Below are 110,444 nucleotides of genomic sequence, written 5' to 3' on the forward strand. Positions count from 1 at the left end.
ATATGAAAATTGAGATGTTATGATCTTTTTATCATATGCTTCAACAGTAGAGAAAAATAAAAGATTCATATATTGATCCTTTTACGTGGTTCCCGAAAAGAAGTTGAAAGAGTAAAAAGTTCACGGACGTCGGACCCGCAATTTGATACATTCAATATGAAATCTTTCTATCATATTCCTCAACAGAAAAAAACACCCATATTTTTATACAGACGCATCGACAAAAACATAATTCAACAATATACATAATGAACATTGTATAGAAAAGTCAACTTTTTTAAAGTAACTTTCTAAATCATGTTTCAGAAAAACTATAAAAAATGCATTTATTTAATTTTTTTTTTTTTTTAATTTAATTTAATTCAATTATTTTACACAATATACATTCCAGTATTCAAATAATTGTTTTGTACACTACTTTGTAATGGTTTTCACTGAAAACGTAGCATTGAGGTGTATTTTCCGGAATTTGCCGAGTATCACCGGAATGCCATGTGATAACGTTACGGAAAGGCATGTGATAACAATCGAAGCATGTGATAAACTTTCCATATCAGCCCGCTAAGGACCAATACGAAAAATATGGAATTTACGTTAATTTAATGGTATTATCATACAGTAAAAATCATATGTTATTTACTCCAAGTATATGATAAGACTTTTTATCGGTCGTCCCACTGTCTATATCACTCTGTTCAGCTCTAAATATTATTCCGTATCAAGACTTTGTCACGTCAAATACGTTGACCCGGCCTTAATAACTTTGACCCGGACATATCAGCGACGTCATAATGTTTGAACCGACGTTAATAACTTTGACCCGAACTTATCAAATCATCTTTTGTGTGCTGGTGAAACAAGGAAAAACACTTCCTAAACACGCAAATATAGCCCGATAAATTGATAATCAGATTATCTGCATATTGATATTGTAAAATATCAGCTGCTTGACATAATATGAAGGCTTTTTGATCTCGTTCGCTACGCTCACTCGACAAAACGCTTCATATTATGTCTCGCAGCTGATATTTCACGATATCAACACGCAGATAACCTGATAATCGGTACGTATTTCCTGTTATGATTAAATAAAACCATTATAACTGCTCAGTTCACGATCTCTCCCTTGTCACTATATAAACGCTATATATGGGCAGTATTACTCGCTTATCACATGTGCATTTTAACAAGTAACTGATATTTAGTTGTCATTTAGATTTGCATGCAGAAATCCTAATAATGTAAAAGAAAAGAAAAAGTATAGCTGCAGTAGTAAAAGATTTGTAACAAATAAGAACTGAAGTTTTTTATTTGTTTGATTTTATGCCTTTCTGATTTAATTGTTTCGGATATAAAAGGAAAGACTGGGTTTTTTGTCTATGTAGAAATAACATAAAAAAAAAAACACATATCACGTTATTTTAAAGTATGCACTTCATTTTGACTGGGCGGAGTTTAACCGGTTCGTTTATTTAAGACAAGTCCATTTATAGAAAGGTGTTTTGGAATAAAGTCGTCAATGAAGTGCCAGTTATTCGTCACATATCATACACAATATACAAGCAGATCATTTGTATACCCATTTGGTGACACTAATAGGTGATTAAAAAGCAATGATAATTATAACGGGATTCATCCTTATCATACACATCTTCTTATAATCTGTCTATATGCAAATTAAAACGTAAGCTCCGCGTAATCAGTTGAAATAACATTTATAATACCTTTGGTCAGTTTATACATCTATTCAAATCTCACCAGTGGTATTTTTCCGATGTTGGTGAAATAGATATAAAAAGATGTGGTATTAGTGCCAAGTCCAGTTCATAATATTAAAGGAAAACTATTCAACACGTAGTCTCTTCTCACACCGAACAGCAAGCCCTAACGGACCCCCAAAATGACACGTGTAAAACCATTCAAATGGGAAAACCAAGGATATAATATATTTACAAAAACGAGAAACACACGTGACCAACATCAATAGACGACATCTATTGAACACCATGTTCAACGATATAAGACTTAAGAATTAATTCGATAGACGCGCAGTGTATATGCGCAGAACTCATCAGGGATGATCTAACATGTTTAACTAAATCAATCAAAAATATTAAAAAAAATATATGTTTAGTTTCAATCAAATGACAAAAGTAAACATATAAGGCTAACAATATTAACACAAAGGGCAGATAACAGTTAAGAACTCGGAAAAATTTAGCTCGAATCATTTTCAAAGCCTCGTGGACATAAACTTAGTCAAACAAATAAATCTACATTTGTTAACATTTAGTATTCATTCATTATACCAATACCGATAAATAGAGAGCTTGATTGATTCCAATTTCCTCGAATCTGTTCACCACCACATGTCATACAAATATAAAACCACAGTGACAATGAAGTTAACAAAAACACTCACTTATTTCAAGTATTTCCTACTTCAATTCAATTTCCTTCAGGGAAAGTCTGTTATAATGAATAACCTCATTAAGTATTTCTATAACAATATAGTACCATATGTTTAACTTCTTAAATCCCCCTTCTTATCGATGCATTATTCATTCTTTTAGTTAGCATGGTTAGACGTGTAATGTTTGTTGAAATACAGACCATTCATAGTCAAATCTGTACATCCGTCGGCAGGAAGTGAGATTACCGATCAATTAAAATTGAAAATACATAGATATAACTTGGACGAGAGACAGATGACCAGATAAGACGGATTTTCGTTAAAAAAAAGGGGGGAGCGAAAGATACCAGAGGGACAGTCAAACTCATAAACTGAAAATAAACTGACAACTTAACGATTGACTAATAGCAGAATTATTGACTGTTTATATATTAGAAACAAGTAATATAAACTCATCATACCAAGATATGGAACAGAAGTATAAACTCTGCAGTAATGTAATATGGTATGGCTATCGAATGTTGAAAACTTATTAATCAAATTTGAAAACACAAAACAAGATAAGAGTTATGGTAGAATATGCACTCCAAACAAAGAAAAAAACCGGATATGTCGACATGTAGAATGTGTTTCCTGCTTCGCATGCATAACAACTCATGGGAATCTTAATTCCGTCACAGTTCTCAATAAGGAATAAGACATATTCGGTATAGTGTAAGATTAGATCAGCGTATCTTAAAATTGTTTTGATTGTGAATTGAGACACAGATATATAGTACATACAGAAATGGTTTTATCTGAGCTTTTATGAAATATTTTACAGGATATGATCATTATGAAATTCTTATTGACTTTAAAGGTGTAAAATGATTATTTCACTTATTTCGTATGATATATGTATTCCTTACCTCTTGGTTGACATTCAAACACTGATAATAATGTATACAATACTAAGACGTTATAAACAGTTCAAATTATGAACCCGGAAAAATCCTTATCTTATGTGCATGATTTAACGCAGCTCGGCACATTAAAGAAAGTTGTTTTGATTATGGTTGGTTGTCGACTTTGAACGTACATCTATTAACATTTCCTTGTCTTAACAGATATGGTTAGATTATCTAGACAATTCTCTCAAAATAATCGAAGGTTTATGACTATAAGAGCAGAATTAATTTTGCCTCACTATATACATTTTAACTTTAGTGGGATAAGTGTTTTTTTAAAAGTACTTTAAAAAAAATGCTTTGAAAAAGAGCAAGTAATAACATATACGTAGTCAATAATTGAAAAAAAAACTTTCTATGAAATACGTCCAGTAAGGTGGCTGTGTCGTGGTACAAATATATCATGAAACGTTATGGAAAAAACCAACAATAATGGAAAACTGGCAAACTATTTACAAAACTTCCATTTTTTTCCCGAAGCATTAATGATGCTCTATGACAAACATTTAGGAATGCTTAGGAATGCTTGTTCCTAAATACTCTTCAACCAAATTTAGTTTGACTGTTTAAGTTTTTGATTCGAGCCTCAATGAGAAGTTGAATGTAGACGAAACTGTTTTTGTTTGTTTACTAATTTTCAATCCTCGTTTTTTATGATAAGTTTTTAAAAAACACTATTTCGATGCCACTTCTTGTGGCGTTTTTATTTGATTGTATCACAAGCCCCTCAGTCAGCACTTATGTACTTACACGAATTATTGTTTATATCACACAAATTATGTATCAACTAAAACTTAAAAAAAAAATTTCAAAAAAACTAAGGATTTTCTATCCGGAAATAGATGAACATAGCTGTATTTGGAAGAAAACAAATTCCTCAATTATTTTAACTTTGTACTTTTTTTTGCCTTTTAAACCTCTCTTATTCGAACATCACTGTTGAGTGTAATGTAGATGTTCCGGACCATATGAGTATTTGGACCATACGTGTATGATCATGGCCATATGAGAACGTACACGTATGGTCGGGGTAATTAACACTATGTTACAGTTATATAAAAGTAAAACATTGTCATGTATCCATAATTGTTTTAGATAAAGTTTTGTATTATTGAAGCTTTTATAATGTAATTTAAAAAAATATTACCTACATGGTCCAAATACTCATATGGTGTGGCCCGTTAATAACCAAACGAGTATTACACTCATATGGTCCAACCATGCGCGTACGGTCGGATCATACGCGTATGGTCCAAATACTTATATGGTCCAGAACATAGACAACACGCGCATCTTTTGTACAAAATTTCAACCCTTATATATCAGATGAGTTTTCTACAACCAATGGGTTTATTGTGTGTTCCTCTCCGTGTTTTTCAAGTGTTCTACGGAATTTTCAGTTTCTATTTCTAAAATGGAAGCCGACATATTTCTCATGACTATTATAATTGTAAAAAGGAAAATAACAAAAATATCGAACTCCGTGAAAATTTAGAAGCGGAAAGTCTCAAAACAAAATCAAAAAGCTGAAACACCACAAACGAATAGATTACAACTGTCATTCCGACCAGGTACAAGTATTTTCCTATGTTGAAAATTGTGCATTCAAGCTGGTTTTATAGCTAGCCAAACCTCTCACCTGGAAATAGGTTATTCGTGGTATTCGGTTCTATACTTGTTTATCTTTTTAACTATTTTGATCTGAATGTCACTGATAAGTATTATGTAGACGAACATGCGTCTGGCATATCATAATATAAGCCTGGTACCTTTGACAACTTATTTTGCCACAGACTGAAACAACAAACCATTCAGAGGGATTGGGTCCTTCGTTTTAATATCCACCAATTTGTTGATTGTAAGCAAGTACTTCATAAATTTGATGGGTGAAAAACTCTTTTCTTAACATTCGAAGCAAAATACTTGAAGGACAGGGATGTATAATACCGAAACACCTGATAAGCTTTATGATCACAAATGACCTAATACTAATTACCAAGATCAATTTCGGTCAATGTTGTCAGGGTAGATTCGAAAACTTTGTTCCCTAATAATTAAACGAACGATTTCAGAATGTAAGTATGTACCAATCCATGTTGGTACCAAAGCACTTACTGCTGATCCGATTGTACCCTTAGGGACAGAGTGTCTACCAGCAACGGTATCTTTCCGGTACTATTTAAACGAACAAAAACAACAATGCGTAGTACAGATTATGTCTAGACAATTATTCTTCACTCAAAATAATAAAGGACTTAAACAAACAAGAAACAATTACACATATCATAAACATATACTGTGTTTATTATTAAACAAATAATACGTATAAATAAAATATAGTGTGTTTATCTCATGTGTTGTAGTCTTCAATATGCCTTTGCTGTCACCTTTGTTTGAATACCGTGAACCGCTGTGTTGGTTTGTGTTCCTGATGATGCGGTTGCTGGTGCATAGCTTGTCTAAAACAAGAAAAACAAAATAATAAAATACCTTTCTGTTATCAGTGCTAATTGAAATGACCATAAACAAAACTTATCAAAAGAATCATATTTTAATGTGTAAGATTTGTGTGCGTTTCGTCTCCAAAGACTAGTCCCCCGTGACGTTTTCATGGAAACATTTTAAAGGCCAAATGAGGTGCGAACTTTAGGAGAGCGTATCAGACTACAAACACATAAAATCCTTGCTTGATTATCGTTTCGGATATTTCTATGACTTAAGTTGTGGCTCTTATTTGACACCATTTCCGAGTATGGTATTCAGAGAGTTTTAAGGACTTAACTTTTGGCTATTCCTTGACACCATTTGCGAATATTTTTTAGAAATGATGGCAGTTCGTCGGAATGGTCGATAAATGGCTGACTCGTGTTAAAAGAGAGAATTATGTCTTGCTGATAAAAAACACCTTTGTAGATTTCGTAAAAGAGCAGGATAAAATGGCTACAAGGCAGCACTCGCACTCGATAAGTGGAAGCGGAAAAATGTAAGTTGTAATAAAGTGTTTCCCAAACCACTATATATAAATATGTTTAAACTCCTAAAAGATCATAAAGATGATAAATCTATCACACCTATGCACATCTCAAAATCATTCCGATTTAAAATTTCTATCATTACTGCATATACGGTTTTGGTATAGACACAACCTGAATTTCTGTATTGAAACTTAAATTCAGCTGACACATAATTAGACAAATTTCCTATTGAATTGGCACTTTTTCCCTCTATAAATTTGTTATACGATAGCACTTTCATCATGCTCCTAATTGTCGTAAAAAAATCATTCCTATTTAAAATGAAAACAGCTATTACAGAGTTATGGTATGTATTTTTATAGGCTCTCTGTGACAATATAATGTTAGGATTGACCCTTGGTGACAAAATTATGATAATGAGTTTTGGTTGGCAGACGTTAAATATAGAAATATTTGATTGGCCGTGGTAAACATAATGAGTTTTGATCGGCTGTTTATGATATAATAATACTTTAATCGGCCGTTGATGACATAACACTGTTTTGATCGCCGTTGATAACACAATAATGTTTTGACCGGTTGTTTAAGATGTTTTGGTCGCCTGTTGTTGACATACTTATGTTTGATTGGCCGCCAGTGACATAATACTGTTTATTTTGTCGGCCGCCAGTGACATAATACTGGTTTTTTTTTCGGCCGTATATGACATAATACTGGGGTTTTTTTGTCGGCCGTTGATGAAAAAATGATGTTTTGATAGGCTGATGATGACAGAATGTTAATTTAGAATGCCTTTGGTGACATAATCATGTTTGATCGTCCGTCGGTAACATGCTTATGTTTTATCTGCTGTTAGAGACATACAACAGTTTTGATCAGCCGCTGATGACATAAAAAGGTTTAATCACTCGGAGTAGACATACTACTGTTCTGATAGCCTTTTATAACATAATGATGTTTAGATCGGCCGCCGGTGACATAATAATGCGTTGTTCAGCCGCTGATGACATAATGATGTTTTAATAAGCCGCTGCTAACATAGTAATGTTTGATTGGCCGGCGTTGACATAATAATGTTTAGATCGGCCGCTGATTACATAATTATGTTTTAATAAGCCGTGGGTGACATCATCATGTTTGATCGGCCGTTTGTGACGTAATACTTTTTTATCTTCCTTTTGAGACATGATTATGTGTTTATAGCTACTTGATGACATCATAAAAGTCTTACCTTGATTACCGTTCCTCCTGTTGGATATTTTGGTGGTGTTGGGGCGGCATAACCTATACAAAATAAAGAAACATTAAATCTGATAAAATGGGAATCTTACTAAACCGTTATGTCTGTTTTTTAGACAAATAAAGATTAGTTTGTGCTTAAATAGTTACATTCAAATTATTTGAGTGTGTAGGTTAAATTACAATGTCGTTTACCTTGCTTGCTAGCTGAACCTTGACATTATTAGTTAGGTATACTTCCTTCCATTTGGAGGAGTGAAGTCATACAGACAGATAGATTGGTTATTTGTCGGGCTAGTCTTTTCTTAAAGAAAGGTAGTATACCTGACCTTATATTAATATCAAGGTTTAGCTAAATAGCAAGCTAGCTAAAGATTTTGTTTGAACCTACACACTCAATTCATTTGGCTGTAATTCACAGATAATCGTAAACAAAGGTACAATGAACTAACCAAACTGCTGTCGATTTTATGATATTAGCAATGTCAACTCAGAAATGTATGCATTTATTCTGTTTATTTTTTCATATCGAAATTTAAAAGCTAAAATTTTAAGATTAGATTAATTCTTCTCTTCAACTTGAATATCTAGATAAAAATAGGATTGTATTCATGTTACAGTTTTCAAAAGGGTTTATAGTTAATTAGATGTCTAGAAACTGCAGCAATGATAAATTTAGAACATAAAATTACTGAGGGCCCTCATGGGTTTTTTGATTATGTGATTACTTGGCCGTTTTTTTAATGATTATTTGATTATTAAGCCAAATATTTCATGAGTATTTGATTACCTAGGACTGTATTTTTAGTTTATGATTATTTGATTACTAAAGATAAGCAAATATTTAATGATTATGTGATTATATTTGCAAAAAAATGGTGATTATGTGATTACTAGGACCCCCCATGAGGGGCCTCATTACTGTTACACTAGTCCTGTCAACACTTGCTGTATCATAAGTAGATTTGAAATAATATAGCAAATTTGACTCACCTGTTTGGGGAAATTCAAATATCACCTTGATGAAACCTACAATAAAAAAAACAATGATAATTTTCTGAGTTTTTGTCATTTACCAATTACAATGTACATAATGTGTGTTTGATATTTTCTATATGTAAACCATGGGTGTTTTTGAAAACAGCAATAATGTGCCTTCGAAGAGATGTTCTTGATTTGTATTCCTCAAAAAGGAAACATAGTTTGTAAGACGATATTAATCCAGGGAAATTCTTTTTCCAACAATAGATATTCTAAGACTTCTATGTCGATTTTAACCTTTTAAAATGTATAACTCAAATTAATCTGTCATAAAAATATAGAGAACATCTAATATATCCATCGCAATATGTTATATGCATCTGATCTGGATAGTAATTTGTTGTGTTTTTATATTTGTAATTCCGTTATTTTCTCCTTTAAAATATTTCACATTCGAGTTTTCTCTCGATCTTGTACAGCGTACTATACGGTGGTTTTGGTTTTGTTCATTGTTGTAGTTGTTAACATTCTCGTCCCTCTATTAAGCTTTCTCCTTGAGATGTCCTTTGTTAAGTCTTTGTTTGATTATTTTCTCATTGGTATGTTTGCTGTATATCATTACTTTTCATGATGCAATTTATTGAATGATTCAGAAATTATAATTTGGATTTTTCTGATTTAGTTAAGTTTAGTTTAGTCTGATTTATCATAATTTTGTTTACTTGTTTAAATTATTTTGTACACATATATTCATTGTTTAGTTCTAACCTTCGGCTCCCATATCTCCAATGATTCCTTTGATACCCTGGCCTCCTTTGTCACCTTGATCACCTTTCAATCCCTTATCCCCAGTATGACCTTTGTCACCTTTTGGTCCCTTATCTCCTGTCGCGCCCTTTACTCCCTGTGTGCCCTTATGACCTGCATCTCCTTTGTGACCTTTCAATCCCTTGTCACCATGGTCACCTTTGTGTCCCTTTTCTCCTGTGTGTCCTTTGTCTCCTTTCATACCCTTATGGCCATGTTTACCGTCCTTGCCTAAATATATACGTATGAAATAATTGTTAAAGTTGGAAGAAGAAAATTTAAAAACAATTAAGCTAACGTATTGTTGTCTAACAAATAAAGTAATGTCGTCTAGTTTTATGATTTATTGTGTGCAGTTTCCTATATATTTTTTAATAGTCTATAAATATGTTTTTTCTTCTTTTATGAAACGGACAAAAGAAAGATTTGCTGCATGATGCGTATCTGTCTGTATGTACTTACCATCTGCTCCAGCTTCTCCTTTGTCTCCCTTGTCACCTTTATGACCTTTCATTCCCTTTTCTCCTGTATCACCGGTGTATCCCTTTTCTCCTTTCTCGCCTTTCTCCCCCTTTTCTCCAGTCATTCCCTTTGCACCATTAGATCCATCTTTTCCAGCATCACCAGTATCGCCTTTTGAAATACAATAATCGATTGTGAATTTTTCTAAACGAAGGTTGAATAATATGAGCCAATGGCTAACAGTTTAACAATTAGAAAAATGTTTTGCTTCCGTGCTTTATGATTGGTTAAAAGCATAGAATACGAAGGTTATGTGACCAGGCTACTTAGACTGCGCTAAGTAATTTACGATGAAAGGAGTGCATTTTGAACTGATATATTCTCTCTTCCAATGCTTCTTTTATTTAAGTCAGTAACAAATGTGTCCTTTTATCAAAATTAGATATGTTTATAAGTTGTAAATCAAATATTTGTATAGACGAGTAAATGAACTGTTCACTCATTTCGCTGGGGATTTTCTAAAGTGACACAAACTATAATTCATGAGTACAGAAGTGTTTACATAAAAAAAAAATTGGGGCGGGGGGTGGGGGGGGGTGAATGTTCTAATTTTAATATTTGGATAATATTTAAAAAGTATCCTCAGCAAATAATGGTGATATACAACTTTCTTATACCCTTGAAAGTTTTTCGACCTAAACATTTTCGTGAAATTTAAAAAAAAAAAAAAGTTTAGGAGTTCTAAATACATGTACTTAAAAATGAATACACTTAAAGTCAAAATGTTTCCTATATTTCGAAGTATTAAGATATTAAAAGGCAATTTTCGGAAAAACAGCCAGTAGCTAGGAACCAACCGAAAGCAAAACAATCAAATTCGATCGATATAAATCTTATACCTTTGATTCCCTGTGCTCCCTGTTCGCCAGTTACTCCTGTCATGCCTTTTTCGCCAGTTTCTCCTTTGCCACCAACGTCTCCTTGGACGCCCTTGTTTCCTGTCATTCCTTTCGCACCAGTCATGCCCTTGTTTCCTGTTTCGCCCTTGTCACCCTTATTTCCGGTCGATCCTTTCATACCGTCTTGTCCCTTGTCGCCAGCGTCTCCTTTTAATCCTTTGTCACCTGTGTCACCTTTAGCTCCTTTTTGTCCATCTTTTCCGTTTTCTCCTTGCATACCTTTCTCGCCAACTGCTCCTTTGTCGCCCTTCTGACCTTTCATACCATCAGCACCTTTGTCTCCGTGGACTCCTTTGTCGCCTTGGTCTCCTTTGTCGCCTTTGATTCCTTTCATTCCCTTCATACCGTCATTTCCTTTTGGTCCCTTTGGTCCTTGAAGTCCTATTGGACCTTGTTTACCCTGTGGTCCTTTTTCTCCTGAGTCACCAGTTGCGCCCTTCTTTCCATCAATTCCATTCTTACCATCAGCGCCTTTGTCTCCTGTTTGTCCTTTAATTCCAGCATCACCTAAGGAATAAGTAATATAAGTTAATTTAACATCTATCTCTTTCTCTCAATATACAGATATCAATTTGATCTTTAAAACGCGACTCGTTCTTTGGTTTGTGATGTCCCAAAGCGGAAATTCAGAGGAAACTAATAAACAATTTTAAGCATATGTCTTTCTTTTTTTATATAAATCTATTAATTTTTAATTGAATAAAATTTATACAAACTTTTCTAAGTAAATAACAAGTATAACGAAATCACTTTCAATAGATTCATTGTTCTGAGTCCTATTAATTATGGTTTTCTTACATGTATGTCCTCAAAAATGTATTTTCTTTATACGTCACTTTCCGTTTAATGTGCACGCATCATTTCGTTACATATAAAAACCACCAAGATGTACAACAATGAAATTACTGTGAACAAAAAAAACAACTACCTTTAGGTCCCTTTGGGCCAGCTAGACCTTGTATTCCTTGAGCACCAGGTGTTCCATGGGCTCCTTGGTCTCCTGGCTCTCCTTTGTCTCCAGGGATTCCTTTTGGTCCTTGGTCCCCTTGTTCACCTATGTAAACATCATACTAGTATGTCAGTAAGTTACACGCTAAATCAGATCTGTGGACTAAACTATGTTTTAAATATTGTAAAGATTAAATTTAATATGTATTTGCTCCACATTTAATTTATTTTTTTTATTTTTCAATTTTCACAACAACAAAAAAACACTTTTAAACATAATGTATGATTATAACTTGACAAATCATTTTCAAAAAATATAGGAAAAAAATGAATTGAAGAATGGTTTTCCACGTTTAATTCCTAGGTATAAATTATTTTTTCAAAATCTTATATCTTGACGAAATCAATACCGAGACTACGGCGATTACTATATTTCTTTTACCCTTTGGTCCTATTGGTCCTGAGTTGCCATCTGGTCCTTTTCCTCCATCCATTCCGTTCTCTCCTGGTGCCCCGGTTGGTCCCTTTGGTCCTATATCGCCTGGTAATCCCTTATCCCCTTCGTGACCCTTTTCTCCTGGGGCTCCAGTTGGTCCCACTTCTCCGGGCTTACCTTTGTCACCAATCATACCTTTAGCACCTTGGTCCCCTGTCATTCCTGAAAATTTTGAACAGTTCGTATTGCATGAATTCTGGATACTTTAATGGTTTTAAGTAAGATACTAGACTTTTGTAATTGAAAATCTAAAAGAAACTTTTCTTCTTTTTTTTAAACATTGTTACGTCGGAGTTTCTTATAGCTGACTAAACGATATGGGTGTGTCTTGTTGAAGACGTATTTTGGTCTAAACTTCTAAAAATCCATTTCATTGAAACTCATGTTGAATATTTGTCCCAATGAAAATCTCTTTATTTGATACGTTGTTGAACTATTCTCAATTGGGCGCAATACATTTTCTATCTGGACTACCAAAACAAAGTAATTATGAAAGTGTAAGATATTTTCCTAGAACGTCTGAATCAAAAATGAAAATTAAGTCATAACTTTTAAGGTTATCTTTCAATTCTTTTTTAGGGGGGTACCATTACAGTGTAACTTTCCTAATCCGACTACTGAGTATTCCAACATCCTGCTTTAATCAACACATTTTCATGGTCCCAAAATATGCCATTCCTTGCAGAAAACAATGAGCATTCTGACACCCTGTTAAATCCGACATTTTTTTCTGTTCCCCCAGTATGTCGAATGACAAATGTTACACTGCAAAATTTTTAATGTTAATTACCTATGGTTCCTGCTGGTCCCTGTTTGCCTTGTTCTCCCATGTCTCCTTTGTCTCCCTTTTCTCCCTTCTCCCCTTGTGCTCCTGTTTCTCCTGTATGAAAAAAAAACACATTGTAAAATAAGCAAAAAACTGGCGGAATCTGCCATTGATAACATAATTTACATAGAAGCCAGAAGCCGGCTAGAACAAGACAATATGTCTGTTTCTTGTTGGTTAATATGTGACTCTTATGTTTATACAGTCAAAAGGAATTAAAATAATATAAATTAAAAAAGTTGACAATTTTTGATTTATTTTTTTGTTTTACAGTCGGCGATTCGTTTGATGTCATCAGACGTCTTGAACTAGCAATTAGATGTTGCTCTGTATTGAAGGCCAAAGTTATTCTATTATAAATGTCCATTTACTTATATCAGACTTGACTCATTTACTGCGTTATTCTCGTATCACCGCTTTGTATGTTAAAGCTGAATACATAATAAGGATGTGCACATGAGAGCTTGTATTCTACGGGTTAGTTTGACTTGAAAACCCGATGTTCATATAAATCAATAAAATTGAGAATGGAAATGGGGAATGTGTCAAAGAGACAACAACCCGACCGTATAAAAAAAAACAACAGCAGAAGGTCACCAACAGGTCTTTAATGTAGCGAGAAATTTCCGCACCCGGAGGCGTCCGTCAACTGGCCCCTAAACAAATATATACTAAGTTTATACATTAGTCATAGAACATACCCTTTTGTCCATCTTTTCCTGGATCACCTGAAAAACAGAATTATTTATTATAATATTAAAATATAAACAAACTTTTTTATTGAAGTCTTGTACAATGTATCATGAAGTCATTTCTATTAACTTCCATTCTGGTTTTTATTTTTCTTCATGGAAAATTGTCCTTATTGTTATTTTTTTCTTGTAGGACTGTAAATTAAAAAGTAATGAATATAAATCATTCATTGTAATCATAATTATAATTGATCGTGGTTACCCATATTTGAGAAAAGATTGCCTGAAGAGTAAATGATAGCATACAAATGCGTGTAAATAAACATGTAAGGGGTTCCTTAGTATTAAATCAAAACTAAATACAAATTATTTAAATCTAACATTTAAATCTAACCAGCAACAATCGTTCATATCCAATTTACATACCATGGGGTCCTTTCGGTCCTACTGCACCGATCGGTCCTTGGTCTCCTACAACACCTTTCTCTCCAGCTTTTCCCGTATCACCTTGTGCTCCCTTTTCTCCATGTGCACCTTGATCTCCAACTGCACCTTTGTCTCCATCTGGTCCCTTCATTCCTTTCATACCTTGTGTACCATCTGGTCCCTGGTCTCCCTTTGCTCCTCGTTCTCCGGTCTTTCCCATTTCTCCCTGTTTCCCTTGTTCACCGTCTTTTCCTGAAAGTTTAAAATTATTGATTGATTACTGCTGCATGGCAAATTCATAGAGAGACTATCAGTTTAAAACGGTTTTTTTTTAATTGAATGCCTTATCCACAGTGGCCTACCCCGTCTGTTTCTCAGTAATATGTACGTGTAAAGTCTTTCTTTTTGTGACTATTTATACAAGTATTATTCACGAGTTGAGATGAAACGCAGATAAATGACATCGCGTTGATGCCAAAAATGAAAAAAGCATCTTCTCTTAAAAACAAATTCGCAAAAAATCGCCTAGAAACGATTAAACGCGTAAAAATTATCCATGAAAATAAGTTCGTTAAATGTACATAAAAATTATTTTACTCACCTTTCTTTCCATCGTCTCCTTTGTCACCTTTGTCGCCCTTTTCTCCTTTGTCGCCTTTTTCGCCTTGGTCACCTTTCGTTCCATGGTCGCCTATTTGAAAATGTAAGTTTAATTAAGTTATTTCATAAAATTCTGTTCATGCAAAGAGGTATGATGTATGGTTTTCTAGACTACATTTTTCACTAAAATGACCATTGTGTGCTTGTTATTTATCTCTGCAGAAAATGCGGAGCTTTCCTCTGGGAGTATTTTTATCTATAGGTATTCAAATGTTGGAGTTACCCTTATTGCATTTACCAGTTAGAATCTCACAATTATTTGACATTTATCTACTAAGTAATAGTTTAATTATATACCCCAAGAAAATGAAAACGGTATGCATTGTTATGGTTTCTTAACGTACATAGAACAACAATAGTTTACAAACTCCGTATCAATACAATCTTCAATCAATAAGAAAGTAGGTCGCAAAAAGGCAAATTCAGAATAGTAATAAAACCGATACTTGTACATGTATTTGTAAGTTCCTCTGATATAAAACAAAATTATATTCACCAGACGTTTTCTGCTTAATTAAGTTAATTTTTACACTTTGTACCTAATGGTCCTTGTGGTCCAGTATCTCCTGTCATTCCTTTTGGTCCAACTGGTCCCTGGTCTCCTGTCTTTCCATTGTCACCAGGCTGTCCATTATCACCTGCCACTCCTTTATCGCCACCTACACCCTTCTCTCCCGGTGCTCCTTGTTTCCCATCGGTTCCAGGCATGCCATCTGCTCCTTTGTTACCATCGTCACCCTTTGTGCCCTTTGCTCCCGCCAGACCTACATCGCCCTGGTCTCCCTTGTCTCCTTTCTCCCCTTTGTTTCCTGTTGCTCCTTTAAGTCCCTGTGTACCTGTGTCTCCTGTTGAACCTTTCGCTCCCTGTTTGCCTTGGTCCCCTTGGTCTCCTTTGTTTCCTTTTATTCCTTTATCTCCTGGTCTGCCTGGTGCACCAACACCTCCTACTTCTCCTTTGTTCCCCGTTTCTCCTTTCATTCCAGTCTCACCTATAATAAATTTAAATCTGCTCAGTTCTGATTTCAAAGGTAGATTTTTGACAGTCTTTGCAGTTTTTTTCTCACAAAATGCAATAAGTTTGAAGTTATTGTTTAAACATGTGTATCAAAATTAAACATAGAAATACCAATGATTGATGATGAAGATCGATGTTTTATGAACTTCTGAATGTACTGAAATACGTTTTTTGACAGAATCATAAGAAATCGGATTTCGAATTAAGAGGTCCAAAAAATAGTCTTATCGTCTCTTATTGTTGTATAGAAATGTACATTAACTACCGGTTCTGATAAATAAACTTATTTGTATTGAAAAATGTTGCAACAAGTAAAATAAATAAAAGGTCAATGACAATTTTAAATCACAACATTATAAGTTTTGAAACTCAAGTACTAATGTTCTAGCATAAGCCTTTGTCCTAGAAGATTAGAAATGGTTTAAAGAATATTAAAAACTCGTACAAAATGTCTATCATTTTGTTTACGCTATCCAAGACAGTTCAATGTAGAGCTGTGTATGAAGTTAACAAAATAGAAGAAAAAAACATGGCAAATTGTTAACAAAGGTACTAGGATTATAATTTAATAAGCCAGACGCGCGTTTCGTCTACTTTAGACTCATCATTGACGCTCAGGTGAAAAAAGTTGTAAAGCCAAACAAGTACAAAATTGAAGAGCATCGAGGACCTAGAATTCCAAAAAGTTGTGCATCATACCTTTATCTCCTTGTGCACCTTTGTTTCCATCTATTCCTTGTCCTCCTTTTTGACCTTGTTCACCAGGATTTCCAACTCCACCTTTCTTACCAGCATTCCCAACCATTCCCTTTAGTCCTTGATCGCCAATGTCGCCTTTGTCGCCCTTTTCGCCTTTGTCACCAGTCATGCCTTTTTCGCCTTGCTTTCCAGCGGAACCTTTGTCTCCTTGTTCACCTTTAGCGCCGGCTGAACCCTTTTCTCCTTGATCGCCGGTTTTGCCTTTTTGCCCATCTGCGCCTCCATCTCCTGTTTCTCCTTTTTCTCCCTTTTTTCCAGTTTTTCCTTGTTCTCCTTGGCCGCCTAATTGTACAAAATGATAATTTCGCTATTTTACTTTTCATAAGTATAATATAATAATGACAAGCGTTGTACAGAGATACATATTTAAACTTAACGGTTGACGCTTTATCTCAACAATGTACGTGTATTCTTCTTTTTTTTCAAAACGAGTCATAAAATATAGTTTTAAAGAAAATACAATGTCGCTCTGTCTTTAATCGTGTCTAAATGACAGTTTTTAACTTGAAAAGGAATTTTGAACAAAATATATCAATAGGATAAACAATTTGATTTAAAAACTCAATTATTTAGACGACTTGAATCATTTATTTTCTTAAGTTCTTACCTTTTTCGCCTGTTTGTCCTTGTTCTCCTACATCTCCCTTATCGCCCTTTTCTCCTTTAGCGCCAGTTTCTCCAGTGGCCCCATCTGCTCCCTTGTTCCCGGTTTCTCCTTTACTTCCAACTTCGCCTTTATCGCCGGTTTCTCCTTTGTTACCGGGTGTACCCTGTGAACCTACATTTCCTGGTCCTCCTTTTTCTCCTTTTTTACCATCTGGACCTTGGTTGCCTACTGGGCCCTGTTTCCCTGTGTCTCCTTTGTTACCCGTAGGACCTTTGCCTCCCGCCATACCTTGATCGCCTTGTGGTCCTTGTGGTCCAGGATTACCATCTCGTCCTGCATTGCCTGTCAATATTTATTATAAGTATTAAGGTGGTACCCAACACTTTTACTTAAATTAATTTGGCTCGTTTAATTTTCATAAAATTTTGTCAAAGTAGTTACTTTGACCTTTTAACAAAAATATAAAAATTTCAAAAACTTGCAACCAACCGTTTTGTCAGAGAAATTACACTGGTTATATAGCAGTTTGACAAACACCAATTTTGATCATTGAGAAGCTTGATATTCCCTTTACAGCACAACGTAATTAAAACGTTTAGCTGATTTTACAGAGTTATCTCCCTGTAGTGTTAGGTACCACCTTAAATTATAAAGTTTTCGTCTAGGGCTTTCTGTGTTTTTTTAAATCATTCCATATCATTTCATTAAAGTTAAAACAGATTTTTAAGACTTCTTTCAAATGTTGACAATATACGCAATGTACGCAATAGAAATATGAAATGGCAAAAATGAAAAAAACATTCAAAATATACATGTACTTGTCGGAATGATTGACAAAGTGTCCTGAATCGTTATCTGTCCTCTTATATGTGTTAAGCTCATCTGGACCCATTTTCTCAGTCATGGTCTCGCATGTGACACAAGTTTAATGCTTGCTTTTTACCACATGTGACATAAGTTTCATGTATGCTTTTTAGCACATGTGACACAAGTTTCGTGCTTGCTTTTTAGCACATGTGATACAAGTGTCGTGCTTGCTTTTTAGCACATGTGACACAAGTTTCGTGCTTGCTTTTTAGCACATGTAATACAAGTTTCGTGCTTGCTTTTTAGTACATGTGACACAAGTTTCATGTATCCGAAATACCTGGTGTTCCATCTGTGCCTCTCATTCCTTTGTTACCAGTTTCACCTCTTGCTCCGGGCTGACCTCTCTGGCCTGGTCCTCCAGGGGTACCGTCTCTACCAGGATCTCCCGTCATGCCTTTGTTTCCCTGCATGCCTTGATCTCCTGTGTCACCTTTCATGCCTTTATTACCTGTAAAAGAGGGACAAAAGGTATCAGAGGGAGAGTCAAACTCATAGATAGAAAATAAACGGACAACGCCATGGCTAAAAATAAAAAGACTAACAGACAAATAATAGCAGACACAACATAGAAAACTTATGACTAAGCAACACGAACCCCACCCAAAATTTAGGGTATTCTTAGATGCTTCGGAAGGGTAAGCAGATCCTCTTCCACATGTTTAAGAAAGGGAACGCAGTTGAAATAGCCATTTTACAAATATTTTATGAAGTTTCTTACCTGATTGTGTAGCAGCGCAAACAGTTGAATATTAGTCTTCCAATTTAGTATTCAGATTGAAATAAATTAAAATGGTAATTGTCTCGAAATAAACATGAAAATGTCAAGGCAAAAAAACTTTCGTTGTTCTGCTCTTGTAAGTACAAATCCGGTGATAAACACTCATTTCGCGATATTTGAAAATGACAAATGTTTAATTGATATAAACATAAAAACTATCGATCAACCAGGGTCAAATGAAACCGATTATATAATTATTTTCGGCAGAATTCGATTTTCTTCCTGCTCCAAAATGTCTTACTCTAAAATTTCAAATTTTACAAAGTTAACCATTGGATAGTCTTGTGACGATATTGGATCTTTAATATTCTCTGTACCAAATTAATTCAAAGTCTTTCTTAGATTCGAGACAGAACCAAGCTGGACATATTTTATAGGTAACTGTCTTAGATCTTGGTGGTAGTTTTGTGTCGTCAGGTTTCATCTTATAATATTGGTGTATACCCCGCACTAACTGGTATTCCAATCTCTAACAATTAATTATATATACCTGGTGCTCCTTGAGCTCCAGTATAGCCCTTTTCTCCTCGTTCACCTTTTGGTCCTTGTGGTCCAGGTTGACCGGGGCTGGATGTTTGGATGGAACAAGCTAGAAAACAAAATAAAACTAATCAATTATGATTTCAAAGGAAAGTGTATGGTATTACATGTCGAAAACGTAGAGAACAATGCTGATTGTCGAAAGGAATTATATATTTTGCGTGCGTTTATAGGCAGATCCAGTGGGGCCTGCGGTCCCCCCTTTCGTTGGAAAAAATTGGTTGAATCACTGAAGCATGACTGGAGCGGGTCCCCCCTTGTGAAAAGTTCTGGATCCGCCACTGCCAGCATGTTATTTTGCAGGTTTCTTTCCTGTGAAAGTGTTATTGACTACTAAACGAGAGCAATAAAAGGTTACTAATATATTGTTTTGGAGTGACACATTCTAGAATTTCAACTGACGAATGAATTGAAACAAGATAGTAAAATGGATCAGAAAAAGTGTGCCGAACGTATGAGGTCTACATATAAACTGCAGATTCTCTGTACAACGATTGTCATTGTTATATTATACTTATAAAAAGTAAAATAGCAAAAATGTCGAACTCCAAGGAAAACTAAAAACGGAAAGTACCTTGTTACATTGCGAAAAGCAACATCTCAAATACATCAACCGTCTTATTGCTGATTTGAGACAGACATTTCCTTATGCAGATATAGTCATTAATACTTGTGTTCTTCGTTGCCTCTTTGAACCATTGAAGTATTAATAAACTAAACCACAAGATCTAACATAAGTTATCCGGGATTTATATAAGATGTCCCTGAATGGTTACTATAGAAAGCATTACCTCCACATGAAACAGCGACTACAGCATCAAGTATGTTTGACAGTTCGTTGAAATTATTTGTGGTGAAAACATAGCTATCCTGTGTAGCAATGGATTTCAACTGATCGTTGTTTACACCAGATCCCACACCAATGGCAATTACTGTTACACCGTTCGGTGCCAACGCTTTGAGTAATGCAGCCTCGGTTTGAGGATTTGGCGGGCTTGTGTTTTGACCATCTGTTATGACAATCACAATCTTCCTAGCGTCTGTTCTGACTCCACCTTTAGCTGCTGTGAAACTGTTTTGTCTTACGTACTGAAATAAAGATCGTAAGGACTGTATTTATAAATAATTGGACAAATGATCAGTGAAGGCATAGAACGGCACACTGGATTGCTCTATGTCTTGGATCACTTCTTTACTCTGAACAGATGTTGTTAAGTTTTTTAATACGTTTGAAATTTATAACTGTTCTTTATGAAGGAAATGTTAATTAATGTCAATTAAAAACATTTTATTTTTCAAGGTAATTTGACCAATTTGATTATTTCAAATCATTTTTAATTTCATCATTATTTTGATTAAAATATATACAGTGTTACCTTAATACCAGCTCCTATTTTAGTTGCGGGGCCATTGTTAGGATTGATGTCCGACATAATACCGTTTTGTATCTTCTGCAAAGTATCGTACTTATTGAGCGGGAAATGTTCCCGGACACCATCAGCGAAGCACACAGACGAGACTTGCATTCCAGAGGTACCAAATGAGGTAAACTTTCCAACAATATCCTTCATGAAGGTCTTCATGATGTTAAAGTTGTTAGCATTGTTGTTACTGATACTACCTGACTCATCAAACAGGAATACCATATCGGCCTTGGCTGTACATTGTTTATTATCTACAAATATAGGTAATAAGACTCATCAAACAAGAATACCATATCGGCCTTGGCTGTACATTGTTTATTATCTACAAATATAGGTAATAAGACTCATCAAACAAGAATACCATATCGGCCTTGGCTGTACATTGTTTATTATCTACAAATATAGGTAATAAGACTCATCAAACAAGAATACCATATCGGCCTTGGCTGTACATTGTTTATTATCTACAAATATAGGTAATAAGACTCATCAAACAGGAATACCATATCGGCCATGGCTGTACATTGTTTATTATCTATGTTCCGGACCATATGAGTATTTGGACCATACGCGTATGGTCATGACCATATGCGTATACTCATATGGTCCGACCATACGCGTATGGTCCGACCGTACGCGTATGGTCGGACCATATGAGTATAATACTCGTTTGGTTATTAACGGGCCGGACCATCTGAGTATTTGGACCATATAGGTATATATATTTTTTTCAAATTACATTCTAAACGTTTCAATAATACAAAAACTTTATCTAAAAAAACAGTGATGGTTTAAAACATGACAATTTTTGTAATTTTATAATAAAAAAAAAATACGTAAAATTTAATATTGATGTCATAGTTAGTTTTCATCGCTAGTTACATTCCTGCATTTAGGTTTGGATGACATTCACTTCCACACGGTATCATAGCTTTTTTGCATTTGCAAGAAATTTGTGCACGATCTTTTTCATTTACACATTTTGTTTGCGAGTGAAAAACAAGCCTTTTTTGCAGCTGCGTTCAGTGATACCGAGGTCTTTGGCAATTCTGATGTCTACGGTGTTTTTAAGAAGCTCTAGATCTCAAATATCGTAAAATGACTGCAATACACCATCTTCACAACACAACTTAAATAAAATAATAGTATGCTACTTTCCAGTGATTTCTTATGTAACAGTTCATTAAGAAATTTTTGGAATTTAATTTTTAAGTCGACATATTGCCATTACTCGTAATAACAAATCGGTAATGACCATCGGTATAAAATGTGTTTACTTTAAATTTGACAATTAAGTAAAATTAAGTAACTATGTGAAACTTTTTATTATCATTTAGCTTTATCTTTTTATTATAATATAATGATAAAATTACCTTTATGATAGCGTATTTTGAATGAACGGTCATACCATATGAAGAGTTTAGAAGTATGAAAAGTAAACTGTAACAGAGTGTTAATTACCCCGACCATACGCGTATGGTCCGACCATACGCATATGGTCGGACCATATGAGTATATACCCATATGGTCATGACCATACGCGTATGGTCCAAATACTCATATGGTCCGGAACATCTACAAATAGATCAGGCCTTACGGTCTTAAAATTTTCGAGCATGGTTTTTGTACTCAGACTCGAAAATCAACCAATCAAATTGCTGGATTTCATGATGCGAGCATGATTTTTGTGCTCCGAACACTGAGCAAAGTTTTGTGCCTTCAAGGCCAGAAGCAGTCAAGAACTTTGAAGTGAGGTGCAATCAGGATTTTTAGTAAATAGGGATGATTCAGAGGTTGTTGTTTGTTTCTGTGTTGCTTGTTTTTTGTTCATTATTTTGTACATTAATTATGCCTTTTGGTTTTCTCGTTTTGTTTGTTTTAAATTTGTAATTTCGGGGCCTTTTATAGCTGACTACGTGGTATGGAATTTGATCATTTTTGAAGGCCGTTCCAATGGTCAACAATAGTTGTTAATGTCTGTATTATTTGTCTCTTGTGGGCAGTTGTCTCATCAGGAATCTTTAGTGATGTTTTTTATAACTGTTTATCATGGTTATGACATACATTTTAATCTTATTTTTGATTTTTAACATCTAGATTATTGATATTTTGCAACAATTTGATTTCCTGGTGGTAAGTATTCACACACATTTTGTATTAACAATGTTTCGTGTCACCCACCTTCCCATTTTACCATTTTAATTCGGTGCCTTCTTTCCAAAAAGCTATTTGAGTATATATATTATACAAAAGGCATGGACATTTCAAAATTACTGTTGCGAAACGTTTAATTTATTCGTTTCACTTAGCTGGTTTTTTTTCAAACTAACTTTGTGTGAAATTTGCACAATTTTTTTGCAAGTGCTGTGTGCTTTAAATTTCTCGAACAAAAAATACTGAAATTAGCAAATCAAAATAATTTCAACAAATTGGGCACTTGATCTGTTAATGGTATTGAAAACGTATTGCCCCTACAAAGCTCTTTTCACAATCAAAACGACGCAACATAGTGTATGATACTGTTTGTATTTACAAATGTACTTACGATATCCATAAGCTGTAAAATAAAGTTTGAATCAGAAGATTATTTCATTTTACGATCAATAATATATACATGTATAAAAGTATGATCATATAGGTCATTTAGTGTTTTTATGAAATATTTCATCAGATCAGCGCAGGACCATTATTAAATAGCGATAATTCTCAGTTCTAAGAACTGAAAAAAAACATTGTTTCTGCTCTGTTTATAACATTATCGTATGAAATCTGATAAGCAGTGCATCTGCTGATAGTGTTATATACATGACACAGCATGATGAGTTCTTTGATTTGCTTTCAGAAACTCAGCATTTTTACTTTAATACTTTGTGATCTAGTTTTGTCTAACTTGTATCCATGAGTGTGTTGTCGTTTGATTAAGGATGTTTGCTCATCTCTTTTTTGAATTTTTGCCAGATTTTTGGAATTCTGTGGTTTTATCCATGTATTGTTATTAAAAAAAAAATGCCCACAAACCCCTACTTTTCTTTTCATAATTTTATTACATACAGTTTAAAAAGCCATATTTCAAAATTTTATGAAACTTTTGTTATTTTTTCATTGTTTCTGAGACAAATAAGGTGCCAATGTCATATGTAAGAAAACTTTGCCAATGTTATATGTAAGAAAAATCTAAAGGAATTATTTCCCGCTGAATTTTCAATGGCTTATATCTCAGGAAACGAGCACACGGACCCTCCATTTTTTCTACTTTTTTAGTGTCATTTTACTTATTTACTGTCAATACGTTACAGTCTTTTAAAACGCTTGTTATTGTTTAACAGAGTAGCGAACATCAAGTTTATAAAGGCATTATCATTCATGTGTTTAAATTATAACCTTTTTAATATACAAATAAATGAAACGCTTAGATTTAACAGTAACAAATGGCATGGTATAATCAACTTACTATATGTTTTTCCGCCAGATGACCAACCTATAACAAAAATCGGATTCATTACATAGTATATTTTATTTTAAACAAACAAACATAAAGAAAGAAAGAAAGAAAGTAAAAGGTTAAGGCAACGAAGATGCATTTTGTACTTCCTTCATATGCCTAGTTTATTCATTTCTAAATTGTTCTTTATTTATTTTTTTAAAGTTTGCTTCTTTTTTCTGCATTTTAAGTACAAACATATTAAACAAGGATGGTACATTGTATATAAACTTTTGGTCTAATTCACTTTTATGAAGATCTGTAGTAAGATATTAGAAAATAAAATAATGAATAAAATAACAGAAGAGACTTACTTGACCATGACGCCCAGGACGAATGTTGTGCTGAAAAAAAATATGATTTATGGTTAATTCAAATGTAGATAATGTCTTTTAAAATACATGTATGTAAAGACATGTCAAACAAAAATAAAAAAATCTGTAAAACATTAAAACGCACAAACTTCAATATCTTCTAGATAAAAATATTAAATGTATAACGAAGGACAAGGTACGATCAGGCCCGTTTTTGGACCCCCCCCCCCCCCCTGCCCCTATTTTCTCATTTTTGAAATACTGTTTGTGAAAGCTACATTGTACTTGCTGAGTTAAAATATTCCCTGATGCTTGAAGCTTGTTTAGATGAATTTCAAAACCACTAAGTTAAGCAACTGAGTGAGGTGCAGGGCAGGCGGGGGGGGGGGGGGGGGGGGGGGGAACTTTCTGTTATTATTTATATATTGTAATTAGTATTCACTTTACAGGTGTTTCGTACAACACATATTTAGTTTTGAAGTGCCTGCGCCAACGTGATCCAGGATGTTTTTTATTCCAATGTCATTAGATCTTTTTTTGCTGTCTTAATCGCCGTAATTTTCCCCGAGTCATGTAGGCGCACCCGTATAAATTTTAAGAAACAATGACCAAAAATCGTAATGTTTCCTTAATTTGGCGTTTTTTGCTGTCCTTTTACCCCCCTCCTCTCACCCATTTTCTAAAATGAATGGTTTTGAAGTTCATCCACACAAACTTCAAACTTAAGGGAACTTTTTAACAAGTAGCTTTCCAGACCAGAATTTTAAAAAAAATGAGAAAATAGGGGGGGGGGGGGCAAAAATGAGTTTTATCGTACCTTGTCCTTTAAATCTAAGACTTCAGTATATCCAGTATTCATGACGCAACCGGCATTGTAAACTGTTGGGATTGTTTCATACCAACACGTCACGCGTCGCATATGTGATATACTAACATAGTAACATTGCGATGGACTGTAGTAAGATTTTCTATTTTACACTCAATAATTCACTTATATTTGCATATTACCAGTTTCTGTTCTTAAAATATATATATTCAATATATAATTTGTATCCTTCATGGCAATTTAAAAAAAGTTATTAAACCTTATATTGATAAACTTGTGCGGAAAATAATTCGGAAAACAAATATTTATTATATATTAGAATATTTTTGCGGCGCAATTCTATTTTCCTTTATAATTAAAAAAATATAAAATTATTAAAAACTTGTTAACTTCAATAGCCCTAACATGTAAATCTTTGCGGAATTTATTTAACCTTATAATATAAAAACAAAAAAGAAGTTTTATTATTGAGAATGAGACAGCTGTAACAGTTCACAAAAGACCAAATACATGTACCAAAGAAATTGACAACGAAAATATTTTTATAGAGTTTTTGCCACTCCGGAGATGGTCAAAATGTTAAAAATATACAACGAGACTTACTTGGTTTGGCGAGACTACTGTTTATAAGTACAGTAAGCACCGCTAAAATGGCGGAAAAGTGCATCATGTTGGCCCGTCAATGTTGAGGGTACAGACTGAAAAAATAGCTTTTATACTCAAATATATAAACAGAGAATACAATGTAGTAACAGATGGCGTCAGCGTAATCCGAAAAACAGAATTGAATTACTTATTAGAAAAAAACAATTACTTTGGGATAATTGTTAGAACAATGAACTAGCGTATTAAATGCAAAAATACATAATTAAATACTTGTTGTAAGAGGGTATCAAAAGAAATGAACTAGTCATGTCCGATTATCGATAGATCAGCATGTTTTCTCCTCATTCACATGGACTTGTTATTGAGGTCATTAAAAAGAACAACACTGCATATTATAAACCGCATGTATCACGTTTACATTCTTAGCCAATCCTAAAAAATACTACCTTTTCTGTGAACTCCATTGAATTTGATTTCGTCGAATGCATCTATCTTATATTTTCAATCCGTTTAAATAATATCACTGACTTAGTGCATAAACAGTGCCTAACTTATTAACTTAAGTATGTTTAAATTATAAGAAAGAACATAAACACAGTGTAATTGTACTATGCACAGAATATCGTCCTGAACATGCACGAAATATTTGCCACTGTACGTTAAGCAAACAACAAATAATCAATCAAGCGATGTACAGAGTAACGTACCTTGTAATAACTTTATTAAAAAAAGTACACAAATTGTCTATCGCACTTTCTGCCAAAAGAATGAAGAAACTAGATATATATTTTTATGAAATGCATGGAAGTACAGTTTTCATCTTTTGTTTCCCATAGGCTGATACAGTGGGATTGGATTGATAATATAGGGAATGACTGAAGTATGACTTGACCAGGAATCTCTAAGGCAGTCAGTGCCCCCTCCTTATGAATGTTTCTGGATTTGATAATATAGGGAATGACTGAAGTATGACTTGACCAGGAATCTCTAAGGCAGTCAGTGCCCCCTCCTTATGAATGTTTCTGGATTTGATAATATAGGGAATCACTGAAGTATGACTTGACCAGGAATCCACTAAGGCAGTCAGTGTCTCCTCCTTATGAATGTTTCTGGATTTGATAATATAGGGAATCACTGAAGTATGACTTGACCAGGAATCCACTAAGGCAGTCAGTGCCCCCTCCTTATGAATGTTTCTGGATTTGATAATATAGGGAATGACTGAAGTATGACTTGACCAGGAATCTCTAAGGCAGTCAGTGCCCCCTCCTTATGAATGTTTCTGGATTTGATAATATAGGGAATGACTGAAGTATGACTTGACCGGGATTCTCTAAGGCAGTCAGTGCCCCCTCCTTATGAATGTTTCTGGATTTGATAATATAGGGAATCACTGAAGTATGACTTGACCAGGAATCCACTAAGGCAGTCAGTGCCCCTCCTTATGAATGTTTCTGGATTTGATAATATATGGAATGACTGAAGTATGACTTGACCAGGAATCTCTAAGGCAGTCAGTGCCCCCTCCTTATGAATGTTTCTGGATTTGATAATATATGGAATGACTGAAGTATGACTTGACCAGGAATCTCTAAGGCAGTCAGTGCCCCCTCCTTATGAATGTTTCTGGATTTGATAATATAGGGAATCACTGAAGTATGACTTGACCAGGAATCCACTAAGGCAGTCAGTGCCCCCTCCTTATGAATGTTTCTGGATTTGATAATATATGGAATGACTGAAGTATGACTTGACCAGGAATCTCTAAGGCAGTCAGTGCCCCCTCCTTATGAATGTTTCTGGATTTGATAATATAGGGAATCACTGAAGTATGACTTGACCAGGAATCCACTAAGGCAGTCAGTGCCCCCTCCTTATGAATGTTTCTGGATTTGATAATATAGGGAATGACTGAAGTATGACTTGACTGGGATTCTCTAAGGCAGTCAGTGCCCCCTCCTTATGAATGTTTCTGGATTTGATAATATAGGGAATGACTGAAGTATGACTTGACTGGGATTCTCTAAGGCAGTCAGTGCCCCCTCCTTATGAATGTTTCTGGATTTGATAATATAGGGAATGACTGAAGTATGACTTGACCGGGAATTTTCTAAGGCAGTCAGTGCCCCCTCCTTATGAATGTTTCTAGATTTGATAATATAGGGAATGACTGAAGTATGACTTGACCAGGAATCCACTAAGGCAGTCAGTGCCCCCTCCTTATGAATGTTTCTGGATTTGATAATATAGGGAATGACTGAAGTATGACTTGACCGGGAATTTTCTAAGGCAGTCAGTGCCCCCTCCTTATGAATGTTTCTAGATTTGATAATATAGGGAATGACTTAAGTATGACTTGACCAGGAATCCACTAAGGCAATCAGTCTCCTTATGAATGTTTCTGGATTTGATAATATAGGGAATGACTTAAGTATGACTTGACCAGGAATCCACTAAGGCAGTCAGTGCCCCCTCCTTATGAATGTTTCTGGATTTGCCACTGATTTCCGACTTTTATAATGTGTTTAGACCTTAGGGTACATAATAGAAATCAGTTTAACAACATATATATATTTGATCTAAATGCACGACTTAATCTTCGAGGTTTACAGAATTCCACCAAGTATAATTGTTATGAAAGTTGTCAAATAACCCGGTGGAGAATGAGTTAAACATTAATTTATCTATTCTCAATTTTATAACGATGTGTTAGAAGTTTATCTTGACTTGTATCTAGCAATTGACAATAAGGATCGGTTGAAAACTTTACGGCAAAAGAGACAATTACACCTTCCCAATTGTGAACTTTCCATTTCAGAGGCGAATTTATGGGGGGCAGGGGGTCCGGCCACCCCCCCTCTTTTTGGGACAAAATTGGTTGCTTATATAGGACTGGAGCGGGCCCCCTCTTAGGCAGTCAGTGGGCCCCCACTTATGAAAATTTCTAGATCCGCCAATGCATTTCTATGTAGCAATATTCTAGCAACGCCTGCATACGGAGTATATATATCGCGATTATACGATTTTCCTGATAAAATGTTGCTTCTCACAAGGAAATTATTAAACCAAGAGTGCCATTAAGCCAATATTGACAATGTCTTTTCGAAGGGTGATAATCTGCTCTTTCACCCTCTCAAATTATATGTGTTTTATTTGACATTTTATAGTGAATCTTCTGTTATACTAGTAACTGTCTATTGAATTTCAAATTCAAAGTAAGTAATTAATTGTTTTATACATTTGTACATACCAACCGTCCAAAATTAAACACGGCACACACTTGAGCAAGCGTCTCTGTGAAGGGTAATAGAGTATTTGCCATGAGATAAGGTAAATTATCTCCCTCGTATTAACCAATTAAATTCTTTCATTTTAACACGAAGTATGATACATGTATAATATATAGTCCTGTGCATGTTCTCATCTCAATAAAGAGAGTTCATAAACGAAGTTGGCCCTCTTTCAGGTGAATTTGGTGTTAATTGTGGACCTTTGACCGCACATTGGAATATGCTAAATTGGTTTTTTTTATTTTCTGTTAGGACTCGCGTTAGAGCTTATCTTATTATATAGATTTTTTTTTATATATTTCCAAAGCTATCAATGAATTACCAAACAGGAGATTGTTGAATTCTTGATGATTTTTATCAAGAATTTACGAATTAGTACATTCAACAAATTAGAGTTGTCTCTCTTTTTATAGCTAACATTTTATAAACATTATAAAAACTAGCCTTGATTGTGCACGGTAGTTTTTATAGGCGTTAAGCTATTCATATCGGGTGGTCTTCTCGTAGCGACTGCGTGTTTGCCTCGAGTATGGGGGGTTGTAGGCTCGAACCCGGCTGGGTTAAAACAAAGAATTAAAATTGACATTTGCTGCTTCTCCATTATGAGCACGTGCCATAGAGCGGTAAGAGCAAAGACTGGTCGGCTCAAAACTGGCAGAAAAAATGGATGACTTCCTCGTGTGTACTGTAACCTTGCAAAATAAGATGATGAAAATTTAGTCCTGCTAGTGTGTCTGTCTTATATAAAACAGGGTAAATTGATATTCATTTAACTTCAACATTTTCTCGTCCTGAATATATATTTAACTTGCCGTTGGACGTTAAACAGTCATAATTTACATAATCATCAAATGTATTTTATTGGGTTTGTAATAACATGCGTTTTGTTCAACAACAATTTTTGTCATTTTTATCTTTATAGGAACAGAATTTTAAGACTACTACAAACTATTTGAAACATAAATTTACACTAAGATAGTTACAGACCTATCAATACACCAATTAGCATACCCACCAGCTATTTATTGAACACTTTAAGGAATTGGTTCTTCCTGATTCTTTGTTTCAGACATAAGAATTTACTAACAAAGACGCACATTTCATTAAAAAATCGTTATGAGTTTAATGATATTGGCAGGTAGAGCGTTCTTCCTCATTTTCTGTAATGCCATGTTAATATGAGTTATAATGTCTTGTTAAGTGGTCGTAGGGGTGGTGTCTTATAAACTTGTGCATGTTTCTCAAATATCAATGAAACCCAAGGGTGATTGGATAAAAGAATTATGTTCACTTCGGGCTTTCTTCCGAAGCAGCGTCCGTTCGAGCTATCCAGTAAGTTGTCAGTTTTTTTAATGCAGATTCACATTTATGACTAGAAGGTACAAACATTTTTCATTTCCTACCGTTAATTATCAATTTTTAGATGGTGAAGTTCCCTTATCACCATCTTACGGTGTTTATATATCTCAACTTGTTCGAATAGCTCGTGTATGTAACAATGTTTTAGATTTTAACGAGAGAAATGTATGTTTTTATGAAAAATTATAACACTACAGTTTTCGATATCACCAACTAGTCAAAATATTTACTAAATTTTATCATCGGTATAAGGACATCATTCGTAAATATAGCTCAACATGCAGACTTCTTATACGTTCAGGTAATTCACAACCATTTTTTTATGGAAATATTCTTAATAAAGCACAAAAATGTGAGTATTCACCTCAGAAGCTAACAAAACCTTTAAATAGACTTATTAAGAAGGGATATAGTTACGATACTGTTGTCAGATTGCATATTTTGGCGTTAAATATTTATTCACTTATAGGGTCTTTGCATCGGAACTAAACACATTTATTTAAAAACCAGTTGTTGGCATGACACGGGTTATATTCCTCTCATATATGTATAATTTATGTATTACTGAAATATTATTACGCCAGGGTTTTCGTTATCACAAAATAGTCAAAAAATTTGCTAAAATTTATTATCGTTATAAGGACATCATTCGTAAATATAGCTCAACATGCAGGCTTCTTATACGTTCAGGTATTTCACATCCATTTCTATTGTGGAAATATTCTTTATAAAGCACAAAAATGTCAGTATTCACCTCAGAAGCTAAAAAAACACCTTTAAATAGACTTATTAAGAAAGGATATACAATGTAGTTACGATACTGTTGTCAGGTCAATAAAGATTGCATATTTTGGCGTTAATATTGATTCATTTATAGGGTCTTCGCATCGGTAAACACATTTATTTATAAGCCAGTTGTTTGCATGACACGGGTTATCTTCTTCTCATATACATGTATGTTATGATGGTATGATACAAAACCCCTAACGGGAGGGATTGTGCCTAATATTCATATAATGAAGACTTAATCTTTCAATCAGTTTAATTGACGTCTCGAGCTGACATGTCAGTTAACTGCTAGTAATCTGTTATTATTTATGTATTATTTTCATTTTGTTTAATTTTTTTTTTTTTGGTTCATCTCCAGACTCCTCTTGAACTGAATTTTAATGTGCGTATTGTTATGCGTTTACTTTTCTACATTCATGGCTAGAGGTATAGGGGAGGGCTGAGATCTCATAAACATGTTAAACTCCTCCGCATGTTTGCGCCTGTCCCAAGTCAGGAGCCTCTTGCCTTTGTTAGCTTGTATTAATTTGGAGTTTAGTATGGCGTTCATTATCACTGAACTAGTATATATATTTGTTTAGGGGCCAGCTGAAGCAAGCCTCCGGGTGCTGGAATTTCTCGCTGCATTGAAGACCTGTTTGTGACCTTCTGCTGTTGTCTGTTCTATGGTTGGGTTGCTAGTTGTCTCCTTGACACATACCCAATTCCATCCTCAATTTTATGATGGTATGATACTAAACCCCTAACAGAAAGGATTGTACCTGATATTTATATGATGAAGACATTATCTTTCAATCAGTTTAATTGAAGTCGGGAGCTGGCATGTCAGTAAATTGCGAGTAGTCTGTTGTTATGTATGTATTACTGTCATTTTGTTTATTTTCTTTGGTTACTTTACATCTTCTGACATCAGACTCGGACTTCTCTTGAACTGAATTTCAATGTGCGTATTGTTATGCATTTACTTTTCTGCATTCGCTAGAGGAGGGTTGAGATCTCATAAACATGTTTATCCTCGTCGCATTTTAGCGCCTGTCCCAAGTCAGGAGCCCTGCATGGCCTTTGCGAGCGTCCATTATCATTGAACTAGTATATATATTTGATTAGGGCCAGCCTCCGTTTGCGGGAATTTTTTGCTGCATTGAAGACCTTTTGGTGACCTGTTGGTGTTTTTATCTGTTCCATAATCGGGTTGTTTTCTCTTCGAAACATTCCCCATTTCCATTCTCAATTTTATTGAAGTTTGTTAAATTGTTTTTGAATTACACTATTTTCCCCTATTTGTAATATTCAATTGATTACTATTTTATATTTTATGTGTAATGTATAAATAAAACTGCATAGTTTTGTTTATATGTCTAATTTACAAAGTGTTTTTTCCTTATTCTTTGTATATTTCCTTGAATTCATCACTGTTATCGTATTAAAGTTATCTGTTTTATCTCAATATAGCTAAATGTTAGTGACATATGTTTCAATTTTTGTTTATTAAGATATAGACAAAAAATTATGTTAGAATTGCACGCAAGCATTATATTGAAATATACTAATACAATTCAGACGCACTTTGATATCATGGCACTGTTTATGTTAAAAAAATATTTAAAAGTCCTAACAAATATTTTGCATAACAATATACCACAGAGTTGATTTTAACAAATGTCAAATGTCACCTTACACAGAATATTAAACTAGGTTTAATCCACCATTTTCTACATAAGAAAAAGCCTGTAACAAGTCAGGAATATAACAGTTGTTATCCATTCGTTTGATGTTTTTGCACTTTTAATTTTTCATTTTGATTAAGGACTTTCCGTTTAGAATTTTCCTCGTAGTTCGGTATTTTTGTGAATTGACTTTATAGCCATGGACATGTTATTCATATCCTTCTCTGGATTAATTAAATGAATCAAACGTTTTGCGTTCTTATTTTTATGGCAAACTTTTTCAGTTTTTCTACCATAACATCTGCTAATGTATCAACCATATCATCTTTTATTTCACTTTCACCATTATCATTTTCCACAATTCATTATCATTGTAGGTCCAGACTGTAGTTTGTGTATCTCATGTTGATATTGCAAGGCGGTCAATTCAAATAATCTCCTTATATTCATATCATTTTTTTGATAGATAAATGAAAGAGATTATGCTTGCTTTCATCTTCGCTAGCCAAGGGTTACGATCCACTTTCACTCTGTGAAGAGAGCGAAAGTGGATCGTAACCCTTGGCTAGCGAAGATGGCTTGCTTTACAATGTAAACGGAATGTTTTTCAGGTACCAAGTATTGTATGGTATTCTGGCAAGCCGTTCTCGTCAAAACTATGTTTAAACCATTTTTCGAAAATTTTACACATTGAGTATTACAACAAAGCACACTGAGAATTATAAACTTCAAAACACACACTGAGAATAAAAAAATACACACTGAGAATTAAAAATTACACACTGAGAATTAAAAAATACACACCGAGATTTCATAAATACGCACTGAGATTACAAAAATGAAAAACATACACTGAGAATTGAAAATTACACACTGAGAATTGAAAATTACTCACTGAGAATTGAAAATTACACACTGAGAATTTAAAATTACACACTGAGATTTCAAAAAGACACAATGAGAATAAATAAACTGAAAACACACACTGAGAATTTGAAATTAGAATTTAAAATTACACACTTAAGATTTGTTACAAGCTTTAAACAACTAAGGGACAGAACTCGTTAGTCCTTCGATTTGGTTCCAAAGAAATTATTTATAAAAAAAACTTTAGAAATACAAGAACAAGAAAAATACCCACTTACTCTTATTACAAAATATAACCAAATAGTGAAAAACTAAAACATTTGAACAATTTGCAAAAAACAAGAATGCACTGCAATGTTTACTCAAGTGTCTATTAATGCATATAAACGCAACATCATATAAATGATTACCTTGCGAAATCAGGGTAACAATTATTACTAAGACTTTTGAAAAGGGACCCATGTTTAAACTGTTTTAAGTAAAATAAAATCCCGATACACTGGTAGTATTAATCTGAATTATAGGCAACAAACGTATGCTTATGAGCGATATGTTGAAGGTGGCACGGTAGTATTTCCTGGCCATAAGGGATAATGATAGCCTTTTTAGAATTTTCACCACTTTCTAACACTGCAAAAAAATCTACATTCACAGTTAACTGAAGTACTTTCATTTTACCATTCAGAAATGAATTTGGATATGTACCATGACCGTTTACTTTTTTTGCTATTTTTAAAATCCTAAGGCCACTAGTACTTTCAGGTCTTTTATGGTGCAGTGAATGCAAAATTTAAAAAAATTCTCAAAAAATCATTTTCATCTGTATATAAAATTATTTCATATTTTTCTACACCTGATTCATCACTCAGTTTGGGAAAGAATGTTCAGTTGATACTGTATTTTTTGTCCAATCACACTGTTTAGATACATTTACCTAAGTAGGGTACACAAAAGAGCAACCTAAATTCTGGAAAGCAAATACTACCGTGCCACCTGAAGGAATCGCATTTCATTATAATGACAAGAGTTCTTGAGATCAAGATATTAAGCTGTTGCATTATTCATCTCATTAATATTCATTAGATATTTGCAAATTAATCTCAGTGTGTATTTTTGATATCTCAGTGTGTAATAAACAATTATCAGTGTGTGTTTTTCAATTTATTTCATCTCAGTGTGCCTTTTTAAAATGATATCAGTGTGTAAATATGAATTCTAAGTATGTGTCTTTTATTTTTTTCTAATCTCAGTGTGTAATTTCGATTCTCAGTGTGTTAATCAAGGTTTTCAAATCTCAGTGTGTATTTTTTTCGAAAAAAAGTTTTAAACATAGTTTTGACGAGAACGGCTTGCCATATGGTAAAGTTCAATTTTCATATAGTACAAAATGAAACAGCATTTTTTCATATGGACCGAAATGGGAAATCATTTTTTTGCATATGGTACAATTTGCAGATTTTTTAATTTCCCATATGCCATGGTACGATTTTTTTTTATATGGATATGGTACGAAATGGTTCGTGGTTATGGTACAAAAAGTCAAATTCGTGGTAAGAAATAATAGTTTTGGGTGCGAAATGATCCCTTTCCACAAATGAGACCTACCAATCTAGACTATATACCGGGTTTGTGATAATATGAGAAACACGACGGATGCCACATAAAGAGCAGGATGATGGGTTCCTGTTACTAAGTCTTTATTTGTTTATGTTTTGTGTAGTATACTTGTTTTCTGAATGTCTGTGTCTTTTTTTGTTGTTGATATGGCGTTGTCAGTTTATTTTCCATCTATGAATGTGAATGTCCCTCTGTTATCTTTCGCCCCTCATTTATTGAAATAACTAACTACCCTGTCCCTCTGTTATCTTTCGCCCCTCATATCCCTCTGTTATCTTTCGCCCCTCATGTCCCTCAGTTATCCTTCGCCCCTCATGTCCCTCTTATCTTTTTTCCCTCATTTATAGAAATGACTAACTAACATATTCAACACTAAACCCATCTTTGGCTATTTCAATAACTGCAAGAGGTATCTCATGATCGTTTTTATGATCACTGTCACTAAAATCATCTAGCCTGTAAAATTAGAATGATTTTTTTAAATTTCATATCCTTTTTTAGCTCACCTGGCCCGAAGGGCCAAGTGAGCTTTTCTCAACACTTGGCGTCCGTCGTCCTACGTCGTCGCCCGTCTTCGTCCGTCGTCGTCGTCAACTTTTTACATTTTGAACTTCTTCTTCTAGAGAACCACTGAATGGAATAAAACCAAACATGGCATGAATGTTCCTTATGAGGTGCTGACCAAGTGTTGTTACTTTGTAGCCAATCCATCATCCAAGATGGCCGCCAGCGGGGGACTTAGTTTAACATAGGACCCTATGGGAAATGCATACACATGACTTCTTTTAGAGAACCACTGAATGGAATGAAATCAAACATGGCATGAATGTTCCTTATGAGATGCCGATTAAGTGTTGTTACTTTGTAGCCGATCCATCATCCAAGATGGCCGCCAGTGGGGGACTTAGTTTAACATAGGACCCTTTGGGAAATGCTTACAAATGACTTCTTTTAGAGAACCACTGAATGGAATGAAATCAAACATGGCATAAATGTTCCTAATGTGGTGCTGACCAAGTGTTGTTACTTTGTAGCCGATCCATTATCCAAGATGGCCGCCAGCGGGGGACTTAGTTTAACATAGGACCCTATGGGAAATGCATACACATGACTTCTTTTAGAGAACCACTGAATGGAATGAAACCAAACATGGCATGCATGTTCCTTATGAGGTGCTGATCAAGTGTTGTTACTTTGTAGCCGATCCATCATCCAAGATGGCCGCCAGTGGGGGACTTAGTTTAACATAGGACCCTATGGGAAATGCATAGCTATGACTTCTTTTAGAGAACCACTGAATGGAATGAAATCAAACACGGCATGAATGTTCCTTATGAGGTGCTGACCATGTGTTGTTACTTTGTAGCTGATCCATTATCCAAGATGGCCGCCAGCGGGGGACTTAGTTTAACATAGGACCCTATGGGAAATGCATACACATGACTTCTTTTAGAGAACTACTGAATGGAATGAAACCAAACATGGCATGCATGTTCCTTATGAGGTGCTGATCAAGTGTTGTTACTTTGTAGCCGATCGATCATCCAAGATGGGCGCCAGCGGGGGACTTAGTTTAACATAGGACCCTATGGGAAATGCATACCTATGACTTCTTTTAGAGAACCACTGAATGGAATGAAACCAAACATGGCATGAATGTTCCTTATGAGGTGCTGACCAAGTGTTGTTACTTTGTAGATGATCCATTATCCAAGATGGCCGCCAGCGGGGGACTTAGTTTAACATAGGACCCTATGGGAAATGCATACAAATGACTTCTTTTAGAGAACCACTGAATGGAATGAAATCAAACATGGCATGAATGTTCCTAATGTGGTGCTGACCAAGTGTTGTTACTTTGTAGCTTACCCATTATCCAAGATGGCCGCCAGCAGGGGACTTAGTTTAACATAGGACCCTGTGGGAAATGCATACAAATGACTTCTTTTAGGGAACCACTGAATGGAATGAAACCGAACATGGCATGAATGTTCCTTATGAGGTGCTGACCAAGTGCTGTTACTTTGTAGCCGATCCATAATCCAAGATGGCCGCCAGCGGGGGACTTAGTTTAACATAGGACCCTATGGGAAATGCATACAAATGATTTCTTTTAGAGAACCACTGAATGGAATGAAATCAAACATGGCATGAATGTTCCTAATGTGGTGCTGACCAAGTGTTGTTACTTTGTAGCTTATCCATCATCCAAGATGGCCTCCAGCGGGGGACTTAGTTTAACATAGGACTCTATGGGAAATGCATACAAATGACTTCTTTTAGAGAACCACTGAATGGAATGAAACCAAATATGGCATGAATGTTCCTTATGAGGTGCTGACCAAGTGTTGTTACTTTGTAGCCGATCGAGATGGCCGCCAGTGGGGGACTTTTGAATGAAATTAAACATAGCCTGAATGTTTTTTTCCGTATGAGGTTGTGTTGTCACTTTTAGCCAAATTTATATTTTTTAATATGATTTCAAAAACCCAAGAAGAATCAGGTGAGCGATACAGGCTCTTGAGAGCCTCTAGTTTGTATTACTTGTCTGTCTGCCTAATCACATACTGAAGTTGTTTTTTGCAATATTAAAGTTTAGCTCATTGAATAATTCCCCGATCTATAGGACTGAGGTTGTAGAATTTTCCTTGGAGTATTTTTGTGATTTTGCTTTTTGCTTGTTTCGAAGTTAAGTGTGGCGTTTATAACGCTGAGCTGAAATCCACTATTGTGTAGAAGTCTGCTCTCGATGCGTGCAGAACTATTTGTGGCCTTGTAATGGTATCTTCTGTAGGCAGGATATTGTGTCTTTGATACATTTTCAGTTTCAATTATATATTCTATTGACTATAGAAGCAGTTCCAGAATCTATGGTCAATTTTGTAAATCATTAATTGTCATCGTCTCTAAAGCAGCCATAAATTACCCCCATTATCATATACAACGTACATATATTTCGTCAGTGTCGGGGTAATATATTTATGAGCCAGGGTTTTGTCAAAGAGTGTATCGTCCTTTTTTCTCAAAGGTTCTTCAAATTCTACCAAGACTACAAGATACATGTAAATAATCCGTGTCTTTTTCATTAATAGTACAAGATAGTCAAGAGTTATATAATCTTTTGAATTGTCAACTGCAACACTTTTTGTATGTTTGTTTTGATTATTCGGTCAGTTGTATTGTATGTCTGTGATGTATATTTAGGGAGCTACCATTTGATTTTTAAGGGGGGGCTAGGATGAAAAATTTTGTCCTGCATTTTTTTTAGCTGTAATCTCTGTCCTGCCTTTTTATTTTGCACTCTGTTCGGTCCTGCCTTTTTTTTTAGTTTATCCTGACTTATTTTTACCTAAATTGTCGGCCTGACTTTTTTTTTGCAAGTGTCTCATCCTGCCTATTTTTTTCAAATTTCATCTAAGCCAAATTTTGTCAGATTTAATGGACTCCACTCTTTTTGAATTCCATTTGAGTTCGGTAATTTTATTATGTGTGTTTTTTCTAAGTCTAAAATTTTAATTCTAAATTTATTTAGTCTTCAATTGTAAGGGCAGTTTTAGTACAACACAATATTATTATGAGTCATGTATTCATTTAATATTTGCTTGGTGTAGAAGTAAGTCAAAAATTGATAGACATCTTAATTAAGATGGAAAGCGTATGTATGTTTAACCACGCCACAATCGGTATGTGTCTGTTCATAGCCAGGTTCAGTTCATTATATCCCATTTCTGTCATTGGTTGACCATGGCGATGCTATTCTTTTTCGTTCGTTCGTTTGTTTTTTTGTTGTTGTTTTTTGTTGGTTTTTTTTTTTTTTTTTGCTTCATTTCTCATGCACAGACCAGTGTTCTTTATGGAAAATTATCATATTGACAATACTTACATATTCCTCATTTTGCCAGAAAACTTATTTAAATCCGCACATGCTGCGACATGATGGTCAGTATAACGTAGTTGTTTGGTGTGGTTCATAAGTGTTTCGTTTTTTTTACATAGATTAGACCGTTGGTTTTCCTTTGTGAGTGTTTTTACACTTGTCCTTTCTGGTGCCCTTTATAGCTTGCAGTTCGTTCTGAACCATAGCTCCGTTTTGTCTCAAGTCAAAAAACAACATTTCAGTGTCGTTTATTGCTGCATATGTTTATCAGTCTTTTCATCATATATTTTTAATATTTATTATTTTGTGCATAAATCAGCCAACTAGTTTTCTCGTTTGAATTGTTTCGTATTTGTGTAATTTTTTCGAAGCCTTTTATTGCATACTATGCGGCATGGGTCTGTCCATTGACGAAGGCCGAACTGTGAACCATATATCATAGCTATTACTTTTTATGTCATTTGATCTCTTTTAAGTATGTATGTTCCGTATCTTCCTCCTTTAGTAGGATTTTAAGAGTTGTCTTATTGGCAATCATACCAAATCCTCTTATTTTTATATTAACATCTGCACACCCCTTTTATAGGCCAGAAAAATAAAGGCAACAGTAGTATACCGCTGTTCAAAACTCATAAATCCATGGACAAAAAACAAAATCGGGGTAACAAACTAAAACCGAGGGAAACGCATTAAATATAAGAGGAGAACAACGACACAACACCGAAACGGACCAAGCATCAGACAAAACACCACGAGAATAACAAATATAACATGAACACCAAATACATGAATTTGGGATAGACAAGTACCGTGCCACGTCTTATCTCAATATCTCAAAAATAAGAGAAAACACAAACGACTCAACGTTAAAATGCAACACACACAGAAACGAACAATAATATAACAATGGCCATCTTCCTGACTTGGTACAGGACACTTTTAAAGGGGAATAAAAGTGGTGGGTTGAACCTGGTTTTGTGGCATGAAATTTGTAAAAGAAAAGAAAAAAAAGAGCTTGTATTTAATTTGGTTCCTGGTATTGAATTTTGGTTTTGGTTTTGCTGGTGTGGTTTTTTTTTTTATAGGTGTACATTTTTTTTAAATGTGTTACAATGGTTTTGATAGTTTAAATAATTCTTATTGTAACCTACATGCTGATAACTTACATAAAACAATGATGTGCTGAAGACCTGATATCAATACGGCACAAACACTAGCCTGGGGTCCTGGCTAATCTTGTCAGTATTACGACGCGCAGCTAGATATCGGGCCGGGATACCAGGCTAAAACAAACCCATAACGATATAACCAACCATCTAGGATGAACATATAGACAACCTCATCATTTGCTCCCAAATGTCAAAAGTCAGTGACCTGATGCACTCATACCACACCTACTTATATTTATAATGCAGATTTTCATTCCAAGTTACGGGAAAAAGCAACCTACTACTTTTTGCTATTGAAATGTCAGTTGATTATAATTTTTGATTGATGGTACGAACTATTTTACTGATTCAAACAAACAAACAATTGTATTTAGCATTGTTAATTTAATTATATTCAACAAAGTTATGTATAAAATATGTCGAGTTAGTTTTAGTATGCTTTGGCTACAACTTTTGTCTCAATATGATGGGGGTAAGCGGCACTGGTTCCTCCTGAAGTTGCTCCTCCTGTTTTGGACCCGTTTGGTGGGACTCCCGGAATACCTTTAGCAATGAAATTGTTGATCTGTGTCTTAATACCAGCGAGTCCTTCAGCGGTTGCCTGCAAATAAGAATAGATTTTATAAATTTCGTGCGTCCGATGACCTTTTCTGGATTTTCCACCATCAGCAACGCTTAGTCGTAGTACGTTTGAAAGCTATGGATGTTTAAATGCCTTGACAAACAACGCAAGCAGCTATACAGTGAAACCTGACTAAACCGAATCTTGTATAAACCTAAAACCTGTATAAACCAAACATGTTCTTAAGCACCACCATCTCAAATTATGTGCGTTCTGAACATGATAAAACCAAACATCGGTCAAAACCGAACAAAATCTTAAGTTCCGAAGAGGTTCGGTTTGAACAGGTTTCACTGTATAATCAAAAGGAGGTCTGTAAAATTGTTAATTTATTGGTTTTTGTTCAGATCGGTGAATTGGTTGTTGATAGCAGATTATTGATAGTTTTTGTTTGATCTTCTCTCCTTTTTTCATAATTAAGATTACTAAGAGCTTGATTTGTTGTATAGACATACAGATTATGGCATTATAGTTTTTAAAAAGGACTAATCAGCTATACTACCAAGCGAGGCCGCTAGTATTTTGAGATTTGAAGTTCATACCTGCACAGTCTTTCCTACAGGTCTGTATGATGTTGGAGGGTATCCTTTCACTATAAAATACATAATAAATATTTAGTTTAATCTTCGTATAATACAATACACAAACAAACAGAAACTAATAATGCAGCTTGTATTGACTAAAACAGCAGTAAAGACAAAATTTTATACTGAACTGTTTCATTTCACCTTTAAGAGATATTTGAATATTGTATTTCATCATATAAACTACATTTGATGTATGTTTCACTATAATACTTTATTTTGATTGGCTAACTGCATATCATTTGTTATTCCGTAAGCAATTGTATCAGTCAATAAAACTTTTCATTCATGATAACACGTGGTCCCACAATAAAGTGCACTGGTGAATAAAATACAAAAAATATAAAATTCGTATTTTCGTGATCATAGCAAAAAAATGTAATTATAAGTATTGAATGCTTCTTTTTGTAACTTTATAGGGTTGTAAAAGCGTTGACCGTTCGCACATTTTTAGTATGACGCACTTCCACGCTTCATACAAAATGTACTTCTGTCAACGCTTTTACACCCCAATAAATTTACAAAAAGAAGCGTTCAATTCTTAAACAAACAAAGTCTATATTTACTAAAGCAATTTTTACAATAATGTTAAATGTACATACCGAATGGTTTCATTGTCCATCCATAACCAGACCATATAACTTTTATGAAACCTGTAAATAAATGGACACTAAAAGTAAAAGTGCGCAAGTCATATTTGAAATAAAAAATAGCAATATTTTTTAAAGTCTTTTAATTGTATAAAGTACGGTTTAGTAGTTGCATTAAACAAAATATAAGCTACAAGTTAGTAACAAAACGACTAAAATAGCTGAAAACTAATTACCCATAAGACCTCTTTCTCCCGTCGGTCCTTTGTTTCCAGGTGCACCCTGGTCTCCCTTGAATCCTTTGTTTCCTACATCTCCTTTTTGTCCTTTGTCACCTTTTTCTCCTTTGTCTCCCGCGGCACCCTTGTCGCCACGCTCGCCTTGATCTCCGACAGCTCCTTTGATTCCTTTGTCACCCTTTTCACCATGTTGACCTTTTATTCCTTTGTCTCCAATTTCACCCTTGTCACCTTTGTCGCCCTTGTCTCCTTTTGCACCATCATTACCTATAACCAAGATGTTAAAAAACTACCAGATGATCCCTCATAATCTCAAGCAGATAACAATATCAAACAGCTATCAATAAGTGTATTACCATAATTAAAATCACAGATAATGTTTGAATGTTTTAAGGGGCACATGCAGACTTGGGGAACAGGAAATGTGTACACTTTCGGAGAACCGGTCGTGTCATAACATTTGCATGTTTTATTTAGGAGACCGTTGTTAGTTGGTTTTTGTCTTTTTATGTTATTAGCTGTGATTCTGTCGACACCCCTCCCACTGTTTGGTATCTTCCTTCTTAACTTTTGATTTCATTTTTTTTGTGATATTCGTTACTTTCGACAGAAAATAATTCAAAAAAAAAATAGCTTAGTAAAAAAAGCGAAATTTTTAACTTATAAAGATGTATAAAGATGCTATATCTGATCATCTTTCTATTTATCTTTTTAGATTTACAACAACAATTCAATTTTGTTCATCAATTTGTATAAACATTACTATCAGGCTGCTTTTAATTGATACGCACCATTCTTTCCATGTGCTCCTTTGTGACCTTGTTCACCCTTGTCTCCCTTTTCTCCATTCTCTCCGTGTTCTCCTTTGTTTCCCTTTTCTCCAATGTGTCCCTTGTCTCCATTATCTCCCTTTGCGCCTTTGTCTCCCGTCATGCCATCTTTACCATCCTTTCCAGATTCACCTATAGTTGTAAGGGGCAAGAATATTTATTAAACAATTTTGTCATATAACAGAATGTAGAAGACAAAATTTAAACTGCAAACATACGAGCATATTAAGGTATTTACATTTCCAACTTCTTCTCCTTTTCTCCAATGTTGTTGTAGTTCTCCAATGTTGTTGTAGTTCTCCAATGTTGTTGTAATTAGCAATTCTGTGTTTTAAATAGGGTTGCAGAACACATGTGGATGTTTTCTGCGATTTGGTCGGGTTGTTGTCTCTTTAACACATTTCCCGTTTCTATTTTCATATGCTAAGGTCGTTTTAAACGCGATAAGCTTTGACTGTATGGTTTTGATAGCCCTAGTGTTAACATTGGGATGATGTTCGGAAACTAGAACGCTATTTCCTTTAACTTTGTTTAAGACAAACGCACCATTATTAAGAATTTAATAGAGAGGTAGGCCTATATTTGCCATGGACGTATGTAGAATACTCCAATTTTTCTCAAGGTTGTGTCAATTTGTTAATCTAAAACGGAATGTCACGAAGAGCCTTCTTCATCAGACCTGTTAGTGTTATACTCAGCTTTGGAGAAATTTCATGCAAAGGTGCCGTAGTTACCTTAGACGTATTTGGCACAACTTTTTGGAATTTTTTATCCTCAATGCTCTTCAACTTTGTACTTGTTTGGCTTTATAAATATTTTGGTATGAGCGTCACTGATGAGTCTTATGTAGACGAAACGCGCGTCTGGCGTACTAAATTATAATCCTGGTACTTTTGATAACTATTGTAGATTGGCTGAAGGAAAAAAATGACAGTTTCTGCGGTAATAAAAAAATTCCAACTTTAATCCTGTTTTTTTGTCTATGAAAGTTGACACACATCTTATTTTATCGTTAAGGGTAACAAAACCAAGTATAGGTTATTGTCATCATTCAGCGGATGTGATTATTTTTCATTTACAAATGCTTTCAACTGAATATGAACATGGTACAAACTGTTTTTTTAAATCTTGCACGCATCTTATTTTTTTCTTTTTTGTTACCTAAAGAATACAAAATTTTATGGCTGTACATGTATAAACATACCCTTATCTCCCTTGACACCCTGCTCTCCTTGTTTTCCTTGCATTCCTTTGTCGCCCCTAGCTCCTTTGTCTCCTTGTGTGCCTGTAAGTCCTTTATCACCATCCAGGCCTTTCATTCCCTGTGCCCCTTTGTCTCCATCTGCTCCTTTGTCGCCTTTTTCTCCTTTCAATCCTTTGTTTCCGGTTGTCCCCTTATTTCCGGTTTCTCCTTTCGTTCCTTTTTCTCCCTGCATTCCCTTGTCTCCCTTTTCTCCTGTGGCTCCATAATTGCCTTGTTTACCCGCATCTCCCTGCTGTCCCTTAGCGCCCTGATCACCCTTATCACCGGTGGCACCTTTGTTTCCAATTAGACCTTTGTCACCTTGTAATCCCTTGTCTCCTTTGTCGCCAGTGTCACCCTTATCCCCTCGCATACCCTTATTTCCTTGAGCACCAGGTTTGCCTACTGGGCCTTGGTTTCCAGGAGCGCCTTGGTCGCCAAGTATGCCCTTCTCGCCTTTGTTGCCCTGTGCACCATTCTTTCCATTTGTACCTGGATTGCCCTGTGGGCCTTTCATACCTTGTTCACCTGTACACAAAGAATATCCTTAAATTTTCAAATCTATGTCAACAAATAAAATAAAATAAATGGTATGATAAAAGTTATATATTAAAGTACTGTAAACCAACAATATTCGTGAGCGATTAATTTTGGGAATTTCACGTGTAGAAAATGGCGCGAATATAAATCGTTAAGAAAATATAAAACTAGTATCTTTCCTTAACTAATTACATCAAGTGAAACTGAAATGCGAAATAGGAATCAAAGTTCTTAACTGTAAATAAAATATCCGCGAAATCAGTTGGTTTACAGTACATATATTAGAGTAACTCTACCAGTACTGTAGAAAGCAACATTGTGATGCAGATATCAGGATATTCATTAAAAACGAACATTTTAGTTTTTTTATGGGGTCATAGCAGTGTTGATTCCAGTTTTTATTTTATAGAAGTATGATAAAGGTTCATTTATGACTAAAATACGTATTGTTCATCTCAAAATAGTTGTTATTGATCTTGATTGATGAATAATTGACGAGTGTGGTTCATCTTTTTGTACATGTATTAAGCGTGTTATGATATATCTAGATCTGTCACATGACGTACTAACCTTTATCTCCTTTGTCTCCTGCTGGACCTTGTGGACCTCGAATTCCTTGTTCTCCGTGTGGTCCATCATCTCCTTTAGCCCCTTTGTTACCTTTTGGACCTTGAGGTCCTTGTTCTCCAATGATCCCTGAAACATTTCAAAGGATATGAAAATAACGATTAATTGAAGCTGTTACTGTCTATCAAATTATATATTTACAATTTTTGGAACCATGAAAATATGGCTTACTGTTCAATTTTTTAAGGTTAATTGTATAACATAAGAAATAATTTCTGGTTAAAAAGATAGTCATTTATCTTGGAATAAGCTTTAGTGAACGATATATGTAAGATATACCATTAAGAGTAACATTCTACTAACTTAAAGTCAGATTCTGATATACATTATGAAATATCTGTATTTCTTGTTTTATATATATAAAAAAGAGGATGTGGTTTGATTGCCAATGAGACAACTCTCCACCAGAAACCAAAATGACACAGAAATTAACAACTTTAGGTCACCGTACGACCTTCAACTATGAACAAGCTCATCATAACAAGCAAAGCTAATTATATGTTTAACATATAAAATGAACATATATAAAAGTGTTTTTATAACTGACCTTTGTCTCCTTGTGGTCCCTGCTTGCCATCAGGCCCTTGTTTACCGTCCATGCCTTTTTTGCCAGCTTTTCCTGGAAGGCCTTGTGGCCCGACATCACCTCTAACTCCTTTAACCCCAGTTGCTCCTTTATTACCCTTTTCTCCCTTTGGACCCTCGCTACCTGCTATTCCATCATCACCCGTTATGCCTTTGTCACCGGTTTCGCCAGTCTTGCCTAAATAACCATGCATGTATCAATTATTGGTAAAAAGAACAGTTTGTCTGAAAGCTGAACTGGTTGATTGATTGTTGTTTAACGTCCAGTGGCAAATATTTCATGCATGTTTAGAAGGATGCATTGTCAGAAAGAAGAAATATTTATGTTACAAGATTTGTTTTTACAAACATCCAATGACTTTGGGCATGTTTATTTGCCTTTTAGTGGTAGAAAGGTTCAAAGAATCACTTCTTTTGACGTTTTATTTAGAAATATTTTTTTTTATTAGATTTTGATTAATGAAGAGTTGTACAATGTGACCACACTAATAAAATGTGAAAGCATAAAACCTTGATGCTCAATGGCACCTTAGTTCCATAACACATTATATATTTTGTTATTGTATAGTCTTTTAATAGATCAAACACTTTTTTGCAAGTGTATTAAGCATATTTTTCTAATTTACCTTTGTCTCCAATCGCTCCCTGTTGTCCTTGTATACCTGGTAGTCCAGTATCTCCTTTTCCACCCTTCATTCCTTGGTCGCCCCTCTTGCCTTTAAGATTTTATAATTAAAAACAAATAAGTAACCATTTTTGTTTATATACATGTACATTTAATGTTATGCCACATATAAGTTGTGTTGTTTCAGATTGCATGAGTAAAACATTATATTTTTCTGATATACACGTTTTGCTATTTTGCAGTCTCCAATTAGTAATATATTGAGGCATATTTGCCTTAATCTTATTAGTTGTTACGGTTTATATTAAACAATATCGAGATTTAAGTACTCATTGTAATCTTTAGATCTATCTGAAATAAGTTGATTAATTGAGTGTTGTTTGCTACAACGTCCAGTGGTAAATATTTCATAGATAGTCACGGCGAAAGATATTGAAAACGTATTCAAATACATTTTCAAATTGATTTCTAGACACATTTGCTTGTTAATGGGTTTCGGTGGTTTCCTGCACTTTGGGTGGGTTGTTGTCTCTTGACACATTTCCCGTTTCCATTCTTAACTTTACATTTTCATGTAAGTCAATCAAAACGTATTTATCAAACATTTAGTATATTATTATTATTTGCATTGCATACAAAATTAAATAAGTGACGTTCTAATGTTATCGGTTTGAATTAAGTTTCTTTATCATGAGTATTTCAGTACTTTTCCCCTTTTATTTTTGATTGAATTGTTATTTCTGAAGATACAAGATTAGTTATTGCAACTAACAATTAATTGGTCTTCACCAATCATTGATTTACCCTTTATAGCTTGCTGTTTCGGTATGAGCAAACTTTAAGGCTTCGTGTTAAAGACCTTTAAACTTTCAGGCTTCGTGTTAAAGACCTTTAAACTTTAAGGCTTCGTGTTGACGACCTTTCATTGACCTATAATGGTTTAGGTTACAAATTGTGACTTGGATGGAAAGAAGTCTCATTGGCACTCATACCACATCTTCCTATATATTTTAACAAGTTGAAGAAATTGGTTTTTATTTTCATTGTTTTACCTGGATCTCCGTGAACTCCTTGATTACCTACAAAGAAAAGCAAGAAGATGAGTTTATCAATATTTGATATAGTGACTGATTTTGAATATATTGCAATTTTATGTGAGCTTCATAAGCAATAAATTAAAGCATATCAAATGTACTAAGTCTAATGTTTATTACGCAGAGGCATCTTTCTAAGGCAATGTGTTCAATGAAATCCGTGAACCAATTAAAATAACAAACTCTTTAGCAGTAAAAAAAATAATTTCATATTTCGAAAAAAATATACTTCTGAAATTATCAATATTCTTTTTTAATCAAATTTATTGTAAACAATAATGTTATATTTTGATAGATGTACATGTAACAAGTATAATCAAAGGAAATGTCTAGCTTGTAAAAAATAATGTTATATTTAGATTAATGTTTCCTTACCAGGGGCTCCTTTGTCTCCCTGTAGTCCCTGTACTCCAACGTCTCCGACTGGTCCCTTGTGTCCTTGGGCTCCATCTTCACCTGTTACTCCTTTATCTCCTGTCTTGCCCTTCTCACCTACTGGTCCCTGGTCTCCAGTTGGTCCTTTCATACCATCATCTCCTTTGACACCTCTCGGGCCCTTCGTGCCACGTTCTCCTTTCATACCTTCTGGGCCTTGTAGGCCAGTAAGGCCTTGGATTCCAGGAGAACCTAAGTATTGTATTATTAACTATAATGGATAACTTATCTCAAAAAGCAAAACAAATAAAAAAATGTTTTAGTTTAAAAACAAAATCATGATGATAAGCTGTGTTTCCTGTCCACTTCCTGCTCCTAGTTTTCATGTTTAACCCCCATAAACAAATTAATGGACCCTTTTAGGGTTTTGTGGTAGACTATTTAAACTTGAGAACATTTCCCACTATAGTCTGTACGTCGATTCCGTTTGAATGGTGTTGCATTAGTTATTTTTTGAACCCTCTTGCTGTACGGTGTGATCCAATGATTCATGTTGAAGGCCGTACTTTGACCTAGTATACTGTTTTTTTCTTTTACAAATTGGGACTTATATTGGCACTCATACCACATCTTCTGATATCTATTGTTTTAGTCTAACAAACGTATACATATTACAACGCTAAGATTGTTGTCAAATAAAAGGACAAATTACAATAGTAACGAATGAAGTTGACTCAGTATACATGTACATATGTATGTAAAATTCTCATTTACATAATCAACAATTATTGCTTCTGCATTTTAGCAAAAAGGCATATTGACATATATATTCGTATACACACTTTCTTCATTTCAATGTGGAACCTTAAATAAGTAAGCCATGGCAGTTGTATTGTTTCATACAGAGGGAAATACATTATATTTTTTGTTTACCTGTCATTCCATCAGATCCTGCATTTCCTTTGTCGCCTTTTTCGCCTTTGTCGCCAATGTCTCCTTTCAAACCCTTTTCACCTTTCTGACCTAAAGTAATGAATGATATAAAAAAAACTTGCTATGAATGCTAGGACCATAATTCATTTATATGAGTAAAATAATATGTAAACATATGGGATTGTGAGCTTTCGTTATATCAATAATCAATCGGCTTTAAAATATATCAATTTAAAAGACAACTTTTAATAACTTAAAAACAACCTACTAGTATTAACAATTGTCAGTAAGTTCATTAAATGTTACCTTGGGTTCCTTTCGGTCCTATTGGTCCAGTTTCCCCCTTCGATCCTCTCGGTCCAGTTTCACCAATAGGTCCTTGGTTACCTGGATTTCCCGCGTTTCCTGTGGTTCCTTTATCGCCGGATTGTCCTTTGTCTCCTGGCATACCTGTTAAACCTTGTGGTCCTGGATTTCCGTCAGTGCCTTTGTTACCTGTCATTCCTTTGTCCCCTTTGTCACCTTGAACTCCTTGAGAACCTTGACCTCCCTTGTCACCTTTCATGCCTTTGTCTCCTTGTGCTCCTTTGTCACCCGTTTTACCAGTAGAACCAGCCTGTCCTTTGTCGCCGTTTTCTCCTTTTACACCTTGAACTCCTTTTTCACCTTGTTCACCTGCGTCGCCTTGCATACCCTTTGAACCTTCTTGACCCGTCGCACCTTTGTTACCTGTTTCTCCTTTCAATCCAGTTTCACCTAAATGATATTAAAAATCATTTACAAGTTGATACAATGTACCCTTAACGTATTGATAATATTTGTATTCCAATAAAAATCAACATTATTACGAGTCTTGCATACCTGTCTTGCATGATGATCTGCATTGTACGAATTTCAATACGGACCCAAAACCTATAATATATTCCTCCGTGCCTTTGTCAAAATTTGAATTTCTAACGGTAAATGAAACTATACATAATTAATTTTAAAGTGTATGTTATTCACAAGGAAGTATTTATATAATCATGCCAGTTGACTTTTGAAATATTTAGTCATAATTGTTGCTATTGATGTATTAATCATGCATGTTGACTATTGAAATTGTAAATTGGACAACAACGCCATAACTTTATCAGGAATGTCAATTTTTTTTTGGCGATTTGTATTCCGTCGCATATTTCGCAATTGCAAAAACATCGCAAATCTTTCTGAATTATATGTATACCTTTGCTTCCCCTTTCTCCTTTGTCACCAACTGATCCCTGTTTTCCTTGTTCTCCTACCATTCCTTGTACTCCCCGTGGTCCTTTGTCTCCAACCATTCCATCTGATCCTTTGTTTCCTCTCTCTCCTATAAGTCCTTTCTCTCCTTTATCTCCCTTTTCTCCTTTCATTCCCTTTTTACCAATCATTCCGTCAGCTCCTTGGTTACCTTTCTGTCCTTTCATTCCCTGTTCACCCTTTTCTCCCTTAGCACCTTTAGCTCCTGTATTGCCTCGTTCTCCTTGGGAACCAGTTTCGCCTTTGCTTCCTTTGTCGCCTGCTGTACCCGTTTCACCCTGTTCACCTTTTCATATTTAGAAAAATAAAGTTTTTTATTTATTATAATGAACTTTTCATATCAATTACAAAAAAATCCATTCAGGTGAAATTGATTTAAATCTGATTAAATTTCTGGTCTATATTAAGTCGCGTCCTCGTATATATATCTAAGGATAACAAAATCAGAGGTCTATGTTTTAAAAGATGAGTTTTATTTTCATATTACAATGATATATAGATAGATATAGGAAGATGTGGTGTGCGTGCCAATGAGACAACTCTCCATGTGTATATAAAACATCCATTAATTTACCTTGAATTCCTTTTTCTCCTTTTTCTCCAGTGGCTCCCTTTTCTCCTTTATCGCCTTTATCTCCTTGTTCTCCTGTCTTGCCTGTATCTCCATCGTCTCCCTTTTCTCCTTTCGAGCCATCTGCGCCTTTATCTCCTTTCATACCTTTATCCCCGTCAGGGCCTGGTGGTCCTTCCCCGCCCGTTTCTCCTTGCTTTCCAGCATCTCCCTGTTCTCCTCTATTTCCTTGTAGTCCTTTTTCTCCATCGGGACCTCTATTACCTTTTGGTCCCATATCTCCTGTCATTCCCTTTTCTCCCATTTTGCCTTTAATCCCTGGTGACCCACGTGGTCCTTGATTTCCTGTTCAAATGAAAAATTTACTAAAATACCAAATTTTTCTTTACACAAACTCATCCACAGTAACATAACAAGTGTAAATCCAATGTCCAAGATCAAATCGCCATATGGATAACAACGTCTATAGCAGTGAGTACGTTCTAAATTACTAGTATATTTTTTGGTTTTGATAAGTTTTTTTTTTTAATTTTTGATCGTTTGATTTCTGTAAATCTGTCCACTATCAAATTCAGTGACGTTTTTATGTCATTTTAGTTTATTTTTATTCAGGTCAGTTGTGTTGTACATTTACCCCTTATAAAAGGCCGTACGGTGACTTCTACTTTGATTGTGTCTATCAGTTGAGGAGTTGTCTCATTGGTAATCGTACCACGTCTATTTGTTAGTATATTATTAAAGTTTAAGTTAGAAGTACAAAATGTAGTTCGGCAATTTTTTTCTTTAATCGTACACAGTTGATGGCAAAGTCTTGATGATTTTTACGTCCTATTTCAGTACTGCTTACGTCATGTATCACATAATTTCCAGATGCAATCGTATTTACATTTTACTTTTTGAAAAAAGTACAAACCTTGTGCGCCATTTTTTCCCGGTGTCCCTTGATCTCCAGGTTCCCCTTTATATCCAGCTGGGCCATCAGGGCCAGGTTCGCCTTGTTGCCCATTATTTCCAGGTTTTCCGGGTGCTCCCTTGTCACCAGTCATTCCCTTACTGCCAGCAGTACCTTTCATTCCCTTGTCACCTACAAGTGTAATGTCATTGGCTTTGATATAATATAATATTATACGCCAGTTTTATAAAAGATAAATTTTGTACGTATGAAATCTTACAAAAATAACAAAGTACATGTCGTCGCCTTTATCATTATTCAGTATAACTAGATATTTGAAACTGATTTTAAACTTTGCTTCTAATATTATTTGAAATATCTTCGACTGCTTCTGATATTTTGAATTTTCTCTTTTTACTTGACAATGGAAACTAAAATTATGTCTCGTAATCCCTACATTTTCGCAATTTATCTGTAAAAAATAACTCCTGGATAAAATACATGTGTTATCAAAATCCTTAAGTACATACATGTACTATATGATCATTCTGTTTTTCCTATATATCCAAAGGCATTATTTTCCAGCCAAAAATTTCAAGTACTTTTATTGGGAGAGTCTGATTTACGTATAGTTGGTCAAATAAAAAAATGAAAATAACCAAAAGAGAAACAAGAGTTTATTGACATTGTTTTGAACATACCGGGCATGCCTGGGTCACCAACTCGTCCATTATCACCACGAACTCCTCTATCCCCAGGTAGTCCCCTTGGACCTCGTGGTCCTGATGATCCACCAGTACAACCTACCAACGAGAACAATCTTAATTATTAATATTCATCTATTTACATGTACTTTGGAATTTTGAAAAAAAATCTATATGTTAACAGAGCGATTGATACTTGAAAAAAAGATGACTTGAATCAAGAGAAAGATTAACGGTCTAATTCAATTCTTATAATTTTATACTTTTTAGCATTTATATATGTTGTATGAGACAAATTTCGCATTGTAATATCGTAGTTAAACTTTCTGACTTCATGGTACGAAAAGATCCAATATCAATCAAATCACTAACCTTGACAAGCTGATGCAACAACGACATCTAAAATCGTTGACAATTTCGCAAAATCATCTGTAGTAAAAACAAAGCTCTCCTGTGAAGCTATCTGCTTAAGCTCGTCCAAGTTGATGCTTGATCCAACTCCAATAGCGACAATGGTGGCGCTGTGAGTGGCCTTGAGTTCAGCAGCTGCTGCCTGTGATGTAGGGGTACCAGATCCTTTCCCATCAGTAAGAACGATAACCAGTTTTCTAACTCCTGTACGTCCTCCACCATTTACTGTTTTGAACATATTTTTCGATACAAACTTAAAAAAGAGATACAAAAAAGATATTATTTACGATTTATTCTCAGAGAAGACACAGTTCTGGTTAAGACTATTGTGCTCTCTTTGATTTTTTTGTCTGTACAATACATGTATGTGTGTTACAACTATATTTTTTTTTAGTTTTTTTTTGTTTGGTTTCTTTTTATGGATATAACAGAAGATACATTGTGTTCTAGGCTAAAAATAAAATGTGTAGTTTGTCGATAAAACGGGACAAATATAACAGTATAAAACTTCTTGTAAAAAACATTTTAATATGACACAAATCAAATGGTTTTATCCACCTTTATTTCAATTATTAAGGATATTACTCAGTCTCAAATGAATATTTGTATAATCTACTAATTTTTTTCTGAAATTACCTGAATTCCAAGTCCAGTTCTTGTAGCAAAACCACTTATAGGTAAGATACCGTCTATACCAGTCTTAACTTTAGCACAAGTATCGTATGTATTTAGATAGAAATGTTTCCGGGCGGCCTGTGCAAAGCAAACGGCACCAAACTGTGTTCCTTTTGGTCCTACATTAGTAAATTTATCGACAACATCCTTCATAAACTTTTTCATCAAACCAAAGTTGGCTGGATTGTTATTACTGATACTTGCAGAGTCGTCATACAGAAAAACAACATCGGCGTTGGCTGTGCAACGCTTGTTCTCTGTGGATAAGATAAAATAAAAACTAAGTAAAAAAATATAGTTTTCAGAGTCGTCATTTAAAAAACAACATCGGCATTGGCAGTACAACGCTTGTTTTCTGTTAATAAGATAAACTAATATTTTGGAAAGAACATAGTAATAAAATATAGTTTTCAGAGTCGTCATACAGAAAAATAACATGGCTATAAAATATATTTTTTAGAGTCATCATACAGGAAAACAACATCGGCGTGGGCAGTATAACGCTTGTTTTCTGTTAGAATGATAACATAAAATGTTGGAATGAACATAGTAATAAAATATTTTTTGCAGAATCATCATACAGGAAAACAACATCGGCATTGGCAGTGCAACGCTTGTTTTCTGTGAATAAGATAAAATAAAATTTTGGAAAGAACATAGTTATAAAATATAGTTTTCAGAGTCGTCATTTGGGAAACAGCATCGGCGTTGGCAGGACAACGATTGTTTTCTGTTAAAATGATGAAATAGAATGTTAGAAAGAGCTAAATATGAGAGCAGATTTACTAATATGACTATATAAGGTTTGTTTAACTAAGCCTTATATAGGAATTTTATTTAGTTATTGACAATAATTACCCCCCAGCATTATGTGTGTGTGTTCCAAATTACGAGCCTGTAATTCGGTGGCTGACTATCAAATGTGTATTTTATTTATGTATTGACCATCAGATGAACTTCATAAGACAACTTATATTGGTGTCCCAAAATAATTATACATCATTTTTTTTACAATTTCGACAAAGCATGAAAAATTGGTGGACTAGTGCTAGATGGCTTGATGATGGAAGTGTTCACTGGGTATACATTCTAGATAGCAACCTTTAAATGGTCTTTTGAAGGTTGGTCTATATTATTTTATGGTTGATCTATAATAATTGAGGCACACGAATATATGTTTTAACGACTTTTACTACCCACGAGGGTCTTATATAGTCGGTAATTGATATTTATCAAGTATCATAATTATTCATATAGTTGCTGTTTGTTTAAAGTCCAGTGGGTTAAAAAAAATGTCCAATGGCAACTTTTTCAGGTACTCTTAGGTTAATAATTACAGTCAAGTACTTACTGTATCCATATTGTGCTAAATTAAAGAGAAATATGAATTAGCAATTCAATTTAATAAATAAAAGATTATACAAGTCTATATAACGGTAGGTTAACAATAATTTCAAATATTTTCACGCCATTTAGTTCGATTCATGGTTTTCTATAATTTCAAACAGTATTGTAAACGTTTATTTTACCGAAAATTACAGTCACATCACTGTTCCTCTGGTATCTTTCGTCCCTCTTTTTAAAACAATAACTAAAAGATTTTAGCATTTCTGAATCAAAATAAATATAACATAATCGCATTCGCGTTTCAAAGATTAATTTTACATGCATTCACTTAGAAACGATAATGTATATGCAAAAAAATGTTCAGAATATGCAGAAAAACGTGACAAATGCAGGTGAAAATTTGGAAGATTTAAGCCATGAAAAAATTTGCTTTATAACTACTCTGTATATTGTATTCTAGATTTAAAATAAAATATATTTTTATATATCATTAAACAGTTTTTTCTCCAGTATATCCTCGAATAGTATGCTCAGATAAACATTTGTTTGTATAAATAAACTTACTTGTAGAGCCACCAGAGGACCAACCTAAAAAATCCAAAGATGCAAATATTATTCAAATTTAAACTCAAAATCAAATATTTATAAATATAAATATGACATGCATAATCCATCATAACATCTGTAGCTAAAGCAAATAATGTTGTTTCTAAACGTGGTTTACGGTTTTTAAGAACATTGAAAAATGGTATTAGTGTGCTGTTTAACTGAATAAATTAATATTATAATAATAATAATAATAATAAATTCTTTATTTAAGGAAGGTAACTCATTTAACATACATTTGTTAATCTTACGCAAGGCCTTCACACATTTGAATGAAAAATTCATATAACAATCAATGCATATACATGTAGAACAATAATCAATAGATATGTACACACTTACAAATAATTATACACAAGCATGAAAACAGACTGAAGAGCTAGCGTGGCAAGAATGTCCTAAAAAAGTTTGTCTACTCATTTTGTTTTATGATAAAGAGAATAGCACATTTGCCATATCATCTCAAATATAAAAAAAAAAAGAAGATGTGGTATGATTGCCAATGAGACAACTGTCTTAAAGCTTTCTATATGTATTAAATCCTTTATATCATTTGGCAATATAATTGAATTAGATTGAAAACGTTACTTCTATCAAATGAACACATAGCAATGGCAGATCAAGCCAATTTTACAAGGGATTCCAACCAAGGAGAAAGAGGGTTCCAAATAAATACATGGATCGTCAAAAAGGGAGAAGGTGTTTCAACCCAGCTGGCCCTGGAATCCCTCCTCAGGATCCTTCACTCTATGGTAAAATGTGAGGTTGCATGAAACATAAAAGCAACAGCTGCCATCTTGAAACTATCGTCAGTAAGATTAAATACAAAAAAAGATTTTAACTTACTTGACCATGTTGCCCAGGTTGTGACCTGTGCTGAAAATGTAATAAAATGATATTAGTTTAACTATGATGTCTCTAATATGTTAAAGCAAAGAGGTTTGAATGGCAATATGTCAAATCTTTCTAAAAATGTTGAAATTCATACATGTAATTTATTAGATGGTTGAATTTGATTTTACTTGTAGAAGAAACGAAAAAAAAATTGATGAATAAGAAATTAAAAGAAAGAAAATTGTCCTAAAATTCCATATAGTTTGTTCAGAAGTCACCAGTCACGCAAACTTTGCTATGATTATAGTTTTGCTAATTTTTAGTCATACACAAACGTTGAACACATTACACGAATTTGTAGGGATAGTATCATCATACTAAAAAAATAACTCATACTTTTGAACATTTATAATTACTGAAAAGTTTATATTGATCTTCATTGAATGTCAATGATACACATAATCAAAATGATGCATAACATTAAAACAAATATAATCACAAACAAAAATGTTTGCAAGACCTGGGGTTGAAGTCATAACACTTTGCTCAGTGCTCAGAGCACAAACATCATGCTCGAAACATAAAATCCAGCATTTTGCTTGGTTTATTTTCGAGTAAGAGTACAAAAAACTGACTCGAAAGTTTTATTGACCGCAAGGCCAGGGGTTGAAGTCATAAAACTTTGCTCAATGCTCGGAGCACAAACATCATGGTCGAAACATAATATCCAGCATTTTGATTGGTTGATTTTCGAGTAAGAGTACAAAAAAACTGGCTCGAAAGTTTTATTGACCGCAAGTCCAGATCTCTACTAGATCATTGACGAGTTGGTTTCATACTTGCTACACTTTGAACATGTAATATTATTAAACGTAATTTGTAATAAAAAATATCTGGATATTAAATATAAGAGATACCAGATTTGAAAGATAACCAATGAAAAATGTACAATACAAGTTCACTGTTCATCATTTAAGTTCAAATCAATTAATAATTACATCAAGGACTATACACTATTTTCATATAGCCACCGTTGACTCCGGATTATATAATTTTTCAACAGCTTATATTTTCAGTGGTTGGACATTCAATAGTCCACATTGTAAGACAACCAAAATGAATAAAATCAACATATGATCGGTGCAATTTGAGTAAGATTATTGTTTCTCGATAATGATATCGTATAAGGAAACTATAAAGCAGTTAATTTCAAGACCTCTTTAATATTGTACCGATGGAAACTTTGATTTTACTTCTTTACGTTGCTCTTACTTGACTTTGAACCAGGTTGTCCTACAATATAGAAGGTGGCACGGTAGTATTTGTATTCCAGGATTTAGGTTGCTCTTTTGTGTACCCGTAAATGTATCTAAACAGTGGGATTGGACAACAACAAAAATGTATCTACTGAACATTCTTTCCCAAACTGAGGGATGAATCAGGTGTAGAAAAATATGGAATAATTTTACATACAGATGAAAATGAATTTTTGAGGTTTTTTTTATTAATTTTGTATTCACTGCATCATAAAAGGCCTAAAAGTACTAGTGGCCGTAGGTTTTTAAAAATAGCACAAAAAAAAGTAAACGGTCATGATACATATTCAAATTCATTTCTGAATAGTAAAATGAAAGTACTTTAGTTAACTATGAATGTAGTTTTTTTTGCAGTGTTAGAAAGAGGTGAAAATTCTTAAAAGGCTATCATTATCCCTTATGGGCCAGGAAATACTACCGTGCCACCAGAAGGTAGCCTGTCGAAAATATAAACTTCGAAGTCAAAATCAGGTAACATAAAAAAATTAAGCTATGCTGACTTACTTGGAGCTGCAACACTTCCGTGTATAAACACAGTCAATGTTACAATAATGGCGGATAGAAGCGCCATGATGGTCCGTAATTCAAAGGGTAAAAATTCAGAGTCCTGTTTTTATACCGACTCTATTTTATATGTAACAGGTGCTCTGAGATATTGTTAGATATACTGTTGAGTTTGTTCAGCAGAACATCAATTTAAAGGGGATTACAACTGAAACAATATTAACGCGCACCTCAATGTTAATTATATAGGTATTTCGCTGTTTACATACAACATCAAATACACGTGTATAGTATTAGAAAAAAGTTATGAGTAATTAATTCTAAACAATTTTAACTTCATTGACAATCCTATGTCTAAGTTTATTGAACTGTGTAGTATGTATTAGTGATAGTATCTGACCTCATAATAGAACATAAGGCTAAGTCATCGAATCGACTAGAACATTGAATAGTACAATACCTATATTAGTAGTTTTATAGTAGAGTATATGAGAAAGGGGATGAAAGCTCTTGATAAATGATAATTATATTATTTTTTTATGAATTTCTTATGGTTTACTTTTCAACAGTGTGTCTTCTTTTCATAAAGAAAAAAAGAATGTGTATAGACCCTAGAAGATACATTAAGGCAAACCTTAAAGTTTAACCTTTGTTAATCACGTGTGTTCTTATTTTATTTTGGTTTTATTTTTATGTTAAGAAGTAAAGTGTAGCTTCCCTTTTACTTAACTATTATACACTATTATTTAGGGAACCGATGAAGCCCACCTTCGAGTGCATTGAATACCCATTGGTGGCTTTGCGTTGATTATTGCCTTTTGGTCGAGTTGTTGTCGCTTTGCGTTTATTATTGCCTTTTGGTCGGGTTGTTGTCTCTTTATGTTGATTATTGCCCTTTGGTCGGGTTGTTGTCTCTTTGCGTTGATTATTGCCTTTTGGTCGGGTAGTTATCGCTTTGGGTTGATTATTGCCTTTTGGTCGGGTTGTTGTCTCTTTGACGCATTCCATGTTTCCCTATTCTATTCTATACTTACAAACATACAGTATTGAGTATTGATATTTTTGGTTTTCCTCCATTTATTTCATAAAATCATAATTTACTTGATATTGACAAAGTCATGGTTACTGATAGGTCAAATTGCAAGAATTGAAATAACACAGAGAAGACAGTTCTATGTTTTTCTTTACTCAAATTCAAAATTAAAGGCTCAAAGTCAGTAAGATGCATCTTGCAATTGGCAATCTAAAATGTGCTACAGTAAAAGTTCTCCACACCATCGCAAACCACACAATGTTTTGTTATTCTAGAGGTCAAATGTCGAATAAAAGGTCAGAGAGACCTGACTTTGATAGACGACACACATCCATCTCGTTATGTTTCAGCATTCAAAATTTGGTCAACCTAGAACATTTTTATGGTTATGAGCAAGACAAGAACCAGACTAGGTTATTTTTAGTAGTAGAGTTGGAGAGACAGAGTTACCTTACTTTAGTATATGAAACACAACCTGCCTTTCGTGCAACTGTATAGATGTACTAATATAAAAATAAGGAGATGTGGTATTATTGCCAATGAGACAACTATCCATCAAAGTTCAAATGAAGTAAAAGTAAGCAATTATAGACAACTGAACGGCCTTCAGCTATGTGAAAACTCTAAACTGCGTGGTTACACAGGATTTACGATACACCAGATATTAGGCAGAAACAAATTGGTCAAGGATTTTTACTATCATAAATGTCAAAGTCAATGTCAAAGTTTTTGCTGTGTGTTTATCTATTCTCTATTGTCCAGAGATATAGGGGGGGGGGGGGGGGGATTGAGATCGATTAAAGCTATTTTTAAAACTCAACCTCATTTTTTGGCGCCTGTTCCAAGTCACAAACATCTAGCCTAGTCATGTGTGAATTTTATCTTAAATTTTGTATATGTTACAGTAAATAGGTGAAATTAGGAATTACATGTAAATACTAAAATTTAGGAATTACAGGTAATTCCCGGTGCACTTAGTTAATACAAGTAATTCCTGAAACAGCCCAGTTATTACCAGTAATTACTAATTTTAAAATGAGTTTTTACAGCTATTTACTGACTGCTAAAACAATGTTGTATTATGGTCAGCTGATCAAAAGTTATGGTAATACCAACTCAATCAGTTAGTACTCTTAAAATATTGAATGGTTGATTTGTATTCAAAATATCTTGAATAAATTTTGACTTTCAAATATTTGATTTAATCAGAGTAACTTTAGTTTTAATCCAAAATGGTTAACGTTGAGCATTATACGGATAATTTTTGACCAATTTAAGCAGACATAGAAATCAGAAATGGAAAACTCTCCCAAAGCATTAGCTTCGAGATATAAAAAAAAATATATATTTTTGTTTTGTTAAATCATTAATAACAAGAATGTGTCCACAGTACACAGATGCCCCACTCGCACTATCATTTTCTATGTTTAGTGGACTGTGAAATTGGAAATTGGAATAAATTCTCTAATTTTGCATTAAAATTAGAATGATTTTATCAAAGGGTACATGTATACTAAGTTTCAAGTTGATTGGACTTCAACTTCATCCAAAACCACCTTGACCAAACATTTTAACCTGAAGCGGGTCAGATGGACGAACAGACAGACAGACGGACGGACAGACCAGAAAATTTAATGCCCCTCTACATTCGTAGGTGGGGCATAAAAATGATATAGTGAAATTATAATTCACTGTCAGTAGCCAATCTAGTTCTATTTTATTAAATTAGCTGAGAAACCAGGTTGATGAGTTGTGCACTTGCGAGTGAATATTTGGACCTCATTGAATTAGTATTCATGTGACATTCAATTCAACCCCTAGCTGAAGATGGATTATCGATGAATTAAGCTATTAAAATTGTAAGGGTTTTGCAGAACAAATAGTCTCGCCTACTTTTGCTGTTAATCGCAGTCTCAACAAAAATGAGGAAAAAATATTAAAATTTTCCTCTAGAACTAGTACTATACATGCTATAAGAAGCTTCTGTCAAAATTGGGTAAAAATCCAGGATGGTAATAAAAATATAACATCTAATGTTTTAAAAACTTTAACTGCAGAGTGTTTGTAATGGTAACTGGGGAAAAACTAGTCCATTTATCATGTTTATAAGTAATATAGGAAAACTAGAGGCTCTCAAGAGCCTGTGTCGCTCACCTGTTACTGTATTTACTGATGTCGGTCATTTTGGTTGGTAGGTGGGGTCATTAGACACTTTTTTTTAAATAGATACCCTAGTAATGATTGTGGTCAATTTTGTTTAAATTTGGCCCATAGTTTTAGAAAAGAAGATTTTTGTACAAGTTACAAAAATGACGAAAAGTTGTTCAATATTGACTATAAAGGGCAATAACTCCTAAAGGGGTCCTCTATCAATTTTGATCATGTTGACTTATTTGTAGATCTTACTTTGCTGAACAGTATTGCTGTTTACAGTTTATCTCTATCTATAACAGTATTCAAGATAATAACCAAAAACTGCAAAAATTCCTTAAAATTAACAATTTTAGGGCAGCAACCCAACAACGAGTTGTCGGATTCATATGAAAATTTGTGAGGGGATAGATCTTATTCTGATGGACATTTAAATCTTGAAAGATTTGTCCTAAATTTCTTAAGTTTCAAAGATATAAATCAAAAACTGCATTTTACCACTATGTTCTAATTTTAGCCATGTCGGCCATTTTGTTTGGTAGGCGGGGTCATCAGACACATTTTTAAAACTTTATACCACAATGATAATTGTGGCCAAGTTTGGTTAAATTTGGCCATGTAGTTTCAGAGAAGAAGATTTTTGTACAAGTTACAAAAAATGACGAAAAGTTGTTAAAAATTGACTATAAAGGGCAATAACTCCTTAAGGGGTTGCCTGAAAATTTATGTCATTTGACTTATTTGTAAGTCTTACTTTGCTGAACATTATTGTTGTGTACAGTTTATCTCTATCTATAATAGTATTCAAGATAATAGCCAAAAACAGCAAAATTTCCTTAAAATAACCAATTCAGGGGCAGCAACCCAACAACAGGTTGTCCGATTCGTCTGAAAATTTCAGGGCAGATAGATCTTGACCTGATCAACAATTTTACCCTGTCAGATTTGCTCTAAATGTTTTGGTTTTAAAGATATAAGCCAAAATATACATTTTACCCCTGTGTTCTATTTTTAGCCATGGCGGCCATCTTGGTTGGATGGCCAGGTCACCGGACACATTTTTAAAACTAGATACCCCAAGGATAATTGTGGCCAAGTTTGGTTAAATTTGGCCCAGTAGTTTCAGAAGAGAAAATTTTTGTAAAAGTTTACGGACGACGGACGAAGGACGACGGACGCCAAGTGATGAGAAAAGCTCACTTGACCCTTCAGGTCAGGTGAGCTAAAAAGGTTTTTTTTTTTACAATCTTTACTTTTGGATATTATCTTGTAATCATAAACATTTAGCTTCTGACAAAGTTTGATAGAAATCCGAGATATTTGGAGAAAGTTATTTTAAAGTTTTAAACCACAGTGCATGATTGAGATTTTAGTTTAACAAAATTATAAAAATCAATTTTGGATTGATATCAGTGTCTTGCATGCATATATTTACAGAGTTTCAAGACCTATAAAACAACCATTTTCCAGTTTCAATTCACAAACACTAAAGAGTATGCACTTTTGATGTGCCTTATATTCCTACATCCTCAAGTATGCTCCCTTAAAATCCTTACCCCTTTTCTTTCTTATTTGGTATATTGAGTTATGTTTATTGTTTTAAAACAAAAACATCAAGTTAGTAAATAGCTGTAAAAATGACAAACAAAATCAGTAATTACCAGTAATCATTGAAACAACTAGTAAATACATGTAATTACTAAATTGGCCAGTAATTACAGGTATTTACTGAAATGTTCAGTAATTACGTGTAATTCCTAATTTCACCTATTTACTGTAACATATATATATGTTTCCAATTTAAATAAGGGGTTCATTTTGCCGAAATAGTACATTGTATATACATTTAAGCTTAGGAGTCAGCTGATACACCCTCTGGTTCCTAGATTTAATCGCTTCGTTGAAGTCCCATTGGTGGCCTTAATTGGGTCCATTACCCATCCATTGAACAGAACTAGGAAAAACCCATGCTTTCGATGCCAACGTTGCTCCACCTCTTCGGAAACGATGGGACGAAAATAATTTTGAATTTAAGCCAATTTTACAAAGTAAAATTCTCTCAAATTATTCTGAAACTGGTTATAAGTAATTGGTATGCGTTTCCCCTTGTTTGTACAGGAAAAGGCGGCATCATCTGAATTAATTGCAAGGATGTAAAGAACAAATCCTTTTATACGCATTTACTTGGCGCTCAAACGTCCTAATTTTTTTCGCTCAAATGTCCTTCGCCGAACCCATTTCCCGTTTCCATACTGTATACTATTACAGAAAGTAAATGTCACATTAAAAACAAAGCTTTTTAATCAATTGACGGCAATATCGACAACTATCTTTGACAAGGTCTTTGAGAATGAAACCCATCAGAAAATAAAAAAATAATCAATTATAAAAAAGAAAAAGAGCCGGCGAGGTTAACATCTTAAAAGAAATAAAAATAGATGACATCAAATACATGAATTAAAAGAGGGTAATAGGGGGTCCAAGCCCAGGACCCCCCCCCTTCTTCCCGGACACGCCAATGTGCTCTGATGTAAAACAAAAAACATTATTGAATTTGCTTCACAAAGAATTGTACTTGTTTTTATAGGATAATCAAGTATTCGTGGCCTATTAAAATGAGATTATAAACACGATACCAAATCAATAAAATATATAACAATGCATTTTTTACCTTACAAATGTGTTTCAGTCAAAGGGAGATAACTTTTAACTCTTATCTGACTTTTTCGGAAACATGACCTACATGGGAGATAACCTATCGTTTTCAAAGAAACTATTTTCACTGTACTCACCTCAAATTCAGTACGTCATAAGTGCTTATTGCAATCCAACCTCTAGGAACGCTAAAAAAAAGCTATGTAGGAATGTATATTTAGGAAGTATATGACCGAACAAGACGTATAAAGAAGCCCACAAACAATTATATATTATAAATACATACTCATGTAATATCTAGGTTCATATTTGCTTTTGAAAATACTTTTAATGAGTATACGTTCTGATTATGTCCTCAATAGTATAACTACTCGTCCAAGAGTATCAGTATTTGATTTTGTTTTCCTTATCTGTGTTGTTCTGTACGGGGTCTACATAATGCACTTCATTCTATTCACTGCTTTCTTTGCAGGTCTCGGATTTCAATTAACGTCATATAACTCTCATATCCTAATTTCTATAAAGTTTCTAGTAAAATTCTACAACAAAAAAATCGGTTGCGGCATAATAATTAAAGCGCTAAGGATTATATTTGGACATTGGACCATATAAATAGGTAAAAGTCAAATTATTTTTTTCTGTTCGTTCATTCTTTGTCAGAAACCTATTATGTTTCGCAACCCAAATTCAGAGCTGTGTCCAGCTTTAATTCAGTATGGACAACTGCTCATGTTTCGATTTCAGTCGTCGTACATGTAATGCCAGAGTTCGACATAAGACAGGTGTGTGTGGTGTTCCATATAACAACTGTCAAACCCGTGATAACGTTGGTTTCATTCCCTCGACTTATATTCTCCTTCCACATGTTGCAGATACAAAGTAAGTTTAAATTCAAATTCAAATATTTAAATTAAGCACCTACATGTATCATATACTACATTGCGTAATTAAAGTGTACATAATGCATGACATAATAAACAAATGTGAAACATGATAAATAAATAAATAAAACACTGCCTAAAATGGAGAAAATTAGATTATGTACCCTTATCTTTTGTTCATTCAATGCAAATTTTAAAGAAAATCCACCGCCTTTCCCCTTGTTATCTCGTATTTGGCAATTCGGTGCTTTTTAGAGGATAATTGCATTCAGTGCTATGAATGATTTCCTTAAAACAAGTTTATAAATTTAGATATTGGTTAAAACAAATATAAATATGGACCAATTCAAGTACACCTTCTCGGGTGCGCTCGACTTTAGTGACTCAGCATGAAGCTTTTTGGATTTAAGGTTCATAAGGAATTTAAAAATATGGCCGTGTTTACTTCTCAAAATTTACTATGAGTGCCTAGAAACTGGTACATCAAGGAAAGTTTTAAGGCATGGCAGGAACCAGATATATAAAAGTTGTATGAAGTATACGTTTCAGAAAATTAAAAACTTACCAGGAATTTGATGTCCAGTTTTTTCCAGTCTGCAGAAGATAGCAAAATAAAAAAATACCCGAGTTTCGTTTGATACGGTCCACTTATTTACACAGTTTAAATCACATATTATGTTGTCTGCAGATGTCAATTGTCCATCTATTGTCCATTTAAATCAATACTACTCACAACATGTATAGTGTATTATATAAGGGGAGATTCACAAACCTCTTTCCCGACTTAGTTTATTTTGGCACCTTCTGCAGGAACGATAAAACTGGAAAGCAAAATGTAGTAAAGTTTATAATTTTCTAAAACAAAAAATGCAGTTACAATTTATATATCTACATGTAGTTCCTGCCATCCCTTAAAACTTTTGCAGATGAATAGGTTTGTCTGTACTCAGAGTAAAATTTGAGTTGTAAATACGGCCATTTTAGCCAAAAGGTTATGATGAACATTAAAAGGTTGTTTTGGACTTGTTGTTAAGGTTCATCTGAAGGAATTGAAAACTATGGCCGTTTTTACACCCAAAAAAATCTACTATGAGTACAAACAAACTGATGCATCTCGGAAAGTTTTAAGGCATGGCAAGACCTAGATATAAAAAAGTCTTATGTTCTAGAAAATACTGTATTAGTAAACTACTTACCTAGATTTTGACGAGCATTTTTCCACTCTACAGAAGATAGCAAAATAAACAAACGCACGATTTTCATTTGAAACGGTCCACTCAGTTACACAGTTTAAATCACCTATTGTTTACAGGTGTCTAGACTTGACCAGTCTGCACCGAAATCTTTTTCAACTACTAGTCCGAAGACCAATATTCTGACATTTTTCTTAAATTGGTTCAAACAAAAAATTGCAAAAACTAACTAGTCCTTATGAAATTTTACAAGTTTACGACATCGAACTAGTGGCTTACTGTGCAGACTGCTATTGTCCATCTGGTGTCCATTTAATAAATCCATTCATGTCCGTTAGACGTCTGTTCTTATCCGTTAGACGTCCGTCCATATCCGTTGCATGTCCGTTAAGCGTACGTTTTATCCGTCGACGTCCGTTCTGTCCGGTGGAAAATTTTGAGCATGTTCAAAACTTTGAACGGACGTCCAACGGATGAAATGTCCGTTGCACGTCCGTTAGGCGTCCGTTTCGTACTGTACTCGTCCGTTTCGTTTCCGTTTTGTATCCGTTACTTGTCCGTTATACATCCGTTGGAGGTCTGGAAGATAAATTCTTCAATGGACTTCTACTGGGCGTCTAACGGATAAAACGGATATTGAACGGCTGAGAAACGGACTTCTAATGGACGTATAACGGATAAAACGGATGATGAATGGATCTAAAACGGATAAATGCCAATTTAAAATTTCGCGTCAGAAATGCAAATTATTGGTATGTCAGATTTCTTAAGGTTCATGATTTCTTATTATTCATAATCGATCTTAGAGTATAGGCACGTCTTCACAATCAAGCAGTTCTTATTCAGGCCAGACACTGCCCTTTGGCGGAATTTTGAAGAACAAACCAAAATCAGTTACACAGAAACATTTTGAATATTTATGCGGTTAACATGTATTATTATTGTCGCCTTTGATTTTTCTGTATATCTTGTTCATTCGTTTTATCCGGTGCGCTTCCGTTAGGTGTCCGTTTTATGCGTTACTCATCCGTTGGATGTACGTTCGACATCCGTTCTGTCTGGTACGTTTCCGTTTATCTTACGTTGCATATCCGTTGTGTGTCCGTTATGCATCCGTTACACGTCCGTTTTATTCGGTCAGTACATCAACGGACTCCCAACATATAACAATTTGATCAACGGACAACTTTTATTTTCATCCATTAGGCGTCCGTTCGTGCTATCCGGTAAGTTGTGATCGAAACTTCACGGATATCTCGAACGGACGTTTAACGAACAATTTTTTTTCAATCCGTTCATGTCCGTTAGACGTCCGTTCTTATCCGTTAGACCTCTATCCATATCCGTTTTGTACGGTACTCGTCCGTTTCGTATCCGTTTTGTAATCGTTATGTGTCCGTTATACATCCGTTGGAGGTTTGGCAGATAAATTCACAAACGGACTTCTCCGGACGTTTAACGGACAAAAATGCTGTTGAACGAATGAGAAACGGACTTCTAACGGACGCATAACGGATAAAACGGATCATGAACGGATCTGAAACGGATAAATGTCAATCGGAAATTTCGCGTCAGAAATTCCAATTATTGGTATGTCAGATTTCATGAATTCTTAATATTTATAATCGATCTTAGGGTAAGGGCACTTCTTCACAATCAGGCAGCTCTTATTCAGGCCAGACACTGCCCTTGGGTGGCGATTTGAAGAGCAAAGTAAAACCAGTTACACAAAAACATTTTCAATATTTTTGCGATTTACATGCATTATTATTATCGCCTTTAATATTCCCGTATATATAGTTCATCCGTTTTATCCGGTACTCTTCCATTAGGTGTCTGTTTAATACGGTGCTCGTCCGTTGAATGTGCGTTCGACGTCCGTTCTTTCCGGTACGTTACCGTTGCTCGTACATTGCACGTCCGTTATACATTCGTTACAAGTCCGTTTTATTCGGAAATTTCGCGTCAGAAATTCCAATTATTGGTATGTCGGATTTCATGAATTCTTAATATTTATAATCGATCTTAGGGTAAGGGCACTTCTTCACAATCAGGCAGCTCTTATTCAGGCCAGACACTGCCCTTGGGTGGCGATTTGAAGAGCAAAGTAAAACCAGTTACACAAAAACATTTTCAATATTTTTGCGATTTACATGCATTATTATTATCGCCTTTAATATTCCCGTATATATAGTTCATCCGTTTTATCCGGTACTCTTCCATTAGGTGTCTGTTTAATACGGTACTCGTCCTTTGAATGTGCGTTCGACGTCCGTTCTTTCCGGTACGTTACCGTTGCTCGTACATTGCACGTCCGTTATACATTCGTTACAAGTCCGTTTTATTCGGAAATTTCGCGTCAGAAATTCCAATTATTGGTATGTCAGATTTCATGAATTCTTAATATTTATAATCGATCTTAGGGTAAGGGCACTTCTTCACAATCAGGCAGCTCTTATTCAGGCCAGACACTGCCCTTGGGTGGCGATTTGAAGAGCAAAGTAAAACCAGTTGCACAAAAACATTTTCAATATTTTTGCGATTTACATGCATTATTATTATCGCCTTTAATATTCCCGTATATATAGTTCATCCGTTTTATCCGGTACTCTTCCATTAGGTGTCTGTTTAATACGGTACTCGTCCGTTGAATGTGCGTTCGACGTCCGTTCTTTCCGGTACGTTACCGTTGCTCGTACATTGCACGTCCGTTATACATTCGTTCCAAGTCCGTTTTATTCGGTCAGTAAATCAACTGACTCACAACTGATAACAATGTTGTCAACGGACAACTTTTATATTCCGTTCTACTTCAAATAATCAAAGCTCCTTCTATCCGGTAAAGTGTGACCGAGGCTTTACCACAAACGTCATTTAAGAAGAATTTTTACCGTTATTCGTCATGAAGGAACCCCGTATACGACCCTCATATTTCCAACAGGAACAGATATTGTGACATTGTTCATAACAAAGTTTCTAGAAGAACATCTGTCAGACAGTACATATATATACGTTGACAACTTGACTATATTTGTCAATTTTAGAAAATACATAAAATAACACCATTTATACAAACTCAATGGCAATCTAATATTCTTGTTTAAAAATGTCTCTTAAGAAAACAAATATATTTTGCTTTTAGAAATTTATCTGTGCTAATAATGCATGATTAGGGAGCAGGTAAAATCTAATTGCTGAAATAAAGAGGATAAATCCGATACTCTACGGGATTGAAGGACATAAACTAGGTTTGGATTGTCCTAAGCAATCAATAAACTTTGATTATTCACGTCTCGTAATATCTTCCAATCAGGTAGTAAGAAGTATTCACGCACGTTCAATTCTTATATCGTCTCTGTTTGTCTTTTTTCATTTTGGTGTTGACAGTTTTTTTTCGATCTATGAGTTTGACTGTCCCTCTGGTATCTTTCGCCCCTCTTTTATCAACCTTTGATTTTATGTTGATCGTCCTAAATTAAAAGCTTCACTTCATGTACAAGTATTACATAAACTCAACATTGATCCACGAAAATGAGATCAAGGTCAGATAAACCATTGATCCACGAAAATGAGATCAAGGTCAGATAAACCATTGATCCACGAAAATGAGATCAAGGTCAGATAAACCAAACTAGAAATCCATGTTCACCTTACAATCATTAAATACACCAACATGACCAAATATAATAGTTGGCCTATTGTTTTTTTGTTTCTAAAACACAGGCTTCAAACTGAAAACGAAATATTGACCTATAAACCGTATGAATAATGTAAAGGTCAGATGAACCATGCCAGACAGACAAATACGCCTTACACTCATGTGCATTTCAATTTTTTAATGTCATGTAATAGAATAAAATTGAGAAAGGAAATGTGTCAAAGAGTCAATAACCCGACCAGATGACAGAAAACAGCCGAGAGCTATCGATGGGTCTTCAACACAGCAAGAAAAATCCCGTACCGGAGGCGTGCTTCAGCTGGACCTTACCCAAGTTGCAACACTATATGTGTATACATAAATGTGAAGCACATTGTACACAAAAACAACATAGACAGCAGTGGCGGATCCAGAGATTTTCATAAGTGGGGGCCCACTGACTGACCTAAGAGGGGGCCCGCTCCAGTCACGCTTCAGTGATTCCCTATATATGCTTTAAAATATAAACAACCAATGTTTTTCCCAAAAAAAAGGGGGGGGGGGGGCGGCCCCTCCTAAATCCGCCTCTGGACAGTTTATATGTAATATATCGAGAGGCATAGAAAGGTTTAAGTCATTAGTCTCAAATTTGTTTGCTTTTTCCTTACAGAGTTGAACAAGAAAAAGAACACAATTAAAGAAGATAAACGTCATTGATAAACAAGAAAACAATTACTGCAAATGAACCTCATTGTCATTTGATGAGATAAATGTGTTAATGATTAATAAGTGATAAATGGTACTGAACCGAGACGCATCAAATACAGGCTGTTGATAATCTTGATAAAAGTGATGATTTTGCCAGATAAGTTAGCCAAACAGGTGTCGTAAGGGGACAAGTGAGAATATGATATTTTAGCTATATAATTTAGTCAAGGAAAGGAATTTAAAAGGGCCACACGAAAAAGCTTCCTGATGACAAATGTCGTTAATTTAAATTTTGTGATGGATAATGTTAAAAAGTTATCTGAAGAGACACATGAGAACACATGCTGGAATAATGGTACATGTTTGAAGATTTAATTACGTCAGTAATTAACAAAAAGACATGACAACACAAACAAAACAAACACCTCACGTCTGTGATGTATGTGGCAAAGGGTTTAGTCAGTCAGGTAGTTTACAGAGTCACATGAGAACACATGCAGGTGATAAACCATATAAATGTGACGTATGTGTTAAAAAGTTTAGTCATCTAACTAATTTAGAGATTCACATGAGAACACATACCGGTGATACACGTAAACCTCATAAATGTGATGTATGTGGTAAAGGGTTTAGTCAATCGGGTAAATTAAAGAATCACATGAGAACACATACAGGTGATAAACCTTATAACTGTGACGAATGTGGTAGAGACTTTAGTCGGCTGGATAGTTTAAAGACTCACATGAAAACACATACGGACTCTAAACCTCATGTCTGTGATGTTTGTGGTAAAGGGTTTAGTCAGCGCCGTAATTTACAGAGGCACGTGAGAACACATACAGGTGAAACAACTTATAACTGTGACGAATTGGGTAAGGGCTTTACTCGGATGAATAGTTTAAAGACTCACATGAAAACACATACGGACAATAAACGACATGCCTGTGACTTATGTAGTAAAGAGTTTAGTCAGCGCTGTAATTTACAGAGGCACATGAGAATACATACAGGTGAAACACCTCATGAATGTGATGTATGTGGTAAAGGGTTTAGTCAGATTTGGAATTTAAAGAATCACATTAGAACACACACAGGTGATACACCATATAACTGTGACGAATGTGGCAAAGACTTTACTCGGATGAATAGTTTAAAGAGTCATATGAGAACACATACGGACGATAAACCTCATGTCTGTGATGAATGTGGTAAAGGTTTTAGTCAGCGTCGTTATTTACAGAATCACATGAGAACACATACAGCTGATAAACCTTATGACTGTGACTTATGTGGTAATAAGTTTAGTCGTCTTTGTAGTTTACAGCTTCACATGAGAACACATACCGGTGAACAACCTCATGAATGTGAGGTATGTGATAAAGGGTTTAGTCGTACTGATTATTTACAGAGGCACATGAGAACACATACAGGCGAACAACCTCATGAATGTGATTTATGTGGTAAAGGTTTTAGTGAGCGTCGTAATTTACAGAGTCACATGAGAACACATACAGGTGATAAATCTCATAACTGCAACATGTGCAATGTATGTGGTAAAGGCTTCATTGGGCTTGATAATTTAAAGAGTCACATGAAAATACACATGGACAGTAAACCACATGTCTGTGATGTATGTGGTAGAGGCTTTAGACGGTATTCGTATTTGCAGAGACACATGCGAACACATACATGTTTTAAACCTTATGACTGTGTCGTATGTGGTAAAGACTTTAGTCGGCTGGATGGTTTAAAGAGTCACATGAAAACACATACGGACGATAAACCGCATGCCTGTGATGTATGTGGTAAAGGCTTTAGTCAGCGTCGTTATTTACAGAGGCACATGGCAACACATACCGGTAAAAAAAACTCATAACAGTGGTGTATGTGGTAAAGGGTTTAGTCAGTTAAGGGCATACGATACAGTTTTGATCCTGTATTTACAAGTTCATGAAAATTTGCATATACAAATGTATGCTATTTTTTACCTGATTAAATCAAATATGTAATAAAAAATATACCTTCATGTGCTACTTTTTGAGTAAAATGAGGTCGGAATTTTGTATATTTGCTCAAAATTCAGATTTGTGGCCGTAATTTCTTTTTTGAAAGAAAGACATAACTTTTTTATTTTAAAAGATAAACACAAATTGTTTTTTTGTTAGATAATTGGTAATTTCTGTATTTTATAAATATCCTAAAAAAATATGCATTTTTTATTCAGAAATAACTCATATTTATCAAATGTTCATGAATTGAGGAAAAAACGTCATTTTTTACTGCATGTTTATCAAAATTAAAAAAAATCCTCTATTTACAGCTTTATAAAATTTGGGTCACATAATCTCCCTGCAAAATGAAACAAATTGCTGTTTTGAAAAATAGGGGTCCTTGAACTCGTTTTCAAATTAAATCAGGTTGAATGATAAAAATCAGTCGAAAAATGCATCTTTTCTCGATAAGTCACAGTTTGACGTCGCGAAAATAACAAATTACGTTAGAAACGTCATAACCTTCCCTGTAACTGTATCGTATGCCCTTATTAAGTGATTTACAGATTTTCATGAAAACACATACGGACGATAAACCTCATACATGTGATGTATTCGGTAACGGCTTGAGTCAGCGTTGATATTTACTGAGGCACATGAAAACACATACGGGCGATAAACCTCATGGCTGCAGTGTATGTTGCAAAAATTTATACACCTTCATGATTTACACACATGAGAACACATACAGGTGAAAACCTCATGACTGTGACGTTTGTGGCAAAAAGTTTAGTCGTCTTGGTAATTAACGGACACACATGAGAATACATACAGGCGATTACCCTCATGAATGTAGTGTATGTGGTAAAGGATTTGGTCGACTTGATCATTTACAGAGTCACACAAAAACACATAATGGCGATAAACATCATATCGGTGATGTATCCGTTTAAAAGTTTAGTGAGCTTTGTATTTTACATGAGAATACATAATGGCGATAAACATCATATCGGTGATGTATCCGTTTAAAAGTTTAGTGAGCTTTGTATTTTACATGAGAATACATAATGGCGATAAAACTTATATCGGTGATGTATCCGTTTAAAAGTTTAGTGAGCTTTGTATTTTACATGAGAATACATAATGGCGATAGAACTTATATCGGTGATGTATCTGTTTAAAAGTTTAGTGAGCTTTATACTTTACATGAGTATTCATAATTGCGATAACACTTAATTCGGTGATGTATGCGTTGTAAAATTTATTGAGCTTTGTATTTTACATGAGAATTCATCATGGCGATAAACCTCATAACGTTGATGTATGCGTTATAAAGTTGAATGAGCTTTGTTCTTTACATTAGAATACCTAATGGCGATAGAACTTATATCGGTGATGTATGCGTTATAAAATTTATTGAGCTTTGTATTTTACATGAGAATTGATAATGGCGATGAACCTTATATCGGTGATGTATGCGTTATAAAGTGTAATGAGTTATTGTATTTTACATGAGAACACATACAGTCGATAAATCTCATTACTGTGACTTTGATGGTAAAATGTTTCGTTATCTAACAAATGTTCAGAGACACATGAGAACACATACAGTCGATAAATCGCATTATTGTGATGTTGATGTTGAAATTTTTAGTTATCTTAGAAACGTACAGAGACACACGAGAACAAATACAGGAGATAAATCTCATTACTGAGGTGCTGATGGTAAAATGTTAAGTTATCTTAGAAATGTACAAAGACACATGAGAACACATACAGTCGATAAATCTCATTACTGTATTGTTGGTCGTAAAATGTTTGGTTATCTTAGAAATGTACAGAGACGCATAAGATAAATCTCATTACTATATTATTTGTCGAAAAATGTTTGGTTATCTTAGAAATGTACAGAGACACATGAGAACACACACATGAGATAAGTCTCATTACTGTGATGCTGATGGTAAAATGTTTAGTTATCTTAGAAGTACAGAGACACATGAGAACACATACAGTCGATAAATCTCATTATAATTGTGATATTGATGGTAAAATGTTTAGTTATCTTAGAAATGAACAGAGACACACGAGAACACATACAGTCGATAAATCTCATTATTGTGATGTTGATGGTAAAATGTTTAGTTGTCTTAGAAATGTACAGAGATACATGAGAACACATACAGTCGATAAATCTCATTATTGTGATGTTGATTGTAAAATGTTTAGTTATCTTAGAAATGTACAGAGACACATGAGAACACATACAGTCGATAAATCTAATTACTGTGATGTTGATGGTAAAATGTTTAGTTATCTTAGAAATGTACAGAGACGCACGAGAACACATAAAGTCGATAAATCTCATTACTGTGATGTTGATGGTAAAATGTTTAGTTATCTTAGAAATGTACAGAGACACACGAGAACACATACAGTCGATAAGTCTCATTACTGTGATGTTGATGGTAAAATGTTTAGTTATCTTAGAAATGTACAGAGACACATGAGAACACATAAAGTCGATAAATCTCATTACTGTGATGTTGATGGTAAAATGTTTAGTTATCTTAGAAATGTACAGAGACACACGAGAACACATAAAGTCGATAAGTCTCATTACTGTGATGTTGATGGTAAAATGTTTAGTTATCTTAGAAATGTACAGACACATGAAAACACATATAGGAAAATTACTGTGATGTTGGAAGTACAGGCTTTATTTATATTAAAAATGTGCACAGACACATGAGAACACATTTAGAAGATACATTTTTTTACTTTGATTTTGGTGGTAAACGTTTTCAGTAATATTAAAAATGTGAAGAGACACATGTAAACCCATATGTGAGATACGTAAAATCACAGGAATGAATATACTGCATGTGTGTCAGAATTTGTTTTAATTTGTGACTTAAAAAGACACTTTAGAATACAATCTTGAGTAAAACTCGTTAAAAGGATTTTTGTTTTAAAGAATTAATCCATTAAACATTAACAAAGATTGTTTAGATGTAAGAACATTTCAGCACATGTATATATCCATATATCTGTATATTTGAGATAAACCTTGATTTTTTTTTATTTATGTGGTGGGATGTTTAGTGTTAAGTTTTAATTTTAGATTAAAACACAAAAGAAGATGTGGTATGATTGCCAATGAGACAACTGTCCACAAAAGAACACATGTAGGAGATAAACCCTCATATATATGATATTTGCTAAAGGGTTTAGTCGGCTTAGTAATTTTCAATGACACAAGTGGATACCTGCATGAGATAAACATCATTTATGTGATACATGTATTGCTAAAGGGTTTAGTCGGCTTTCTAATTTGCTGAGAACACATTATATATGTGATGTTTGGTTAAGGGTTTAGTCGACTTTCTAATTTGCAGACACATAAGAACACATATTACATGAGAATACATCATGTATGTGATATTTGGTGAAGGATTTTGTCGGCTTAGTAATTTTCAATTACACAAGTGAATACCTGCATGAACTTACCATCATGTATGAGGTATTCAGTAAAGGGTTCACTCGACTTGGACTCGGACAACTTTTATATTCCGTTCTACTTCAAATAATCAAAGCTCCTTCTATCCGGTAAAGTGTGACCGAGGCTTTACCACAAACGTCATTTAAGAAGAATTTTTACCGTTATTCGTCATGAAGGTACCCCGTATACGACCCTCATATTTCCAACAGGAACAGATATTGTGACATTGTTCATAACAAAGTTTCTAGAAGAACATCTGTCAGACAGAACATATATATACGTTGACAACTTGACTATATTTGTCAATTTTAGAAAATACATAAAATAACACCATTTATACAAACTCAATGGCAATCTAATATTCTTGTTTAAAAATGTCTCTTAAGAAAACAAATATATTTTGCTTTTAGAAATTTATCTGTGCTAATAATGCATGATTAGGGAGCAGGTAAAATCTAATTGCTGAAATAAAGAGGATAAATCCGATACTCTACGGGATTGAAGGACATAAACTAGGTTTGGATTGTCCTAAGCAATCAATAAACTTTGATTATTCACGTCTCGTAATATCTTCCAATCAGGTAGTAAGAAGTATTCACGCACTAAGAGTCCATCGTTCAATTCTTATATCGTCTCTGTTTGTCTTTTTTCATTTTGGTGTTGACAGTTTATTTTCGATCTATGAGTTTGACTGTCCCTCTGGTATCTTTCGCCCCTCTTTTATCAACCTTTGATTTTATGTTGATCGTCCTAAATTAAAAGCTTCACTTCATGTACAAGTATTACATAAACTCAACATTGATCCACGAAAATGAGATCAAGGTCAGATAAACCATTGATCCACGAAAATGAGATCAAGGTCAGATAAACCAAACTAGAAATCCATGTTCACCTTACAATCATTTAATACACCAACATGACCAAATATAATAGTTGGCCTATTGTTTTTTTGTTTCTAAAACACAGGCTTCAAACTGAAAACTAAATATTGACCTATAAACCGTATGAATAATGTAAAGGTCAGATGAACCATGCCAGACAGACAAATACACCTTACACTCATGTGCATTTCAATTTTTTAATGTCATGTAATAGAATAAAATTGAGAAAGGAAATGTGTCAAAGAGTCAATAACCCGACCAGATGACAGAAAACAGCCGAGAGCTATCGATGGGTCTTCAACACAGCAAGAAAAATCCCGTACCGGAGGCGTGCTTCAGCTGGACCTTACCCAAGTTGCAACACTATATGTGTATACATAAATGTGAAGCACATTGTACACCAAAACAACATAGACAGCAGTGGCGGATCCAGAGATTTTCATAAGTGGGGGCCCACTGACTGACCTAAGAGGGGGCCCGCTCCAGTCACGCTTCAGTGATTCCCTATATATGCTTTAAAATATAAACAACCAATGTTTTTCCCAAAAAAAAGGGGGGGCGGCCCCTCCTAAATCCGCCTCTGGACAGTTTATATGTAATATATCGAGAGGCATAGAAAGGTTTAAGTCATTAGTCTCAAATTTGTTTGCTTTTTCCTTACAGAGTTGAACAAGAAAAAGAACACAATTAAAGAAGATAAACGTCATTGATAAACAAGAAAACAATTACTGCAAATGAACCTCATTGTCATTTGATGAGATAAATGTGTTAATGATTAATAAGTGATAAATGGTACTGAACCGAGACGCATCAAATACAGGCTGTTGATAACCTTGATAAAAGTGATCATTTTGCCATATAAGTTAGCCAAACAGGTGTCGTAAGGGGACAAGTGAGAATATGATATTTTAGCTATATAATTTAGTCAAGGAAAGGAATTTAAAAGGGCCACACGAAAAAGCTTCCTGATGACAAATGTCGTTAATTTAAATTTTGTGATGGATAATGTTAAAAAGTTATCTGAAGAGACACATGAGAACACATGCTGGAATAATGGTACATGTTTGAAGATTCAATTACGTCAGTAATTAACAAAAAGACATGACAACACAAACAAAACAAACACCTCACGTCTGTGATGTATGTGGCAAAGGGTTTAGTCAGTCAGGTAGTTTACAGAGTCACATGAGAACACATACAGGTGATAAACCATATAAATGTGACGTATGTGTTAAAAAGTTTAGTCATCTAACTAATTTAGAGATTCACATGAGAACACATACCGGTGATACACGTAAACCTCATAAATGTGATGTATGTGGTAAAGGGTTTAGTCAATCGGGTAAATTAAAGAATCACATGAGAACACATACAGGTGATAAATCTTATAACTGTGACGAATGTGGTAGAGACTTTAGTCGGCTTGATAGTTTAAAGACTCACATGAAAACACATACGGACTCTAAACCTCATGTCTGTGATGTTTGTGGTAAAGGGTTTAGTCAGCGCCGTAATTTACAGAGGCACGTGAGAACACATACAGGTGAAACAACTTATAACTGTGACGAATTTGGTAAGGGCTTTACTCGGATGAATAGTTTAAAGACTCACATGAAAACACATACGGACAATAAACGACATGCCTGTGACTTATGTAGTAAAGAGTTTAGTCAGCGCTGTAATTTACAGAGGCACATGAGAATACATACAGGTGAAACACCTCATGAATGTGATGTATGTGGTAAAGGGTTTAGTCAGATTTGGAATTTAAAGAATCACATTAGAACACACACAGGTGATACACCATATAACTGTGACGAATGTGGCAAAGACTTTACTCGGATGAATAGTTTAAAGAGTCATATGAAAACACATACGGACGATAAACCTCATGTCTGTGATGAATGTGGTAAAGGTTTTAGTCAGCGTCGTTATTTACAGAGTCACATGAGAACACATACAGCTGATAAACCTTATGACTGTGACTTATGTGGTAATAAGTTTAGTCGTCTTTGTAGTTTACAGCTTCACATGAGAACACATACCGGTGAACAACCTCATGAATGTGAGGTATGTGATAAAGGGTTTAGTCGTACTGATTATTTACAGAGGCACATGAGAACACATACAGGCGAACAACCTCATGAATGTGATTTATGTGGTAAAGGTTTTAGTGAGCGTCGTAATTTACAGAGTCACATGAGAACACATACAGGTGATAAATCTCATAACTGCAACATGTGCAATGTATGTGGTAAAGGCTTCAGTGGGCTTGATAATTTAAAGAGTCACATGAAAATACACATGGACAGTAAACCACATGTCTGTGATGTATGTGGTAGAGGCTTTAGACGGTATTCGTATTTGCAGAGACACATGCGAACACATACATGTTTTAAACCTCATGACTGTGTCGTATGTGGTAAAGACTTTAGTCGGCTGGATGGTTTAAAGAGTCACATGAAAACACATACGGACGATAAACCGCATGCCTGTGATGCATGTGGTAAAGGCTTTAGTCAGCGTCGTTATTTACAGAGGCACATGGCAACACATACCGGTAAAAAAACCTCATAACAGTGGTGTATGTGGTAAAGGGTTTAGTCAGTTAAGGGCATACGATACAGTTTTGATCCTGTATTTACAAGTTCATGAAAATTTGCATATACAAATGTATGCTATTTTTTACCTGATTAAATCAAATATGTAATAAAAAATATACCTTCATGTGCTACTTTTTGAGTAAAATGAGGTCGGAATTTTGTATATTTGCTCAAAATTCAGATTTGTGGCCGTAATTTCTTTTTTGAAAGAAAGACATAACTTTTTTATTTTAAAAGATAAACACAAATTGTTTTTTTGTTAGATAATTGGTAATTTCTGTATTTTATAAATATCCTAAAAAAATATGCATTTTTTATTCAGAAATAACTCATATTTATCAAATGTTCATGAATTGAGGAAAAAACGTCATTTTTTACTGCATGTTTATCAAAATTAAAAAAAATCCTCTATTTACAGCTTATTTGGGTCACATAATCTCCCTGCAAAATGAAACAAATTGCTGTTTTGAAAAATAGGGGTCCTTGAACTCGTTTTCAAATTAAATCAGGTTGAATGATAAAAATCAGTCGAAAAATGCATCTTTACTCGATAAATCACAGTTTGACGTCGCGAAAATAACAAATTACGTTAGAAACGTCATAACCTTCCCTGTAACTGTATCGTATGCCCTTATTAAGTGATTTACAGATTTTCATGAAAACACATACGGACGATAAACCTCATACATGTGATGTATTCGGTAACGGCTTGAGTCAGCGTTGATATTTACTGAGGCACATGAAAACACATACGGGCGATAAACCTCATGGCTGCAGTGTATGTTGCAAAAATTTATACACCTTCATGATTTACACACATGAGAACACATACAGGTGAAATCCTCATGACTGTGACGTTTGTGGCAAAAAGTTTAGTCGTCTTGGTAATTTACGGACACACATGAGAATACATACAGGCGATTACCCTCATGAATGTAGTGTATGTGGTAAAGGATTTGGTCGACTTGATCATTTACAGAGTCACACAAAAACACATAATGGCGATAAACATCATATCGGTGATGTATCCGTTTAAAAGTTTAGTGAGCTTTGTATTTTACATGAGAATACATAATGGCGATAAACATCATATCGGTGATGTATCCGTTTAAAAGTTTAGTGAGCTTTGTATTTTACATGAGAATACATAAGGGCGATAAAACTTATATCGGTGATGTATCCGTTTAAAAGTTTAGTGAGCTTTGTATTTTACATGAGAATACATAATGGCGATAGAACTTATATCGGTGATGTATCCGTTTAAAAGTTTAGTGAGCTTTATACTTTACATGAGTATTCATAATTGCGATAACACTTAATTCGGTGATGTATGCGTTATAAAATTTATTGAGCTTTGTATTTTACATGAGAATTCATCATGGCGATAAACCTCATAACGTTGATGTATGCGTTATAAAGTTGAATGAGCTTTGTTCTTTACATTAGAATACCTAATGGCGATAGAACTTATATCGGTGATGTATGCGTTATAAAATTTATTGAGCTTTGTATTTTACATGAGAATTGATAATGGCGATGAACCTTATATCGGTGATGTATGCGTTATAAAGTGTAATGAGTTATTGTATTTTACATGAGAACACATACAGTCGATAAATCTCATTACTGTGACTTTGATGGTAAAATGTTTCGTTATCTAACAAATGTTCAGAGACACATGAGAACACATACAGTCGATAAATCGCATTATTGTGATGTTGATGTTGAAATTTTTAGTTATCTTAGAAACGTACAGAGACACACGAGAACAAATACAGGAGATAAATCTCATTACTGAGGTGCTGATGGTAAAATGTTAAGTTATCTTAGAAATGTACAAAGACACATGAGAACACATACAGTCGATAAATCTCATTACTGTATTGTTGGTCGTAAAATGTTTGGTTATCTTAGAAATGTACAGAGACGCATAAGATAAATCTCATTACTATATTGTTTGTCGAAAAATGTTTGCCATTGGTTATCTTAGAAATGTACAGAGACACATGAGAACACACACATGAGATAAGTCTCATTACTGTGATGCTGATGGTAAAATGTTTAGTTATCTTAGAAGTACAGAGACACATGAGAACACATACAGTCGATAAATCTCATTATAATTGTGATATTGATGGTAAAATGTTTAGTTATCTTAGAAATGAACAGAGACACACGAGAACACATACAGTCGATAAATCTCATTATTGTGATGTTGATGGTAAAATGTTTAGTTGTCTTAGAAATGTACAGAGATACATGAGAACACATACAGTCGATAAATCTCATTATTGTGATGTTGATTGTAAAATGTTTAGTTATCTTAGAAATGTACAGAGACACATGAGAACACATAAAGTCGATAAATCTCATTACTGTGATGTTGATGGTAAAATGTTTAGTTATTTTAGAAATGTACAGAGACACACGAGAACACATAAAGTCGATAAGTCTCATTACTGTGATGTTGATGGTAAAATGTTTAGTTATCTTAGAAATGTACAGACACATGAAAACACATATAGGAAAATTACTGTGATGTTGGAAGTACAGGCTTTATTTATATTAAAAATGTGCACAGACACATGAGAACACATTTAGAAGATACATTTTTTTACTTTGATTTTGGTGGTAAACGTTTTCAGTAATATTAAAAATGTGAAGAGACACATGTAAACCCATATGTGAGATACGTAAAATCACAGGAATGTATATACTGCATGTGTGTCAGAATTTGTTTTAATTTGTGACTTAAAAAGACACTTTAGAATACAATCTTGAGTAAAACTCGTTAAAAGGATTTTTGTTTTAAAGAATTAATCCATTAAACATTAACAAAGATTGTTTAGATGTAAGAACATTTCAGCACATGTATATATCCATATATCTGTATATTTGAGATAAACCTTGATTTTTTTTTATTTATGTGGTGGGATGTTTAGTGTTAAGTTTTAATTTTAGATTAAAACACAAAAGAAGATGTGGTATGATTGCCAATGAGACAACTGTCCACAAAAGAACACATGTAGGAGATAAACCCTCATATATATGATATTTGCTAAAGGGTTTAGTCGGCTTAGTAATTTTCATTGCATATTATATTCTAAAGAATTAAGCAATAAAAAGTACGTAGTGTCAGGTCAGAAATATTGATACCATACCATGAAAAAGTGGGTTTATGGTCAATTTATAAAACTATTTGAAATATTATTTCGGTACTAATGTACGCACAGCAACCAAAAACCACCCTTTCAAAATTAAATCTAATTTCCAAGTTCCAATCATTGGCGATAATTCAATAGAAAAATACATCTTCTACACAAAATACGAATTATCAAAGTATATGCCGACGATTAAATACAATATGTCTAAATCGGAACGTGAATGCATAAAGAAATTAAAAAACGACAATACTATATGTATTCATAAAGCCGATAAAAATAACACGACTGTAATACAGAATAAACGTGATTATCTTACTGAAGGCGAATATCAATTAAATGACGGTATTCACTATACTAAAATAATAAATATTGACATAGAAAATACCAGAAAAATAGTCAATAAATTGGTATACCGTATGAAAGAAAATGATGAAATAGACGAAATGTCTTTCAAATTCTTACGAGAAGAAGGTAAAACATTTAAAACTCCAAAAGCCTACTTCCTTCCTAAGATTCACAAACTTAGTACGGAAACATTAGAAATGTACCAAAATGAATGTATGAATAAAGAAAAAGTACATGTACCAGGTCGACCGATTATTAGCCAATGCTCGGGACCATTACTAAATATTGGAAAATACCTAGATTATTTTCTTCTTCCATTGGTAAAGACACAAGCTACATATCTATCAGATACTAGCGATTTTATCAGATACATAGAAAGCACTCACACGAAACAGAGTGATTTACTTGTTTCCTATGATATAACATCGCTATATACTAATCTTAATTTCAATGAAATTAATACGGCTATAGAAAATACGCTGAAAGACCATGTAAATCAAGAATATGAAATTAAAAGACCATCTACAGAAAGTCTTCTTGATATTCTGAGTATTTTACTGACAAAAAATGAATTTATTTTTAATGAAAACGCATATAAACAAATCGTTGGCGTTTCAATGGGCGGAGTTGCTTCCCCGGAAATATCTGATATTGCTATATTTGACCATATAAATAATATTATAGAACAATATCCATACAAAGACAATATCAAATTTCATAAACGAATGAGAGATGATGGTTTCATTATATTTAATGGAAGCAGCGAGCAAATTAAACAACTATTTGAAATAGCAAATAAGAAACATAACTTGCTGAAATTTACTTTTGAAATAAATACTCATACTATGAAATTCTTAGATGTGGTATTGTACAAAGGTAAACGGTTTAGTACATCTGGAATACTAGATGTATACTGTTACACCAAACCTACTGAGAAATATCAGTATTTACATAGAAGCTCAAATCATGCTTCTACCTGTTTCTCTTCTTTTATCAAAGGAGAAGGGACTAGAATTTTAAGAAACTCTAGCAATAAGGACGAATTTAATAAACGTATCAAACTGTTTATAGATAAATTATCTAGACGAGGATATACGAAAGAAATCGTCAGTCAAATATTGCACAAAATTCGCCACGAAGACAGACAGTTAAAACTTCGGAAGAAACAAAATAAGAATAAAATAACAGGCAGAAATATGTTCATTACAACATATCATTATAATGCTGAATATCTTAAAAAGATTATAACAAAATTCTGGTATATAATTCGGAAAGATCCGATTGCCAAACAAATATTTAAATCTAAACCAGACATGGATTTCAAAAACAATAAGAATATTAGCGACATGATAATTAATCATTAGTCGAACAACCCATCCACAGGAAGCGTATACTGTGAAACAGATGTAATAATGACACGACACCGATTTATTTCAATAGATCACGTATCTGAGATAACCGACGGTTTCTTATATGTCCATGTTTCCACCCGGCAGGGTACCTACACATGTTTTTTCACATGCTAAACATGAAGACTTGTAAAATATCATATAAATTATAAAACAAACACGCCAGTATACCGTGAATTCAACAATATGATATTGATAAATACTATCTCTACTATATCCCGTGTAGACTTATGCTGAAGTAATTAGTGATAAAAATAAAGACAATAAGTCTTTTTATTAATTAAACAATAGTGCTGACCAACTTGGTCAGTTCTCTCAGTCTGTAAAAAGACTAACTACAACGTAGACCCATATGCACGTGTAGTAAATTTGAAAAAAACTGTTATGAAACAGACCCACATCTATCTATGATACTAGATACGAAATAAATATATAAAGGTCGACCTCTGATGAGGGTTTACCTGGGATTATTCCCGAAAGAACCCGAAACATTGCATATTAAATTCTAAAGAATTAAGCAATACAAAGTACGTAGTGTCAGGTCAGAAATATTGATACCATACCATGAATAAGTGGGTTTATGGTCAATTTATAAAACTATTAAACTAATAACAATCAAACATGCATCGTTATATCAACGGATGTAATGCTATTATACTAGTAGATGAACATAGGTCATCACACTATATCGTCTTAAACATACATGAAATATGTGCCACTGGACGTAAAACAAACACAAATCAATCATACATCGTGATATCAAAGGTAGTTATGCTATTATACTAGCAGACGAAATTATTTTACCCCATTAACACTGTCTGAAAGATACATGAAATATGTGCCACTGGACATCAAAAAACAAACAAGAAATCATGAATCAGAGTATCTCAATGAGAAAGCCTACAAAAAGTGTTTTTATAAATACAAATGAAATACATGGCAGTGATAAGTAACAGAAGTCACTAGTTAATATTCCTATTGGAATATAAATATTAACACCAATACAGAATTAAAAAGCGGATGCCTATCTATCAATGGTTACGCCTTTATTCCTAAATCGAAGAATTCGATTGGTTGCCGTAATAACTAGCATGTATCATTCAATTTACATAAGGCTCTAGTTGTGACCTCCACTTCAAATAAGCGCAATTTAGCCATTAATCAATGACACCATCGATAATCATGGGTCATACTAGAAGATATTATAAAAACAAGAAAAGAAATAAAACAAAGAATAAGCATATAAGATTTAAACACAATCTTGCTATTGAAAATAAGAAACAGGACCTAAACTTTCATAAAGAGTTCGTCCTAAACCTATCTAAAAGAGATATAACTGAAACTGAATGTAAAGTTATAGCAAAAGGCTTAAAATTTGTTCCTACAAACAAATGTAACCACAGACAATTGATAAAAGATTTTCAATCATTTGAGAGGTCGTTGCGACTGAAATATTATTTCGGTACTAATGTACGCAAAGCAACCAAAAACCACCCTTTCAAAATTAAATCTAATTTCCAAGTTCCAATCATTGGCGATAATTCAATAGAAAAATACATCTTCTACACAAAATACGAATTATCAAAGTATATGCCGACGATTAAATACAATATGTCTAAATCGGAACGTGAATGCATAAAGAAATTAAAAAACGACAATACTATATGTATTCATAAAGCCGATAAAAATAACACGACTGTAATACAGGATCATACAGAATAAACGTGATTATCTTACTGAAGGCGAATCTCAATTAAATGACGGTATTCACTATACTAAAATAATAAATATTGACATAGAAAATACCAGAAAAATAGTCAATAAATTGGTATACCGTATGAAAGAAAATGATGAAATAGACGAAATGTCTTTCAAATTCTTACGAGAAGAAGGTAAAACATTTAAAACTCCAAAAGCCTACTTCCTTCCTAAGATTCACAAACTTAGTACGGAAACATTAGAAATGTACCAAAATGAATGTATGAATAAAGAAAAAGTACATGTACCAGGTCGACCGATTATTAGCCAATGCTCGGGACCATTACTAAATATTGGAAAATACCTAGATTATTTTCTTCTTCCATTGGTAAAGACACAAGCTACATATCTATCAGATACTAGCGATTTTATCAGATACATAGAAAGCACTCACACGAAACAGAGTGATTTACTTGTTTCCTATGATATAACATCGCTATATACTAATCTTAATTTCAATGAAATTAATACGGCTATAGAAAATACGCTGAAAGACCATGTAAATCAAGAATATGAAATTAAAAGACCATCTGCAGAAAGTCTTCTTGATATTCTGAGTATTTTACTGACAAAAAATGAATTTATTTTTAATGAAAACGCATATAAACAAATCGTTGGCGTTTCAATGGGCGGAGTTGCTTCCCCGGAAATATCTGATATTGCTATATTTGACCATATAAATAATATTATAGAACAATATCCATACAAAGACAATATCAAATTTCATAAACGAATGAGAGATGATGGTTTCATTATATTTAATGGAAGCAGCGAGCAAATTAAACAACTATTTGAAATAGCAAATAAGAAACATAACTTGCTGAAATTTACTTTTGAAATAAATACTCATACTATGAAATTCTTAGATGTGGTATTGTACAAAGGTAAACGGTTTAGTACATGTGGAATACTAGATGTAAACTGTTACACCAAACCTACTGAGAAATATCAGTATTTACATAGAAATCATGCTTCTACCTGTTTCTCTTCTTTTAACAAAGGAGAAGGGACTAGAATTTTAAGAAACTCTAGCAATAAGGACGAATTTAATAAACGTATCAAACTGTTTATAGATAAATTATCTAGACGAGGATATACGAAAGAAATCGTCAGTCAAATATTGCACAAAATTCGCCACGAAGACAGACAGTTAAAACTTCGGAAGAAACAAAATAAGAATAAAATAACAGGCAGAAATATGTTCATTACAACATATCATTGTAATGCTGAATATCTTAAAAAGATTATAACAAAATTCTGGTATATAATTCGGAAAGATCCGATTGCCAAACAAATATTAAAATCTAAACCAGACATGGATTTCAAAAACAATAAGAATATTAGCGACATGATAATTAATCATTAGTCGAACAACCCATCCACAGGAAGCGTATACTGTGAAACAGATGTAATAATGACACGACACCGATTTATTTCAATAGATCACGTATCTGAGATAACCGACGGTTTCTTATATGTCCATGTTTCCACCCGGCAGGGTACCTACACATGTTTTTTCACATGCTAAACATGAAGACTTGTAAAATATCATATAAATTATAAAACAAACACGCCAGTATACCGTGAATTCAACAATATGATATTGATAAATACTATCTCTACTATATCCCGTGTAGACTTATGCTGAAGTAATTAGTGATAAAAATAAAGACAATAAGTCTTTTCATTAATTAAACAATAGTGCTGACCAACTTGGTCAGTTCTCTCAGTCTGTAAAAAGACTAACTACAACGTAGACCCATATGCACGTGTAGTAAATTTGAAAAAAACTGTTATGAAACAGACCCACATCTATCTATGATACTAGATACGAAATAAATATATAAAGGTCGACCTCTGATGAGGGTTTACCTGGGATTATTCCCGAAAGAACCCGAAACATTGCATATTAAATTCTAAAGAATTAAGCAATACAAAGTACGTAGTGTCAGGTCAGAAATATTGATACCATACCATGAATAAGTGGGTTTATGGTCAATTTATAAAACTAACTGAAATATGTGCATATTATTAACCGTAAAGTAGAGCCCTGAACATATATAAAAGAAACACGTGTGTGCATGTAACTAAACTTAAAATGTCGTTCTGATCATAAATGAAACATGTGCAACTGAACGTAAGGTGTAGTCCTGAACAAACATGAAACATGTGCCACTGAACGTGAGGTATAGTCCTGAACAAACATGAAACATATGCCACTGAACGTGAGGTATAGTCCTGAACAAACATGAAACATATGCCACTGAACGTGAGGTATAGTCCTGAACAAACATGAAACATATGCCACTGAACGTGAGGTATAGTCCTGAACAAACATGAAACATGTGCCACTGAACGTAAGGTGTAGTCCTGAACAAACATGAAACATATGCCACTGAACGTGAGGTATAGTCCTGAACAAACATGAAACATACGCCACTGAACGTGAGGTATAGTCCTGAACAAACATGAAACATGTGCCACTGAACGTAAGGTGTAGTCCTGAACAATCATGAAACATATGCTACTGAACGTGAGGTGTAGTCCTGAACATAAATGAAACATATGCCACTGAATGTGAGGTGTAGTCCTGAACAAACATGAAACATATGCCACTGAACGTGAGGTATAGTCCTGAACAAACATGAAACATGTACCACTGAACGTAAGGTGTAGTCCTGAACAAACATGAAACATATGCCACTGAACGTGAGGTATAGCCCTGAACAAACAGGAAACATATGCCACTGAACGTGAGGTATACTAGTAGTCCTGAACAAACATGAAACATGTGCCACTGAACGTAAGGTGTAGTCCTGAACAAATATGAAACATGTGCCACTGAACGTGAGGTGTAGTCCTGAACAAACATGAAACATGTGCAACTGAACGTGAGGTAAAGTCCTGAACAAATATGAAACATGTGTCACTGAACGTGAGGTGTAGTCCTGAACAAACATGAAACATATGCCACTGAACGTAAAGTGTAGTCCTGAACAAATATGAAACATGTACCAACGAACATAATAAAGTATCGACCTGAACATATGAAACATGCCACTGAACGTGAAGTATAGTCATGAACAAACATGAAACATGCTACTGAACGTGAAGTATGGTAATGAACATAAATTAAACATGAGCAACTAAACATAAAGTATTGTCCTGCACAGAAAAAATGCCACTGATTGCGAAGTATAGTCCTAAAAATACACGAAACATGTGCCACTGAACGTAAAGTGTAGTCCTGAACATATATGAACATGTGCAAACAAACATATTAAAGAATCGTCCTGAACATATGAAACATGCCACTGAACGTGAAGTATAGTTCTGAACAAACGGCTTGAAATGCTACTGAAAGTGAAGTATAGTAATGAAAATACAAGCAACATGTACAACTAAACATAAAGAATTTTCCAGAATATAAATGAAACATGTGCCCCGAACGTAAAGTGTCGTTTATGTTTAACTTTGTGTTTATGTCTAAGTATAATTGTATGTGAATGCATGGATCATAATGCCGGCCGATGACAATTATTACATTTTCTATGCATTTTTTCCAACTTGCCCAAAGTTTAAAGAACTTTTTGAAGTAGTTTAATTGTTATCATTGTTAGATTTTTTTATCATATATTCAATGATTGCATCTGCAAAAAGGCATATGCCAGCTCGAATTCACTCTAGCTCTCTAGAACGACTGGATATGTATGACATGCTAACAAGATCTGTACAGTCATGTTAACATGCATATATTTTAATCTGAACCAGCGGATTTTAAAAATGAATATCCTGGCCTGGTAGAAGTTTGTAATGAATGATTTTGTCCAAGAATATAATCTTCAATGGAAGATACCGGATCTGGTTGTCACTGAAATATTATCTGATTGTTTAAAATACGTTCTCAATATCCATGCTTTGTTGTTGATTGTTGACAACGGGTGACAATCATTAAACTTCGGCTTCAAAACATGAACTTTATTATATAAAAAGTAAAATCACAAAAATACTGAACTCAGAGGAAAATCAATTTGGAAAGTCCATAATCACATGGCAAAATCAAAAGACAAAACGCATCAAAAACGAATGGACAAGATATGCCATATCTTCACAACAACACTGACCGATTAAAAAAAATGATGATTATATGAAATTTATGCGAAAAAAATGATAAAATCGTGCACAGAAGTAAGTTTATGATGTATGTATGCATTGGTTCAAGAACTGGAATAACAATGTTTTTTACCGGTCACGCGTTTTATATGACTTTAAGGTTCAAACAAATTTTACTTGAAGTATAAATAGGCTGAGTGAGACAACTATCCATCAAAGTTCTAATGAAGTAAAAGTAAGCAATTATAGACAACTGAACGGCCTACAGCTATGTGAAAACTCTAAACTGCGTGGTTAAACAGGATTTACGATACTAGTACACAAGATATGAGGCAGAAACGAGTTGGTCAAGGATTTTTACTATCATAAATATCAAAGGTCAAAGTCAATGTCAAAGTCAAAGTTTTCGCTGTGTGTTTATCTATTCTCTATTGTCCAGAGATATAGGGGAGGATTGAGATCGATTAAAGCTATTTTAAAAACTCAACCTCATTTTTTGGCGCCTGTTCCAAGTCACAAACATCTAGCCTAGTCGTGTGTGTATTTTATCTTAAATTTTGTATATATATGTTTCCAATTTAAATAAGGGGTTCATTTTGCCGAAATAGTACATTGTATATATATTAAAGCTTAGGAGTCAGCTGATGCACCCTCTGGTTCCTAGATTTAATCGCTGCGTTGAAGTCCCATTGGTGGCCTTAATTGGGCCCATTACCCATCAATTGGACAGAACTAGGAGAAACCCATGCTTCCGATGCCAACGTTGCTCCACTGACCTCTTCGGAAACTATGGGACGAAAATAATTTTGGATTTAAGCCAATTTTACAAAGTAATTCTCTCAAATTATTCTGAACCTGGTTAAAAGTAATTGGTATGCGTTTCCCCTTGTTTGTACAGGAAAAAGCGGCATCATCTGAAGTGCAAGGATTTAAAGAACAAATCCTTTCATACGAATTTACTTGGCGCTCAAATGGGTTCTACTTTGGCGCTCAAACGTCCTAATATTTTTCGCTCAAATGTCCTTCGCCGAACCCATTTCCCGTTTCCATTCTGTATACTATTACAGAAGGTAAATGTCATATTAATCAAATGACGGCAATAGCGACAACTATCTTTGACAAGGTCTTTGAGAATGAAACCCATCAGAAAATAAAAAAATAATCAATTATAAAAAAGAAAAAGAGCCGACGAGGTTAACATTTTTAAAGAAATAAAAATAGATAACATCAAATACATGTTTTAAAAGAGGGTAATGGGGGTCAAAGCCCAGAACCCCCTCCCGGATACGCCAATGTGCTCTGATGTGAAACAAAAAACATTATTGAATCTGCTACACAACGAATTGTACTTGTTCTTATAGGATAATCAACTGCACAAGAATCAAGTATTCGTGGCCTATTAAAATGAGATTATAAACACGATACCAAATCAATAAAATATATAACAATGCAATTTTTACCTTACAATTGTGTTTCAGTCAAAGGGAGATAACTTTTAACTCTTACGGTATCTGACTTTTTCGGACTTCCGGTGCAGCAATGGATGCATGAACTAAAATATGCTGTAAGGTAACAAAATCGATGATCATCGACCGGTTTAAACGGATGATTCCATATTTTATTATGAAGATTGACGTTTCTATATAATTTTAAAGAGTATGTAACTTTGAAGTTTGACGAATCCATATAACTTTAGATATTTACCGTAACTGAAAATGCCGCCAAAAACTACGAAATCCGGCAAACACTTTTCCGACCTTTGCTCGTTTATTAAGGACAACTGCAATGATATTAAATCTGATAACGCATCAATTGACGATACATTAACTGCTGTAAATGACAGATTTGTTAGAGATAGTGAAAAATTGACCGAATCTGAAAAGACTGCTATGAACGTTATGTGTATGCTTATGCCGATTCTCTCATCTCAAGTAAACGGGATGAGATGCTTGTGCTTCACGAAACTAAAATAAACAGACTACAAGCAGGAATGAGGAATAAAGAGTATTCAATGGACGCTTTGGCTCAATATTCCAGGAAGGAAAATGTACGCGTTTCGGGCATCAAGGAGGTGAATGATGAAACGGACGAGAACATCATTGACTCTATTTTAAATATTGGAGCTGCCATGGACTTTCAGTTGAACCCTGTAACAATCGTGGATGCCCATCGTATGGGAAAAAAGTCTCCGGGTAAAACCAGACAAATTATCATTCGCTTCGCCAACCGTGCTACAAGGAACCGGTTCATAAGTAATCGTCGAAAGCTTAAACAGTCCGAGGATTTCAAGGGTGTGTGTATCTCTGACGACCTAACGCCTCTAAGATTCAAGTTATTCCAGATGGTGCGAAAACTGGAAGATGTGAAAAACGCTCATACACGGGACGGGAAGACTATTTGCACGTTGAAAAATGGGACTAAAGCCATAATTGAATCTCCCGATGACCTTTTTAAACTTGGGATTGACGAGATTGATCACCATGCTCTTGGATTAACTGAACTATAGAGGTGCAGTGAAGGGGAATACTCCGAAAATGACGACTCCTTAAATTCTGATTCTGTGAGTGACGTTACGCGCAGTTCGAATGGTGGAAATGATGTAAATATTACGCAGAGTGATACCGAAAGTGAAATTTCTTTTTCAGATTCATTTTTGAAAATAAAAGTTTTGTCCCTTAATGTTTGTGGCCTAGCTTCTAAATTAGGTAACCCTGATTTTGTAGAATTTATATCATTGTATGATGTAATATGTTTAACAGAAACACAAATTGATAAGTATGATGTTATTGACGTTGATGGTTTTTCTTTGTTACCTTCTGTTGTCAGACAAAATTGTAAATCTAGGTCTGGGGGTATATGTGTTCTAGTCAGAAATTGTTATTATAAATATGTTCAAATTAATGATCAAATTACATGTCCTAGTCATTGTGTGTTATGGTTTACTATTGATGACAAATTACTGTTTGAAAAAACTTTATTTGGTGTTGTTTATATTCCACCTGAAAATAGCCTTTATAGTAATATTGACATGTTTACTGAAATAGAAGATATTATTGTAGATACAAACTTGCAGGTCTGCTTACTTGGTGATTTCAATGCTCATACTAAAAATGCTAATGAATATGTTGATATTGATAACCATATACTAAATGCTTGTTATATTGCAAATGATGATCAAAATTTGATAAACAAACTGCATATTCTGGAAGAATGTAATGTGTCTCCTGTTCGCTACTCTAAAGATAATGGTAAAATTGATCATTACGGCAAGAGATTACTGAATTTATGTAAAAGTACTCAATTGTTCTTTGTAAATGGTCGTTTTGGTGCTGACAAGGGTGTAGGTCAAACTACATGCAACAATTCTCTAATTGACTATGTAATTGTAACTCCTGAATTATTTAGGGCTATTGTAGACTTTGATATATTGTCATATGATCCTATTCTAAGTGATGTGCATAAACCTGTATGTTTAAAATTATGTTCAAATATTAGATCTGACTGTGTTCAGTGTGGCGTCACTGGTAGTTCTAGATCTGACTGTGCTCAGTGTGCTGATACTACCAGTAGATCTGACTGTGTTCAGTGTGGAGAAAAAAGTGATAATGAATCACATATCAAACCTAAATGGTTTAGAGACCGGGCTGCAGTATTCCAAGACAACCTAGATGTTAACAAAATAGATGAACTTTTAGTTAGACTGGGAGACATTGATCCCAAAAATACAAACATTGTAACAATTAATGATATAGTTGAAAATTGTAATAGTATTATTAAGAATGCTGCTGAATGTGCTGATATGTTGATTAAAACTACTAGCAATGTCAAGAAACATGGTTGTAAAAAATATAATCATTGTAAAAAATATTTTAACAGTGAATGTTATACAAAACGCAAAGCTTATCGTAAAGCAAAAAAATACCATTATAGAGTACGTTCTGTTGTTAATCACAATGATTTGGTACGTAAAAGCAAGGAATATATTTATTAAGAATATACTGAAAAAACAATTTTGTGAATTTCAAAAGGCGTTTATAGGTAAACTCAGAGGTCTGCGTACCTCAGATCCTAAATCATACTGGTCACTACTAAATAAAGGTTGTGAAAAAGGTAAAGCTACTCAGCAAAAAGTAGCTATGAATGTATTTTTTGATCATTTTAAAAATTTAAACAATGTTGTAAATGATATTGATATTGTTTTACCAGATAATGTTACAGAATATAATACTGTTATTAATGAGCCTATAACACGGTGTATATTCGGAACGCTTGCTTTCAGATTCAATCGCCGGTAACGCTTGCTTTCAGATTCCGGAAACGCGTACTTTCCGATATTCCAAAAGAAAATTCCAAAGACAGTTGAAAGGTAGGTTGCCTCAATCTTAAAATACACAATACAATACCGTTTTTCATGAATGAAATTGTGGTTTACGGAACAAAACAGATAGCCAGGTATCGAGATTCATGATTTATTATCACATAAACTTGTAGATGAAAGTGATTTCGTTAACAACAAAACTGCGTTCTCTTGTTAGTCAGAGAGAACTGTCAAACTTGTCAAAATAAAAAATATCTTATCAACATTTGCCAAACTTTCTCAACATATTATCTTATAAAAAAGGTATATATATCATTTTCATACAAAATGTAAAACAACAAATAATTTTATCAGGTGTATTCCCCGTTTTTATGAAAATCAATGTGTAACGCTTACTTTAAGATTTAGGAAACGCTTACTTTGAGATTTAGGAAACGCGTACTTTAAGATTTAAAGGGCACCAGTTCAGAAAAATGTAGTTTGACGCAGCTTTCAATATGAATCTTTCCCTCACATATACATAAAGGTTACAAGGGACACAAGATCGTGATCTTTTATTTATAGCGCCATTTAAAATACAAAATATTTTAACAGTTGTTTTTTTACACATTATAAGACCGTGGTGGATTCCGTGATGGAAGGGTTCCCGGGATCAATGCATAAAAAGAGACATAAGGTGACTTTTTAAAAAAATTTGGACCCCCCCCTCCTTTTTTTTTTTAAATCGCTGGGACTGCCTCTGTAATCACCGTGCATCAGTTATTTCAAATCACCCTAAAAACAACATTCTCAATTTTTGTTTCACTGATTTTTTATCTCTGATCAAGGCCTAGGGGTTGGGGAAGTAAGACTAGGGGAGCATGCGTTGGGGTAGGGGTATATGAATAGGGGCTGGAAACGTAGAAGATCGCAAGAGAGTGTCAGTCGCCCCCGAAAAGAATGTCTTTTATAATTTTGTTGACTGGACCAATTGGTACTTTTGACAGTCAACAACTTTTGGAAAAGATCAAGTCCAACATAATTATCATGGAGTCTTAAAAAGCAAATTTGTTTTCCCTCACTGCGCATGCAAAAGGTTACACAAGAAATGTTCAACTCGTCATTATTATTTGAACTAGCCTAGGAAGAAATTGACTCGTTCAAGTTGGCTCTGAAACTAAATAAACTTGCTTATTGACTTAACCATGTGCATGTAATATGCAATTAACACTTTTTTAAATGACGTTTGTTCTTCGCAATCACTGAAAACCTATGTTTGTAATTTAAAAAAAAAAGATACAGATCCTATTCTGGGTTCCTTCGAAAACGGGCTTTTATTTTATGACTAGACCCTATATTAACTATAAATATAACATATGATTAACATGACTTACTTGGTATTGTCCAATTCAAGGAAATAATATCCATTTATAGCACTTAATTTACATGAAACATAAGAATGGGTGTCATATCCACCTTTTAAAAATAAACACGTGGTAACAGTAAACAGGTGCTTCTGACAACGAGAAACATATATTCCTGAACGAGATTTATCTCTCTTTGTCCTTGAACAAAGATGCATCGTAATCGGCTTTGTTGAAATATTTCTAATTAGTGTCATAATTATATATTAATTTACGGGTTTCAGTCAAATTTACTAGTCTTCGGAGGATCTGATCCAGAGAGTACAAAATATGGGTTTAGTTGTAGAAAAGGGGGCTTAAGCCCAATTTTTAACGGTTCCAACGAGCTTTTTTCTAATATAATAGTAGTAGAAAATTCAGAAAAATATATAAAAAAAAACAAAATACAAAAATAAATACAATGCATGAATTCCAATATAGTTACCACAGCAAATAAAAAGTTTCAGGGTTCATTGGTCAAGTTTTGTGGTTAGGTCCTCTTGTAATAAACTATTTGAAATACGATTACAAATATTTGGTGTGTAAAATGTACATATATTAGGCCGTTAGTTTATATCTCGTTTGTTTTAAGCATTGTCATGTCGCCCGGTACCGTTTATAGCGGACTGTGGTATTGGCTTTGATATTGTTGAAGACCGTACGTTGGCCTATAGTTGTTAATTTCTGTGGCGGATCCAGAAATTTTCAAAAGAGAGGGCCCACTGACTGACCTAAGAGGGGGCGCTCCAGTCACTCTTCAGTGATTCTCTATATAAGCAACCATTTTTTCCCCAAAAAGCCCCCCTCTAAATCAGCCTCTGTCGTTTGGTCTCTTTCTGGAGAGTTGTCTCATTAATTGCCAATTAAACCACATCGTTTGTACATGTGTTGGTTTCATGTCTGTCCGGGAGTGTTCATCAAACGGTGACATAAATTTTATGATTAAATATTATACAAATATAGCGTTTGTATGAGGTCGGCACAAGGATATTTTGATCTGAAAGAAGAAAATTGACTGAAGACAAAGCCTGTAATTGTTATTTTATTAATGTATTTGAACATTTTTTACCGTCGAACTATTCCTGAACGAACCAAATTGGTAAAACTATACGAATTAATGATATTGCCCAATATAACATAAAGTTAAAAGCATATTGCACGGTAACTGTTAATGAAAGCAAAATACAGCTAATAGTACTGTAATAAATAATCCAAGACTAAGCGTTGAATACATTTTATTGACTCCGATCCCCAATTTGATGAAAAAAATGCGTTAAGCATGCAGCTGTCAAAAAATATTATTCGGGATATAAATTGTCCGTTTTTTATGTGTATTGTCATTTAATTTTACCTTGTGATTAGGGACTTTCCGATTCAATTTTCCTCGGAGTTCTGGAAAAATAAATGATTATTTACCCCCTCAACCCCACCCTCTTTTTAAGTTTAAATGGTTACTCCCTAATAAGGAAATACATATACAATTTAATGAAGTATTTCTGTTGTCTGTATTTCAGATGAACTTAAACAATGACAAAACAATGTTGGATTATTTAGGAGTGCAAGTACTTACATCCGATTCTGACATCACAGATCTTATCACCAGTGCTGACCTGTTAGAGGAACAAGAAGATCCAAATAACCCAATAGAAGCTAATCCCAAGAAATGTAACGTTTGTCATAAAGAGTTCACTGAAAAATGCAATTTGAGTCGCCATATGAAAAAGCACTTAGATAAAATGGAAAAATGTCAGCAATGTGACAAGGTGTTCTACACCAAATGTGATTTATCTTGCCATGTTGACTCTTTTCACAAACATATTGTTTTTCAATGTACAACATGTCAAAAGAGTTTTAAGTCAAAAACAGGACTCTCGTACCACAACAGAGAACATTCGGGCCAGTTCCGTTACCTTTGTACGTATTGTGGAAAAGGCTTCAATTACAAAAGACAGTTTGAGGGACACAAAGCGGGCCATGAAAATGAGAGAAATTTTAGCTGTTCAAAATGTGGGAAGTCATTTCAGTATGAAAATAGTAGAGATAATCACGTCACACTGTGTGGAATTAATAAAGAGAAATATGTTAAGTGTGACCAATGTGGGAAAGCCTTTAAATGTATAAAATATATGAAAGAGCACCAGAAGTGTCACCTGAACCCAGATAGGTACCAGTGTGCAATGTGTGGCAATTACTATCAAAACAGATCTGGTCTACATAAACATGTGAAGAAAACCGGACATAATTAAACTGTTTGTTGTTAGTCGTCGTTTAATTATATTTAAATGCTTTGTTTTTGTTTATGTTTTGAAATATAATTGCTATAAATCGAATTATTCTCTGAAGTTTTGCAGTCTAATTCTAAATTCGAATTAAAGATTAAATTGATACTTCCTGTGAAAATTCTTGTTTTCCCTTCGGTCTATCATTTAAGTAAAGAAAAGGAAAAAGAGGAAGAGGAAGAAGAAGATGCTTTATTTCCATCAAATGGGCTCACAAGGAGCATAATATAATATTATCATATTATTTTTACAAATATAATAAACAATACAGTATACATAGTTACAAACAGAAATAAGAAACACCAGTTTTCATATATTCGGGAGTAAATAAAGCCTTATATAAAAAACTATATACAATGTTGGGGTATGATTGCCAATGAAACACATGCAGAGACAGTCAAAATGACATAAAAGTTGATAACTGATATGATATTGCCTTGACGGGAACAAAGTCATTACTAACTGCACTTTAAATAGATCTTTATACACCAGTCATACTCGCTTATCCAAGTTATCTCATTCCGGGTAATTTCGAAAATAACACAACCTTTTCATCCAGTTGAAGATATCTGGGACCTTGTTTAAACAAAGCACAATGCATGATATTTTTAATGAGACCTGATTTAACAACCGTAAAAATTTTGAATTTTGAATTTGAATTTCGAAAAAGAGAATCATAATCAATAATTATTTCCTAGTAATAGCTTTCTGATTTTTTTTCTCCCCCAGCTCGTTACTGGTGACTTTTGTTCTACTTAACTAATAACCCAAACAGGAAGTTGTCTATAAATGACACGGGTTTGTTTTTGGAGTTTAGTTTGTAATAACTAAAAATATCAAGGAATAATCAATCGTCAGTAATTAACAGTGAGATTATCAAATAATTATAAAAGTCCTTGGTCTATTACATGCATGACCTAGCAGGTCTAGACTAACAGAATGACATGTAAAGCTCTCATATACTCTACACTGAATTAGAATTTACTAAATGACAACTGATTCACCTCTGTCCGTCGGTCTCTCAATCTATCACTACGATACACTTTTATGCTACGCTACCGACATTTGATACGAAATGCATTTAATGGAAGGGCTGACTAGAATCACAACATAAGTCAAATGAATGTAAAAATAAAGAAATGGTACAAAACATTCCAAAACAACACCAAGTAATCAAGGTTAATAAATATTTTTTTCCCAATTATCACAGTTATTTTATAATAGTTCAATTTAATCATAAATTTGGTTTGTTTTTTTGGTGCAGTATTAATTCTCAGCATCTGTAGGTCCAGACAGATTGATTCCTAATCGTGTCGTTGGTAAAATCTTACTCTCGTCGCATTTGTGGTATTGGCGAACGGGTAAGCACCCACGGGTAACTTCATGTAGCTTTGATATATCGGATCTCTTTGATTGTCTCTGTTTCTTTCTTTTACGCAACACGCTGTCAAAGAAATGATCCCTGAAAATAAAGCATAAAACTTTTTGTTTCAGCTGTCCTTAAAATAATGACCATGCAAATAAATGTTCACTATTGAAAATGAACCGTGAACAAATAAGAATACATAATTTTTGTTTGTCTTGTCCATTCGAGATATTAATGACTTGAAATTAACTAACACACTAAGACCAAAGAGTATAAAACAACCGAAAGTCAACTCCAAAATATACAAATGAACTGATGTACAGTAGTTGTCGTTTGTTTATGTAATATATACGTGTTTCTCGTTTCTCGTTTTGTTTATATAGATTAGACCGTTGGTTTTCCCGTTTGAATGGTTTTACACTAGTAATTTTGGGGCCCTTTATAGCTTGTTGTTCGGTGTGAGCCAAGGCTCCGTGTTGAAGGCCGTACTTTAACCTATAATGGTTTAATTTTTAAATTGTTATTTGGATGGAGAGTTGTCTCATTGGCACTCACACCACATCTTCCTATATCTATAAACTGTCCTGACGTGGTGCAGGCAAAAAATGCGACGGTGTTAACATTTTAAATGAGATATCAACCTTCCCCTTAACCTGCAACCAATGAAGAAAAAAACAGATATACATCAATACGCACAGCTGGTAAAAACTCAGTTTAAATGAAGTCCGAATAAGTAACAAAAGTTCATACTTTAACTGTATAATTTTAATTTTGCCGTCCTCCTGTTGAATGTCAATCAAAGACGGTTTGCTCTCCTCTAATGTGTCGTTGTTCTCAGCAGTAGACCTAGTGTCGTTTAACAGCGATGGCACTGGATAAACACATTTTCTTGTTGAAGTAATACTAAATGACCTATGTTGATAAAAACAGTAGTATACGTTCAGTTATATTTTAAAAGTTGTCCGCAAAATATCTAAGTTTATTATTTTTAGCTCATGTTACTCATGTGACACATTTGTGGTGTTTGCGTTAATTGTCGCAAAATATATCATTTGCATTGTATTTATATACGAATCAAAAATAACATTATTTCATAGTTGCGTTAAATGAATTGAAAGTTTATTGACTTCCCCCTTATTTTAACAAAGAGTTATATTATATAATAAGATAATTTAAATATGCCAATGAGACAGCAAACCAACGACAATATCAATAAAAAAGGAAGTCGATACTAGTATATAAATGTCATGTTTCTACCAGCCATAACATAACTGTTTTTGTCCTTCTTTGTTAAAATTTCGAAATTTAAAATCAATTACAATTACCTGTCAGATGGATCGCTGCGATAGTGAAGAATTTCTGTAATGGTTGACATCAAGCGTGTAATACTAATGGCCTTTGGACATCCAAGCCTGGTATCTTCCATCTGACTGAGTTCCCCGAAAAAAGTTTCATTAGCTAGGCTAGATATAGATCGCTGGTTGTAAGTTTTGGTACTGCACAATTCATATAGCTGTATGTTTGTGTCAATCTTTTGCAAAAAACCCTCAAAAGATACTCTACTGAACCCATTTATGAACATTCCATATGGTGGATAAGTGCCAAAATCTACTCCGGTTAATACTTATTGCTTCATACGCAATCTTCTGAGAGCTCTCTCAGATGCTGATATTCCGGGACTGTCTTCAGCCTCATACCAATTCCTTACTGTATTACAAAATTCTGCCTCGTTATGATATCCTAGCTTCACCATTTCTGTCTCAACTTCGATAGAAAATGTTTTCAGAGCATAGGCATTGTTTTGCTTGTCTATCAGGTCAATTACCAAACTCTTACTGATGATATCCCTATTCTCGGCAACTGCATGCCATGCGTCTTTTTTTATCATCCTTAAGCCGTCTTTACAAACTTTAACTCGGAGATTTACTAAAAGATGATGAGCATCAACGCACATCGGCTCCATTTTTTCTCTGCTATCATTATAAGCAGGATATGAAAATATTTCAGTTGAACCTACATTTTCAATGAACAATTCTTTGCTGAACGGTGAATTGCTGCACCAATTTTTGTGTTCACTAGGAAATATGAGAGTTGCATATAAAACATTTAAAAGTTGTTTCGGAACAGCTTTGACATTTACTCGACTAGCAGCTTTAAGTGATCTTGATGCAATTTCTTTAAGTGTGACGATCTTTTTTACTGTTTTTTCAGCTATTATTTGTTGTCCAGTTCCGAGCAAAGTACTGATTGCATTCACCTTTTCCATGATTAACCAAGACTTTTTGATAGACAGGCCCTTTTTCTTCTGTATCAAAACAGTATTGTCAATTATAACATTCATTTCATCATGAGTAATTTTTTTTAGTCTATTCGTATCGTTCACTGTAATTTGAATATCATCTAAACCTTTCCCTTTCCACTTGTTTTGTATAACGGTTTTCTTATGGTTAATAAAACCTTCGTATATTTTCAAGTAAATATCATTGATAAGTTCAATGTCCTGTTCAAGTTGTACAAGGTTTTGATTCTCATCAGAGGTGTTTGAAGGGCAAGAAAGATCTAACACAGTGTTAGCCATTGCAGGATATTTGTCTTGTTTATTGGTTTCAGTCGCCGGGGCTTCTTGTATTTCTGACAATATCGTAGATGCATCATTGTTTTCGATGAACAAATCCAATACTTCCTCCGGGAGACATGCAAGCTTATCTGATTTCTCACTTTGTTCCAATGCTTTTCCGGTATCACAATCTTGACTGTTCTTTTCTGACATCACAGTTGTTTTACCATGTCTACGAATAGCTTTCATAATTTTTGTATGTAATGGACAGGAAACGGTTAAGCTTCCCGTAACATTTTGCTTTATAACAAGATTTGTTTCTTCATTATTGACCATTGATGTGGTCACAAAGGCGTGAAATATATTTTCCCTGGTAGCTTTCTTTGCTTTCTCCCAAGTGTCTTTCTGTAGTTGCAGTAGAGTTAAGGGCTTGTCTTCACATGTTCTTGTCGCCAGCTTGATCCACTGTCCATCAAAGCTACTGCAAACAACATCTATTCCATTATCGGCGCACTTGCTTAAAATAGAATCATGCATTACTCGCATAACATTTGTGGACAAACTATAGCCTTTCATAGCATAGGCAATTGGAACAGCATAGGGCATTTCCGGGTGCCAAATTCTATCAGTGTCACTCAACAACCATACAAGTAATTCCGTTGCTTTGCGTCTACAAATTTGGTAAGCTTCTTTTATCATAGATACTGTTTCAGTTAAAACCATATCAACTTTTGATTCTGATTCTGCATTTTCATTAACAATTGTTACGGGAAAAACGTATGGCGTCTCGGTGTTTGTTTGTGATATTCCATTCGTTGTACATTTTACCGAAGGAATCTCGCAAAGAAATTCAACATTTGTCTGCTTATATTCAATCATTCTGTCTCGTATTTCTTTTGCGTTGTCTGAAACCCGCGTTGGTCTTTTTGGTGCTTCCTGGCCGTACAAAGAAATTGCTTCAGTTTTCATCATTTCCCAAAGGTCGCTGTCAAATTTGGCACGAAAGACTGTTGTTGAATCATCTGTCCAGCAAATATATAAAAGAGTTTCAGTGTGCGTTGACGCCATTTCAGCAAGTATCTGTGGAATATATCTGAAATGATATCATATTTGAAGTAATTAATTGTTCACAATAAGTTATTACAATTCAAAAGATGTAACTAACGTTATCACCCTGAATAACAAAACTTTGCCAGAAAACACTGTAAAAAATCAAAACATATAATCAACACTGATCTGTGTCCACACTTGTATTCTTATAAATATTTAGCAAATTTTGAAACGAAGTGTCAAAGAGACCATGATCTATGCTGATACAAAAATTAGATGTGGTATGATTGCCAATGAGGCAACTCTTACCAAGAGACCAAATGACATAGAAATAAACCACTTTAGGTCATCGAAAGGCCTTTAACGGCGAGTTTAGCCGATACTACATAATCAGCAATGAAGGGCCACAAAATTACAAATACAAAACGTTTCAAACGAAATTAATGTACAAAAATATTAAAGGAAAAGCCAATATGTAACACAACAACCACTGAATTATAGTATCCTTAATTGAAGTAGACAGAAGCTAACAAAATATATTTGTTACCTGTAAAAAGATATACACAAAATACTATACTTTTAAGAATTCTATCGTCGTAACTTTTGAACAGACGGTCGGACAGTTTAGAGCTTAATGTATAAAATATAGAGCTCGTTGAGAGGAACATTTTATACACAGTATGTATGCAGCAAACTCTTATCTTTTTCTTAATATGTAAGCTTGAAATTGCAGCGTTAAATATTTTTCCACTCAGTGATCTTTGACCTTTTGTGCAAATTAAAGGTCACATGAATTAAAGATTATTGGTCAAGATTCCAAGTCTCTATGACATTCGGTTCTCGAAATAGATTTTTTTTAAAATTGTTTATAATTTCTAAAGGGAAATAACTCCTTATAAGGGTTAGTAACAAATTAATAATTAATTTATAGGCATTGCCATCTGTTCTTGTACATGCTGTCTTTTTCAATTAAATTCTATCTCTAATACTTTTTGAGAAAAATGCAACTAAAAGAAATTGATTCAAGGGGATATTAAATCATATGCAGCCTCATATGGTAATACATCCTGATAAGATCTACCTTTTGTACAAATAAGGTCATGATATCTTTAAAAACAACGAGGGGGACCATGTTGAAAAAAAACAATAAAAGGGAGATAACTTCTAAAGGGGATGATGAAATCCTACACAGCCTCATCTGGTAAAAAACGAAAGGAAAACAATAAGGCCTTTCCTCGACTAGAGGAAAGACCTTAATTATATATGTCCTGTTATAAATCGAATATGCTCGAGATAAAAATCGAATGTAACGACTGTCTTATACCAGGATCATATATACTGTTCCCAGCTTATACACACGAAGTTAACCTGCAGTTTCCAAAGTTGCTATTGTTGCACAAACCTAAAGTTTTCTCGTCAGCGCTATTAAAGCTCTGCATACTATTTATTTTAGACGTACTTTTTATTAATTATGACATTGGTTTATATTTACAGCATATAAAGTCAGACTCGATGCCATATATAGCATTTTAGTGTGTAAGCGGCATGAAGCAATCTACCATCTGATCATTTTAGTATCTTAAGTCTGTGTGGTTTTTTTTCCAGCGTTTGAAACTGAATTTTGTACAATTAAACAAGAAATAGAAGCTGTGAAGCAGTTTGACTCTAGAATATCTAATACAGAACACGAACTGTTAACACTGAAACACAATGTTCAAATCGAAACTGCGGAACTTAAAGATAACCAAGACCTGATACAAGACATACAGAAAAACATTTCTGATGCAGTAAGTACCGTCATGGTTCACAACGATTGTAAGATGTTCATACTTATATTAGTATTAATTAAGGAACTTAAGTGAAATCTAAAATACAAATCGAGATAAAATCATAACTTAGAAAAAATATTAGAATTAAATTAAATATCTCCTTTGATTATATCTTGATGTAAAAATGTACGAAAAAGGTTAAGAAAAACAACTCTTTTAAATCGTTTAATTTCAATGCGAGCAACAGCTTAGGAATAACTATCGATCGTGAATAAGAAAGGCAAAAAAAAAACAATTAGAAAAACAAATTTCAAGTTTCAAGAGCCTGACACTGTAAGGAAATATATCTTTTATAAATGTATTTTTATGAATTTTGCATTCTTATGTCTTAAAATAGGGCTTTATTCTATATCTTTATATACAATATTATGACTGAAAATACTCAATAGTTATTTGTATAATAACTTTCTAACATCACGATAGATATAGTTTCTGGCTAGGATCGTGGTTTTTATAGTGATTTGATCGGTTTTTTTCGAATGTGACCACTTTTTTTTTGAGTGACTCTGATATGTTTAAAAATGTAAACAAACAGATTTCAGATAAAAAGATATACTAGTAATCAATCTGACATTATTCTTTCGTTAAAAAAAATTAAATTTCGACTTTCAATTCTTTTATTCAAAAATACAGAATAAAGCCATTTGTATGTACACATACCAATGCAACTGTCGAAGGAAATACAACCATGGACTTTATATACACATACACTTTTAAAAAAATCTTGTTATTGCATTGAAAACGACATTTTGAGACCAAATTCATTTTTATAAATCTAATGAAATCAAATATGTTTAATGTTGTAAATTCCTATACAGAAATGATACCAGCTGACATTTACAAAATACAAATACAAAAATTAACATAAAAAAATATCTCAATGATAAGAGATACATATTTTTTATCTACATTGCGTGGATGTGTTATTCATACTATATTATTAATTCAAGCTATTACAATAAGCTTTAAACCTTTAATACTATAAAAGTTCTTAGCAACATTAAATTATGTCAAATCATACATATCGCTTATTCCAGCTACACATACAGTATTAATGTCCGTATCAATACTTTTCAAAATGAAACTAAACTTATCTGTTCAGACATATTAACAAAAGATGGAACTATATCACTTAAATTACAAAAGAGTACATTTTTATTAAATTCTAACGCTTTACATTCAATGAGGAAATGGAATTCATCTTCAATTCCATCCTCAGTTTCGGGGTTTTTTTTCTCGAGAAAAGTCCGTTTTATTTCGAGTGAGCCCGTGGTTTATCGAGTGATTATACACATATCCTATCGTTAAAATAATTATGTGTCGGGGTATTTCGTTTAAAAACTCGAAAAACACAATCCTAGCCGGACAATACACCTACCGTGATCTTAAAACTTGCGTACCTTTTGTATAATTCAAGCATCGGTTTCATGACTTTCTGGAAAAAGGATTGTGAATGTTTACATTGAGCAAATCGATTTAATTGTATAAGCACGTGTTGCTTCACGGTTTCTGAATCATAATATTGTTTGTGTTTATAAGATATACTTGTATTATTCATAATAAAAATTATTGTTTACACCTAATCGATGCAATTTATTTTTGATAAAAACCGGTCATTACTACAAAATTAACTTCACTCGGAAAAAAATCAATCTCAGCCTGAATCTGTACCGACGATATCACCAGGAACTGATAACAATGACTAGACCTACCGCGACCGAGAGTTAGCAAACAAATACTCCATAAATTATGCTAGAAACGAATTACCTACAACGGTACATAATTATTTTCAAAGCAAATTGGTTTTCAAAAAACATAATGTGATCTATGATTTACGGAAGTTGGTATTGAAAAGGTTATATAATACCCAACCTATGAAGACAAGAATATCAATGGTAATTGTAATACCCCATAAACTCCCAATTTCTTGTATTTTCAGATATCTGTGTATAATATGTCAAAGAACACATCAGATTTAAATGATAAAATGGATAAATTGTTGAAAATGTTCAAGGATGTGCAAGATCGATTAGATCACTTAGAAGGTACACTAAATTTTAAATCATTTAGTATATCTACCAATAAACCATATAATCATTCGGACTAAAAGAAGGACGAAAGATACCAAAGGGTCAGTCAAAATCATAAATTTAAAACAAACTGACAACGCCATGGCTAAAAAAGAAAAAGACAAACAGACAAACAACAGTACACATGACACAACATAGAAAACCAAAGAATAAACAATACGAACCCCACCAAAAACTAGGCACCAAAAACTAGGGGTGATCTCAGGTGCTCCGGAAGGGTAAACAGATCCTGCTTCACATGTAGCACCCGTCGTGTTGCTTATGTGATATCAAATCCGGTAAATAGTCTAATTCGGTAGGTCACATTCATAAAAGGGAAGGGGATTGTAGTTATGACGTAAGGAACATAATTAGTAAATATCATACAGTATGCACATATACACATAGAAACTTTTTCAAACATTCAAAACCCGGTGTGATCCGATATTTAATTATCTATGTACACAAGTTGGCGTGCAAAAATCAACAGCCTCCTCGGAAATACTGATAAACTCGTTTCCTTATATAATAAAATCGAGTTACCTCCCCATTTTAGTACGACTTGTCTTTCTTGACTGAACTAAAGTTCAGTATGGACTAAATGAGAAAATAACATAGTTTGCACATATACACATAGAAAAAAAGATAAAAACACATTTCACCTTAGATATTTTGGAGGATAGTTGTATCAAATGACAAAATTCACAAGATGGATAGATAATATTCAAAATAAATTAAAAATAAACTTATTTGAATGAGTTATTCGTCTCGTTGTATTACATTTTTGTTTACCGCATTGTTAAATGAAAGAATACAAACTAGAACATGTACAACAACCGATAAGATATGTATGTAAATACTTGCTTGCCTTTTACTTGTAGTGAAATGTAAAGTTTGTGGTAGCAACGGTAGTTTAAATCATCCTTGCTCACAAAACCCTTGTAGTAACGGAGGTAAGTCTGATGTACTAGTATTACTTATAATGAGTATATAACATATATGAAGATTCTTGATAGTGTCAGTTTCAGAGAATATTTTGTTTGAAATAAAGTGAAGTTATCACTTCCTATGACAAGGTACGTTGGCCAATCCCTTTTTTTTCCATCTATTTTATGAAACAAAACAAGACAAATTCTTTCAATTTGCCTTTTAGTTTGGAATGATGATTCTTGTTTTAAGGGTAGAAAAGGCAATTAGAAAAAGTATTAGAAATTTTTGAAGAATTTGATTTTTTTATCGTTATCACTGTTTACAGTCTTTTCTTTCCCTTTATACGTTATAGTTTGAAAATGCAAAAAAGTTTTAATAAGCAAAAAGTACCCATTTAAGGTCAATTATTCAAAATAGGGTATTACACAAGAAATAAAGGATTATTCACAACAATATATCGAAACAGATCATACCATACACCAACACCAGCCTCCTTTGTAACTTGCAACTTAAAATTACTCCCTACTTCTAGAAGCTAGCTTAGGTAACACTGACTGTTGGTTGAATACTACCACTTAAGAAATAAACATCATTCATAAATAAAGTTGAAGAATAAGTTTTATTAATTGAAATCAGCAGTATTTGTCAGAGACCAGTATGTGCTTTAAACCGCGTCAGACCATTTAAATGAAGAATCATTAGGGGTTAATGGATGGTTTTATTAGAATTTGTAGATTGTACATCATTGTTTTTTGCTGTTTGAATAAATAAATATTTTTACTTAATTTTGAAAATCATGGAAATTTATTTGAGTACTAAAATTTTATTGACTATATATTTTATAGGAAAGTGCTTAGAATTGTCGAAGGATTTTCAATGTGTATGCACTATCGGATTTACAGGAGAAAGGTGCCAGTACACAGACCATTGCTCATCATCGCCTTGCAAAAATGGTGGTTCTTGCTCCTCTAATATCCTTGGTCATGTATGTAACTGCGTTATCGGGTTCACAGGACCATACTGTGAAGTAAAAATAAACGCATGCGACTCAAATCCCTGTAAACATGGAACTTGCTTGTTACAGGGAAACTCCTTTAGTTGTCAGTGTGAACACGGATACGATGGTTCAACTTGTGAACATTCAACTGGACAGCAAGGAACATCGCTTCCGACAGCCAAACCAACAACAACAACAACAATTCAACCACAAAGTACAGTCACGTATCCTGATCCATGTGCCAAGGCTTCCGTTTGTAACGAACCAGCCAAATGTCAAGCTGTTGGTAATCACGATTACAAATGCGTTTGTCCAGATACTGCCCTGACTAACAGTGATAACTGTCTTGAGCCGTACTACTATGATCAGTTTGGGTTTTGTTGCAGACTGAACACATGTAAAAATAATTATATTGATTGCTAGTAGCAAAAATAAATGGATAAACATACACTAGTAATATGTATAATTGATCGCATTTGCAACAATATCATCTTTGGCATGAGATACTTTAAATGTCTGATTTTATGATGAAGGTATGGAAAACTATAAATCATATATCCAATAGAACATTCAAATCAAAAACGCTAGTACCCAGACGACTCAAATCAAGGTTTACTGAAAGCTCAAAACAATGAAATCACTCTCTTCATTTTTTTCTATTATGTCGCGTCCTTAACAACTGTACATGAATATCATTGCACGGATACGACCGTTTGTCTTCTAGGTCGTCAGAAGATATTAAACCAGTCCAAAGAATTTATAGTTTATAGGTCAATAATATTTATAAGGTGCGTTATGTTGAGCTGTTGTTATAATGTGGGTGTTAGCCTAATTTACATTTCGGCACACTCTACGACAAAAGGGATGATTTCAGCTTTCCAATTGTTAACTTTCCATTTCTAAGTAGCAACATTCCAGCAGCACCTGCA

General features: G+C 34.1%; 5 protein-coding genes and 3 long non-coding RNA genes across 8 annotated transcripts; 2 read left to right on the forward strand and 6 right to left on the reverse strand.

Annotated features, from left to right (window-relative positions):
• Window positions 1-5,634: 5,634 nt before the first annotated feature.
• Window positions 5,635-8,647, reverse strand: LOC134718732 (uncharacterized). Its single transcript, XR_010107426.1, has 3 exons — window positions 8,568-8,647; window positions 7,567-7,619; window positions 5,635-5,819 (listed from the first exon to the last, which is right to left on the reverse strand). It is a non-coding gene; the product is annotated as an uncharacterized LOC134718732 (long non-coding RNA).
• Window positions 8,648-9,318: 671 nt separating this feature from the next.
• LOC134717816 (collagen alpha-1(I) chain-like) lies at window positions 9,319-23,021 on the reverse strand. The gene is made up of 17 exons (XM_063580309.1): window positions 23,006-23,021; window positions 20,777-21,075; window positions 20,192-20,489; window positions 19,351-19,449; window positions 18,360-18,530; window positions 17,213-17,554; window positions 16,546-16,887; window positions 15,371-15,820; window positions 14,773-14,862; window positions 14,172-14,423; window positions 13,755-13,781; window positions 13,018-13,107; window positions 12,174-12,389; window positions 11,712-11,837; window positions 10,724-11,290; window positions 9,825-9,995; window positions 9,319-9,593 (listed from the first exon to the last, which is right to left on the reverse strand). The coding sequence occupies exons 1-17, from the start codon at window positions 23,019-23,021 to the stop codon at window positions 9,319-9,321; spliced, it is 3,831 nt and encodes a 1,276-aa protein (XP_063436379.1).
• A 1,254-nt stretch (window positions 23,022-24,275) lies between these two features.
• On the reverse strand, window positions 24,276-26,114 carry LOC134718734 (uncharacterized). The gene is made up of 3 exons (XR_010107427.1): window positions 26,049-26,114; window positions 24,620-24,649; window positions 24,276-24,302 (listed from the first exon to the last, which is right to left on the reverse strand). It is a non-coding gene; the product is annotated as an uncharacterized LOC134718734 (long non-coding RNA).
• A 14,973-nt stretch (window positions 26,115-41,087) lies between these two features.
• On the reverse strand, window positions 41,088-54,358 carry LOC134718719 (collagen alpha-1(I) chain-like). The gene is made up of 19 exons (XM_063581401.1): window positions 54,069-54,358; window positions 53,394-53,685; window positions 53,019-53,120; window positions 52,339-52,509; window positions 51,429-51,770; window positions 50,799-51,140; window positions 49,880-50,329; window positions 49,574-49,663; window positions 48,641-48,892; window positions 48,224-48,250; window positions 47,173-47,262; window positions 46,509-46,724; window positions 45,905-46,030; window positions 44,756-45,322; window positions 43,513-43,683; window positions 42,719-42,988; window positions 42,495-42,545; window positions 41,851-41,900; window positions 41,088-41,287 (listed from the first exon to the last, which is right to left on the reverse strand). The coding sequence occupies exons 1-19, from the start codon at window positions 54,270-54,272 to the stop codon at window positions 41,117-41,119; spliced, it is 3,984 nt and encodes a 1,327-aa protein (XP_063437471.1). The 5' UTR covers window positions 54,273-54,358; the 3' UTR covers window positions 41,088-41,116.
• A 1,660-nt stretch (window positions 54,359-56,018) lies between these two features.
• LOC134718735 (uncharacterized) lies at window positions 56,019-58,833 on the reverse strand. The gene is made up of 3 exons (XR_010107428.1): window positions 58,715-58,833; window positions 56,907-56,936; window positions 56,019-56,042 (listed from the first exon to the last, which is right to left on the reverse strand). It is a non-coding gene; the product is annotated as an uncharacterized LOC134718735 (long non-coding RNA).
• A 6,501-nt stretch (window positions 58,834-65,334) lies between these two features.
• On the forward strand, window positions 65,335-80,149 carry LOC134717817 (zinc finger protein 84-like). Its single transcript, XM_063580311.1, has 4 exons — window positions 65,335-65,432; window positions 70,935-72,843; window positions 74,940-75,599; window positions 78,446-80,149. The coding sequence occupies exons 2-4, from the start codon at window positions 71,373-71,375 to the stop codon at window positions 79,921-79,923; spliced, it is 3,609 nt and encodes a 1,202-aa protein (XP_063436381.1). The 5' UTR covers window positions 65,335-65,432; window positions 70,935-71,372; the 3' UTR covers window positions 79,924-80,149.
• Window positions 80,150-99,418: 19,269 nt separating this feature from the next.
• Window positions 99,419-101,683, reverse strand: LOC134718729 (uncharacterized). The gene is made up of 3 exons (XM_063581419.1): window positions 101,409-101,683; window positions 100,834-100,995; window positions 99,419-100,179 (listed from the first exon to the last, which is right to left on the reverse strand). Exons 1-3 carry the CDS (start codon window positions 101,663-101,665, stop codon window positions 99,984-99,986), a joined length of 615 nt encoding a protein of 204 aa, XP_063437489.1. The 5' UTR covers window positions 101,666-101,683; the 3' UTR covers window positions 99,419-99,983.
• Window positions 101,684-103,940: 2,257 nt separating this feature from the next.
• On the forward strand, window positions 103,941-109,963 carry LOC134717818 (neurogenic locus Notch protein-like). The gene is made up of 5 exons (XM_063580312.1): window positions 103,941-103,971; window positions 105,296-105,477; window positions 107,459-107,564; window positions 108,470-108,541; window positions 109,364-109,963. The coding sequence occupies exons 1-5, from the start codon at window positions 103,941-103,943 to the stop codon at window positions 109,936-109,938; spliced, it is 966 nt and encodes a 321-aa protein (XP_063436382.1). The 3' UTR covers window positions 109,939-109,963.
• The last annotated feature ends 481 nt before the right edge of the window (window positions 109,964-110,444 follow it).

The sequence above is a fragment of the Mytilus trossulus genome, chromosome 5, assembly GCF_036588685.1.
Source record: "Mytilus trossulus isolate FHL-02 chromosome 5, PNRI_Mtr1.1.1.hap1, whole genome shotgun sequence".
In the NCBI taxonomy this organism is placed as follows: Eukaryota; Metazoa; Mollusca; class Bivalvia; order Mytilida; family Mytilidae; genus Mytilus; species Mytilus trossulus.

What these genes read in the sequence shown, in the direction of transcription:
- LOC134717816 (XM_063580309.1), bottom strand. An exon ending in AGGTGCACAAGGAGATAAAG is followed by an intron (nt 15,821 to 16,545) that starts GTATGATGCACA and finishes AATTTATTATAG; the next exon opens with GTGAGACTGGAATGAAAGGA. An exon ending in AGGAGAAGCTGGAGCAGATG is followed by an intron (nt 9,594 to 9,824) that starts GTAAGTACATAC and finishes GTATATATTTAG; the next exon opens with GCAAGGACGGTAAACATGGC.
- LOC134718719 (XM_063581401.1), bottom strand. Translation starts at nt 54,272, where the DNA reads ATGAAAAAGTTTATGAAGGATGTTGTCGATAAATTTACTAATGTAGGA. An exon ending in AGGAGCACATGGAAAGAATG is followed by an intron (nt 42,989 to 43,512) that starts GTGCGTATCAAT and finishes TCTTGGTTATAG; the next exon opens with GTAATGATGGTGCAAAAGGA. An exon ending in CTGTAGGAAAGACTGTGCAG is followed by an intron (nt 41,288 to 41,850) that starts GTATGAACTTCA and finishes TCTTATTTGCAG; the next exon opens with GCAACCGCTGAAGGACTCGC.
- LOC134717817 (XM_063580311.1), top strand. Translation starts at nt 71,373, where the DNA reads ATGACAACACAAACAAAACAAACACCTCACGTCTGTGATGTATGTGGC. An exon ending in ACATACCGGTAAAAAAAACT is followed by an intron (nt 72,844 to 74,939) that starts CATAACAGTGGT and finishes TAAAATGTTTAG; the next exon opens with TTATCTTAGAAGTACAGAGA. An exon ending in TCATTACTGTGATGTTGATG is followed by an intron (nt 75,600 to 78,445) that starts GTAAAATGTTTA and finishes ATTAACAAAAAG; the next exon opens with ACATGACAACACAAACAAAA.
- LOC134718729 (XM_063581419.1), bottom strand. Translation starts at nt 101,665, where the DNA reads ATGTTCATAAATGGGTTCAGTAGAGTATCTTTTGAGGGTTTTTTGCAA. An exon ending in CGCAGCGATCCATCTGACAG is followed by an intron (nt 100,996 to 101,408) that starts GTAATTGTAATT and finishes TTATCAACATAG; the next exon opens with GTCATTTAGTATTACTTCAA. An exon ending in ATTAAAATTATACAGTTAAA is followed by an intron (nt 100,180 to 100,833) that starts GTATGAACTTTT and finishes CTTTATTTTCAG; the next exon opens with GGATCATTTCTTTGACAGCG.
- LOC134717818 (XM_063580312.1), top strand. Translation starts at nt 103,941, where the DNA reads ATGATCTATGCTGATACAAAAATTAGATGTG. An exon ending in AGAAAAACATTTCTGATGCA is followed by an intron (nt 105,478 to 107,458) that starts GTAAGTACCGTC and finishes TTGTATTTTCAG; the next exon opens with ATATCTGTGTATAATATGTC. An exon ending in AAACCCTTGTAGTAACGGAG is followed by an intron (nt 108,542 to 109,363) that starts GTAAGTCTGATG and finishes TATATTTTATAG; the next exon opens with GAAAGTGCTTAGAATTGTCG.